The following is a 144,179-nucleotide window of genomic DNA, read 5'->3' on the forward strand; positions in this document are numbered from 1 at the left end:
TATACATGTTGAAACGGCATATAGTCTCTCCTTGCAGTGATAAGCCAAATAAATTTAAATACAGAGCAGAACATCTCCGGCAGAAACCTCCCAAAAACTTTTAAAAGGAAATGGGAATAGGTCATCGCTGTTCATTCTATAACACATCTTTGTGTACAGTGTATATTTGTTCGCCGCTGCACAGCAAAGATTTATTTTAATATTATGGATGCTGTTGAAGTAGAGCAGGCTACTGGTCTTTTGCTACTAGCTAAGGCAAGAAGACTGCAAGCGCAGACCCGGAGGGAAAGAATTGGTCATATTGGACCAAAGAGTGGTTTGAGAGGAGAGACTCATTCTCTCGTATACCCCTGCTGCAGGAGATATGGGACAACAACCCTAATGACTTCAGGAATTTCTTGCAGATGAATGAACCCACATTCCATGAACTGCTCAAACTAGTCACCCCCCTCATCCAGAAGGAGGACACCTGTTTAAGAAGACCTATATCTGAAGAACAGAGAATGGTTGCTCCCTGACATTTTTAGCCACAGGAAGGACACTGGCTGATCTCAAATACAACACAGCAATTTCACCTCAAGCTCTGTGTTTGATCATACCTGAGACCTGTGACGCTATAGTTCAAGTTCTGTGTGAACAGTATATGAAGGTTGGTAAAACAAATATTTTGCTTTTTAAAACATAAATATAATTTTATTACAATAGAAACTACATTCTATACAAAATGTGCAATACATCAAAATCTGGGCAGGGGTTTACAGCTGTTCATAATGCAACAATTTGCTAATATCCATTGGTGATTGATTTCCTATGTATTGTTAAATCCTTGTGTTGGGCATTGGTGTGGAAGTCATGTAGGTTTTCCGGGTAACACATTGTCCTCCAATAATGGAATGTTGCATATGGCTAGGCTGAATGTATATGATGGTGCCTGCCTGAAATATCCTTGCTCCTATGTGTGATTGGATTGTGTCAAAACTGTGGCTATAAGTCCTCCATGTTCGACCTACAAATGAAGTTGCACGCAAAATGTTCCATTTGTATTAGTCTGCTTGCACTTCTCAATTTTGCTTGCTAGCGTTGTTGCAAACAGAGCAAATGAGTCTTGTTAACCTTTTATAGACATCAAATGGTTTGCGTATTCTACCATCTTTTCTGTTAGCGCATCACTTTGATCAAGATCACAGAGCCTTTTGTTTTTCTTTTGCACACTTTGTTGCTGTGTTGGTACATCTCTGATGTCCTGGCTGTCTGCTGTTAGCTGGGTTCCATGTGTAGTTGTAGTTGTCTCTTGTTGGTCAGCCACATCAGAGATTATTGGTTCAGACTAGATAGCAGGCTGTGTAATGAAAGCAAAAAGTAAAGTAGTGAGTATAACATTACATGTACCAATTTAACAATTACAAACATCTTTGACTTTCAGTTTCCTGCAACGGTAGAGCAATGGCAACTTATTGCTGAAGATTTTGAAAGTCAATGGAATTTTCTAAATTGTGGAGTTGCCATTGATGGGAAACATGTATGAATTATGCCCCCCTCCAAAAGTGGATCTTATTTTTACAATTCTAAAGATTTTTTTCAGTATAATTCTAATGGCAATAGTGGATGCCAATTATGAATTACTATTTGTGGACATTGGGAAAAGTGGCCTCGGATGGAGGCGCAGTGGAGCAGACTCCCTTCCATGACAAACTATAAAAAATGAACTTAATCTACCAACTGGAAGTGACACAAAATATGGACTAAATTTTGTATTTGTGGCAGATGAAGTGTTTGCATTACACAATAATGTATTGAAACCTTACCTGCAATACAATCTGTCAACAGAAAGGCGGATATTTAATTATAGATTGTCACAAGCTACGTGTGTTGTGGAAAACTTGTTTGGAATTCTGAGTAACAGATTTGGAATCTTTCATTCAGCCATAAATCTAGGTTTAGACAAGGTTGACAAAGTGGTGATGGCTTGTTGTGTCCTTTACAACTTTCTTAGGTGCAGAAGCCCCTGTGTGCACAGTACACATACCAATATGGACAACAATGTAGAAGTTACGGAAGTTGTTGGGCCGACATCACTGGAGATGAAAAATGGCCAAATTTAAACAGGGGGCCTAACTACATTGTCTTAATGGTGTGGGTGCTGTGCCATATCAGAATGACATTGTGTAATGTATGTATGTACAGAAGCATGTTATTTCATCACTCTGCGTCACTTCAGATGGGGAACCACTGTCCGTGTCCAGGTTGCAGGTGGACTGTAGTAATTTCATCTTCACGGGTGAAGTTAAAGAGGTCAAAGTGCCACAAATTTGGCACATACACATCCCTTGCCGCTGTCCTAAGGTTCTGTGTTTTCTCCGTGGCCCAATCGATATTTGCTCCAGGGTAATGTGGAAGGCATGCTTTCACTAGTTCTTGCATAGCCACACTTCTCTTGTGCCTGTTAAAGTAGTCTTTAGATTGTATTTTCCACAAGCAGGGATGTGATCTGTAGGTCTCAATGAAATCTTTCATGAGCTCTACATTGCGGTCATATGCCATGTCAATATGTCATTGAAAAAAATAATAAATAAAAAAAAGATTATATTTGCGCATTTGTTTTTTTTTAAAATATTTTTTTTTATTAATAAACCAACAGATAAAATATAATATAAGTAAAAAACACTGCACCACGTGGGAGAGGTAAAGACATCAGAAATTTACTTACACACGCCCTGAAAGGAATCACAGTTTGAGGAACTATCGGCAGTTGGTTATGGAATCAGTCGTGAATTCATACACACTACATGATCGGCAGGTGATTGGAATGATATTATTGAACAGTATGAGCAACCAAATGAAATGACAATCGGCACTGTCAGTCATCGTGTAAGCATACACACTGACGCGATATCTGACCGAACGGCACGATGATTGGCTGAAAAACCTCGAGTGTATACCTAACCTTACTTTATGGAAAAACAGATCTACTCATGTAGAGTTGGTCAACAGTGCAAGCCAAGGCATTGAAGGAGTTCTGTAATGTTGTGGTCCCAAGCACACTCTCCTGTTATATAAACCTGAAGAGCAGCATTCCAACTTGGTCATCCAAGCTTGTGTTCACATGCTCTGAATATCAGCTACAGATGGTATTCCTGTTGCTGTGAGCGAACAGTGTTACCCTAGCAGGGTTTCTTACAGAAGTCCAGCACAATGGTGAAAGAGGGGACAGGTGGCTGGTTGAGTCATAACCGAGGGAGTGGGAAGAAATATTAAGGGGATTGTACCTTGCAAATACTCCCATTCTTTACCTGAACCACAAGGAATTAAATAGCACTTGTTTTCTCCTCGTTCATTGTTGGCAGTTCAAAGCTCTACAATTGGAGCTCTATGAGCCCCATAGTTTGTTATGGACAGCTGCAGTCTTAGCCGGCTCTTGGCTACAGGTAATGGGAGGTTGTTGGGTTGACGCACACCCCTATTTAGAATATGTAGGGAAGATCTTAATTGAGACGTGGTTTTTCTAATTTACGGTTTATTGGTCCTTTGATGGGTTGTAAGGTATTGTGACACAAAATTGATGCAGCACAGTGGCTTAGTGGTTAGCATTTCTGCCTCACAGCACTGGGATCATGAGTTTGATTCCCAACCATGGCCTTATCTGTGTGGAGTTTGGATGTTCTCTCCATGTTTCCATGGGTTTCATTCGGGTCCTCCGGTTTCCTCCCACACTTCAAACAAAAACAAAAAACATACTAGTAGGTTAATTGGCGGCTATTAAATTGGCAATAGTCTCTCTTGGTCTGTGTGTGTATGTTAGGGAATTTAGACAGTAAGCTCCAATGGGGCAGTAACTGATGTGAGTTCTCTGTACATTGTTGTGGCATTAGTGGCACTGTATAAATAGCTGATGATGATGATTGACGGCAAAAAGCAACTAATACAAATATTACAAAAATGTCCACATTCAAGTTCTTTAGCCTTTCCAAACTGTTCTGAGTTGCAGGTGCAGTCAGGGTTAACAAGTTATTTCACAAATGCAAGAGTTTCGTTCCCTGTGAACTGATTCATGTTCCTTAACATATTGCTGCAACCAGAGGCTACTTCTGACAGTAATTGTTGCATGCACAGAAGTCTACCTACAATTTTTTTTTCTTTTTACAGTGACATTTGGGGATGAAAGCAAATATTTAAATAGAATATTTCACCAGGCTCTTCATTGACATTTGATTTGTTTATTACATAATGTAATAACTAAAAAAAGGCATTCATCCTGATTTGCCTGGTAGAAAGCATGTAATAACATGTAATAAAGCGAGCTCTCAAGCTCTAGAGTCAAGTTGAGCGTCTACATACAACATGCTCTCTCCCAGGCCGACTCCTCTCTGCCAGCACCTGTGTGATCTATGAGTTGTTCTTTACTAAGAAAAAGAGGTCATAAAGGAAATGTATATATTATGCCTTTTTCATAGTGCACAAGTCAATGTGAAAATACTGTATTTAGGTTCTATCTGTGTTGAGATGGGGAGTTTGCGAACCCACAGCTGATTGGTTCTTGGTGTCCTTTGTGCTCCCAACCCTTCTCTTTGCTCTTGTATCCTCTTTCCACCTAATCGAATGTTTGATAAGAAAGGAAAGTACTTCTAGCTATAGTTATGGAAGGGAAGTGATGCAAATAGTAGTGTGTCTGTTTATGTGTCAGGAAATTTTAGCAGAAAGAGCAATGGTGGTGCTTCAAATGGTCTGTTGTAACTGGTTTGTAGCCAGGGTCGGACTGGGCCACCGGGGGGGACGGGCTATCCACCGGTAGGCCCCTGATCACTCCCTTCTTCGATGGTGAGGGGGAGCGGGTAACTTTAAAAAAGTAAATAAATTGAAAATAAAAAAATACTCACGTGACCACGGCTCTCCCCGACTCCTCTCTGCTCCATTCGCACTGAATGTCGGGCGTGACGTCATCAAGCCCGACGTTCAGTGACGAGCGGCTCAGAGAGGAGTCGGCAAAAAGAGAGAAGACCGAAGAAGAGAAGAAAGAAGCTGATAGAAAAAGTAAGTGCAAGAACGGAAGCAAGGGGGGGAGTAAAGGCAGCATGGCAGCGAGTGAAGGTGGAGCACAGACAGCATGGCAGCGAGTGAAGGGGGAGCACAGACAGCATGGCAGCGAGTGAAGGGGGAGCACAGACAGCATGGCAGCGAGTGAAGGGGGAGCACAGACAGCATGGCAGCGAGTGAAGGGGGAGCACAGACAACATGGCAGCGAGTGAAGGGGGAGCACAGACAGCATGGCAGCGAGTGAAGGGGGAGCACAGACAGCATGGCAGCGAGTGAAGGGAGAGCACAGATAACATCGCAGCGAGTGAAGGAGGGGCAAAGGCAGCATGGCAGAGAATGAAAAGGGGCCAAAGCAGCATGGCAGAGAGTGTGAAGGGGGGCCAAAGCAGCATGGCACAGGGTGATGAAGGGGTGCCCGGAGAAGGGGGGAAGCAATAGCAGCATGGAGGGCGCAGTGTGATCTTAAGGAGGCACAGCATGGTGATGAAAGGGCACAATAATGTGTGTGTGATGGCACAGCGGGCTTGTGACAATGTAATGTGTGTGTGGTAGGTGGTGGCTAACTAATGGGTGCTATTTTGTTTGTGGGGTGATGGTGAGGCAATTTAATTTTATAGTGGGGACTATTAATTTAAGATGGGGTGGTTTGGCCGCTATTGAATGCGGGGCTGAGTTTGATGAGCATGAGGTATATTTATTAAATGTGAATATGAATTATTTAATGGCAGTGACGGTTGCGGGAAATAGGTATATTTATTATACGTAAATGCTATTAATTTATTGCTGGGGCTGTCTGGAGGGAGGGAAATAGGTTTATTTATTAAATGGGAATACTATAACTTTAATGTTGGGGCTGGAGGAAGGCCTAAGTATTAATTGTGGGTCCTATTGATTTAACGCCAGGGCTGGTTGGAATTTTCTAAATGTACCCATTTTTTTTCCAAATAGGGCCCCCAACATTTTTTCCAAATAGGGCCCCCAACATTTTTTCCAAATAGGGCCCCCAACATTCCAGGATCCAGACAAGCCGCAACTAAAGAAACCAGCAGCCGTAGGTGGTGAAAGTGACAAGAACAGGTAGAAGAGAGCAGGACAGTCTGTAAACTGTTCTGAGTCTAGTGGGACAATCCCGATTTTTGGTGACTGTTCTACCCAATCTAAGAGGCAGGTCAAGACACTGTATTCTTTATATACACACTGCATTCTTTATATACTACACTATGGTGCTACCTGTCCTTTGTGGGATGACCACTCCCCCTCTAGTGTCTGGTCTCGCCTCTTTGATGGCTGCCATCACCCCCTCTGGTGGGCCCCTAGTGTTGCAGTCCACCAGTGGGCCCTTCATGCCCCAGTCCAACACTGTTTGTAGCAGGTATTATCACAGAATGTAAATAAATTCTTTTTGCACAATTTTATACCTATTTTGTTTATTTGAAATCCCAGTCGATAAATTATACAGGAAACCTTTAAAAAATTTGGCTTCTGTGCTTTTAATTTAAATGAGACATCAATGCAATATGTATCCCTGTATTTGTCCACATAAAGTCATTATGAAGTGGCTGCATTCTCATTCTATTTACCTATAATCCCAACGTTCCTTTTTGGAAAATGGAGACACTTTAATTTTCGGAAATCAGGACTGTTGGCAGGCACATTTTATTCCTTGTGTTCAGACAGGAAGAAGGAAGGAACGTGTATCTCTATCGTTCCCCTTATGTAGGACCTGCGTCCCCAATAACAAATACACAGTGCAAACGGAAATTACACTGAGGGCCAAAATAAATATTAATTTTTATATGTTTTTGAAAGGTCAGAACAATACAAGCATACAGTTGGTACAAGTATAACACTCCACAAAATCGTCTTAGATAGTAGACAGGAGAGATAAGAATGACAGTAATAATGTGGCACTGAAAAACCAGTACTGAACGACCACATTTTTGAGGATATAGGGGGAAAGAGGATGAAAAGAGAGGGGGAAGGAGCCTAAATAAATATATATTCAATGAGTGCTTCAAAAATTGTGGGTGGGAGTACATTGGAAAATGGGCTTAGTAAGCACTTTAATGCATTTTCCATTCAGTGTTTTGTACTATGGCAATGTAATGTGTAGTATGTTTTAGTAGCTGCAATTATTATCAATACTGCTAACCCAGGAAGTGTGTATATGATGGCCATAATACAGATGGTCTTAAACAATTTAAACTGTTGGGTGCCACTTTTAATGAACAGTCATCAAGGTGACCCCAAATTCTAGTTTGATATGGAGGGTATTTACTATAAGGTATGGAGAAAACTAGGACTCTCCCTGCTCTGCACAGACTCTATTTGATTACACCTACATGGGTTTGTCAAGGTTGGCACATACATGTTTAAGGACAGGTGTTGGTTAAAATGATGAAAAAGCAGTAGTATTTGTCACAAGTATTGCAACAGTGTAATAACTAATTGTATACCTCTTAAACAAACAACTGTGAATACTTAATTGTCCTGCTGTGTATTGCATTAAAAAATATGCGTTTCCTCTAATAGAATAATTTTTTTCATGTTTTTTGGTGAGGCTGAACTGTTTTTACGGTTTTATCTTGTTTTACCGAGATGGTGGTGATTAATCTTCCTGATAAAACTCTGCTGCAGCATCCCACAACACCCCATATGCTGTGATAACACATATATCACTTCAGCTCCTGTCATGTTTCATTTGTCATAAGAGAAATTGGGTTCCTCTCTTCTTCCCTCCCCCCCTCTGCTCTTGGAAGAAAAAATGTTTCCAAATTAAAGCTCCCATATGATTCTCTGAAAACTTACAGCTTTCTTAGTTTGTATTAAACGGTAATTCTGAAAATACATCAGTGTATACAATATCTCCCTAGATTTCATCATGCCCCGCTTTACTGCTTATACCTGTTTTGGTGTATGTGGGGATCATTCATGTCCCACAAATCCCATAATACCTATATAATGATAACACTGCTTTCAAATATTGGCTTTTTTACCAAGCATCAATAATTCACTATGGAATCACTGAACATTTTTTTCCAAAAGAATAATACTGATGTAGAAAGGGTTTCTGGACAGGCAGTTAACTCATACGTCAAGTGCTAACTTTGTATTAAATCTTATTTGTTCAAAGTTTAATCAGCAATCCCACTTAGATTTTTTTGTCTTCTGTAACTAGCACATTTGAAGAGAATTCCTTGATTTCTTTTGCCCAATTACAGAAAAAAATATAATATCCCTTATTAAGATTTCTAGAAATATTTGCAAATTTACCACTGAATTAATTCCTAAAATAATCCACTTCCCATTCTAAAACCTCCCCTACCTTCAATAGTTTAAGAATATTAAAGACTAGTCATGAGGGAGACATATCATCATGTCATGTGTCCCTCATAACCCCATTAGATGAACAGAAATTGGCAGCTCATATGTATGTATATGTATATATATGTGTGTCTGTGTGTATATATATATATATATATATGTGTGTGTCTGTGTGTGTGTGTGTGTATATATATATATATGTGTGTGTGTGTATATATATATGTGTGTGTGTGTGTGTGTGTGTCTATATCTATATATATATATATATATATATATATATATATATATATATATATATATATATATATATGTATGTGTGTGTGTGTGTGTATATGTACGTGTGTGTGTGTGTTTATATATTTGTATGTGTGTATATTTTATTATATATTTTGAATCATTAACTACACTTTCAGAATTTTTTTATCAACACGTTACCATTTTTTGGCTTGCCTTTACTAAAGTAATATGTTAGTTTCTGCACGATCTTAAATATACACAGTAAATGTTCATATATTTTACTTCCGCATCAAAATGGAAAACACTTGCAGAAATAGATATTTTTCTCAATTACGATTTAATTTACTTCAGGTAAGTGTAGATATATATATATATATAATATAACATGGTTATAATACTGACATATAATCTATGAAAAGGCGATCCATTATCATGGATAAATGCACGGACTCATTTTGAAGAAATGAGTGTACCAGGATCTCTTTCTTGCAGTTTGTGCAAAATGAAACTCTTCCTTTCCACTATTGAACAGTTGCTTGTTTCTACACACTAGAGGGATACATTATACTTTATCCTTTTTTTTTTTTTTTAAATGTATTTATTATATTCCTGTTCACCTTTGTATTTACCTCATAAAGAGAGCCTATCATTACCACTACATTGGTATATTTAAAATTTTAAATTATATATATAATTGATACAAATTGTATGCAATTAAATTTTCATTCCTTAGCCCATAGCCACAATAGCTGTGGCCAGTTTTCATTTAGAACTTCTAGACTTTACCTGCTGAACCTGTCATGTCACGTTTGCCAAGATTGTTAGTGGGATTAGTAATGCAGAAGGTGGAGACTTTATTACTAGGATTAAAAAAACAAAAAAACAAATGCATTTGGGTTACCAAGGGATCACTGGTAAGACTAGTTGTGTTAGTACTGGCAATGTTGTCTGATGACCCGTTTTGCAATACATACCCAATTCAGTCAAGTATAAAATGTAGACCCGTTCTCTGAAAGTTCACAAAGCAGATCCCATTTTATGGGGGATACCTTACATTATGTAGTTCATTGGTTCTTGGCTAGTATCTGATACAGAGCCAAGACACTGGAAAAGGGTTCATCAGCCTGACATTCATTTTATTTTTTTATTATTTTTTTTGTATTAAAGAAATTAGGCGCATCCTGCATCCACAAACAACGTTATTGAATTTCAGGCTAGGAAAGTGAGCTATTATCAGCCAATAATCACAGAGACAGCTTAGAGAGCTGGTGGGAGCGCTCTAGCACGCTGCTTCCGGTCTTAAGTTAGTGTCTGTAGCAGGAGTGGTGAACTGTGATGTTGCTGTATACATATATCTCTGTGCAGTCTTGCATGCTTACCAATTTAAATTGTCCCCTCTATAATGTTTAGTAACCAAACCGTTCCAAAATTGTTGTTGTATTCCATTTTGTATTTTTAGATTATCTTATAGGTTCTTTAAAACCTAGGCTGAATCTGCAAAAGTAAGAATTTGTGGAGCAAAGGTCACCTGGGAGACAGGTGTGGGTCAATGGCCATCTGGGAGACAGGTATGGTCTTTGGTGCATGGTTGTATTAGTGGAAGCTTCATAGGAATTTTTAATGTCCCTTCTTTTAAATTGTGTCCTCTAGTAACTATTGTCAGGTTATCACCAGGCAATAACAACCCTAGACTACTGAAACATTAAGAAGCCCAGAAATGTGTGTGGGGGGATGGGTTATAATGGCAATATCTTCCCCATCCTGGCTTCAATAAACTTAGTCAACAAATTTGATGTGATAGGTTGTAGAGTTTTCAATATTATTTGTGTTGATGGGCTATAGGGTATTTTCTGAAAATGCAAAGACTCCTGAAAAACAAAACAAGGTATATATTTTTTCAGGGGTACTGATATTGATGTTTGAATGTGACCAGACCAAAAAGTGCCAAAATTAAATAGTTACCAAGCCTGTGACTCAGCTGGGGGCCTGTTGTTATAGTGATCTCCTTTCAAAGGAATTATCTCCTTCCTTTATAATCTATTGGTAAATTTGAAACGATTTGGGAAGACTCCTAGATGAGGACCCGTGGTTAACAATTAGGGAAATGGTGTCAAAATTCTTGATCTCCACCCTTATGAACGAGAATACATATAACATTTATTACAGGTGGTACTCTGCTCCAGAAGGCTTGGCTTAGCTTCCCCTCACTTTTGGAGAGGTTGCTGTGAATTGGGCTCTTTGCTCCACATTTAGTAGGCATGTCCTAACATTGCCAAGTTCTGGGATGATTATAGCCATCCTTGTAAAGCCATCCAATGTTACCTTCACACCCACCTCTAAAAAGCCATGGATGCTACCTCTGACAAATTGCTACAGAAATTCTTAATGCTGCTGGGTGCTTGGTAGCCTGCCACTGGAAAGAGTCTGACTGCCCTCTTCATGCAACGAAATTTGTTGTCTTGCAATTATGGATTAAATATCTACTTACCTGGTACTATCAGAACGCCGTGTCTCATAGCAATTCTTCCGAAGGCGCACTCTTAGGCCTTACTTGGTAGTTACAGTTGAATAATCTGCACAAGCTGCTCTGGAAATTTTCCTTTAGGGATATTCAACCTCTTCTGAACTTGTAAGGGCTCCCAGTGATTAGCCTTACCCTCCTGCCCCCGCCCCCTCCCTGTGCCCCCTTCTTACCATTACATTTAGGGTATGCAGCTTCACAGCATGCACGCCCTCCTTTCCATTGATATTTATGTTCCATAAGGATTTTGCTCTTCTTTAGATTTCTTTATGTAATTGTCATATATACACATGTACCTGTGTCTGTGATGATTGTCTTGTTATATTTGAAAACATATATACAGTCGTTAGAAAAAATAAAAAGTGCCTAAATTTGGCTCAGTACAGTAGTGAGAAAAGCTTCAGCTGCAAAGGCGATGAATAAGGAAGGGTCTTGCCCTAACACATTTCTAGTATGAAATATATTTTAAAGCTATTGTAGCTGCATATAATACCTGATATAACCAAATGGTTTATACTTGACTAAATAAGCTCATGATGGTTATGCTCACTCCTCTGCGGCAGGTTGTCATGTTAGGAGGGAGGAGCTTCTCCAAACAGGCAGACAATGACTGACAGGATTTCAGACTTTCTCTTTGTGAATCCATACACAGGGGCGGGGCTAATATTGTGAACGTAAACAGCTCATATGGCTGCAGTTTAATTTATTTTGACCTATATAGAATCCCGTTAATACACTGTCCTAAAGATGTGGTAGGGGCTTCAGTTATCTGTAGTGCAAGTGAATGTTAACACTAGAGATGCTCAGGCTCGGTTCCTCGAGAACCGAACACACCCGAACTTAGGGTATCCGTGTACTGAGCCAAGATGGCTCGGTACTGTCACGCCCTCGGAATTGAAAACGAGGCAAAACGTCATTGTGACGTCGTCGGATCTCGGGAGTTTTGAATTTCTTTTTACACAATAGCGAGGGGTGGGAGGGTGGACCCCCTATTTTTTCTTTTCTGCCACTGCTGTGTGCCAATGTGTCCTAGATGTGCTAGGAACTGCCGTGTCTATGTGTCATTGCTCTGTCGCTTAGCATCCAGCCAGGTCGCTGCAGTATTTGTCCGAAAGTGTATGAAAATAATATTGTGACCTGTAAGGTGGTCAATATTGACTGAAAATTAGTGTTGTTGAGGTTAATAATAATGTAGGAATTAAAAAAGAGCAAAATTATGTGATTTTAGCATATTTTAGGATTTTTTTATAAAAAATCCAAAACCAAAACACACGAGGGCGGTTTTGCCAAAACCAAAACAAAAAGCTAATCCAGATCCAAAACCAAAAGCACTTCACGGGGGTCAGTGAACATCTTTAGTTAACACTGAACAACGTACTTTACGTCATAGTTCTTGTCTGATGATGTAAATTATAATGGTTTCCTTTTAAGTTTACAACTGTGATTATTCCAGAGTCTGTAATCTGTGTCTGTACTTTTTGTTTAAAAGCTACTGTATTAATAACTTTTTTGAACCAGGGATCAGATATCAGCTAGCTCACAACAGTAATCTCCATCCTGAGCATGCCCTTATGCTTTTCATGCCTATCAGCACTTTGTGAAGGATATATTCACGCACTGTGCAATTCTGTTAGTGTGCCAAGTACATAGTGATATAAATAGGAATAACCTTTCCCAAACATAGTGCCTGTATTGTGTGACTTCATGTGAACACCAAGTTCCCTTAATTTGTACTGTGTTTTCTGTATCATGCTTATTTGCATAGTGTTCCTGAAGCGGCGAGAAAACCTGTAGACATTACAAAAATGTAAAACTGTTCGGTTTTAAATGTGTTCCCAAAATTTTTGGGAGAAACTATTGTTATGTTTTTATAAACCTTTTTGAATTCTGTTCATATTAATCTGCTGATTCCGCTGGACTTTGAGTTTGGCCAGAAATGCTAGTACAGCTAACAAAGCACGGGGCAGAACTTATTGCAGGTCACTCCGTACCTATTTAAGATAGGTACCCTAGGGATTCTCAGCCAGTATGTCAAGGCACAGTGTGCCACTATACCTGACAGGAAACACTGCAGAAATGTATGGATCACAGAGGATAACTGAAAATAACATGACTGTATGAAATGTGGATTGTGACAGGATGGGGTTACTTTGTAATACTGTCGGGGATTACAGATTTGTAAGGACAATCTCAGAGTCCGTAAACTGCCTTTACTGACCTCTCCTACTGGGGCCACCCGACCGAACCAGTCACAGACTGTAAATTAGCTTGACCCCAAAGAGAACAGTCTCTGCCACCACCAGGCCTCTTTGTTTGCCCCTGGAACCACTTGCTGCTGTGTGCTGAATCTGCTGCTGCTCCTGTGGCTCTATCTTCCTGACTGCTTACTTTGTACCAGGAGTGCTGAGTAGCGAGTATTACACCATATCTGTAGGTCACATAGCAGGTATAGGCACCTCACAGGGACAGAGTAGGGTAACCGCTTTAGTATTAGTGAGGTTTATTACTTGTCTATTGAAAGAGCTGTTACACGCACACCAATACTAGTAGTGAAGATGTTATACAAGACCACAACACTATGTGCTCTTTTTATACAACCAAAGGCAGCTTCCCCCCCTTGCAGTGAATCCAATTAGGAAATTAAACTATTCAGCCAGCCATAGAGGGATTGTACAATCTGGGAGAGGGGCAATGCAGTTAGCCCCCAATCGGATCTATATTTAACTGGGGCAATAGACAAGGACTTTCTTCTCTAGTGCAGTTTATTTCTCCTGTCATCCATGAGGACAAAGCCTTCATATTGAAGACGTTCAGTACAGCAATATAACACACTAATAAGTGGCATTGTAGCTTGGAGTCACAGGGGACACTGGGTGTTTGCAGGTTTGTTATTTAAACTAACTACAGTATTTTATGATTCTCTAGTATAGGTAAATTTTTTCATAGGGGGACTCCCTTCATTATTTATCAATAAATGGGAATAGCCCCCGCTGTGTTTGGCTGAGAAATCTCAACAAAAGAATGTTGTGGTTCGGTAGTCCCCTTCCTCTCTGTGGGCTCAGAAGAGATACCTAATTAGTGCGCAATATTGTGTATCAAAGAACACTCAAATTATGCTGTGAGTATCCTATATCGTAAATACATGGGCGCATTCTCATAACCTTACCTGTGTGGAGTTAGTATGTTCTCCCTGTGTTTGCGTGGGTTACCTCCGGGTACTCCAGTTTCCTCCCACACTCCAGAAACATACTGGTAGGTTATTTGGCTGCTATCAAAATTGACCCTAGTCTCTCCCTGTCTGTCTGTCTGTCTGTCTGTCTGTCTGTCTGTCTGTCTGTGTGTGTGTGTTAGTCTATATTAGGAAATTTAGACTGTAAGCTCCAATGGGGCAGGGACTGATGTGAATGAGTTCTCTGTACAGCGCTGCGGAATTAGTGGCGCTATATAAATAAATGATGATGATGATCTTTCAGCGGTTCTGATTCAGACAGAACTATCCCCATTGTGGGAGGGGAGCAGCAGTACATACCTCCCAATGTTCCCACCATAGGACAAATATATGTCCACGGACAGGAAAGAGCCCTACAATCGGGACTGTCCTGTCTAAATCGGGACAGTTGGGAGGTATGTATTTTTGTGATCCAGCTGAATAAATCTTTGCAATTAAAATAGTTTATGCTATGGGCCTTTCTTTATCCAGTATGGGGAGGAAGGGGATAGTAAAATTGCTGTGCAGATGAGGCCAAGGAACACATCCAGGCCATGGGTTGTCTGGTTAACTACAAACACAATTGAGCAAACATAAGTATTGTCATTTTCAGGTAATGGGAGCACCTTCTCTTTTTCTCACCTTTATTTATTATAGTGATGCATAGGGAGTCTCCCAGGCTTCTGAAGTGCCAGACTGCAGGGCACAATGTGAAAAATGAATGTGGTCCTGTCATCCACACATTAGCTGGTGTATTTAAATATCAAATCAAGATAGAGATTTCTTTAACAGCGACTGATCATTCACGGTATACATTTATGGACCCACATACAATTTAGACAATTGTAGATACATTGTGTGGACTACACCTTTTACTTGACAATGCAATAGAGAAGAATAAAGAGTTTTTCCAAATTTAAAATCCGTATGAATTCAGTAAATTCGGACAAACGGTATCAAGTTGTGGATCAGGCCTAAGAGACAATCCAGCAAATAGAAAATGTGGAATCGACCAATCGCAATAATGTTAACAGGTGACACTAGCAAAACAACAGCCAACAGCACATGACTGCAACTGAAAAATAAATAAATAAATCGCCTTTTCAATCGTATCTGCAACTACTTCCCAGTCTGAATCTGTACCCAATTGCTTGGAAACGCCCTTGCTGTGCATTACCGACATTAGAGCACCCTTCCCTTCCCCGCACACTTCTCCAGACGTAAGGAGTTGTAATTGCCAAAAAATTGCAGGTGTGAATAGCCATAGTTGTACAAGCTCATTTTCTGAGAATATGCAATGCAAATAAACACAAACATACACCACGCAAAGAGGTGTATGTCTCACTCTGAATCGGGCCTTATGTGTGGATGAAATTATTTTAATATACTTTTATTCTGTAGTCTTACAAATCTTTAACATATTGTCATTGGTATGCATTAAGTTTCTTTTTAATACACAGTACTTTATAGCAACTGCGACCATAAAGTAAGTGTTATAAACACCCTTTTTTCATTCAAATATTACAGTCGGTGTGCTTAAAATAATTTTTAATGTAATACTTATCTTGTTATCAAAATTGTCTTGTAAACGAAGTTTAGAAAATAATCTGTGTAGTGTAAAAATGACAAAGTACACATTTAAGCAGTATAAACTAAAACAAGAATGCTGGCAAACACCTCCTTTCATTCCTTTAAATAGGGCCAGTTTTTCACCATAATTCATAGTCTCCCGAAGTTTACAGGGGCAATCTAGTTCTATGCTCAATCGTAAGCAAACATGGGTAGTTCTTATATACTGTATAATTATAGTAATGAGCTCTTATACCTGTGTTGCACTGTCTTGTGATTGACACTGGGAACTGCAGCATGCTGTGGGGCAGGGGTGTATTTTCTAACCATCAAGAGATCCAACAACCAGCCCACTGCTGCTTCGGTATCTGGGTGAAGGGGTTTTACGTTAAAAATATGTGGATAGACATAAAGTTCAAATAATTCAAAACAATCAAGTATCACCAAGTCAAGAAGCTCACTCATTTAAAATACTGTTCATGAGGGTAAGGCCGAGTGAAGAAGCTGGCTAGGGAACACGTGTCCCCATTATCTGTAGGGGTGCTTTGCAGTTCCCACATTCCCCACCATGTCCATCTTTTAAGATGATCCAGCTGGAGAACTCAGAAAATACAATAGTGCTCTGGTTGAGACTTGGAGATGCCAACAGACATTGTAGATAGCATTTCAGTTTTTTTTTTCTCATCCACTAAACTCGATGGGGTTAATTTAATTCAGTACGAGTTACCTTACACATGCTGAACCCTGTCCACCGCCGAAAGTGCGTACTGTGGGCACATGCTGTGGGACAGGGGTGTTAGGAAATACACCCTTGCCCCACAGCATGCTGCAGTTCCTCTGTCAATCACAAGACCGTGCAACACAGGTATAAGAGCTCATTACTATAACTATACAGTATATAAGAAACTACCCATGGTTGCTTACGATTGAGCGTAGAACTAAACTGCCCCTGTAAACTTAGGGAGACTATGAATTATGGCGAACTGGCCCTATTTAAAGTGGTGCATCAAACATCTAATTATATATGCTTCTGTGTATGTTAGATAAGTGCAAATGGTAAAGGGAGCTGGATAGTGTAGTGACAGCTGCAATTGGCAAAATCATTTGTAGAAATTAGTTGATGTAGTTTTGTGATAGCTGGAATTTTGAAGGTTGCTTAGTTCTTTACTATATAACTGATAAATACATCTAAAGATGAACAATTCCCTTGTTTACTGTGTCTGCTGAAAATCTCCCGGACCGCCGCATACTGCTGAGCGCATTACATATGTAATACATCATGTACAACCTCACTGATCAGTAATTCACGAGGCACATTAACGTTATGCAAGACGGCTATCATATATTTAACATCTAGTGGAAGTGAAGATTTATAACTCTTACCTCCATGGGCTGGCATATGCTGTTGATAATACAAATGAAGCCACAAAACAGTCTATTTTAAGAAGGAGGCAGACTTAATCAGTAGAGGAAGACATGTGCCTTGTTAGAGGCGGCCAGGAAAGTACATGGATCCAAGCCAAATGTGTTTTTAACAGAGGTAATGGTTATCTGGGACACAAGTAGGTGCCTGACCCCATTAGTGTTAAGGGCGGTCTCACTTCCGACTGTAACATAACTGACAGGATCACTTTTGTGTCTACAAGGATAAGTTATGAGAATTCCTTACTGGTACAGGAAATCTTAAATATGTAGATTTAAAGCTCATCTGACCCTTGAGGATTTCAAGCCGTGTTCACACTGTTAGATGGTCTGTTAATACCTGCCTGGAGACAGGTACCTGAATTTTAAAGTAAAAACTATCAATTGTGTATGTGTGTGTGTTCGCTGCCTTATCTTGTGAAGGGGGCAGGCTCGCCAAGAAGGGATTTGCTGCAAATCATATGCTCATGTCACTGCCCCCTCAGTTGCCGATTGGACCTAAAAAGTAGATGGTATGATATTTAGTACCTGTGTATGTATGTATGTATGTATGTATGTGTATATATATATATATATATATATATATATATATATATATATATATATATATATATATATATATATATATATATATATATATATATATATATATATATATACTGGGATTGTCTATACTGTCATTCAATCCTGATCTGTCCAGTCCCAAAATCAGAATTTCTAAATGATTTATAATGATTAGCTTATGAAAAATAAAAACAGACCTTGCTTTACCTGCCTCTGCGTTTATTAGGGTAACTTGTAATTGCTCTTTTTAAACGACATCTCAAACCACTACGAAAAGACGTCTTGTAACATTTTACAGATTTATAGATGGATAGTTAAGTTTTAATTCAGCGTTCTTTATAAAGCCACACACTCAGGTCCTATAACTTGGCAATAAAAGAACTGTGTGAAACTGGCTTTATGAAGCACTAATGCTCAGGTGAATGTTATGTTTTGGAAAATGTCAGAGGACTCCATACAGTTAATTTATAAATGACAAAACAGCTGGGTTTGTTTCTTGTTCCCATCCCACATACACATAATCAGAATGACATTCTAAGCTCTATAGCATGATATGCTATATTGTGCTATTTACTATGTTGGCTACGCATATTGTTGTATTTGTCTTATTCTAATTTGCGCATAGGTCTTATCTGGGTAATGTATTATTACTGTGTGGGGCAGATTTAATTAGTCGGGAGGTCGACACCTCCTTAATGTCCGGGTGCGCACCTTGCAGGCTAGTAAGGTACAGAAATCTCCGCTCACTCCTCTCATGTGTCTGGGATGCGAGGGGAAAATGAGTGGAGGTTTTAGTAAAAACTCTGATGCATTGAGCTTATTGAGTTACTGTGCTTACTGTTTACTGTACTGTGCTGTCTCCCATTGTATTGTAACTCGTTTGTCCCTGTACGGCGCTACGGACACCTTGTGGGGCCTTATAAATAAAAATTAATAATAATAATAATAATGTGTTTCCGTGGAATGTTCCGGAGACTCATTGCGCTACCTCACATCCAATTGAATCTCCCCCTAAGGGTTTTCATTTATATTGCTGTAAAAATATGTGGTGTGTCTGCAGGCCATCCAGCGCACAGGGTAGCCGTGGCTGCAGGCCATCCAGCGCACAGGGTAGCTGTGGCTGCAGGCCATCCAGCGCACAGGGTAGCTGTGGCTGCAGGCCATCCAGCGCACAGGGTAGCTGTGGCTGCAGGCCATCCAGCGCACAGGGTAGCTGTGGCTGCAGGCCATCCAGCGCACAGGGTAGCTGTGGCTGCAGGCCATCCAGCGCACAGGGTAGTTGTGGCTGCACACTTCTTTCTAGCCAGTGAAATGTAGCGGCACTTCAACTGCTGAACAGGCATTAATAATTCCAGCAGGTAGAGCTTTCATTAAAAGTGCTACTTCATGCTCTGCACAACCCAGTGGATCCCAAACTTTCTCAGTTCAAGGCACCCTTAGGGTCTCCATAATTTTTTCAAGGCACCCCTAAGCCAAAATAATTACCAAGTAGTCCTCCGCCTTGCTTACCACCGCCCATGGCCGCGGTACCCCTGTGAGATTGCCGCGGCTCCCTGGCACACAGTTTGGGAACCAGTGGCACAACCTCGCATGTCTTTTGTATATTGGTCTATGCGTCACCAAGAACCTTGGCTAGTGAACACTTCAAATATTTTATTTTATTATTATTTCCATATTTTAGTTTATACATTTTTATTTTAAACAAAAAAATAATAGAGCACCACAATTGCTGGACCCATTGCAGCACCAGTCAGGATACAAAATACAATTGCACATAAACAGAACAAGTACAAGAGAAGTTGACAAAAGAGGTGCAGCCGTGAATTAAAGGGTAGTGGTGGCCTTAACTTCACATTCTGACCTGTGTACAACTCCTAGGACTTCTCCACGTGGGTGAACTCAAAGTCAAAACTCCATATCTAGACTGTTAGCCATATATAGCTAACAGTCTAGATATGGCACTCTCATTATCCAGTGTCCACATGGGCTTTAAACTGTCTCCTGTGCCATTGGGGCTGGGGGAGATGCCAGGTAGACTGCTTCCCACTGCCATAGTTGCACAAGCACTCTATAGCACTAGAGGGGGCGTTTTAGTTTCACCTTTCCATTTACCATGCAGGAAAGGGGGAATGTCCTAGTAAAATCATGTCTGACACTAACCAGCGTGTGACGGCAAAGACAGGAGATGAGACATCCACATTGTTGAACCATTGGTGTAATTTTGTCACTTCAGCATCAGTCCTAGCAATAAAGGTGCTATTAAAAAGGATGCATATTCGGTTTTTACATTTTGTTTCTATCTATGATAAAGTAATCTGATGAAAATGTATACAAGCATCTGCTAACAGTTTGTTAGGGGAACGAGGTAAGACCCAACACCTCTCCAGAGACCCCCCCCCTCCTTTCCAACTCTTTCTATTAAACTGATTTAGATTAATTGCAGATCCATCCATATTTGTCCATACCCCTTCTCCTTTTGATTACACTATGACAGAGATTAATTGAAGTTGCTGTAGTGAGAAGGGTGGGGGTTACGTTACATTGGAGAATGTGGGAGTAAAGAAGTAAATACACAAATTAGCTATTCTTTTTTTTTTTTTTTTTTACCCCCTTCATTTTCTTATAGCAACCGGCCTGGGAATTGCAGCACGTTACAGCTTTTTTCCTTGTTCCTTTTTAGAATGGAGGGTGATTGTGCTTTGTCCTTTTGTCCTCTATTCAATCACCCAAATTAACAGTGCTCACTGTTTCTGGAGCACAAAGGGCTGATAATACTGGGAAGTGTTTGAAATAAGCGGCATAATGCATGTTATTGCAACACATTTATCAATATGTGTGTGTGTGTGTATATATATATATATATATATATATATATATTCTCATTTAGAACAAGTGTCTTAAATGTTTGTAAATGGCAGTGATTATGTTGGAAAATAACGCTCTGAGGATTGCATGTAACAAATGACGGACATATATTTTCAATACTCAAGGCTCCATTAGACAAATAAATGAGTCATATAATTACCCATAATAAAAACTTTTTCATTTATAAATGAAGCAATTTTTATTTTTATGGAAATTTAGAAATGAACCATAGCTTTACCCTTACAACTTTCAGAAACAGATGATTATTTTGACACCTGTAGTGGGAGTATAGACCTTACTCTACAATGGTAGAGATTGTCTTGCTGAATAAAACATGAGTACTGCCATGGCTGAGAGATGCTTTGATCATAGGCTTTTGCATGGTCAGGTGAAGCCAGTATTCTGCTATGAAATACTGGCTGAGGCGACAGAGTTCCCCCCATAGTCTCTGCATGATATTTTAACTAAGGGCACCAAGCATGAAACAGATTGGTAAAAAGAAAATCTACTTATGTTTTTCCTTTTAATATTGCAGAGCTTAATTACCTGTTATTTAAAAGGTGGTTCCCCTCTTTAAAATAAATAAATAAGTAAGTATTGGATCTCAGTGGTCTAGGCAGATATAATTATTTGCTTATTAAAACCATTTTTGTGGAGATTATGATAGGCTACAATGCTCTATAAAAAAACAGGACACTGAATTAAAAAAAGAAATTAAGTGATTGCAAAAATCATTTCCACATGGAAACATGGTGACCTATTAGGCCACACCCCTCATCCACCCAGTCCATGCCCTGATCGTCTAAGCCTCATCTCTACACAAGCATAACTCCACCCACAAATTCATAGGCTCCATCCCTTTCCACAGAAGTCAGGACTGCCCCACAGAGAACACAGGATAGTTGTTTGTTATGCACTTGGCCAGTGTGACCACAAGGTAAATCCCCCCCCCCCCCCACTGAGCGCTAGCCATTAACATGGAGGGGCAGCCTCTTATCGGGGCTGGGAGAGTGGCGCTGGGCTATGCTGTCACAGTACCTCACCCTAGGTCCGTAGAAAAGATGCTTCCCCGTCCACACTCCACACAGAGTAAGAAGTGGGGAGGAGTGGCTTCTGTCTGAGGAGCGTCACCAGAGAAGGGAAGGGAGGTCCCCTAGGTCGCTGGGCTATGGTGTCACGGCACCTCACCCTAGGTCCGTAGAGAAGATGCCTCCCCGTCCACACACCACACAGAGTAAGAAGTGGGGAGGAGGGGCTTCTGTCTGAGGAGGGTCACCAGAGAAGGGAAGGGAGGTCCCCTAGGGCACTGGGCTATGGTGTCGCAGCACCTCACCCTAGGTCCGTAGAAAAGATGCTTCCCTGTCCACACTCCAAGCAGAGTAAGAAGTGGGGAGGAGGGGCTTCTGCCTGAGGAGCGTCACCAGAGAAGGGAAGGGAGGTCCCCTAGGTCGCTGGGCTATGGTGTCACGGCACCTCACCCTAGGTCCGTAGAGAAGATGCCTCCCCGTCCACACACCACACAGAGTAAGAAGTGGAGAGGAGGGGCTTCTGTCTGAGGAGGGTCACCAGAGAAGGGAAGGGAGGTCCCCTAGGGCACTGGGCTATGGTGTCGCAGCACCTCACCCTAGGTCCATAGAGAAGATGCTTCCCCACCCACACTCCACACAGAGTAAGAAGTGAGGAGGAGGGGCTTCTGTCTGAGGAGGGTCACTAGTGAGGAGGGTCGGGGGTCACCCAATGTATGCGCAAAACAATGAATGGCAAGAAAGCATGAACTTGCTTTAAAGTAAACCTGTTGGCTCCACTCTGGAGTCAGCAATCTTGCCGACTGAGTCATTATGTCAGGGTGTCCTATCACTAAGCATCAGTAATTGTTTAGGTCCCAAACTGGATGCCTTTACAGTATGTATGTGACCAATACACCTGAAAAGTGCACATGTAAAATAAATTTCAATCTGGCTAATTAGCTTAGTCACTTTCTTCAGGCAAGCAGTAGTCACTAGTTAAGAATAAATATATGTACTTCATACATTAGATGACTGTTACTGAATTTAATACAACAAGCAATGTAGAGAGAACTGTGTCCATCGTTATCAGCATGTTACTGGATAGTCTGGAGCCTGGCCTTATAGGTCATAAAAAAACAAATAAGAACAATATAGCATTTTAGGAAAAAAGTATTACACACTGTCCATGACTTTCTACACGAGAAACTGCAATGTATTTAATTACATGTCATTTAAATCCTAGAAATTGCTTTTGGTTACTAATTTAAATATGTAGCATAAGCCTGTGTTTAATAGATGAATGAGTAGCCATATCTATGCAGTTATTTTAATATATATCTATATTTTTAATTGAGTAAATCAGCTTGGAGAAGCTCATTGAACTCTATATGACCTCCTAAATTGCAGGTCAAGGATTTAGCGGCGCAGGCTTTTCTCTTCCTTATCTAGTAAAATGGTCCATCTGAATAACCCTCTTGAAGAAGATCTGGCCCTCCTGCAACGTGCAGATGTCTGAATGATTTTCTATTACTTGGAGCTGGTAAAATATGATGGTTATCCCTGGGCCATCACAGAAACTGAGACAATTTATGGGGTTTGTTGTCCGGACTGTATTTCCACAGCGACTTTCTTTCATCGAGGCTGAGCTCTCCGTTTATTACATATTCACTTCTATCAGTCTCCGGAGACAATTACATTAATGTTCCTTCTGCTAACCCCCAAGACTAGAGGTTTAAGGGGCTTTTTCAAAGAGCAATAAAGAAAGCATAAAAACAGAAGATAAATGCACACAAAAGACTGGGTCTGAGTGAAACTTGACATTTAGGAAAGGATTTAGAGAATATTTCATGTATCGGCATAAATATTTTGTGTTATTTATAAATCTAGCTATTTTGTATAAAATATGCAGCAAGTAAACAATACTTTGTAACATTTTCACTATGGATTATTTGTTAATTTTTTTTCTCCCCAATTTTTGCAAAACAGTACATTTTATTTCAGAATTGTTTTACTTTGTGTTTTAGTTATTTATCTTTTGAGTCAGTCTCCACTATCTCACTTGCCATTGGCATTGTATGTAGGTGAGGCAGACTTTGAAAGCTGGACATCTTTTAGAATGCTGACCACTCACTGCATGATACTCTGCCGCATAGAGGCTGCACCCCCTGCAGTAGTGAAGGTCTTTTGCCACTGTTCAGGTATGTTCATAAACATTAAAGTTTCCAAAGGGCTTCCTGTCATCTATATAGATTAATAGGGACATAACTTATGTTAAAAATATAAATGGAAAAATCTGGTGTTGAATGTGCATTTATCTTATGCGCCTGTTAGTTTATGTAGTTGTGGATATATTAATGTTCTTGGCTGTGTAGTGAGAAAGTCTGTGGGTGCAATACAAAACCTGCTGTTCTCCGTCTAGTAAGGCTACGGTTGCTGGGGGTATGAGGACCTGGATGCTAGGCTAAATAAGAATACGAGGTTATGAAGGTGGGTAGACAGTGGAATTGTAGGTGGTATTCCTGGTAAAGTGAAGAGGCAGCTGCACGTGGCAAGAAGAGTTGAGACGTCTGGTGGTGTAAGGTATAGGAATGAGTCAAGTAGGTTTAGGATATGGGAGAAATAGATAGGAATAAGAATGATGAAATAGGCTGAAGATGTATATTTTTTACCCTCTTATTTTTAAACAGTATACAATAAATAGGGAGAAAAGAGATTAGTGGCAGAACCGCATAGAAAGTTATGGAGTCACAGTTGTGATGATATGAACGAAGGGTAGTGATAAATTAGGATGGAAGATACACTTGGAAATATGATGTGATTATAGGAGTATGGGACAGAGGATTAGGGTGGAGAGTGTGTGCTAGAATAATGGTGGTGGGGTGTAGGTTATAATGGGTACTACGGGATACTGGGTGGGAGGTACTGTGACAGATGTGATCTAAGAGCAATGTATATGTGACAGAGCGATATGGGAGGACATTTTGGTAGTAAGATGTGATTACAGGAAAATATATTATAGGATTAGGATGCAAGTAATAGTTTCCATGATATAGATGAGTGATGGGATGGGAAAAAGATCCCAATAGCTTGTATAAATGTCTACAAAGTATAAATAATTGAGAATAACATATAAATAGAGGTGATGAACTTATAAATAACATATAAGAATGAAAATCCTACTGTGGTTGTCAAAACAAGTTTCTGCTTATACTTGGGCACCTTCGTAGGGCAAACATGCTATATTCATCTAATGGATACGGGGCTGGCCTGATCGAATTAGGGCAGATTTGTGTGATAAAATATTGACAAAATATGTACTGTATCTGCTGTACAACAAAGCTCCATTGTTTGGACTATTTAAAGTCTTCCATGCACAAGGACTTTGATTATGTTACCCTCTCCTGCCCGTTTTTTTGCATATAGCAGAGCTTTAAGCCATAGGCTTCTTCATCTTTTCTTTTGTTTAATTTTGACTGGCCACCTCTGGACAGTGTGTTTGATCTCTTTACCCTTGGATACGTCATCTGAGGTCGGTGCACTGGATACAATTGTGTATGCACAACTGTTCTGCTGTCATATCTAAGGGTAATACAAATAAATAATTGTGGTAAGTACATAAAGTTCTCTGACTTTGTTTTAAGCACAGAAATAGTTATTGTCCAACAGTTAGTGCTTTATAGAGGCTTAATACTCACTTTCACAAATATCGCAAGCATAGAGCATAAGAGCAGTTACCCTGTTACCAGGACACCATTCCTTTTCTGAAGATATACTGTAACAGCAGAAAGCTGCAGTCATTTCATTGGTTTGCTTTTGAGGTCTTCCACATTTATAGGGTAACTTAATGAATGAATTCAGATGTATCCGTTTATATTTAGAATTCCCCCTCCCCTTGGCTAGTAGCACTGCATTGCTGAAACCTCTGCAGTCAGATACTCCCGCCGCCAATATTTTACAGGTACTGTGTAAGAGCCTGGTAGGTTATTTTTTTGATTGAAAAAGTAGCTTTATTTTGTATAAAGTACAAAAAACACAATTCATACGTTTCATTCAAGTGTACACAGTACACCGTAGGGCATGATCATGCATACGTTTTAGTACAATACAGGGCATAAAGTACAAGACATAACATCCTACACTATATACATCAAGTACTGCACTAACCATTCAAACTTTAAACCGTATCACAGTGCAATAAAATAACATTGGATGTGAGGGGGAGGTAGGTGAGAGGGGTAGGGTGATGGAGTCACGAGCAAAAAGTTTTTATTGAGAACAGACACAAAGGGAAGGGTGCATAAATAGACATGACATTCAATAATACTTCATGCTGTGAAGGGGAATGGGTTGGAGGGGGGAAGGGAGGGGAGCACAACCAAAGTTTTTTTATTGGAAATAGACACAATGGGGAGAAGGAGAAGAGGAGACAACAATCAATAACAATCAATCGCCGTCTTCATCTTCCTCAGGACTGTAAATGGTGTTATAGTCTCTTAGCAGGCTATGGATAAGCCTGCGACAGTCCTGGATGGTCATCTTCTCCCGCTTCAAGATGAGGCGGTTCCTGGCAAGCCACATAGCGTCCTTAAAACAGTTCATAAGGCGCCAGGCCTCCTGGATTGCCCCAACGGTGTGAGTCCCAGGAAATAATCCATAAAATACTGAATGGTATGAAAGGCAAGTCCTGGGCACATTGTCCTTAAGTTCATGTTCCAGGGCATCCAACAATGCCTGTGCAGTGGGGCAGTCCCAAAAGATATGCTGAGCAGTCTCCCTTCGGGTAATACAAAAGGGGCAGTAAACATATCTGCACAGGTTCCGGGAGTGCATGAATGTCCTGAGAGGCAAGCCCCCCTGAATGGCCATCCATGCAATGTCTTTATGTCCATTAGTCAACCTCTTAGAGGCCACATTCTCCCAAACATGTTTGGCCGTAGCCACAGGGAGCCCTTGAACAGACTCCATAACGTCCTTGGCTCTGATGAGCTTGTGGATAGTTTTTGGTTTCCACAAGTCTGGTTTAAGTCCCTCCAGATGGTGCTCCCTCACAAATTGTCCAACATCCAGGTAAAACCAAGGTGTAGTCCAGTTGTAAGGGAAGGAGCTGTCCCACTTGTCCCAACCAAGTTTCCTCCAAAGAGGCAGAAGGAAAAAGCAGGACATGGACTTCCCAGCAGAGCAAACGTTCTTTTCAAGGAGTGTCCTGCGGATATAGTTGCAAACAAAGAAGGCCCGCAGCATGGTGGGGATATCAGGGATCCCTTTCCCACCTTTGTGGGGCTCCTTGTACATAACTGACCGCTTCACTCTGTCCATTTTGGAGCCCCAGATGAAGTGAAAGACTGTCCTAGTGATGGTCTTACAGACGGCAGCAAGAGGTGGCCAAGCTTGGGCCGTGTACTGCAGAACGGGAAGAATCTCGTTGCGCAACACCAGTGCTTTCCCTTCGATGGTAAGGAGTCTGAGGCTCCACAGTCCAAACTTTTGCCTGACTGTCGCCTGGTAGGTTATTACTGCAGCTGATTGGATGATTGCTGCAACTTGTCTGATTGGCTGCGTTCACAACCTGGCCGGATGAAGGAGACTTGCACTAAGGTGTAGGAGATTCATAAAATAAAAAAATATCTTCAGTTCTCCTTAGTTATTCATGCACTGTAAGTAAATTATATGCATTTATGGTCAACATCAAACCTAGCTTGACACCCTCCAACATGACACATTTCAGTTGTTACACCGTGTTCTGCTCCTAATCTTTCCTCCTTGTTTCCAAATGCAGTAAGCTGTGTTGAACTTAACCTGTGAATGTATTTCTGTGTAAATGCATATTGTTCATATAAGGTTTATAAACTAATTCAGCAAAGACATCTGCAATAGCACTATAAGTGAGAATTTAGGAAGCAGAACACAGTGTTCCAGTTGGAAGGCCTGGACTTTACTTGTAGAAATGATTCAACTAATGTAAGATTTTTTTTTTTAACATCAATAACATTCACCTAAAATAAGTTTTAGTTGTGTATTTGCATACCCTAATTTTGGCCCTTTTGTATTAAACATCAGTCTGAATTTTTCTACCTTATAGTTTTTTACAATCCATCCTCTTGCCATAAAATTCCCGGTTTTAGAAGTAAAAGGGTTGTTGTTAATTAAAGCAAATATTTCAGGACTTTATTTGCGTGCATAGTAATCAATGTGTGCTTTATGTGATGCAATAGTCAATAGTATTGATTCCTTTTTCAATTGTCTTGATTATTTGCGCAGAATCTACCATAAATATACTGCCTGGCAAATGGCAATTAACTAGAGTGTGGTTTAACCTACTGAAGGGGTATTTTAGCTTTCTGGGTGAACAGAGCAGTCCAGGTGGCCCCCTCCTTCTTGTTTTAGATGGATAAGATTGGTCGTTCTTGTAGTATTCCCTGAAGTGGAGAAGCCGTGTGTCACTTTGTTTACTATGTTACCTTCTTGTGTCTATCTTCCCTATACCAACATTTCCTTTATCTCCTCTTAAACTTTTTGATTTGAAGACTACTATCTTCATTTATTCTCCAAGGCCTTCATGGTATATATTAGTTCATTTTTCCTTATATAACTTCAAAACATTACAGTAAGGTAGCTGTACAATCCATTAATTTCTGAAACATTACAAAGAAATGTTCTTAACCTAGCAGACAATGGTTTGACATTTTGTACTTCAGTTTCTTTGGAAACACTTTTCTGTGTGAGCTGCTGTAACATCACAAAGGTGAGGCTGAATTATTGTTGGCAATAACAGACAATTGGACTGATAACGTGTAGCCACAAAATGAGTGTTCTGGTCAATCATTACCCAGGTTATTTTTGGACACCTGGAAGATGTACATTATAAGCCCCAGTATCAGCTGATTGATTTGGGCGATTTGGTGTTTTGTTCTGATTCTGACCAATTTGGCTGCACATGAGTGTGACAAAATTGAGCAGTGATCCTCCAATCAGATCAGTTAGTTAATGCTCTGTATGTAATGTGGCTAGCAATGTGTTTAGTAGATAATGTCATATATTTAATACATAGACAAGGTAATACAGATATTACATATCTGGCTGTATAAATGGTTACAACAGGTCAGAAAAATAAAACACACATAATCAACAAGTTCTTAACATATATGATGGTATGGGGGGGGGGGGGGGGTTCTTACGCAGTCCACTCCCATCCGAGTGGGAGGAATCCCTGATCTAGTTCCAAGCACTGGTTTAAAAACAAATTGGGATGGAGAAAGCCAATAGGATTGGGTTTGAATAAGTATAAATATCTCAAATACTTGCGCTTGTATTCCTCCAGTGAGTGTTGATGGTCGGCGGTGAAGGGGATGAGACCGCGTCCCAAGCAGTACAGGACAGCTTGTTCCTGGTGCTGCTGATGTGTGCGAGCTGGCGTGCATTCCAACCTGGAGCGCACGTGGCTGTTTCTGGAAATGGTTGTGATTGGTCAATCACTGGAGGAATACAAGCGCAAGTATTTGAGACATTTATACTTATTCAAACCCGATCCTATTGACTTTCTCTATTCCGATTTGTTTTTAAACCAGTGCTTGGAACTGGATCAGGGATTCCTCCCACTCAGGTGGGATTGGACTGCGTAAGAACCCCCCTCCCATACCTACATATCTGTTAAGGACTTGTTTATTATGTGTTTTTTATTTTTCTGACCAGTTGTAACCATTTACACAGCCAGATATCCTGTATTACCTTGTCTATGCATTAAATACATGAGTTTATCTACTAAACACATTGCTAGCCACATTACATACAGAGCATTAACTAACTGATCTGATTTGAGTGCTGAATTTCTATTCATCCAATTAATGGGAACTGGACTCTCCCTTATTCTGGCTGCTGAATCTTAGAGAGACCCTAGAAAATACACATCCATCCTGCTGTGCGCATCTCAGAACCTTATGAGCAGTGATCCTGTTGCTCTGCCAAGCCCCAGAAATACTAAATGTATTACATTCACCAGCATGTCGATTCATAGCCAGCTACTTGTCAGAGCATTGTTTATGTTTTTTATATGAGACTTTAATAGCTTAATACTTTATTAATAATAATATTATTATTATTATTATTATTAGTAATAATAATAATAATAATAATAACATTTTAAGTCTGATCCATCTCTATTCCTTTTTGCCACTTTCCTCATCCTAGAAATATAAACTAACATATCTGAACTAGCCGTATATATCCTCTTGCAATCCTTCAGCAGCCTTGTTCCAGGAAACCGTTTTTTCTTTTTCAGATTCCTATCTTCCAGCTGATGAGGTGCTTATTAGTGTAATGTCATTTTGTTTCTACTGCCTTCTGGTGAAAAAATAAGCACATGCTAAGTTTGTCTCTCTAACTGATGTACTTGTGTGCTGAAGATTTCAGCCAAATATGTAAAATGACTTACACCCCCCTCCCTTCGGTAAGCAGCCAAGGTCTTTACTTTGTTGAAAGCTTATTGCTGCACACTGCAAAACAGTTAACCAATAGCGCTGCAGAGTAGCTGATAAATACAGCGGTAAGTTGAATAATCACTCTCACATATCACCCTACGATCTATTGTGAGATGTGAACATCTCCTTACAGCTATGTAAACAGTAGCATGCTATGTAAAAAGATAAATAATGATTTGTGGTGACCAAAACAGTGAAGTGGTGCCCTTTAATATATGGATTGATGTCTGCAGTTCTCTAGAAGCCCCTATACAATGTACTTCATAGTGATTGATGTTGGAGAGTTACTTCATGAATGTATTAGTTAGAATATGGTCCCTTCAGCCCTTTAAATAGAATGGTTCAGCTTGCACACGGATAGTACTTTGTCTGAAGTCTTAAAACAAATAGTGGCTGACTTGGAGATAACACATGTTTGCCGACCTATTGATATCAAATTAAAAGCAGACTTTGTATAAGACCAGTAAGGGGAATACCTCTCCACTCTTGTTCATTCATTCTTGTAAAGTCGTGCGCAGATGAACCAACATCTACACCTTATTTCAAACAGGGAAACTAAATATCAATTAGTGAGTCAGGAGCTGTGGTCTAAATGCTGCATTCCACAGTATAAATATCAAGCATTGTATTGCTCAGGAATGCAGCATCTTGAAGTCTAAAATTAAAGAGTAGAGGAGCCTCTCGGGTTACCAGAAACAAGACGCCATTGTGACTCCCATTGGGCTTTGGAGTAATGGAGTGAAGTGTCACTTTTTGGGATGGTTAAACTTTGTGGGCAGGTTTACTCAAGAGATAAGAATTAGTTTCAGTACTATTGGGTACCACCACATACCTACCTGGTGCGCAGACTTTATTTTCTCCTATAGATGTTCACTAAAACATATGAGCTTACTCTTTCAGCTCTGACTTTGTCTGTTTGCATTTCTTAGCATGATTGGGAGCTGCTGTCTCACATGTGGCAAATGAAATGTCAGCCAGGTATTTTAGACTCTGAGCTTTGTGTGTGTATTACTATGTGTAAACTCTCCACCTATACTGCACTATGGTATATGTCTGGTCTTTTTTTTTTGGTTTTTTTTTATTAAAAATAACAAAAGAAACTTGCCCACATTTACCTAATTAACGTATCATGAAATGTGATCTATTAGTTCTTATTAACTTTTGCATCTTATGTTTTAGCTATTCAGGAAATAAACCCTACTATACATTTAAATAAGTGTTTTAGTATAATATCCCTTACACTTATATATACCGTTGAGGGGGGAAAAAAGCAACTTGTAAAGACACAGACCTGGCATTAACCAGCAATTATTCTGTAGAAATCGTGGATAATCTGTGGCCTTGAGTAAATTCTACAGGTTGCCTAGAATATCCATTCATCCACACGTAATGTTGTGGAGTGATATACTATGAATAGCTATAGATGTCTCACAAAAAATAAATAGTAATAAATTCCAATTTCATATTTTCCTTTGTGTTTGAAGCATATGTTTCTCAGGTACTTTATTGATATTTTCAATTCAACATATTGTTGTCGCTTTAAGACGTATAGTTATTTTCGTTCCTCTAATGATAAGGGCTTCCATTGTTATCTGTCTGCTTACATCAGCAATACGCACTGAATAAACAATGCTTTAATAAATAGAAAGTAATCTATAATGCCTCAGAAACATTATACTTTTCAGGAGTTCCTCTGTAGTTAATTAGTGCGTAATAAACTTCAGGAAAACGACAGGATGCAGCTAAAATATCCTGTTGTGACACTCAATCATGCATCTTTATTATTATTTTTGCATGTGTGGAGTGTGCAGGCCTGATATTAAGTGATGATGTATTTGTGCGGAGGAACTGTGCATTGTTAAAGTGTTCCATGTATTTCCATGCCGTTAGCCTCCTTTCCTTTTCCTGTCTGCTGTAGTGCGCTGTTTTAAATCTTTCTTTGTCATATTTCCAGCACTTGTCATATGATCCAGAGGCTGAATGTTGAGCTAATAGTACTATGTAACATTCTTCCACTAGGTTACATAGTTACACATGCTACAAGATTGTTGAAAGACTTAAAAGCATTTAAATAGAACATTGAGTGGCCAGCACTTTTCTCTTGTCATAGAATAGTATTAGTAGGGGGTAAATATGTTTGGGCTGGGGGTAGCTTGGAATTTATGTTGCTTACATTTATGCAGGTCTGGGTCAGCCAGGAAAGACCAGAAGCTTGTGACTGTATCTAATATGACCTGGCGTCATTTTAAGCACATTGTATCTACAAAGGGTTTTATTGTGCGGTAGAGTTTAATGTTTAGGTAGGTTTAATTTTTTTTCTTAAAATGCTGGGTTTACATAAGTGTCTGTTCTAAATATAAAAGTTCTCTGTAACTGTTTAACATTGTGGAGACATTCGATTAATGATTACAATGTGAGATGGAGATTGGGGCGATGAATGCAGCCAGCAATCATTGAACCTATAATGAGGGAAAGTGATGCACCTGTCTCGGATGCCTGGCACAATATTTGGAATGATAAAATAAATGTCTTGCTTCCAAAGTTAAATAGGTAGTTTTTTTACGATTTTATTTTTTGCTGCCTCTAACAGTGATCAAAGTGAAAATCTTTGGTCTTTAAAGTTTATATGCCTCTAATATGAACTTTAATTCTAATTATATTAATTGATGCGAAGAACACACCACAGGCAGCAGAATTATTAGGTACAACACCTGCGGTGTTCACATTGGGTACTGTATGTGCAGAGCAGTGTAAAAAAAATGTGGTAGCACTTCAAAATGTACATTTTATTATTTTTATTCTTATTTGTATAACCACTATATTACACACTTTCCAGAGAATACAGAACCATTTATATCAGTCCCTGCCCCACTTGAACTTACACTCAAAATCTCCTACCACACATACACTGGAGTCCATTTTTGCCAGAAGCCGATTAACCCACCAGTACGTTTTTGCACCGCAGGAGGAAATTGGAACGCCTGGCAAACCCATGGCCCCTGTGAGCCAGCAATGCTAACCATTGCCGTTAGGAGAGAAATCGGCACAATAGTCCTGTAGGAGTCTGGCTCGATATGCAGCTATACACCGTGTCGGGAATTATGGTCTCTGCAGCATGTACCTAAATCATCAGCAAAGCTTTAGGTATATGATGTGGAGATGCAATGAGCAATGCTCTTACGGGACCTCATGTTGAATTGAATTCCCCCCTTGGAATATGAAGATGTTCTATTAATGTTTACTTTCTAAGTGTTGGAGTGTTAGAGCTTCAAATGTCCATAAGTGTTTCACATGTACACAACAACATGTGCATGCAGGAGAAAATGGAATATTAGTACATGAACATTTACACGTCTTTAAAAATGGTGCAAAGTGTGTATCTAAGACCTCTTTCAGATTCTGGGGTGAGGAAGTTTTAAACACTCCAGCACTTAGCAGTGGCCACAATATGAAGGCATTTTAGTATTAATATTGTAAAACACACCTAAACCCAGAATGAAGGCACATAAAGGGAAATTACACTGATTTTACTATGATGCTTCGTTTAAGAAAATAAAATGGGATCATGTATTTACTTCCTGCTCAACGTTTTCGAAGACTGTTAAATATATACTGATATGTAAGACATTAACCTCACAAGTATCCTTACTGTCTGTTTATTGTATACTACTGTAAATGTCATGGACGGTGCTGCACACCTTTTGTGGTGCACTATAAATAAAAGATAATAATGGCTTAGCTTGTCCACTAAAGTTTATTGTGGTGGCACTGGCAATGTGTCTGTATTAGAATCCACCAATTATTTCAAACCATTTTTGTGATGTAAGAGACTGCATGTGCCCTCTGCGATGCTAGGTATAGATGTGCCCTCTGCGATGCCAGGTATAGATGTGCCCTCTGCGATGCCAGGTATAGATGTGCCCTCTGCGATGCCAGGTATAGATGTGCCCTCTGCGATGCCAGGTATAGATGTGCCTCTGCGATGCCAGGTATAGATGTGCCACTGCGATGCCAGGTATAGATGTGCCACTGCGATGCCAGGTATAGATGTGCCACTGCGATGCCAGGTATAGATGTGCCCTCTGCGATGCCAGGTATAGATGTGCCACTGTGATGCCAGGTATAGATGTGCCACTCTGCTAAACAGATATTTAGTAGATGTTTTTTTCAGAAAACAAGTTAAGCCAATAGCAATGACACTTGCTTCAATTCATGTTCCATAATTTCATCAAACACACTGCAAATCATTGTTACTAAGTATTTTATTGCCATAGTGGTGTATAACAAGTGTGGACACAGTGATAATACTGTGAACATCAAGAGATTTCTGATCCTTCATAAATTGTCCTAATTTTATGCTTTCAATCTAATTTGACACTTATTGCACCAACTACATACCTAATTATTTTTTTTTTCCTTTTAAAAGTTTTTATTAAATTTTGTAAAAGTTTTTTAAGGGGTACATAAATAAAAAGAGGGGGAGTGGAGAGGAGGGAAGGACAATAAACAAATGGGTAAGAAGGGAGTGGGGGGTACATAGTGGGTAAGGAACACAACAATATATCAGCAACTTTTAATCAAAGATACATCAAAAACCCTTTCAATGCGTTATACTAGGCACATGAATGTACTGGGTGACCCAACCTAATATCGTCCAAACTACATACCTAATTTAACCTACATCAGAACCATCACAAGCAATACTAGATTAAATCACATGAATCCTACTTAAAATTATTTTTTGACCTACATAGGGGTGTAGAGTCAGAGAAAAGCGGTGCAGCATGAAAATGAGGAGACCACAACAAAGAAAACACTTTTTTAGCTAAAATGAAATACATAGAAGTTACATAAAATAATTTAAAATATCAAAATAAGCAATCCTTTGAATGGGGGGGACATTCTTTTACCATTTTATCTTAATATGTAGCAAAAAAATAATAATAAAATGTATATATAATTTTTACCTTGAAAGCTTTTCCACTGATTTCAGGCATATCTCTTTCACCAATGGTAGCATTTTCCACAAGTAACATTCCTCTTGGAAAGATTGGTTAGCAGAATTATAGGATGAAATGAGCAAGCTATAACTCAGTAGTTTTCTGGGAGGAAAAACAAAACCCGCTATAAGCATGGTCAATGTCTGCAAAGGTCTCAATGCCTTCTATATTAAGTTGTGTCTACCAGTTAGTGCCTACCCTGTATGTGCTGGGAGAACCAGAGCCTAATGTTCCTTTAGTGTATTCCCTGGTAAAAATAAATAAAAACAAGTATTTTCATTCGTGGCCCTGCAGTTGTGTTAAATGTGACATTTCCTATATTTGGGATCACTATTACTTGGAAGAACTAAATGTTTGTTTTATTTTAGTACAGAATGACTGCTCTAGCAGTCCTGGAAAAAAGAAATGTCTTGAGCATTGTAAAAACAAAAAAAAAAAACATTGAAACCAACACATCGCAAAACATGAAAAACTGGCCCAGCTGTTAAGGCCATGAAATTAGTATTATACCTGTGGTCATTAAGGAGTTATCTGAACATTGGTACTGTGCATGTTGTATATACATGTAGAATAATAACAGTTAAGTTTTCACAATGATTGTGGCATCATTAATTATTTTGGCAGTAATTGGTGGTCTGTTATTTAGTTACCTGGCTTTGTATACTACTATTAACTGTATGTGTTCTTTTTCCTGCAATAAATGGTGTCCACCCTGCGTACAGAACTAATTTTTTTGCAGTCAATAATGACGACCTAATATATTTTCTAGACAGAAAACTTATAAACCAATATTGCTTTAAGAAAATGTAAATGTTTTGGACACTTGGCCCCGGGCCTCAAAACAGATGTTTTACTAGAATGGTCTCCTCCTACCTGACTGTAATCACTTGTTACAACTACATGTCCAACACGACCATGCAGAGTCACTGTACATTAACACGGTGCCAGTGGTTAACCATCCTAGAGTACATATGTCAAATGTATAGATCAATATCATATCTCCAAAATTTCACACATCCAAGTAATCTTTGTGAAATTGGGGGTGCACCTTTCTTAACGTTCATATAATAAGATGCCTATTATAGCTTGCCTACTATCCTGGAATATCTGGGAGGCTTCCACATTTCGTGAAACCCGGAGCAGGCATCCTCCTGGATTGGGGTTTAATGACCCTTCTGATGGCCCCGCCCCCTTGGGAAATTTTCTAATCGCAGCATTGCATAGCAGGAGAAAGGGCCATAGTCACACAAGAGCGTCCCCATGCCCCCTCCCCACTTGTCACCTCTGGGATCTCCTGGAGGGGAATAACTAAACATTGGCAAATGCGAATGGCTTATGTATGCTCTTTTCAAGCCACAAAGATCTCCGCTATTGCTATTTTTTAAATATAGGTTTTAAATAAGATATTTTTTGCCATCTAGCAGCTGAGTGCAGAAAAATTGTATTTTGGTGATTTGAAATGGTCTGCCCTGCACAGTTTGTGCTGGTTAAAACCAGTTACAATTTATTTATTTTTTTTACAAATTATTATGAATGTGATTCAATGCACAAATATAAAACATAACATTCACAATAATTTTGGCTTGGTGTAATTTTATTGAATTTGTATCCATACAAAATAAATTAATATAATTGTTTTCTTTGGAAGTAGAGAAGGAAGGAAGAGGGCATTGCTGCATCTGCAGTAATTGTTTTGGTGTTGTGGCTGCCTTGCTCCAGGGATATGTTCAGTACAGCCATAGACCAGCCCAGGAGTGTGCTGGTCTTGGAGAGCTCAGGACTCGCAGGTAGAACAGCAAGGACAGTTCTCTTAAGTATTATTAGAATGGTCAGTTCTTGGAGTAGGATGCAGTAACAACAAGAGTTATAAATCTAGCTTTCCGCTATTTATATTGATTGAGCAGCACAAGGTGGATTGTGGGCTACAGGCGGAAGGAGCTACTTAATCTAGTACCTGTGGATTTCTCTCATTACCTGCATTGTAAAAACAAATTGGCTCTTATGCGGTGTTAGGTTAGAGTGGAAGCTACAGTATAAGCCTATGGCACCGCTCACAAGCTCTCAAGGGGAGCGTATAGGCCTGTTAAGTACCTGCTACTCAGTAATCACAGTTTATTTAGCAGGTAGATGTAATGTCTTCAGAAAATAAGAGGAGCAGAGTCTGTGTCTTTTGTTTATCTCTCTCGCAGTTTGACCACCGTTCTAGTGATACCAGCGAGAGGAAGTACTAAAATCCTGCTTGCCTACTCTCCCGTAATGTCCTGAAGACGCATGTGTTTAGGGCAAGTAAGCCATCCGCCCGGATCCCGAATCACTTCCTTTGGAATAGACGTGATTCAATGTGCATCCATTATCATTGCCCCCCGTTGTGAATTGCATCTTTGCACAGCAGGGCCTTGTGATGCCCCCAGCACTTGTCCCTAGGACCTCTCCTCTTGGAGAACCACAAACTAGGACTAGAAGACAGGGAAGTAGTACCCCAACTAACTGATCATAATGGACTGCCCTCATTCACAGTAGTGTGAGTAGCACAAGGAGCAAATGCCTCCCTCTGCCTACTTAAGCTCCAGAACTTGTTTGTAGTGCAAAATTAGTTTAGAAAAATGTTATTATTATTATTATTATTATTCTAGTATTAACACCGACTCTAACTTGTGTTATAAAAAACAAATATAGTATCTGCATTTGTTTTCAATGCACATATACACAATATGGTCTTCTTGCTATGTACAGCTCTTCTTACTTGGTACTCCCTGTCTCAGGACTACAGCAGTTTGTCTTTTTAGCTATAAAGAATTACAAATACAGCTTTAGGTAAAAGAAAAGCTGCTTAAACATTTGTATGTTATCAGTTATTATTTAATCTTTTCAGTTTTGTGTGCACCATGTTATTAGTAAAGGCATCCATTCTGATCTCGTGATGTTCAGAAGCAGTTCATTTTGGGGCCCTATCTATATTTCTTTCTGTACTATGACACATAATGTTGAGCCCAGTCATAGAGAATATTTATAGCTCCTGAGATTTCTGCTGGGAAAAATAACTTTTTCCCCCTTGCCCATGATGACAGTAGAGGTTGTGTGATTTAGGGAACGGGCTAAATGACAAGGTGACCTCATCCTTGTAGCTCTCATCTTAATCAAGGTTCCACATTTTATACATTGGTATTCTTCACACAGAGCTTCATTCACCTTCTGAAAACGTTCCTACCTCCGCTAGCTCACACAGCACATTTCTCTCTAGCTGGAGAATGTTCCTCCGCAGCGCTTATTACTGCACAATAAGAATACAGTCTTGTCTGTGTGCCTTTTATTTACATTGTGCTTGAAACCATTTTTAACAACAATAAGTCTTGTTTTATTAACAATAATAATAATATTGTTTATTTAAAAGACACCACAAAAGGTCCACAGCAGCGTACATAGAAAATATGTAGAACAAAATATGTAGAACAGCAAAAGGCAAAAACAGGATATTATATTGCAGTGTTTTGCATGATCAGCCCAGGTTTTGTATTGTAAACACCCTTGATGTGTGCACATTTTTTTTAAACATGCCAAATGTAAACCATCGACCATTGTGTTTTTAATTTGAACCTACGCGTCCCCTCTTTAGAACTTTTAGATGTTGCCTCCCATCCCATAAGGTTTTCAAATTATAATGTTAAATTAAAGGTAGTGTTTAATTAAAGGTGGTGTTTAATTAAAAGTAGTTGTTGAAAATCATCTCCGCCATTGTATACCTCCCTGTGCTTTGAATACTCAGTAGTGGGTGATGTGCAGAGCTCCAATGGGATTATGTGAACTGATTAGAACACGGAAGCATACCTCCCAACTTTCCCAATCCCGGAGGGACAGTCCTGTATTGCAGACATTGAAAGGGCGGAGGTTACAAAACTGGGTAGAGCCTAATGGAAAAGTTGCCATTTTGGAGGCAAATCGGGGGTGGGTTTATTTTTCCCAGTTCTGCATGTATCAGTGTTAGGAGGTATGTAAAAGTTAATGATCTTACTTTCTTTATTATATGTTGTTGTTGTTTTTTTTACCATAACTAGAGTGCATATTTATCGTAAGACAAAAAGCCCTATACAGCAAGGATGACTGCTGTATTCTCAGAAGGGTTACTCCAGCTGAGCAGATGACACTAGCAAGTTATTACACGTGTTACATTGTTAATAAAGTGATAACTCCACCTAAAACTAAAACAATTATTTTATATGAATGTTCAATAAGTTAATTCTAAAATCAAAATTGTGTCAATGTACAAATGTTTGTTATGCAGATGGGAAGTTCACAGGTGAAGACCGTGGACACTCGGCCGGCATGCTTAAAACAAGTGTTAGGAGGAGAGAGGAACAGGTCATGGGATCATTATAGCCATAAGGTCCCCCTTAGCAGGTCTGTAAACAGCGCATCTAGGATCTAGGGTAAGTACAAATTTGTTTTTTAGATTAGCTCATGGAACTCCACAGTAGTTGTGAGAGAATGGGGCAAAGTGTCAGAGAATACATGGGTGACAGAAGAACTGCAGCATACATAGTGGAAGAGGAAGCTGTATATTGTATTGTATGTTGTACATCGGTCACAGTAACTGCCTTGGTGTGTTGTGCATTGGCGTTCTACATAGAAAGTAAGCAGTGCTTACCAAGAGTATTCAGCTGCTGCTGACATTGATACTACTGGGTTTTTGTGCACCTTACTTTCAAATACAGATACAGAAATTTAAATAGTGTTGTAATGTGGCCGTAGGTGTGACTACTTGCAGCACTGCAGATACGTATCTGGATTTGAACCTATTTGTGATTGTGGGATTTTTGTGGTAGTGAACCCGGTGACTGCTCTTCTAATTTTACTGCTGGTTTATATGTTTTTTTTCTGGCCAGTACATACCCTGCCGAGTCGAAGATCCTAATAAATTTTAATTGCGACCCCCAGACTGGCAGTGCTAACTTTCCCTTCAGTATAGTCGCTACAATTGTGTCCCATTTTCCCAGGATAGTCCAATTATATTTTCCTATTGAAAATCTTTAGAATATTTTTTTTATATTTGTTTAGTTAGCACCTATAGTCCTAATTCTTCAAAAGAGGAGACACACGGATGAGCAGCAGATAAAGTGGAAGAACTAGAACATCAACAGCAGCACAGAATATTTAAGCTCACAAGTCAATGCTTAGGCAAGTCTGCAGTTGATGGTGGCTACTTGCTGATTTTTCCAATCAGAACATATAAACATTAACAACAGCGCAGAGTAGGGATGTGAGGTTCCTGTCAAACTGTTGCAGCAGAGTTGTGGTGTCTGTAGGAAACAAAGTTCATACATCCTGCTGTTCTAGTAATTCTAGAATGAACCATCGCTATGTCATTGTGTGTGGCATGTCAGTCACAGTATTACAGGAGCCCTACCCACATCAAGAGTTGTTAGAATATTTATAAATAGCTACACTGGGTTATTTTACTTCAGTAATTGGCTACTTTTATAAAACCTGGTGTAAAGGAAGGTGATGGTTACCATCATTTTCTAAATGACAGGAGAAAAGTTCAGAATGTGATTGGTTACTAAGGTTAGGCAGACTGCACCCTTTGTGCTTTACACCAGTTTTCATACATTTGTCTTGTTCTTTCATTATATTGTTGCTGCTATATTTAAAGCTTTGCTATAGCCTCCTCTGTCCCCTAGCTGGCAGCCTTTTTCCCTGGAGAAATTGGGAACCAACAAATCAAATCCATTTGCCACTTGAGAATGGCAATGATGAATCACAAGCCCCATTTTCTTGATTGGTGGTAATTTAGTTTTAAACACACAAAATCAAATTAACAAGACTCTTATGAATAATTTGCAGCCTTGATCGTAATTTTTTTTTTTTTTTTTTTTACAATCAGGTTGTCTTACAGTGGGTGTGGCTGCATATCCCCCAAATTGTAATTGTGTTTTTGAAAGATATTTAAATGATTTTTTTGTGTGTGTTTTGAGAAGAAATTAGTCCAAAAAAGTTTTTTACACAGGTGAATGTCAAAACTCTTACAACAAAATCACCGTACACACAACATAATAATTAAACATCCGTTATCTTTCAAAATCAAAGTCATCAAAGATGTTCTCATTGTTTGTAAATTTGACTGCACATATTTTTTAATAAAATGTCACTATTTGCAGGAAGTCTACTGTGTCCCTCGTTTATGAAACCCAAATCTGCAGAGGTGCAGCCCTAGATCCTCATTAGCAGTGCAGAGCACCTCTGTGCCCAGCTTTACAGAGCAGGATGGCGCTTACAGAGGAGCAATGTGTCTAGATTTGGGGACCATTTAAAAATAAGATTTAATTATGTGGAACGGGAGACTGAAATGAGATAAAGTAGTGGGGAGGACATTTTTAGTGACACTATTTGCAATGTGGATGGGCTCACGGACTATTGCATTCCGCCACAGGAGTTCTTTCAGCAGCTGTAAGTTGGTGTACAGCGGCTCTCGTCCTGTACTTTTAACGGGCTACGTCTTGCTCCTTCCAGTTGCACTTTAGCGGAGAAGTCCATTTCAGGTTACACTTTGCCCAAAGTAAACAAAGCCTTGAAGACAAAATGCCACATGTAATAAAGACACCTTCGATGTCCCCTCACTCCTGCCATGAATTCGAGTCCCGAATAAGTCTAAAAGAAGAAGTTAAAGATTAATGTAATGAAAGTGGTGGTACTAAAGGCATGGGAGGCTGGACTTTGATATGGCATTTACACATTTCTATAGTACGTATCTTCAGATTTTTCCGCCTATCCTGAGAGCAGAGTAAGCGCGCCTTGCTGTGCGCATTGAGGACGCGTCAAGGTATTTTGCACTGCGTATTGAGTGCATGTCATAATGAGTTCACATTCTATACTTAACTGCAAAATGTTGGTAGTTAAATAGAATGAGAAAACCCATCAATTAGGATGTTTCCACTAGGCAGCTCTAGGAGTCCATCCTGTGAAAATAGTTAATGGTTAGCTGCCAACACTTATCCCCCATCAAGCGATAAGTAAATAAATAGCAGTTCACAGTGCTCCTTCCAACTGTACTTGTTAACTTGTAAAGAAAGCGAGAATAGTGTGTGAGCTAGAGAAATGGCATAACAGGAATCACAACTATCAATATGCGATTTGTTCTGGGACCCCAAATGTCAGTGTTACCTTATTCTCAGACCCCAAAAGAGTTCGTTCTACATAATGTATTGCATATCTGACAATTCATGGACCCCAAAAAAAGAATCTGGAAGCCCACCTTAGGTCCTGACATACAGATTACATTGGGTATGCTCTGGCCATTTGGAGATCGCTTTCACTTTTACACTTCTCACTTATTTCACAAATCATAAAATATTTGACTCTAATCTATACTATAAAACACACATCATTCATTAAGACTTTTGCAGAAAGACAACCCCCACAACCTTTTTTAATACTCTTAACATTTTGTTGCCACTCTTAAACCTGATCATCATCATCATCATCATTTATTTATATAGCGCCACTGATTCCGCAGCGCTGTACAGAGAACTCATTCACATCTGTCCCTGCCCCATTGGAGCTTAGCCTGAAAAGCCTGATTATAGGCACACGCCTAGTTTACATGTTATCAGGAAGCACCCATAATAAAAAAAAATGCTGTAATCTGCTAGTTTTACATACATTTTACTGTGGAAATCCAGAATGAGAATGAGAATTGATCACACAGCCCACTCAATACTTTTACCTTTGCAGTCTGGCTGGTCCATTGTGCAATATGATGTAGCACATGCCCTTGTGTTTCTAACTCCCATTGTCCCATAGATTGTAAGCTTGCGAGCAGGGCCCTCTTACCTCTCTGTCTGTATGTATTACCCAGTATTATTTTTTTAATGTTTGTTCCCAATTGTAAAGCGCTACGGAATTTGCTGGCGCTATATAAATAAATATTGATGATGACGATGAGAATCAGAATGTTTTCAGTATCCTATGTATTGTATCCATCAACTCTACATAGCTCAATATTCATTTGAAATGTAATATTTAAGGAAATGATGTAATAATTGTGTGTAAATTATACACATGGCTGCATAGTTAGCCCTTGCACTTTTTCTACATTACTTGACTGAAAGCCCCGTCTTCCTGTCACCTCTGAAGTAAACACAATAATTCCATATTAAGCTTAATAAATGACAGATGTGTAAATAAAAGCCATTCACACTATGCAAAATAATACCCAATCCAGATGGGACACATGTAATTTTTTGTATTTGCCAGAATTTACATCTGGCAAAATTATTTGACACAGGGTAGACAATATTCCTTTTTACTGACAGTGGAGGGAGGTTTAGCTGAAGAAATGTTGTGTTTGTTTTGCATTTTAGTAATCCACAGAAAGCATTTGTGTTAATTATCCGCTGTTTGGTACATCGTTCTTTTAACTACTGCTCCAAATGGTAACTGGCCATCCTACAATGCTCTTTCCTAAAGCAGTGCAATTTGGTCTATTGTCCCACAATTCTCAGAGGCATCATTGTGTAGCACGGGTCCAGTTGGTAGCCAAATTAGAAAGCCAGGGAGCTCAGTTTTGCCTACAGCATAAGGCAGCCCCTGGATAGTGGTTTAAGGTTACTCTCATTTTTTACAGCTTTGCCTCTTACTGCCACCCCTCCTCCAATGCTATTCCTCTGGTGTGCCCAGCTCCCAGCACAGCCCCTCCTAACAAAACATGTCCAGTTTTGGAAAGTAGCTGCAGGGGAGGACTGTCCACTGGATTCCTGAATAGGCAGAATACATTAGGACTCTGCTAAAACTGGAGAGCTGAACAATGTGCTTTATGTGTCTCCATCCATGAAGGCAATAACATTACATCCCCACATAGTGGTAACAGTCATCGTAACTATTAATTGAGCAGGAAACATTAGCAGTTTGCCTTGCTGATATCAGCATTCCAGTACCATTTGTTTTATAGTTGTAGTATTATACCTCCAGTGCTTGTGCATAGTAGCCACTGCCAACTATTCCTCTTTTCAAGAGACGGTTCCCAGTTTGGAATCATTATCCTGGTTTTTAATAGTGATCAGTTGTCTACTTCTACTTACTTCCTTATCTTGGGTGCTGAAAGCAGTTCACAAGAACAATATCTGTCTGCTGTACACTAGAACACTAGAATCTACGGTTTATTAACGAGGACTATTTATAACACTAACATTTTACTGTGATAAATCCGCGGCTCATATCATGGAGTGGGGTTGTAGAACTATGTCTGCTTAGGGTGGGTCACAATGTACCTGGGGAATTTGTTTTCCATTTGTAGCATTCATTTCTGAAATTGTATGCCTTTCTATTAACATTTTGCGTCTGTGGGCTAATTATGTTATTTTGTCTTTTGTGAACTGCAATCACTTATTTTGCTTAATATCCAAAGTTGATACATTATTTTATAAAGTGCGCTAGACAACATCTTATTTTGGCATTTGCATAAACTCATTTTTCTCTTTAAATTTAAAAAAAGGTCAAATGTAATGTTCCTCTTCTGTGTAGTATACAGTTCTATAATAAATCCTGTTTACAATCAGCCAAAGCTGTAAATATAAAACTTATCTCATTACTTATTGTTTTTCGTTTTGGTCAGTTTGTTCATTTCCAAATAACTCTGCTGTAAGGCATGAAGGAACGAAATATGTTTTTCGGGGTGGGGTCCAAATGCCTGATTAGGGTGCAGGGCAAACAAAAACTCTAACAATAAACAAGCAGTTGATACTCTTTTTAGTTAAATTGTGTTACTGTAAATTACAAGTTTGGTTGAGTCACAAAGTGTTGCTTATTTACGCAGTGTTTTATCAAATAACAAAATTAAGAGTAGCAGTGTATTGTAAAAAACTTCTAGTTATAACTATTTAAAATATATTACTAAATGTTTATGTGTCAGTGTCTTCCATATATCACAGAGAGAATACCCAGAACAGACTGCTCTGACATAACACAGACCTGGATCAATAACATACCTCCCCATTGACACAGTACTGTGTTAGTCTGTTGTTTAAGGTATACATACAGTAAGTACTGGAATTTACTAGAATATAATGGTATATATTAATCCCTGCTACATCAAGAGACCTCTGTTTTACCCCTCTTGCATCCACTTTTCAGAGTGACCGGAAACTCCCCAATAGCAGCAGGGCTCTTAGCTGAATCCTGCATTGCAGAGTATGAAGCTAATAATGTGATTGGCTAATAGCATTTGTTGATCTTACAAAAGTGTGTTTGTATGTGACCACTTCATTGTTCTCATTACAAGAGGATAAGCTGCTCTAACATGTTATCTAACAAATTATACCCATGGCGCCATGTTTCTGGAGACTGACTTTATATGATTCTTCGGCACAGGACTGTACATCATTCTCGGTATCTATACCAGTGAATTACATGATGGTTGCGTGAGTGTGTTCAGTTTGCCTCCCTGATAGTACAATGCTGTTGAGTATGTTGGACATATATTTAACCTTTTTAACGAGACCGAACATCTGAGTGTATTTTGCCTCTGATAGGTTGACTGCAACATCCGTCCAAATTGCCTTCTGCTCTCGTGATGTGCCTGTCTTTTGGAAAAGTATACAGGCTATAAGGTCAGGAGAATATACTGTATTCTTGGTGTCTGTGAGGACCATAGGACAGGATTCTGTACTGCTGGTCAGGGGAAGGGGCTGATTTAAAAAATTTATAACCAAAAGCCAAAAAAGTTTTGGTGATTATTATCATTTACACAGGCATGATAATAAAGTTTTTTTACATAGTTACTTTGAGGAGCTCTGCTGAACAATGTAATGAGGAGGAGGGAGTATGTAAGGAGTAGTGTGAGGAAAGACGTGAGCAATTACTGTATGTATTTTATATGCTCCAGATTACAGAAGAAAGCCATTATCCAGAATACCCACAGTCCCCAAGCAGTCCCCTAGATCCCACATCTGTGTATGTATAGGTGAATGAATATATATATATATATATATATATATATATATATATATATATATATATATATATATATATATATATAAATGTGTGTGGAGAACTCTTTAATATGTATTTGTATAAATAATTAAATAGAGAGTATATTTTCTATTAACACACTCACAACTTGGATGGTTTGACCAAAGTGCCCTACGACCAGTCACATAGTGTAGCCTGTCCCATAGAGACAATCAGCTATGCAGGAGATAAATAGGGATCACTCTCCCTCCATTGATCACAGGGCTCTTTCACTAGTTTCGTGCTCTTACTGTTACTTAAGGAAAATGTGTCAAAATCACACATGCAATACTCTATGTTAGTGACTTGTATCGGACCTTGTTTGTCAGAATAATTGAAATCGGTATCATGTTTGTTTTAAATCTGTTCATTTTACTGTAAGTTTATACCTAGATGTTGTTTATCAGATTTACAGATTCACTTATTACTGTCCTCAGGGGAAAAAGCTGAATGTTTTTTTCTTATGCTACCTAAATTCAAACACTCCATCCATGAAGACTAGCTTTTTGTTTAAGAAAAAGTACATGATAGCAGCATTGATTTGTTGTAACTTACTTTTACCACATGCTAGTAGTCTTTGTAAACTCTCATTGATTTCTAGTGACGCACAGCTTAAAAAAAAATCAAAACTGACCACTGCATCTGGCAGAATTAGCCACCCTCCCATTCTTTCTGAACACTCTCTCAGTTACTAAAACCTGCTGCTCCTTTCCCACAAGCCAGTGTTCAGTAGGACTTTCCAGATACATTCTTTATGGTATGTGTTGCCTTTAAGAAGGACACATGACCATACTGTAGCAAGACAGGAGCAATGAATGCATGATTGGTCACTTTTTCTTCCTTGCTGGCTAATATAGTTTTGGAAGGAGTCAAAAGCTGAAGGGCTGTGGTAGGGGGAGGGGAGGCAGGGGGATGCCCCTAGTGCTTGCAGTCCAGGCAGCCTGCTGTCACACTCTCCCTCTCTCTCACACACACAATGTCACAGTAAGAATGGTGAGTCCCACACACGGCTTCGCTTTGGTCCCCTTGCTTTGCCCAGTCTGGATTACTAAACAGCACATTTGAAGGAGCATGTTCTCAGAACCAGTAGGTAAGGAAAATCTTTTGTAAGGGATGTATTTGGGAAGTATAAATGGTCTTATTCAGTGTAAGGGCTGCATGTTCCCCGTTGCTTTAATGTGGAAGCAGCAGCTGTCCTACATCAGCATGATCTGCCTTCAAACCTTTTGTTGCCAAAAGGGCTAGCAGTGGTTTACCGCACGATCCTACCTTCGAGGTCAATAGGCATGATGAATTGTGGCTACACCAGCATTTTAGGAATTAACAAATCTTGGATTTTTATCCTCTAGTTTCTGGTGTGCTTTGCGCATGTACAAGTATCTTCTATATGTCACTTACTTTTCCGTTGCCCACTACTTGTATTTTCAAAATTATTTATTTGTCAGTATTAGAGGCTTCCCTCGGCATTATATTAATTTTTGGTATGTAGGTTTTCATGTTTATCTCTACAACGTGAACATGTAAACCTCCTCTTTGCCTAGTGTGTCCAATAGAAATGTAGGACTTTGTTGTAATTATGTAGTAGGCTGGACTGTGAACATGTATGTTTGGTTTTTATGAATGGGGGGGTTGGCAATACTTAAGAGGGGTGGCACCATCTATACTGTACATTGAAATCTAGTTGTAATCAATACATTTCAAGTAGTTTTAATAGGGATCATTTACTTTAAACATATGGGTTGTGGCAATTTTTGGACTGTTACACTGTTATACAACTGATCTGCATTAGGCACCAACAAATCATTATATAATTCTTGGTCATGTAGTGTTTGAATTCGGCTAAGCTGACTGCGCATTCTGCTCTTTCACTGATAATGCCTTCTGTGTCTGCATGAGTGGAAGCTGTCCAAGGCTTGGCATGCTAGTGGCTGCTTTGGTTTTGGACGGAGCTGCTTTTTACTAGATTTTTAACAGTCATTAGGAAAGCAAGGCAACGTGGAGGTGAAAACACCCCAATCTCAATAAAATTCCAAAGGGCTCGTACACACGTGCATTGAAAAACAACGTCTGTTAAAAGCATTGACAAATCATTGTACTTTGTCCTCTCTTTTAACCGAGCGTTTAAAGCACGTTCTCAAAACTTGCCTGGTGCTTACTGTACCGAATGTTACCACTCATGAACTCTATAAGCAACATTGAAATTGTCAGAAAGTGTGTATAGTTCCATTTGTTTGGATCATTTTCATGGACTATAAGGCTTTTAAGAATCTTCTCTGAATGCCTGCTGTTATTGCCTATGTGTATGAGGCCAACTGGAGAGAAAACGTAACCCATTGCAGTGCCCAGAGGGCGAGTATCTCTTCTCTCTCCTCTCTGTGTGCATTTGTATTAGACACCCCGCTTTATTGTGGTTTTCCTGTCTTCATTGTGACCCAACCAATGAGTGTTTGGTGCTAAAACTATGAAATATTTGGCCACTATGCACAAATAAGTGATTGCAGTGATACATGGCTGTTGGTTACATGGAAGCTATCTAAGTGTTTAGAGGAGAAAACAGATTTCAATCTTCAATGTAGTTTCCTATGTATGGTCATATTCAATTATGGTAATCAGCCGGGATACTGATTAAATATCTAGTCTATCTGTATGTTAGGATACTGCAAAGCTGCATTGCATGTGTAGGCATAGGGATCCTGCAAGCTGCACTCTGACATACTCCAGCAGACTGCTTTTTCAGAATGACTCATGTGGACTGAGATTTCCACATCTATATATGCAGCAAAGGGTCATATATACTGAGTTAGGCAACCGATTGCCCGTATTTTAAATCCTGAAAACAATTGGACATGTCAAAGTAGTTTCTGCTAAGAAAGAGACTCCTATATGTCATACAAGCGAAGGGACCGTAATTATATGAATGCAGGTTACAGTGAGAAACCTTATGCTTTTTATTTGCAGTCTACAAATGTCGCTGCTGGTTACAGTACACAAATACACCATAAGTAGTCCTGAACTGGTATTCCTGGGAAAAGTGTTGTTACTAGGTAGAATTGCAGTATGTTCAAAATTATGTTTGTTTGTGTGTGTGTATGTAGCTATATATTTGTGTGTGTATATTCTGTGTGTGTATAAATATACATATATATATTGTACACACACATATAGTGTATGTGACATATAATCTGAGTACATGCTAGTGTTTATGTCTTTATATGTTTATACACGGGTATATATTATCATTTTAATAGGACATAGCTTTTGAATCCAGTGTTAGATATTTCCCCTAATCTACTATCCAATATAAATTTCTAGTGTATGATAAGTCGTATTATTATGTAGCAAGTGAAATGGTTAATTTGTCATAGAGAGCTGGTGATCTGTACTATGCAGCCCAATGCACTGTGATAATAATGGGGTAATGTCAGTGAACTTAATTCTTTAGATCAGGCCCTGCAAACTGTAAATGAACCAGTTTCATAAAGAAAAGTAAAAGATTCAAATCAAAATGTGTTTTATAGAATCTGTTCCCTATTGGAGGGAAAGTAAATATAATGTCACCACACTGGAAGAAATCCCTTTCATTCCCCTGGGAGTACTTGGGTTTCATATTAAGTCTCTAATTATTGCACACATGGTAAAATCTATTTATATCAACTTGTGTTAGACAAGTCCTGTTGGAATTCTGAGGCACCGTGTCACAGATTACGCAGATTCCACACCTCCTGCTGGATTATTTGATATGGGAAAAGCTCAGGGTGATCATTTCTATTACCAGCCTGGGACTGCACAGCGTGCTATCCCTTCATCCATATTATGTATGAGTTTACACCACAAATGTTACTTTGATAGTTTCGGTATTACTATGCAGCTTGCTACTAAATCTATATTGCAGTTAGATAAGTAAGTCCAGGAGATAGACCATGTCAGCTGGAAGCATGTTATACAGAATAAATACATTAATTATCTGTGCATACCTTGTTCTATAACTCATTTACAGTACAGCACAAGCTCTCATGTATTGGCTGTAGAGACCAGGGATCTCATAATAGGAGTTGTTTAATTTGTTAGTGTGCAGCCTTCTATCAGCACACTTGATAAGAGTCTTCTGGATGGATTATTTTTAACATAAGGATGTGTAAATTAGCTCTATACAGCATTTAATGCACAGTTTTCTGATTTTCCCCTGTTGCATTGCTTAAAACGCAGCCTTTGTACTGACCTATTTCAGATAACCGTTAGTCTATGGATGCCACATATTGTGCAGATACAAGCACAATACTTGGTGATTTATTTTTGGCTCGAGCAATTGGGTGTTGATGATTAACATATTTGTGCAGAAAATAGCCTGTCTTGAAACTACTCTTTTCTGGATCTTCTTTTCTTAATATTGAAGTTTGAATATTACATAGGTTTTCCATGTAATGAATATTACAAGATAACTTCCTGATAATAGTTCTTTGTAGTTAGAGCTGCCGTGTCTGTCCTGCTATGGAGAGAACAGAACAATGCTGAATGTGATCAGCAGGGTCCTAAGTATATGTAAGTAATGCGAATGGTGCGGGTACCCCAGCAAAATGCTATTATTAGGAAGGTGATGAATCTATTAAAACTGATTTCTGATGTAGAAACCCCTTCAAGCATCACTAACATGGTCTTACTCTGCAGCTATCCTGGCCATTGGTTTGTAGAACATTTGGGGGTATATTTACTAAACTTTGGGTTTTAAAAACTGGAGATGTTGCCTTTGGCAACCAATCAGATTCTAGCTGTCATTTTATAGAATGTACTAAATAAATGATAGCTAGAATCTGATTGGTTGCTATAGGCAACATCTCAACTTTTTCAAACCCGCAGTTTAGTAAATATACCCCCTGGAGTGTTTTGGAAGTCATGCCAATTACCTTTCCCCCTTTACAGTGTTTGCCATATGTTTCATAGGTGACAATTGGGGGTACTGAAAAGTGTAGTAGACTTAATATTCTGCGAGTTAAAGTGGAATTAAACTGTAGAGGGGTCATGTGATCTGTTTAGTTGTTCTACGTTCACTTTTATCCTCTGCCTCCCTTTTACTTCTGTTATGGTTTATTCATACACTGCTGTCATCAGGCTGTTGACTGAAAAGAAAGCTAAATACATACATCTGTACAGCGTGTTAAGTAACAACTGCAGTATAACATGATGTACTAAATGTGACACAGTGACGTTTAGCCATGAGGCTGATTGACGTTATGTGTACCTATATTTGGAGATCACTACTGACAATTCAGTTCAGTGCAAGACCAGCTCCTCTGAGGCTAAAAGTCCAGTTCTGATTATAATATTCTGTTAGACTACTTTAGTACATATGTATAAAAAAATAAAATAATACTTAATGGTTGTGAACTATTATTGTTTTGGAGATTGTTGAAGTGTGAAACTCTCTGTTTATCGTTCATATAATTTAGTTTACGGATTGGTCTGAAAACATTTTGGTCACATTGATAGTTTGCACAATTGGTAGACTGTTTGTTTTCTAGGAAAGACTATAGCATTAGCATTTCCTTATACTTACTGCTTTACAGTTTTAACATAAATATTTCCTATTTTGGTGTTTTTTTTTAACTTTATATACATATATAGTAAACCAAGGACATGGTACAGGAATTATTAATATATGCTGTAAAAATATAATATATGTCAATGTTACTGTGGGCAGACTACTATTAAAAAACATAGTGTATGTGTTGTCAAACAATAACCTTGGATTAAAGCCACTCTTTCGAACATAGGAGCACCTCTATTTTAAATGAAGAGGTGTAATTTTTTGTAAAGCAGTTTACAGTGAAGAAATCCAGTTCTGCATAATGATCAGTAACAGAAACTCTAACCAACAATTTGTGTCAAGCTTTTGACATCTCTATGTAGATAGGGTTGCCAGCTACAGTGTGTGATGTGAGAGAACTGGTGCTATATAAATAAAGGTTAATAACATGTTTTAGTACACTCCATAGAGTATAATATTTATCACCCCTTGTGCAGTCATGTAACACACTAGTTTGCTTGTCTAATGTAGTCCTGCTGTGATGTATTTACCTTATTCAACCCAGCTTTGCAGGATCATTTTAATTCACCCTGGAAATCAGCTACTAGTGAAGGCAGGCAGAAGACTCATTTGTGCTTTTCTCAAAGGAGATATATGTTATAACAGAAAATTACAGCCAGGGGGAAGCACAGAAAAACAAAATCATTGGGAAGTGTGAGTGTGTTCTTTACATATCAGGAGCAATGAAAAAATATAGTGGAATAGACTTCCAATTCTATTGCAGGTGTGAAATATTTTTGGATCTGGAATGATAATATTGATTTTAATTAAATTCTTTTTTTTATAGATGTAACTGTGTGACTGTACTGTGGTTTGAGCTGTTGGGCATCACAAAATATGTTTCATCATGTTGTATATGGAGGATATCAGATATCTGTATAAGCTATGGATACAGTTATATCAATCAGTCGTGAGCGTATGTGGTGATTCGTCGCTCAGATATTCAAGTCTGGTTTTTGATTTGCACAGAAGGACTTCTGAGTAGAACGATCACTGATGGGCATTTGGGGCTCACAATCTTAGTGATTTATTGGTAAAAAAAAAAAATGTAAAAAATTGACCAATTGCAGGATAGCATCCGTGATGAGCACAAGAGTCTATGTGCACCTTGTAAACATGTAGTTGGCAATCTGACAACTGTGATGTTCATGCCTCTTAGGTTGATGGGAATTGTACTTTAGGATTCCATATATTTTATGTAATGTAGGGAATTAAATTGTTTTGACACACATCTACATATCATATATTGATGAAAGGGAGCGTAGGGCTTGTACAATGTATCCGCCATCTAATTAAGATTTGAACAAAGTGTAAAATGTAAGTCTCATGTTTTATGAATCCAGGTGCTTAATGTTAAAAGTACTATATTGTAATAGTATACTTGTAATAGTATTTTCGTCAGTTAAATACCACAGTAAATACTGATTCTATAAGTTGTCAGTTATCCTGGTGCCAGATTCTCTTTATGTCTTATTTCTTCTATTTTATTATTTGTTAGATATTGCAATTAGTAGACAACATCCCTACACTTCATGGCATGTGTCAGTCTTGTCTTCCTGTTCCACGTGGCCTATTATCTCTAAATCTCTTCCAGTCCTCCCTGTTCAGGATCGGGAATGTGGGAGATTAGAGCAATGCCCCTGTGTGTTCTACTTTGAGTGCTGCCTATGAAAAATAAAGCTTTTCAGGGCATACTAGCATATTTGCCCAGTGGCAGATTACATGATTATTTTCTACTTAGTTTACACCCTCTAAGGCATTTCCTTGTAGCAGAGTTTGGAAAGAAAACAAAATAGGTATTTCTCTATATATAAAGTTGTTTGTTTAAGTAAATAGTATAGTGTGTGATCTTTGGTTTGAAACTTACATGACCAAATCCAATTTAAACAGTAAATATTCATGAAACCAAATGCAGTGAGAACGGTGGATTGTTTTACTAGTGAAAGTTGTCTTTAGTATGTAAGGAGCTGTAATGTGGACGTTTCCACATCTGAGCTATTTCAGTAATGACCGTTAATGAGGCTCTTTTGTTTTGTGGGCTGTTATTCTGAATACACGTAATCACCCCAGCGTTAAAAATAACCTGAGACAGCATCTCAAAGCCACAGTCTGGACTCATTTTCTTTTCATTTTTCCACATCAGCGGGTAAAACCCAGCATCTTACCTCCCCCCTGATACGGGGAAAAGAATATACACTTAATGCAATGTTTCTCAGCTTTGTGTGGTAGGGTCTCGGGGGGTCTAGTACCTTACAGTGTCAGCGTGTGACACAGGGTTCAGCTTCCAGTGACATGCTTCTGCTTGACATAGGCATCAGAGGGATTTTTGTAACCACTGTGCTGAAAATCCCATACACAGTGTGAAGCTTTCCATCAATTGTTCTGCAAGGCATTGCTCAGCTCCATCTAATCATTTTCGGCATCTAAAATCCAACATTTGCAGTTATGCAAGTTTTATTATATTTTAACACGTTTTTTGGGTACATAGAAGGGCAAGCAGTACTCTTGCACTTAATTGTGAACATTGCGCAATTACTCGTGAATCCTGATTAAATAGCAGACTTATTTTACTTATCTGTCTGTAGGTAAATGTTACTTTATGTCTAGAAATACAAGCTGGCGGAACCCGTGCTAGCAGCGAACACAGTCTTTATTATCGGCCATCCATTACTTAGTATAACCTTCTCCTTGACGCACCTATTACCTGTCTCGGAGGTTTCCCAAGTATACAGGAAGGAATGGTATTCTATTCAGTACACCTTATTATAGCAGATGTATATCTCAATAGATTTTATATAAAACATTATCAATTTGTTTTGTTCTGGGCTGAGAATATCTATGTAGTCTTGTGAATGCATTTGTCATCTTGTTTATTGTTTTATGATCATCACTCGTGATAGAGGAGGCTGGCGCACTAGCCAGGGAACCGTTGTGCTCTAAGTCAGTTCAAAATAAAGGAAGCCTGCCAAAGCCAAGTCAGAAAGGTTGTGAGAGACCTCCACATCCTAGGGTAGTATTGAGCAATGGTTAGTGCATCCTTTGGACTGTAAATTGATTTGTAATGCCTTTTAAAATATTTATATGTTCCACTCATTCAGAAGTTTATGCTGAATTAGACTTGTGGAAAACATATAGACCGCTAAAAGGCACCCTGCCCAAAAAAAAGACACTACATAGTACAGCCTGATAGTTTTTAATTAGTTTTCTTTTATTGTGATTATTTGTCTCAATAAAGTGGCAACCTTTTCCAGTTGATGACCTCTATTACGTGACATGGAAAGGATTGGTATCTAATCACCCTCATCTTGAAAGGGTACAGCGATTTAATATGTTATAAATATAATTATAGCGGTGAAAGATTTTTAGTGGAAAAATAAACAGGAGGAAAAGGCTTCACTCTAAAAACTGGTGTAGTTAGCATCTGGCCTGTTAGCTGTCACCAAACTCAAACCCCCAAACCCCCCCCCCCCCTCCCCTATTGGACTGCAGCTCACAGGAAGGGTTAAATGTGGTCTTGTCAGGCTGGATGGAGAGCTGCTAGTTCTGGTTCTACTCAGAAGCAGCCTGTGAGCATTGACAGGGAAGGGGGAAGTGCTTCCTTATCAAAACTTACTGAGATGCTGATTCCCATCTTCTGCACAAAGAGTATTGTAAGATTTCATTTGATTTTTTGGGAAATCTTTGACATGACAATAAAACTGTAACTGCTTTTGTGGATTCCGCACTGTTCTAGAAATTTTCTATAGTTGCAAGCATTTATTTTGAGCATTTATTTAGAGAATTAATTTTTTTTCGAAATACCTTTTATCATCAACATTTATTAATATTGCTTCAGTGTATTCCGTAGCACTTTGCAACTGTCAGTTGATTCCGTCATAAAGAGAAAATACTAGGGTTAGATATAGAAAATGTTTAATCACTGACCATGCTTAGTAATTGTGGAATGTAAAAGCTACTCTACATTGCTTTGAAATTTGTAAAAATTCATAAACTGATTTTGTAGAGGATCTGACTGTGGTGTTTCCTTTAACTTCAGTGTTTCTTTTAATGAAGATACATGGGTTTTGTATGTGGTCAATTAGAATATTTGTAACACTGTAATTAAGAATTGGGAACTGGTATTCCGGCTCATGCACATGGTCACAGCATTCCTCAGTGATTTCTAATATCCATATTTACATCAGCGAGTGATTTTTTTTCCCTATATATTATCTACATCTGTATATAATGATTTGTTTTCTTTTACACTATAATGTGAGACCATACATTGTATACAAATCTAGATCTTATATATATTTTAGAATCACATTCTGATAAATCAAATATCCAATCGCAATGTAGTAAATGAAAAAAAACGTTCTGTTGATCTGCTGTGCAGATATTACGTGATCTCTGTCTCGCAGAGCTGGTTTCAGTATTATTGGGGGCAGTTTGCCTGGGTCAGCAGCTGCAATTATCAGAGAACTCTAATAATCCAGATGAGTTATTGTTCATTAAGTAGATGAATTGGAATACGAAATGTATTCAGTTATATGGAAGAGAAGTGGGGCTTACATGATTGTGTTTCATGTTTGTGGCTGACGGGTGTATATATCCTGTGTTTTTTGTATATTTTCTAACCTTCCTTTAGTACAGATTAGTTTGGGATTCTATATGTAGAGATAATTGCGACTTAATTATAGAAATATTTGTGTGCTACATGCAAAAAGTCAGCAGTATTTTCTCTGCATGCAACAAAAAATATTACATTGCATCGCAACTTGGTTTGTACAAGCTCGAACTTGTGCCCTTTAGTGTTATGTATAAAGCAGAATTTAAAAAGTGCTAAACATGTTTACAAAGTAAACACCAAAATTGACTATATAATTCCGACATGGACTTGCTGACGTCAGACTTTGTAATATTGGATAATAGCAGCTGCCTCGTAACATTTTAAAACCGATATGCAGAAATATATGGTTAGCACAAAACTGTCTACTGTATTTCTGTGATCAGCAAAAATGAACAAATTAATAAGTGTAATAAATCTGTTATTAGTTACACAATTTTGTGAGCAATTTGACAATTATTTTAATGACATTTGGCGGACAAACATATTTATTATGTGCGGCCCCACGTAGAGAATTGCATAGGAGCTGTACAGAATTCACTGCCTATTGCTACAGATTTAAAACGGTTTGTTATAAGACACAGGAATGTTGGAGTCACTTTAGTAACTGGAGAATCCTATCTAGCTCTCACTTCTGCCCTGGATTTGTTTTGTTTCTTCTTTTTTTTTTTTCCGAAGCTCATAAAAAATTGATGGCAGCAATTTGTTATGGAGTGATAGAGCAGAAATGAGCAGACCTCTCTAATGAGAGCACACATGAGAAGGTGATTGTTTCATTTCCATCTCCTCCTGTTGGCTGATTATGAGAAGTCATTTATCAGTTGCTCATATCATCAATGGGTTTATTGGCCCTGGTGAGAAGTCAGGTTATGGCTGACCCCCCCTATACAGCACTTGTATGGTACGTCTATGCACATTCATTTTTTTAAAGTGAAAGACACTTTTTATCCTGTAGGTTTTGGGCTTGATTAATCATATGTGTGTATTATCCATTGTTTTAGTTATTTGTTTGTTTTTCTCATCAATATTAATCTTCTCTATGCAGAAATTACTAAGGGTTTTGCTCAGCAATTTGGTTACCTTTCTGCTATTTCCATCTTATAAGCAGGTATTTATAGTGTTCTATTATTTCCTAGTGAATTGTCCAATCTCTGCAGATGTGTGTAGCATTGTACCCAGTGGATGTGTGACGCTGCTGGTTCACACTGCTCTCATTATTTATGTTTCATTGCATTGATGGTTAAAAGTTTTGTCACGGAGGTACTTAGGATTTGTCCAGGGAATTGCTGTTCTCAATAAGAAAAATGTGACTGGAAGGTCTATCTTTTAAACACATGTTCTGTTGCCCCTGTTTTATTGCTGTTTATTTTCTTCCAGTGACAGTAAAACGGACATAGAGCAGGCACCCAGGCTGTGAGAAAGCAGAGGAGAATACCTTTAGACAGGGGGCAGCCATGTGGAAAGCAACTTTTGCTGTGTTTTTTTTTTCTCCCTACCTTCCGCCCCCACCCCCAGCTTTTCCTCCATTTGACTGTTTAGTGCCCCCTCCCTTCTCTTTTCCCCATTTTTTTTTTCTTTTTATGCAGCTTCGGGGCATGCCTCAGCCACAAAGCTTTGTCCTTCCCTCCTGCACAGAACACTCCCGGCTTTGTTTTATTTTTACTCTGTATCAATCGAGCTAAATGGCAATGCAAGTGGTACACCATATGGATCAACTTAACATTTGCTTATCTTATAGTATTTTTCTTTTTATGTGAAACATCTGAACTCGTAAACAGGCAGCAGAGAGGAGGGGGGGATGGGGTATTAGCCGTGGACATTAATTGTGTACACAAAATTTGTTTCTGTTTACTGTTAAAAGTGCATGCAGGAGCATAATGTTTAGGGAGCTTAGCATTTGTTTATGTAATAATAGTTCATAATATGTTTATAATTTATGATGAATTAAATGTGTAATACAATGCAGCTATCCAGGAAAGGCCATTTGTAAAGCAATGCAAACTTAGGTTATAACTAGACTGCAATGAGTAGAACATGAAATCATCTCTTCCTCTGGGTTTAACACCAAATATTTATTAGTTCAACAATAGATTACTTAAGTTATATTTTAAAAGCCTTAAAATATTATAAATGCTTTAACTATGATATTGGAAAGACCTAGGGATAAATGTATCAAGCTGAGAGTTTTCCGGCGGGTTTGAAAAACCAATCATCATCATCATCATTTATTTATATAGCGCAGCAAATTCCGTAGCGCTTTGCAATTGGGAACAAACATTAATAAAACAATACTGGGTAATACACACAGACAGAGAGGTAAGAGAACCCTGCTCGCAAGCTTACAATCTATGGGATTCTATCTATCATTCATTTAGTACATTCTACAAAATGCAAACTAGAATCTGATTGGTTGCTATAGGCAACATCTCCGCTTTTCAAACCCGCTGGAAAACTCTCAGCTTGATACATTTACCCCCTAGTGTTGATACGTAGTGCCCGGCATGGCCGATGCTAGGGTCTAGGCACCCTGGATGTAGATTCAGCGGTAAGGGGCTTGGTTGTGACATGAATGGTGCTCCCTCCCCATCCGCTAAGGCAGAAATTCTGCTCCTAGGATTAGGACGGTTCCCTCTTCATGCTGCTCTGCTTCGCAGGACATAAGAAAGCTACGTCATTTTCTCACCCCCTTCCTTGACACAGCGGTGTATTTGATCACATGGCCTTCCCAGACGGACAACCTCCTCCTCTGCCCGCTTGCTCTACAAAGCAAGAAGTGGCAGGGGAGAGGAGGGCTGTGCCTGTCAAAATAGTTTTTACATAATTAAGCACACACCGCTCTTTTTCACTGGCAGCCAATGAAGAAAGGGAGTGTGTTAAATCTCCAGGCATCCGGCGCTCATTATGATTATACAATTATTGCTGTATGTTATAAACGTAGAACCTCATTTATAAAGCATTCTTTGTGGCATCACAAAACGCTTTGATTTTGTGCTGGTGCAACTCACTGGTAGAAGCGGAAAAGTCCTTAGGAGGTGTACTGTTACTGTAAGGATCCCTCCTACCTCTGTTAGTGCCACCCTTTTCAATTAAATGGAGTTTTTTTCTTTTTCTGTAGGGGACATCTATCTCTATACTTAGGGCTTTTGCTGAAAGCCAGGTGGAGCTGTAGTAAGTATTAGTGCTTGCTTAAGATAAAATATTCTTGTTAAAAGTGTCCAGAGTCCCATCTCCAAAATATGAAGAGAAATACTTGCACCACCATTTCTAGCTCCGAAGAGCAGTTGTCTCCTTTTTGTGCAACAAAATAACTTCTAGGCTTTTTCAAAACTGGATGCATATACAATATTTGCTACATGCACTGATTGTAGTATTTGTAGAGTATGATATGAATATTTGGTGACCTCCCACCCCTCCCTTCCCTGTCAAAATCCTGCATTTTCCATTGGGATAAAATGAAAAATAAGACCCTGTCTGACAAGTGACAGCGGCGAGCCAATAGAGAGCATCAATCTACACTATTCACATAACTTACAAAGGGCCAGAGCTGGATTGACTGGAGGTGCCACTGGAAAGGGTCCCATAGCATTAATGGTTCTTTATGAAATGTCATTTGTTTGATATTTCTAACAGCGTCTGATAAGCTGGCACACGTTCTCTCATTCACACACATTTAATTGGATTTCTGTAGTATGTTACTCCGATAATGGGCATCTCCCTACTTGCCATAATCTGCCTGTGAAGAGACATGTAAATTGTGTGAAGTAATTCACTAGCTATTGCCATTAACTGTGTGGGCACCATGCATTCACAAGGAAGACCTGAGCAATCGTTCTCTGATGCTTTCTTCCTTTTTATTGGTAATCATTTTGACTTGTTTCTAAATGATCTCTTTCACACCGGACGTGGGCTGCGGGTCACCTTGGCTAATACAGTTATGAGTGAATGTGATTCCTGTCTATGGATATTGTAAAGTCCATGGTTAGCAGCTGGCTACAGATGCCCAGTATTCACATACTACTAGTGATGATACTTTTATAGTACTAGGCCAAAGAATGATCACTCGCATCAGTCCCTGCTCCAGTGGAGCTTACAATCTATATTCTCTACTACACACAAACACACTAGGGTTAGTTTCAGAAGAAGCCAATGAACCTACCAGTAGATTTTTGGACTAACATTGTTGAAAGATACAGCAACCTATACAAACCAGTCAACAATACTGTAGCTTTGGTCAGTTCTGGACAAGTTGTACTATTGATATTGATTTGTTGCTGTGGTTTTTCAGCACTTCTTTTTACTTTTGCATATTAATAAATCATCACTAATGTGTCTTATGCACTAAAATGAGAAACTTTCATACTGGTATTTATGTTGTATTCCACCCTGGTGGTGCAGCTTTGCCACAACTGTCAGCTACTAAACCCTCAACTTTTTACATGATGTAATTATATTTAATGTGATTTGTCACTGACTGGCAAAACACTGATACTTCCCATGAATGTTAGAATTGCTGGACCTGTCAGCCTTACAAAACACATACAATATCAATGTCAAAATAATAAGTAAAGCTAGTGTAGTGAACGGTGTGTTGGGAGCAGAGGGGTATTCAGTTCCCATACAGTGCCATGGATGTCTTTCTTTTTCAACCATCGGAATTTTGCTGAATATGTTGCTTCATTTTGCTTTGCATAGAATACACTGGAATCCAGAAGGCTGACACACAGAAATGTCTATCTAAATGGCTTCCTCTGCCCCCAATAACTCTACCCTTTCATTCACCACTCTAATAATCATGTTTTTATTCTCTATACTTGCCTTATTTCCAGGGCCAACCATAATGCCATTATGCACTGAAAACATCTTGGATCACTACTACATAGAGGCCACCTCATTTTCACTGTTTCATTGTAATATACTATATATAATTGCACTTTATATTGGACTCAAGTACTGTAATCTGCTATCACACATACTACTTTCTTGTAGAGCTCAATGAAGCATCTTAGAAGCACGATTCTTTGAAACCACAAACTGGGTTGCACGTGGCAGGGAGCCAGCTGTGTTCAGTGCCGGCTGATGTTGAGGTTAGCACAGGAAGCAGACATTAGGCCAATATCAGGAATGAAAACATGATTGTAATATTTATGAATTGAAAGGGTGGAGGGATGAACTTATGTTGAAGGTGGAGAAAGTATTTCAGGGCTCATCTGGGCTAGCTCTTTGGAAAGCAACAGAGAATAATTAGAAGGGAAATAGTACAGGGTTAGGATAAATTGATTTCTACAACAGCAATGATACAATGGAGGCGTCCACTAGAAATTGAGGCAGTCAGTTGAGCTCTGTTCTGTACTATATTTTTGTTGTTGTTGAATTATGGTTGAAATGCAACAAGATACCGCAAGACTGGTCGAGTCCTACTCCAGGCCACATATATGCTGATCCTACAGCTAGAACCAGATCATTTCACCATCACTAAGGCCTGTTGGTACCACACACACGCACAGGCTGGTAGCTAGCATCGGCCTTGTTTTAGAGGCCCACGCTGCGATGTTATGCCAAAGACCAAATGTTGCTTTTGATATTGCAACTTGAGATGAAAATCATGCAGTATAAATAATGATAGAAATCTCTAATGTCTGAGGGAGATAGCTAGCAATTGTATTCAAGAGCTCAGTATACCAACAGCTCTGGTATCAGTACAGTGAAAGCCTAGAAGTACTTTTCCTACATGTGATAAGTTACTCAATCTGTCCTCTGCATTATTTTGGTGCACTGATCTAATCATGTTGTTGAGAAGTTTCCTGTTGTCCATCTGTTGACACTTGTGTCAGATGTCAAACAAATACATTCACATAAGAGGTAAGGGAAGTCTTGGTCCTCAAAGAAAAAATGAATATATGCCCGAATCCATATCATTTTGTTTATGAATTATTGTTCTATTAAATAGAGCTGAGTAATGGGCAAATGTAAAGTAATGTAAATTGCAGCACAGACCTAAGCTCTGTCATGTGACCACATTTATTTGGTGATTATGACAGCAGTCTGTGTTGTTAGCCACACATTACCCATTCAGGACAGGCAATCTTTTGGGGGGTTAATAATCAAATTTCCCTGACATCACTTTTTTCTGTGTTTTTCAACACAACTGGAGAAAAAGATCAGAGTTCAGTCTGAGTCAAGCAGACTTTTATCATCAGCTTTTCTATAAACAGGACATAAAGGTGTGAATGACCACCAAGCCGCCTGCTGCAAGCAAGTTTCCCTTTTCTAATTTTATTCTTACACCAAATCCATAAACAACTGCCTGCACCTAGTACTGAAACATTTGTTGTCATTTTGATCACAACTATATGTACTCCTTGCACACTTAGGCCAGGTTCCACTGGTGTTGTGTTACCAGGTTTAATGCTAGTGCAAATACACATGAAAGGCTTTTGACATGCGTTTGTTACAAGCATTTATCAAAAAACGCATGGGTATAGAACAGTGTATGTTCCGAAACCTGAACACTGCCGCAACCACTAGTATCAGTACTAGTGGGTAGGGTGACAATCGTTTTAGTGTTTCAGGTTTTTCACAAATAACTGTCCTTATTTCACAAGGGCTGTGTGTTTATGTGTAGGAAGCGGGCTAGTAATGCAAACAAGACACCGTGTCATGTTTTTAGATGATTGGATAAAACAGGTTACAGAGATTAGTGCTGATCACATAGCTGGATCTCCAGCTTCATAGGTCAGTGCCTTAGCTGCAGCTTCTTGTTATCATGATAAGCTCAACACAGCAGTAATAGGGTTTTTAAGTGCTTCATTACATCTATAAATCATGTGTTACGTTCTGGGGTTTTTAAAACCTTACTCAAGCTCTTGGAAACTCTGAATCTGGAACAGCTTCCTATTAAAACAATGATCTGGAGAAAACAGAACAACAGTGAATAGGACTTCATTCTAATTAGTATTTTAAAAAGTTATTAGGCGGAATGGTCGCACAACCTTTGTTTGCTATTCTATGCTTGTATACTTGCGATTAGAAAGATTGTTAAATCTCACAAAGTTTGAAATATAGTGGACAATGCAAGTTAAAAAATGTGATCACGGTTTAAGTCTGTTCAACGTTCGTCATGATGTCAGTTCATGCACATATAACAGGTTCTTCCAACATTTATGCATAAGATGTTCTGGCTCGAGCAGGTTTAAACATTTTATGTGTGCGGTAATTACTTCCAACTAACTTATTCATTTATTACAATGGTCAAAAATGTTTAATGTTTGGTTGTCATTTTAAATTCAGTTCTAGGAGAACTTAAAAATTTAGGGTGAACCGCTAGCGCAGAGCCCCAAATCACGAGGGACCACAAACAAGTTTGAGGCCATCATACTGATCCAGATTGATTGAATTTTGAACTTTTAGAGATGTCCGAGCATTTCCAGTGTGCATCAAGAATTGATGCACACTTAGGTTAAATGTCAGAAACATGCATTTAGGCAGTGTAAATCCAAGGATGCAGGGGTAATCTCTGTTAGGGGTATGTGAAACTCTTCTATGGGATTTTTTAGGATAGGAATGTTCCTAAGCCATTTGTTCAGTGCTTCCCAAAATGAGCAATAGAGAAAGTGTCTATTGATAGGAAACTAGAAGAAGATAACTTACTGGTTTTATAGGTTACATCATACTTGCCTACTTTTTACACCTGACTTCTGAGTGCGTGAAGATGCAACCAGCAGCGAATCTCGTCATTCCTGCCACGGCCCACTTTGCAAGAAGATCGGACACAAACAGGGAGAAATCTGGGAGTTTCCCTGACATTCCAGGAGTCTAGGCAAGTATGGGTTACATCCTGGACAACGGCGTGGTGTCATTATGTGAACAATCCTCAAATCAATGAGCTCTGTGCAAATTATCTGTTGCACAGAGCTCATTGTAGTCAGGATGTGTGTTTTACAATTATAATATACCCTATGTATAAGTGTGATTTATTTTCACTTCTTTTTCAATTTTCATTAAATCAAGTAAAATGATTTGATTAAATCAAATGAAAAATCATATAAGTGAAAGCAGTCCCACTGATTATTCTGTGTTGAGATGAAAGTAACTGCATGTGAACTAATCCATAGACTCCAGTGGAATAGTGTCTCCATTAGTTAAATGGCTAAATGCCTGTTTAAATGTTTGAACAACATGTATGGCTGATAAGAGAGTATCCTTTTTATTCTGCTATAGGTATCAAACAGAACATGGGTGGGTTCCAAAATAGGCTAGTTTTACTATATTGTGCTTTTGCACTACTGTGTATTTTTGTTCTGTGTTTTAGTATTCTATAATGTACTATACTTTATGGTTCCGTGTACCCTTCAAAAACATATATAGTTCTATCTTTTCTTTTTTTTGCAATTTTATTATCCTGGAATGTCTTCCTCTAGAGATGCACTTTGATTCCGCCTCATGCTAATGAAAGCTCATTGTTTCGGAGAACAGACAAAGGCATTCTTTACACTGTTCACTAGTGACAGACAACACAGCTACTCATTGTTGATCAGTGCTGAAAGTGAAATGTATAGAGACTAATTGAAAAGGTCTGAAGAGAAATAATAAGCAAATGAGAATGAGAGCAAAATAGTAAAAAAACAAAAAACAAATACAATTTTATTTAAATACCCATTTGTGTGAAACTGCTATTTCATCAGATTTTCCTTTTAATGCAGCGCTATGATCTGTTCATTCAGTGCAGTGATAAGAATGACTGTAAGATGAACAGTGGTTCGTGTTGGCTGGCATAATTATCATGCAAAAGGTTCTACTGCCCGACCCAATCAAGATTCTGTCCCACCTGATCAGACTTTGGTCAGCCCTAGCAATCGCTTAAGGCACCCAGGCACAGAGATTGCAGGTCAGTTTAGCCATCTAAAACACTGCATGTCTACCATAAATAAAAATTCCAGGACTTCATTCAAGGTAATTACATTATAACAATGCTGTGCTTTGTTCATCCAAAAGGAACCAGCAGAGCCAGTTAAATAGAAATAGGTAGTTTACAGAGCTGTTTGCAAAATGAACCAGCGGTTTTACACCTCACCTGATTGCACACAAAGAACCTTTTATCATCTTTTACTTTTAGCTCACGTCTTTATTTTACAGATCGCACATTTAAATATAAAACAGCACTTTCCTTATCTCAATTCTGCACTTGTCAGCATTACAAGTTTTACAATTAGAGGTTTACATTGAGAGCAGTGGAGATGGCTGAAGCTTAAGCATTATTGCTGACTTGATTTCTGGAAAATTGGCTTATTTGAGCATTTTCTGCTCCACCGCTACCAATTTTGCTCACCGCTCCTTCCAGGTCTCTGGAGCAGTGACAGGGTTGTACTGGTCAGATTTGCAGGCTGATTGAAATCTTTCCCTAGGCTGCCGTTCCGTCTTCCACTCACCTGCGCCGCCCCCTTCTTATTTCTCAATAATAACCCGTTGTTGGATTATTTGTGGCTGGAAAGTTGTGTCCTGTAGGCATCTTGTAATGTTACAAAAGCAGCAGCTGTGCAGACTTCTTTCAAATATGAAAAGAAGAAGAAGCTGGAATCTATCTTTCAAGTTTGTTTTTCTTTTACTTTTGGCTGATAATTACTTTATACCCTGATACATGAATGCTTGTTATTCACTTTATCAGCATACTTCACTTCCATTTACATTCAAGTTATTATTTATTTCACTCTTTCTATCAATAAAGCTGCGACACCCTATGTAGTATTAATATTGAAGAAACTGTTAACTGTCATGACACACACTCACACACTTGACAGCAGTAGTATGATGTTTATGGCTTTCATTCAATTGAAATACAAGTCACTCACTGACACATATGTATGTTAACGCTCCAGACTGAAGCCTTTAATCAAATGGTTGTCTAGAATAGATATTTGTCTAGAATAGATATATCTGCTATTTGCTAGAATAAATGCAAATATATTGTTGTACTTTAAGCATAGAATGTGGTGGAGAGAAGCGCAGGGAACTGCAAAATACAGTTTACAGTGGATAAGCAAAGAAAATGTGTTATTAGGATGTTGCCATGTTTTACACTTAGGGGCATATTCAATTGTCGGCGGAAACTACGAAAATCTCGCGCTCTGCGCACTATTACAGTTATTACGGTAATAGTGCACGTAAAAACCGTTATGAATAATCGTCACCTCAGAGCCCACGCTGCCGACTCCCGCTCCTCTTCCTGCACTGCTTGTCGGGTTCATCTCCGTCTCGACCTGCCGTCTGTGCCTCCATCTGGACCCATCGTCTGTGCCTCCATGACCGCTGCTCCCGCCCAGTGGATCTTGGCTGCTGTGTCGTCTCCGTCTTGCCGCTGCTGTTCCTCCGGTTCCTGTGACTGCTTCGCTCCTGCTCCTCCAGACCGACTGTTGTTGCTGCTGTTCTCTTCCGGCTGATCTCCTCCGTGACTCCTGCTGCACTGTTGCTGTGATCTCCTGCTGAAGGTCTCCCGCCGTCTCCCGCTGAGGGTCCCCCGCTGAGGATCTCCCGCCGCTCCGACTGAGGTTCGCCCTCCGCTGAGTGTCCCTGGATCTGCCCTGTCTTTGCGGCCCTCCGGTCTCCTGTCTCACCTGTTCACGTACTCTGCTCCGGCGTCTATCTGACCTACCCTGGACTCGCCTGCCTGGAACTCTTGGGCCCTGGACCCGGTACCGGCTCTCTGCAGCCTAACATCATTTTCACCACCTTGTGTTTTCTTTTCTAATTTACCTTAGCCTATTTTATCCTTAGTTTAACCTTATTTTACTGCAATTTATTTTTGTGTTTTTCATTTCTGCTTAATTCCTTGTGTTTTCATTTCTAACTTACCTTAGCTCATTGTAACCTTAGTTTAACCTTATTATTTTCTGCAATTCAATTTTATTGTATTGTACTGTATTTTATATTAATTATTTTATCTTAATTATTGTACTTTATCTTAATTATTGTATTTTATTTGCATTTTTAACTTTCTCCATTTTATTTTATTCTTTTCGGAACTTTATATCGCTTCTGCGACCGCCTTTTGTTCTTGCTCCATTCCTTTGTCCCTTACAGTCCTATCTCTGCCTTTGTCTTACTTTGTTCTGTAAATTCCTAACCCAATTAACCTTAATCTAACTAAACTTAATCTAACTAAACTCACTCTTACTAACCTTACTCTTACTAAGACTTTGTCTCACATTGTTCCTTAATCTAATCAAGCCTCTTATCTGCTCTGGTCCATCTCAGTCTCCACTTGGTGCCCTCACCTCTGAGTTAATTACCCTTGCACCTTCTCTTTTTCCCTTCCATCCCTGTCCCTCACCATGCCGCCCCGCTCTTTTCCTATACCCATCCTCTCCCCCAGCCCCCTTCTCTTGCCCCATCAACCCTGACAATCTCATCAGCATCTCCACTCGCCCCTCCCACCCCTTCTCATGTGCCCTCTGGAACTCCAGGTCCATCCGTAACAAACTGGCATCCATTCACGACCTATTCATCTCCAACTCTCTAAATCTTCTTGCCATCACTGAAACCTGGCTCACTTCTTCCGATACTGCCTCACCTGCCGCCCTTTCCTACGGGGGCCTCTCCTTCACCCACTCCACCAGACAGTATGAGCGTCCAGGAGGTGGTGTGGGCCTCCTCCTTTCCCCTAACTGCACTTTTCGGGTCATTCCTACTTTACCTTCCCTCTCCTTCTCTTCCTTTGAAGTACACTCCATCCGGCTCTTCTCCCCCATTCACCTCCATGTCTCTGTCATCTACCGGCCCCCTGGCCCCACCTCCCTTTTCCTTGACAACTTCGCTGCATGGCTCCCCCACTACCTTTCCTCCAACCTTCCCTCCATCATACTTGGTGACTTTAATATTCCTATTGACAAATGTTCTGACCCCGCCACCATCAAATTTCTCGCCCTCTCCTCCTCCCTAGGCCTCACTCAGTGGACCTCTTCCCCCACCCACTGTCTTGGTCACTCCCTCGACCTTGTTTTCTCTCATCTCTGTGATCTCTCTGACTTCTCCAACTCTCCCTTCCCACTCTCTGACCACCATCTCCTCTCCTTCACTCTGTCCTCCTCACCTGCTCCTGCCTCGCCCAACGCGACCCTCACCAGGCGCAACCTTGACGCTATTGACCCTACCTCTTTCTCCTCCTCTCCTATCACCCCTTACCTCCCTGGTCTGTCCTGACCAGGCATCCTCTCTCTACAATCTCTCCCTCACTACTGCCCTGGACGCTGTCGCCCCGGCATCTACTGTCAGCAGACGCCACATCCTTCCCCAGCCCTGGCACTCAAAACTCACCCGCTTCCTTCAAAAGTACTCTCGCACTGCTGAACGCCTCTGGAGGAAATCTCGTTCCCTGGCTGACTTCCTTCACTTTAAATTCATCCTCTTCTTTCTGTTCTGCCCTCTCCCTTGCCAAACAATCCTTCTTTAAGTCCCTCATTTCTTCTCAGTCCTCCAATCCCTGCCGCCTCTTTGCCACCTTCAGCTCCCTACTCTTCCCCCCACCCCCTTCTGTCCCGTCTTCCCTCTCCGCTTCTGACTTTGCCACCTTTTTCTCTTCCAAAATTGAGGCCATCAGACTGAATATCTGCTCTTCCCCTTCTCCCGCCTCCCTCTTTGCTTCACCTCCCATTAACACCCAACTCTGGTGCTCCTTCTGCCCTACAACAGGTGAAGAAGTTCACTCTCTCATTCAGTCCTCTCCACCCTCTACCTGCCCTCTCGATCCCATCCCCTCTCACCTCCTTCGCTCTCTTTCTCCCACTGCCTGCTCCTACCTCACACACCTTTTCAACCTATCACTCTCCTCTGGGGTAGTACCCTTCTCATTTAAACACGCTCTCATCTCTCCTATCCCCAAGAAACCCAATCTCGACCCCACATCTATTGCCAATTATCGCCCTATCTCTCTTCTCCCCTATGCCTCTAAATTACTTGAGCGGATTGTCTGTAGCCGCCTAACCAGGCACCTCTCGGACAATTCCCTCCTTGACCCTCTCCAATCCGGCTACCGCCCCCTCCACTCTACCGAAACGGCCCTGGCCAAGGTTACTAATGATCTCCTATCGGCCAAATCCAAGGGTCACTTTTCCCTTCTCATCCTCCTTGACCTCTCCGCAGCCTTCGACACCGTGGACCACCCCCTCCTGCTGCAAACTCTTCTCTCTCTCGGCCTCTCTGGTTCTGTCCACGCCTGGTTCACCTCTTACCTCGCTAACCGCTCCTTCTCTGTATCCACGTCTGGTTCTTCCTCCTCCCCCTACCCTCTCGCAGTAGGAGTCCCGCAGGGCTCCGTTCTTGGCCCTCTACTCTTTTCCCTCTATACTTCCTCCCTTGGTGCTCTCATCTCCTCCTTTGGCCTTCAGTATCACCTTTATGCTGACGACATTCAACTCTACATCTCTTCACCTGATCTTTCCCCCACCCTCCTCGCTCAGGTATCTGACTGCCTCTCCGCCATCTCCTCCTGGATGTCGGAGCGCTTTCTCAAAATCAACATTTCCAAAACTGAACTCATTGTCTTTCCTCCTCCCAACCACCCATCCCACCATGACCTCTCCATTGTCGTTAACAACACTACCATCTCCTCTGTCACCCAACTCCGCTGCTTGGGTGTCACCCTTGACTCCTCTCTCTCTTTTGCCCCCCACATTCATTCCCTTGCCCAAGCCTGTCGCTTCCAACTACGCAACATCGCCCGCATCCGTCCCTTTCTCAGGAGGCCACCAAAACTATCATACACGCACTCATCATTTCCCGCCTGGATTACTGCAACCTCCTCCTCACCGGCCTCCCCCACTCTTGTCTCTCCCCCCTCCGCTCTATACTCAACGCGGCTGCAAGACTCATCTACCTCTCACGCCGCTCCTCCTCTGCCTCCCCTCTCTGCCTTGCCCTTCACTGGCTGCCCTTCCCCTACAGAATTCTTTTCAAACTCCTCACCACCACTTACAAGGCTCTCTCCCAGTCTACTGCCCCTTATATCTCCAACCTCCTCTCCATTCACACTCCCGCCCGCTCCCTGCGCTCGGCCAATGACCGTCGCCTCTCCTCCACTCTGATCACCTCTTCCCATTCCAGAATCCAGGACTTTTCCCGTGCAGCCCCCCTTCACTGGAATGACCTCCCTCGTTCCATCCGCCTCTCTCCCACTCTGTGCTCCTTCAAACGTGCACTCAAAACTCACCTCTTTCTCAAAGCCTACCACCCGTCCACTTAACCCCTATCTCCTCCGCTCATTCTCCCCTCTCTCCCATTGCCTCAACTGGCTCCTCTTGTGCCTTGTCTGTCAACCCTCCCTTAGGATGTAAGCTCGAATGAGCAGGGCCCTCTTCCCTCCTGTCTCCATACCTGTTCTTCTGCTCCGTGTCTATTGCATCTGCCTGCCTGGAGTTTCTGAAGTATTGGTACTTTTTGTTTATTGTTCTGTACTGTTATACCCTGTATAGTCTACTGTTTGTACTTTGTGCGGCGCTGCAGAAACCTTGTGGCGCCTAACAAAAAATTGATGATAATAATAATAATATTACGGTAATTTTCTCGCTGGATTTCAGCTCGCAGCTCCCTGAGCCGCGAGCTGAAATCCAGCTTACTTTTACCGTAATAACGGTAATAGTTTTAACGCTGCGGGGAATCGGAATAATTGAATATGCCCCTTAATGTGACTTGTCCCATGTCACTATACTTTTTGTCCGACATTAAATACTGGATATTGTATTGATGTGATGTTGAATAGAGGGTTGGGGTTCAGTGTTGTTTTTGAGCAGGAAGCCATGACATCTTGTTACATTACTTTGTGCTGTGCATGTAATATCGCACACATGTAGTGATTTCCAGATTGGCCTCAAACAACCAGCTTTGTTGGGCCCAAAATTATTGCCTGTTCCAGTCAGGATATTGGACAGAATCCTGATAAATGGAGGCAGTACATCCTGTCAGCTGATGATAACACTTGCCTGCACCACACCCATCTAGCTTGGCCTTAAATATGGCTGGCCAAATTAGTTACCCATCTGGTCATTTGGCATCATCAGATGTATCCAGACTGCTTTAGGCAGAGGAAGAGAAGTAAATTTGGAACAGAAAGGTTTTAATTGGATTACCTAATGAGAAGAGGGCATATGAAGATACTAGCCCCAGGACAGATCTGTGGGAACACCTTCAGAAACTGATTGCTGAGGAGGAGCAGTTAGAGAAAGTGACATTGAATGTTTAACTAGATCACAATACCTATGGTTGTATTACAGCAGATAAGAGAATAAATATGGTTGTTTATATTTCTTGCCTTCCAAATATAAGCAATTGTGTTATAAACAGTATACTCTATATTGACCTTGGTAAGCGCAAATTTATAGTGAGTTAAATTTCTTACTAATTAGGTTAAATAACCATGCTTGTCACAAAAGTAAAATATGTCACTTTATCTTTGCCACAGATCTCTGGGACCAGTATTAACCCTTTGACTGTTCGGAGAAGAAAGACTAGCAGTGACAGGATTAACCTTTTTTTGCTGGAGCAAGACAGGCACAGCAGCAGTTAATCCCTTTTATAGTGAAGCCTGGAGTGAGGTGTTTAACCTCTTCCTACTAACATTGTGCCTTCATGAGCAATAGTACGACTGCCCTTTATGTATGAAGAGCAAGAACTTTTGTCTCATTACTACGATTAAAATGTTCTTCACCACTGCTAATCTAGCATATGCTTGTTTGAATATCGTTAAGTGAAGCAGAAATGGTGCTTTTGTGAAGCATGGACCGATATATTCATTAGAACGCCAGAAAAAACATACACAATTTAATGCCAAAATTAGGTACATCGACACATGAGAAAACTAAGAGACACGGTTACCTAAAGTCAGGCCCACCTTCTGCCAGCCATTGTTATTTTTGGAGTCCCAATTTCACCACTAGTCTTCACTGGCAGAGAAGAAAACTCCCAGTATTCCGGTAAGGAGGGTGTGCAATTATTTTTAAAAATTAGTATTTAAAAGCTTGTATTTTCCTGCTCATAATCACATATTTGCTTGCTGGTCCACAGAAATTAATAATTGTTTATGCAGTATTCTAACTATATTTCTGTGTTCTGCGCAATAAAAGTAACAATGATAGCAAAATGAGCAAAGTAGGGCTTAAAATAATCTCCCACTATCCTTAATTTCGCTGCTATAATTTGATTAGCACATACCTGTTATACATTACATGATTCGGCACATAACAACTCTTGGTGTATATTGCAATCTCTTTCCAAAGAAAACAATTGCTTTTGTATATTAATGTTATCATACATATTATCATTTGTTTTCTCCAGTCTAGGCTACTTGGGCGCTATTCGAGCGACAATTGCTCACATGTGACTCCAAGCAGACCTGTTATTTGCAGAAATGCTCTTGTACTACTGGACAATGCTGGAGGATATCTCACTCTAACACTTTCCTTTTTTTTTTCATTTTGTCATCTTATAGCTCTGCCATCCGTCTTGTTAAACAACTCCATCCTCTGCCGACCCCCGTCCTATTTTATCCTTCCTCCCTCTTCCCTCTCTTTTCTCCACCCCTCTCGACTTTGTCAATCACTTCACCACCAAAATTAAAACAACCTATTAAGAAATTCCTCCTCCTGGGTTCCACCCACTTTACTCACATTTTTCCCATGTATTCAACCCATCCGCCGCTGTTCTTTCTCCCATCTCTGGGTATGAGGTATATTTTCTTAAGTTATCTTCTCCCCCATCTATGTTCCCCTTTGGCCCCATTTTCCTTCAGCATCTCCACTGTTCTCCTCATGCCTGCCTACACCTAGCTTACTTTCTCAACTTCAGCATTTATCTTCTTTTAAACTGATTCATCTCACCTCTCCACAAAAAACTTTCTTGTGACTCTCCTCTCTCTCCAACTACCGCTCAGTTTCTCTGCTTCCAATTGCCTCTAAACTACTCGGGTGAGTTTACAAGTTTTCTTTCCTCACTCCCTGCTTGACACCCTCCAATTGGGTTTCTTTCAACCTTTATTCAACTGAAAGTGCACCCACTAGAGTCACCATTGACCGTCTGTATGGGTCATTGGTACGGCCTCATCTAGAATACTGTGTTCAATTCTGGAGGCCATATCTCCAGAAGGAAATAAATAAATTAGAGACTGTACAAAGAAGGGCAAATGAAGTGGTGCATGGTCTACAGCACAAAACTTACCCGGAAAGACTCAAAAGATCTTAATAAGTATAGTTTGGAGCAGAGAAGGTAAAGGGGGGATGATAGAAACTTTCAAGTATATCAAGAGTTTGAACATGGTGCAGGAGGGAAACATTCTTCAAAGGAAGAGAAGTACTAGAACACGAGGACATGTACTGACACTGGAGGGAAGTAGGTTCAGAGGAAATCTGAGGAAAAACTACTGCACAGAAAGGGTAGTGGATAAGTGGAATAGCCTCCCATCAGAGGTGGCAGAGCCTAATACAGTAGAGCAGTTTAAACATGCTTGGGATAGACATAAGAATATCCTTATAAAGAATAAATGGTCAAATAGGGTTTAAAGTACCATAGGTTAATAAACAATTGGGCAGACTAGATGGTCCAAGTGGTTCTAATCTTCCATCGAATTCTATGTTTCTTTGTCTCTATGCTAAGTCTAAGGGTCACTTCTACATGCTTGTCCTCCTAGACCGCTCAGCTACCTTCAACACCATATACATCATTGGCCTTCATGACACTGTTCTCTCCTGGTTCACTTCCTACCTCTTCCACGGCTTCTTTTCTGCTTCTACCTCCATCTTCTACTTCTCTCCTTCTAACCATTGAGGTACCACAATGCTCCATCCTTAGACATCTGCTCTCCTCAATGTAGAACTTCTACCTTGGTGACTTAATCAACTCATTCAGTCTAGTATCACCTTTTTGCTGATGACACTCTAATCTACCACTTCTCATCCCCTTTCCTTCTTTTTCATATGTACAGTTGTCTCTCTGCTATCTCCTCATAGATGTCCCAGAGCTCAACATGTCTAGAAGGAAAGAAGAAGATGATGAGCTCAGTTTTAGAGTCTCTAAGCTCCCCTTCCCAGAACTACATGGACATCTCTATACACGCCTCTGTTTCTTATGCCCACTGCCTGGGTGTCAGCCTCTACTGCACTCCCCACATCCAGTATCTCTCTAAAACCTGCAACTTCCATCTTTGAATCATCACCAGGATAACACCCTTTCTCACCCTTGATGCTTACAAAGCTCTCAGCTACTAATCCCCCTACATCTTTGACCTCCTCTCACTCCACGATCCCTCCTGCTCTCATGGCTCTGCCAATGACTAGTGCCTAAGCTCCCCACCACTAATAAATCCCTTCCTCTCCTGCCTCCATGACGTATCCCTTGCCATTCCCCAACTATGTAGTACTTTACCATGTCTAGTCAGACTCTCTACCAGCCTCCCTAATAACCCATCTGTTCTACAAATCCTATCAGTCTCCCAGATAATTCAAGTTTTGCTTGCCCAATCTTCCTCTGCCCATATTTTCCCCCTTGTTTCAGTGTCGCCTCTCCCCATTTTCTTGTACGCTATCATGAGCAGTCTATCTTCTTGTCGGCTCCCACAACTGTTTCCGTGCTATATCTCTGTGCATTCCGTGCATATCTCCTCCGTTGGGCATTACATGCCCAACGGAGGAGATATAGCAGTAATCTCCTCTGTTTAGGCAAATACCGTGCAGCATCGCTGTCCCCATAGATTAAACCAGGGACTGCAGTGTTCTGCAATGCATGAAGCTTTGATAAGCTTTGCATTGCGTAGACAGATAACGCCATTTCAGGATGCCATTACCTGTCTATTCCTATGGGAATCTGGTGAACCCTCTCTGGCGTTGCAGAATCTGTTACAGTGACACAGCACTTCCTCCTTTCACTGGCATCGCTAGGCTGTTGGTAAATAGGAAAAAATAATCGCACCACAGGGGTCACTTTGCCAGGACTCCCAAAGTAGCCCTGGTGCATTGCAGCGGTACTTTAATATGCATCCTTGTGATTTGCAGCGATGCATATTTGCTGGTACCGCATATTATTAATGCACAGACCCTAAAGTGAAGTATCACCTGCTGGATATGTTTGGTTTTAAACAGAAGTATGATGCAAGACATTCTTATCACTTCTTATATAGAACTTAATTGACACATTAGTGACTCTGCAAAAATAAAATATTGACTGCAATCATTTCTTAAAATCAAACCTGCAATATTATGTAAATGTATTATTTTTATGATTAAATGTATTTATGTGCCTATTTCTATGTACATCTTTGTAGTTGTAAATAGAATTACTATACAATGTAATAAGGTCACAATGTAATGTGTATATATTTATATGTATAATATACATGACATAATGTATTCCGCCTGTAAATTGTAAGGATATTGCAAAGCACAAGCATTCTTTGAACCCATAAAGGCAGAAGGCTGCAGACTGGATAGTTTTATACGGGAAAATCTAATATCCATAGTCATTTATGGTAGGGTGTGTTTTATTTCTTTTAATCTGTGATATCTCGAGGGGAAGGAGCCAGTTGTTTTTATTAATAGTTTACAAAGTCCAACTTTCAAGGGTTTTTTAAGCATTTTTGTGAACTGGTGCCGGGTTGTCAACTCCTACAAGTCCTCACTGAAAATCACCATCGCTTTCAATACACAAATTCTCTTAATGAATAATTCAAAGCTCACCTTATGTAGATATTAATTACAGGAGTTAATATAATGTAAATATGGGGCAGCTGGAAAGCAGTTGGGTAAGTATGGCATCATCCAATCATTTTAATAGCAAAATAGTCAAAGAAGTAAGGTTATGTGTGCAGTATACCGAAACCTCTTGTGTGCTTTTTAAGAGGATCTCTGAGGTATAGGTGATTTTTTTATTTATTTATTTATTTATTTTTAATGCCCCCTTTAACTTATAGCTTCTAAAACTTAGTGTTGTGTTGTTTTTTTGTTTTGTTTTGTTTTTATAAATCTCTACCCAGCTATCAGATGTCCTTATTGCTCTGGATGGTGACCAATAACTTTTTAGTATTTTATAGAAAAAATGAAAATAAAGCCTACAAAACAATGTGAGCTAGCTTTGAATGTAAAATGTATCTTCTGATTGGATTTTCTCGTTGAGATGAGTACTGTGCTTCTGACTATTCCCATGTGTTTGTAAGTTACATCATAGTTCCTGCGTAATACAGTGGTTTCAATTAGTTCACACAGCATTTTTTAATCTGGGAGTTTTACAAGGTACGTGTCTGCACTTTCTTCCAGAACAGACATAGCTGACAGGATTCTAAATGACATATTGTTTTCAAGATGCATAAAAACGTAATGCAGGGTGGCTTGTTTTGTCAGTGCCAGAGGCATAAACACGCAGGGGGACAGGTACATTTTAAATAACTGGGATATTTGAAATTCCACATGGAGTCTGAGCATGTGCCCTTCTCATTGTGCATGTTGACCATTTACATTTTCTGAGCTTTACTAATATACACACCTGTTAAGTGTGGTCTGTGTTACTATGTTGATGTGAAATAGCTGATCGGGGCGCTCTAATGTGTTTAGCTGTGTAACCATTTATTCAGCTGAATACAGCTGTTTAGAATTACTCTGGGAAACTGATTTAAAATCTGTCATCAAATCATCCTGGGTACGATCACCAGTCTGGTTGTTTGATCATTGAAGATGTGTAAAGATGCCAGTGTTGCATTTGACACTTGAATATATTTAATGGTTTATTCACATATAGGATTTTCATGTTTTCAAGAGAATACATGAAAAAACTTAATATGTTTTCTGTTAAATGGTCAAGAGGATGTTAATGTACTACTGTTCGTCCTGTTTTCATGGGTCCAAAATGCAGAATTAAAAGCATATAAATGTGATCGAGTCCGAATACTCACCAACTGCATTCTGTTCTTTTTCAGTATGCTGTATAAATTTAGATTCATTAAAGGTACCGGTAAGTAGAATTATATTATGATCATGTCAAACGACAAGGCAATGGCCTTGAGCGAGGTTTCTTTGTAAGCAGGAATACGCAGCGCATTTTGGGGGGAATCAATAGACCGCAGGTTTTTTGTTTGGCACCGGGTTAAAAAAAAAAAATTACCCGCGCGGGTTTTGACCCGCTCGAGTGACCGTTTTTAGCTAACACCGTATTAAAACCTGTGTGATTCAATTTAAAAACAGGTAAGGCAGCCACCGTGCATTAATCATTGGTGCTTGCGAATTTTTAGCGGAATAAAGGGGAGGGTTTAACTCGTTCATATATAATAAAAAAATAATGCATTGGCACACATTTATATTGCATTACACAACCTTGTATTTTATCTACATAACAGTGCTTTTTTTTTTTTTTACTATACAATCATCTATACCATGACAAAACACATTAGTACATGCATACATACATATATTAATTAGTGATTATTGTGTTTAATTTTATTACATTTGTTTTACATGCTTTATGTAAAAAAAAAAATCACCTTTTCCATGTTATGTATTACTGAGGAACATAATTTGTCTTTTTTTTTTTACATTATTACATGATTTCAATAGTTTTCTTATGTTTTTAATTTTTTGCACAGTCATTAGAGGTGCAAGATAAAACTGGAGATTTTACAGTTTACCGCGCCGTGTTAAAAAAGAATTGAATAGTTTTTAACGCTTCTCCCTCCCTCCGTATATACTTTCAATGGATCATCTACTTGTCCGCGATAGGACCTTTTGAGCAAAAAAATGAAGGTGCGTTAAAAATGTAATTAAATATCGTGTAAAGTTAACCCGCTTCAAAATGAGTGAAAACCGCATTAAAATCGCTTAACGTGGTGTTAAAAAAAAAAAAAAAAAAAACAACAACCTGCGGTCAATTGAATTCCTCCCTTTGTAGAAATTTAACTGTGATAGCAGAGTCTCTAGAAATGATTTGCAAATGTAGTCTGTGTAAGGAGATCAAACAAGTGTGACGATTGACGTAACATCTGATGTGTTGTAATTTTGTATAGCATGCGGATGTTTGCCACTATGTAAAATGTACTGCATTGGCGTATTTAATGTATGAATAGCTATAGTGCTTTATAATGTCACATGATCGTTTAACACAGTTCTTTGTAAAAAAATCGTTCTCGGCTCTCTGATAGGTTTCAGATTTATTAATCAGCCTTCACTTAATAGACTTATACACACTGTAATGGCAGCTGCTGTCAGAGAGCATTATACATATGATTCTAGTGGCAGCAGAGCTGACTGGGATCTATTTAGATTACTAATAACCAAGGTATAGGTTGGATTGTCTGTCCTACAGCTGCACAGATTCAGCAGTAAGTACCCTCATACCTCTAGTTGGGTTACTATCCGCCATCACCACTGCCAGTGGCGCACGCAGGGGGGGTTTCTGGTTCTCCGGAAACCCCTCCCCTCCGCGAACCAACGGTACTGTACAGCAGCCGCGGCGCTGTCAAAGAAGCGTCCGCGGCAGTGCTGTATTGTAGTATAATACAGCACTGCCGCGGATGCTGCTTGACAGTGCCGCGGCTGCTGTAGAATTCAAACGTGCCGAAATGGAGCTGCTGCGCATGCGAGCAGCTCCCTTTCGCCATATTTTTTTTTTTTTCTGGGGGGGCAGAACCCCCCCCCCCCCCTTCTAAATCCTGCGTTCGCCCCTGACTGCCTGTATAACAAACCAGCTGTATTTCATTGCAGTCTTCTATGGACTGCTGCTTTCTTTTACATTCACAAAAGTTTGGCACATCATAAAATTCTGACTTTTGTGCTCATTTTACATGAATCCCCAAGGCTTACTTACATGCTTTCAAGTACCTACAACTACTACATTGCTTTAATGTGTGCGCTTATAAATTGTATTTGATAGGCTCTTTTTTACAGTATTTCAATGGCAGGCTTAGTAGCATATTAAATAAGCATTAACCCCTGGTCCCACAGTTAGAACATAGTTACTTTATTTAAGCATATTTATTATGTAAAATGTACTATTAAAAAATCGGCTTCTAAATAGTGTTGATATTAATAGACCAAATACAGCCCTGATTAATAAGACCCAGCTCTGATTTATATATTTTATATCATTAGATATTAATAGCATAAGGCATTGTTTTGTTCTTTTAATTCATGTCTTGTAGTTTGTGGCAGTTTATAGCTAACATGGTATTTAGATTATATGGGGTGTATTCAGTTGTTGCTCCGGCCGCCGGAAGAATGAGCGCGTTAAAACTATTACTGTTTATACGGTAATTACTCGCTGAACTTCATCTCGCAGCTCCCTGAGCTGCGAGATGAAATTCAGCGAGTAACGGTTTTTACGCGCAAGTTTACCGTATAAACGGTAATAGTTTTAACGCGCTCGTTTTTTTGCAGTCCGGAGCAACAATTGAATGCCCCCCTTAGAGTTTAAACTTTTAAGTTGTTGTTGATGGTGATGTTAAATACATTGTGCGTCATCTTCTGTGTGTTACACTTTTCAAGGTCGTTTTCGTTCCAACATGTTACCAAGACCTAGCTCAGTTGATGCATGGATCTAATAGCAGAACTCTTTATTACATGCCCTTAATTCCTTCAGGGCCAGTTTTCGGGGGAGAACATTATGTTCCATGTAAGATAGATGATACAATATTGGCAACACATGTGTTCTTTATTTTATAGCAAGAGATAGAACTTTCCCTATTCTATCTGTAATAAAATGAATCCATTCCCTGCTATCGCTTCCCAGTGGATGAGGGTGTCGTGCATGTTATTGAGTAGATTTTAGGACCAGCCAACAGTTTCTGTTATCTTCTTTTAGAATGTGTACTATTAATATTGAACATATTGTTGCCTATATCTACCAAGGTGTTTCCAGTGGGAAGAGCCATAAAATAATAATGGGAATTGAGGCTTTAAATCTTTTGTAAAGGAGTGAAAAGATTATATTTATTAATTGATACACAGTAATGTCTGTAAGGGGAATACAATGCCGACATTTCTTTTCCTAATCATGTGGACTCCACAAAAAAATAATTCATGTATTAATAGTGTTCATATCTAATTATAATTTATTATCATTATACAGCACCAGCATATTACTTGGAGAGAATGTTTATACATTCACATCAGTCCCTGCCCCCCTAACTACCACTATGTTATTATACCACTGGTATATGCATGTTGTATGTTTTGTTTTTTAAAAAAAACAAATATGCAGAAGGGCCTCTTTATAACATAAGCAATGTGTACTCCAGTGGTGGAACTTTCACTACTGCAGGGTTCCGGAGGTCAGGGTGCCTCGGAATGCCAGTCCACAAATGCCCCCGGTTTCAGAAGACCAGAGCTGGGGCATCGGGAGGGCAGGTTGATGCGGTGGGCCTTCCCCCAAATTTTGCTATGGGACAAGGCAATGCCATGTTCCGCCCCTGGCGCACTCCTTTAACTAGAGTCATTTAAAGAAGGCCTTATTAATGTTTGCAATACTGACATTATTCTGGATATAATAATCAATCTAAAGTTATGTCTATACAACTATGTTAACTGCAACACCACTGCATAGCCAGCTTGTGGATAGGTGTTTGTTTTACATTTATGTGAACCATTCATTCATTTTATAGTTGCGTTTGTGTGAAGAGAAAATTCCCTATATAAGTAAATGTGCTGAAATGCAGCTTGACGACGGACAATGTGCATTTGCCAGTTTGAGAGTTTTTGTAGACCCTGCACAGCTGAGATTTCTTACCATAGAATAGTTTGGACACTGCTGTAGGGCGGAGTGAAGACAGCATACTTTAAACAAAGAACCTGTTACTACACAAGTAGGTTAGCTACATTTTCCTCCCTACATATTGACCTCTAAATGATTTCATTGCTCTGGGCTCTTTTATTTTATTTATTTTTTTCATTTCCCACTTTACGGGCTGCACCCCTGAAGTCCTCACCTTCCTGCACAGTCTCATTGGACAGTAATACCTACAGATACAAAGTTTTGTTTTGTGTTTCTCAGATGTGACACTTGCAAGAAGTTTCATTACCTAGGTCAGTTGAACTTTATTCCTGGCCAGACAGGGGATAGAGACACTGGGCAGTGTTCCCTTTTTGGCTGTGTGGATAACAGCTGCAAAAGTAATTCTGTTTTCGTAAAACCACTGATTTGTCAGCATAGGCAATGGCCCACTAAATGCCTTGATTTCAATAGTTATTGGTTACACTTTTCCTTAAAAGAGGACATTGGGCCTGATTCATTAAGGATCTTAACTTAAGAAACTTCTTATTTAAGTCTCCTGGACAAAACCATGTTACAATGCAAGGGATGCAAATTAGTATTCTGTTTTGCACATAAGTTAAATACTGACTGTTTTTTCATGTAGCACACAAATATCAACTTTAAATTTCAGTGTACAAATAAGCTATCAAGTATTTGTGTGCTACATGAAAAAACAGTCAGTATTTAACTTATGTTCAAAACAGAATACTAGATATGTTCTAAAGACGTCATCTAAGTTTGTTCCTAGCGAATTAATTTGCTGCATTCTCATTGATATTGGCTGCACTCACTCTGTGTAGCACAGTCTTATTTCACACACATAGAAAGCATAGTTCTGAATATACCTCTAGAGCACAGCCATGCTAAGAGAATGAAAAATGTAGACATTTCATATATATATATGAAATAAGTTGCATATAAATTCAACCAAATTTGCAAATGAACTAAATATAATAGCAATGGCTTTCCTATTCATACATAATAGATCTTTATTTGAAAGATGCACAAACCATGAGGCAAGCTAAGCTGTCTGAGATGTGTAAGGTCATTGATAGTTGCAGACTGACTGTGCTTTCCAGCTCATAAACTAGCAGAGAACATAGCTCTAACTCTGGGCAGATCTTTCCATTTGTTGTTATAATAGGGGCCTGTAGGGGTCACCAAGCAGAGAATGTAGAAGCCTCTATGTGGAAGTTTTAAAGGAATTTACTAGGGATGAGCGCGCTCGGATTTCTGAAATCCGAGCCCACCCGAACGTTGCGGATCCGAGTCGGATCCGAGACAGATCCGGGTATTGGCGCCAAATTCAAAAGTGAAACTGAGGCTCTGACTCATAATCCCGTTGTCGGATCTCGCGATACTCGGATCCTATAAATTCCCCGCTAGTCGCCGCCATCTTCACTCGGGCATTGATCAGGGTAGAGGGAGGGTGTGTTAGGTGGTCCTCTGTGCTGTTTAGTTCTGTGCTGTTTAGTTCTGTGCTGTTTAGTGCTGTGCTGTTTAGTGCTGTGCTGTGCTGTGCTGTGCTGTGTTCTGCAGTATCAGTCCAGTGGTGCTGTGTGCTGTGCTCTGTCCTTCTGAGGTCAGTGGTGCTGCTGGGTCCTGTGCTGTGTCCTGTTCAGTCCAGTGGTGCTGTGTCCTGTGCTCTGTGCTTCTAAGGGCATAGTTATTTCCCCAATATTCCCCTGTGTTTAAAAAAATAAAAAAAAGTTTTTTTTATAAAATACCAAAAACTACTTTAATATTTTTTAATTACCACAAAATTTTCACAACCAATCCTGCAGTATAAGCCCATTGGTACTGCAATATTACCAAGTTCACACATTCAGCAGTAAAAGTCCAGTGGTACTGCAATATTACAAAGTTTACACATTCTGCAGTATCAGTCCAGTGGTGCTGTGTCCTGTGCTCTGTCCTGCTGAGTTCCGTAGTGCTGCTGGGTCCTGTGCCGTGTCCTGTTCAGTCCAGTGGTGCTGTGTCCTGTGCTCTGTGCTTCTAAGGGCATAGTTATTTCCCCATTATTCCCAAGTTTGTAAAAAATAAAAAAAAAGTAAAAAAAAATAAAAAAATTAAAAAAAAAAAAAAATATATAATAATTATAACCAAATTTGCAAAACCAATCCAGCATTATAAGTCCATTGGTACTGCAATATTACCAAGTTCACACATTCAGCAGTAAAAGTCCAGTGGTACTGCAATATTACAAAGTTTACACATTCTGCAGTATCAGTCCAGTGGTGCTGTGTCCTGTGCTCTGTCCTGCTGAGTTCCGTAGTGCTGCTGGGTCCTGTGCCGTGTCCTGTTCAGTCCAGTGGTGCTGTGTCCTGTGCTCTGTGCTTCTAAGGGCATAGTTATTTCCCCATTATTCCCAAGTTTGTAAAAAATAAAAAAAAAGTAAAAAAAAATAAAAAATTAAAAAAAAAAAAAATATATATAATAATTATAACCAAATTTGCAAAACCAATCCAGCATTATAAGTCCATTGGTACTGCAATATTACCAAGTTCACACATTCAGCAGTAAAAGTCCAGTGGTACTGCAATATTACAAAGTTTACACATTCTGCAGTATCAGTCCAGTGGTGCTGTGTCCTGTGCTCTGTCCTGCTGAGTTCCGTAGTGCTGCTGGGTCCTGTGCCGTGTCCTGTTCAGTCCAGTGGTGCTGTGTCCTGTGCTCTGTGCTTCTAAGGGCATAGTTATTTCCCCATTATTCCCAAGTTTGTAAAAAATAAAAAAAAAGTAAAAAAAAATAAAAAATTTAAAAAAAAAAAAATATATATAATAATTATAACCAAATTTGCAAAACCAATCCAGCATTATAAGTCCATTGGTACTGCAATATTACCAAGTTCACACATTCTGCAGTATCTTGTGCTACATATAATGGAGACCAAAAATTTGGAGGATAAAGTAGGGAAAGATCAAGACCCACTTCCTCCTAATGCTGAAGCTGCTGCCACTAGTCATGACATAGACGATGAAATGCCATCAACGTCGTCTTCCAAGCCCGATGCCCAATCTCGTAGTACCGGGCATGTAAAATCCAAAAAGCCCAAGTTAAGAAAAAGTAGCAAAAAGAGAAACTTAAAATCATCTGAGGAGAAACGTAAAGTTGCCAATATGCCATTTACGACACGGAGTGGCAAGGAACGGCTTAGGCCCTGGCCCGTGTTCATGACTAGTGGTTCAGCTTCACCCACGGATCTTAGCCCTCCTCCTCCTCCCCCCCCCTACAAAAAATTGAAGAGAGTTATGCTGTCAGCAACAAAACAGCAAACAACTCTGCCTTCTAAAGAGAAATTATCACAAATCCCCAAGGCGAGTCCAAGCGTGTTGGTGGTTGTCAAGCCTGACCTTCCCATCACTGTACGGGAAGAGGTGGCTCGGGAGGAGGCTATTGATGATGTAGCTGGCGCTGTGGAGGAACTTGATGATGAGGATGGTGATGTGGTTATTGTAAATGAGGCACCAGGGGGGGAAACAGCTGATGTCCATGGGATGAAAAAGCCCATCGTCATGCCTGGTCAGAAGACCAAAAAATGCACCTCTTCGGTCTGGAGTTATTTTTATCCAAATCCAGACAACCAATGTATGGCAATATGTAGCTTATGTAAAGCTCAAATAAGCAGGGGTAAGGATCTTGCCCACCTAGGAACATCCTCCCTTATACGTCACCTGAATAACCTTCATAGTTCAGTGGTTAGTTCAGGAACTGGGGCTAGGACCCTCATCGGTACAGGGACACCTAAATCCCGTGGTCCAGTTGGATACACACCAGCAACACCCTCCTCGTCAACTTCCTCCACAATCTCCATCAGATTCAGTCCTGCAGCCCAAGTCACCAGCCAGACTGAGTCCTCCTCAATACGGGATTCATCCGAGGAATCCTGCAGCGGTACGCCTACTACTGCCACTGCTGCTGTTGCTGCTGTTAGTCGGTCATCTTCCCAGAGGGGAAGTCGTAAGACCGCTAAGTCTTTCACCAAACAATTGACCGTCCAACAGTCGTTTGCCATGACCACCAAATACGATAGTAGTCACCCTATTGCAAAGCGTATAACTGCGGCTGTAACTGCAATGTTGGTGTTAGACGTGCGCCCGGTGTCCGCCATCAGTGGAGTGGGATTTAGAGGGTTGATGGAGGTATTGTGTCCCCGGTACCAAATCCCCTCGAGATTCCACTTCACTAGGCAGGCGATACCAAAAATGTACAGAGAAGTACGATCAAGTGTCCTCAGTGCTCTTAAAAATGCGGTTGTACCCACTGTCCACTTAACCACGGACATGTGGACAAGTGGTTCTGGGCAAACGAAGGACTATATGACTGTGACAGCCCACTGGGTAGATGCATCCCCTTCCGCAGCAACAGCAACAGCTGCATCAGTAGCAGCATCTACAAAATGGCTGCTCATGCAAAGGCAGGCAACATTGTGCATTACAGGCTTTAATAAGAGGCACAACGCTGCCAACATATTAGAGAAAATGAGGGAAATTATCTCCCAGTGGCTTACCCCACTTAGACTCTCATGGGGATTTGTGGTGTCAGACAATGCCAGTAACATTGTGCGGGCATTAAATATGGGCAATTTCCAGCACGTCCCATGTTTTGCCCACACCATTAATTTGGTGGTGCAGCATTACCTCAAGAGTGACAGGGGTGTGCAGGAGATGCTTGCGGTGGCCCGCAAAATTGCTGGACACTTTCGGCATTCAGCCAGTGCCTACCGCAGACTAGAGGCACATCAGAAAAGCTTGAACCTGCCCTGCCATCACCTCAAACAAGAGGTTGTGACGCGCTGGAACTCCACCCTCTATATGCTGCAGAGGATGGAGGAGCAGCAAAAGGCCATTCAGGCCTACACAGCCACCTACGACATAGGCAAAGGAGTGGGGATGCGCCTGAGTCAAGCGCAGTGGAGACTGATTTCCGTGTTGTGCAAGGTTCTGCAGCCATTTGAACTTGCCACACGAGAAGTCAGTTCCGACACTGCCAGCTTGAGTCAGGTCATTCCCCTGATCAGGCTGTTGCAGAAGCAGCTGGAGAAAGTGAGGGAGGAGCTGGTAAGCCATTGCGATTACAGCAAGCATGTAGCTCTTGTGGATGTAGCCCTTCGTACGCTTTGCCAGGATCCGAGGGTGGTCACTCTTTTAAAGTCAGAGGAATACATTCTGGCCACCGTGCTCGATCCTCGGTTTAAAGCGTATGTTGTGTCTCTGTTTCCGGCGGACACAAATCTACAGCGGTGCAAAGACCTGCTGGTCAGGAGATTGTCCTCTGAAGAGGACCGTGACATGCCAACAGCTCCACCCTCATTTTCTTCCACATCTATGGCTGCGAGGAAAAAGCTCAGTTTTCCCAAAAGAGGCACTGGCGGGGATGCTGATAACATCTGGTCCGGACTGAAGGACCTGCCAACCATTGCAGACATGTCTACTCTCGCTGCATTGGATGCTGTCACAATAGAAAAAATTGTGGATGATTACTTTGCTGACACCATCCAAGTAGACATGTCAGACAGTCCATATTGTTACTGGCAGGAAAAAAAGGCAGTTTGGAAGCCCCTGTACAAACTGGCTCTATTTTACCTGAGTTGTCCCCCCTCCAGTGTGTACTCGGAAAGAGTTTTTAGTGCAGCGGGGAACCTGGTCAGTGAGCGGCGAAGGAGGTTGCTTCCTCACAACGTTGAAAAAATGATGTTTATAAAAATGAATAATCAATTCCTCAATGAAGTACAGCACTGCCCTCCAGATACTACAGAGGGACCTGTGGTTGTGGAGTCCAGCGGGGACGAATTGATAATGTGTGATGAGGAGGAAGTAGACACTGTAGGGGGAGAGGAATCAGAGGTTGAGGATGAGGACGACATCTTGCCTCAGTAGAGCCTGTTTAGTCTGTACAGGGAGAGATGAATAGCTTTTTTGGTGTGGGGGCCCAAACAAACCAATCATTTCAGTCAAAGTTGTTTGGTAGGCCCTGTCGCTGAAATGATTGGTTTGTTAAAGTGTGCATGTCCTATTTCAACAGCAGACCTCTCAACTGCAGCTCATCCCTCCTCTGCGGGGATAATGTCTCCTGTGCTCTGACACGTCACTCTGTGTACTCTCAGCCTCAGGATCTGACACTACAGCTACCATGCCTCTTGTAGCAGCCCTCACTCCAGGGCCTCTTCCATGTGCAGTGTCCCCCTCTCTCTTGGGTTCACTATAGTGGCATGGAGTTCTCCCCCTCATCCAGGGCACACATTCCTTGCCCTGGCTCAGTCACCACGCTCAGACTTCCAGGCAATGCTGGGGGAGCCTGGGAGCTTCCACCCCAGGTCCCCAGCTACAACTCTCCTCTCCTGTGTCTTCTCTCTCTTTCTGACACTTGAAAGATCGTGCCTTTAAATGAAAAAGTCAGTCTTGATTGCACGACTATGTGCAAGTGCAACAGGGACATTTTTTTGGGTTTACAAAGTCAAACAGTAACACTACGACCCTGTCTGTCTGGGGTCTGTCAATGACGAATTGTCTGGAGCATGTTTTGAGGAGGTATTGTGGCCCCGGTATCAAATTGGGTACCGGGGCCACCCCACTACGCAGTCCAGATACTTGTTTGGTGGAATTCTGACACGTGGAGGGTGTATTTATTTTATTGTGGCCCCGGTATCAAGTTGGGTACCGGGGCCACCCCACTACGCAGTCCAGATACTTGTTTGGTGGAATTCTGACACGTGGAGGGTGTATTTATTTTATTGTGGCCCCGGTATCAAGTTGGGTACCGGGGCCACCCCACTACGCAGTCCAGATACTTGTTTGGTGGAATTCTGACACGTGGAGGGTGTATTTATTTTATTGTGGCCCCGGTATCAAGTTGGGTACCGGGGCCACCCCACTACGCAGTCCAGATACTTGTTTGGTGGAATTCTGACACGTGGAGGGTGTATTTATTTTATTGTGGCCCCGGTATCAAGTTGGGTACCGGGGCCACCCCACTACGCAGTCCAGATACTTGTTTGGTGGAATTCTGACACGTGGAGGGTGTATTTATTTTATTGTGGCCCCGGTACCAAATTGTGTACCGGGGCCACCACACTACGCAGTCAAGATAGATAGATGCGTATCATAGATAAAGTACATTCAGTGGTGTGGGGCAAATTGAAAAATATTCAAAATGCACTGACATTATCAAAAACAAGAGGTTGTCACATGCTAAAACTCCAACATGTATATGATGGAGAGGATGGAGGAGCAGCCGTATGTGTAGTGTAATGCAGACCTGTTGAAGGTTTTTTATATATTTTATTGTGGTGCCCAGTGCCCACTCCTCTACGCAGTCCAGGTACATTTATTGGTGCGAATCAAACAAGTTGATGGTTTTCTTATTATATATATTGTGGTGACCCACTCCTCTACGCAGTCCAGGTACATTTATTGGTGCGAATCAAACAAGTTGATGGTTTTCTTATTATATATATTGTGGTGACCCACTCCTCTACGCAGTCCAGGTACATTTATTGGTGCGATTCATAAAAGTTCAGGGTTTTTAAGATATTGTGGTGACCCACTCCTCTACGCAGTCCAGGTACATTTATTGGTGCGATTCATAAAAGTTCAGGGTTTTTAATATATTGTGGTGACCCACTCCTCTACGCAGTCCAGGTACATTTATTGGTGCGAATCAAACAAGTTGATGGTTTTCTTATTATATATATTGTGGTGACCCACTCCTCTACGCAGTCCAGGTACATTTATTGGTGCGATTCATAAAAGTTCAGGGTTTTTAAGATATTGTGGTGACCCACTCCTCTACGCAGTCCAGGTACATTTATTGGTGCGAATCAAACAAGTTGATGGTTTTCTTATTATATATATTGTGGTGACCCACTCCTCTACGCAGTCCAGGTACATTTATTGGTGCGATTCATAAAAGTTCAGGGTTTTTAATATATTGTGGTGACCCACTCCTCTACGCAGTCCAGGTACATTTATTGGTGCGAATCAAACCAGTTGATGGTTTTCTTATTATATATATTGTGGTGACCCACTCCTCTACGCAGTCCAGGTACATTTATTGGTGCGATTCATAAAAGTTCAGGGTTTTTAATATATTGTGGTGACCCACTCCTCTACGCAGTCCAGGTACATTTATTGGTGCGAATCAAACAAGTTGATGGTTTTCTTATTATATATATTGTGGTGACCCACTCCTCTACGCAGTCCAGGTACATTTATTGGTGCGATTCATAAAAGTTCAGGGTTTTTAAGATATTGTGGTGACCCACTCCTCTACGCAGTCCAGGTACATTTATTGGTGCGAATCAAACAAGTTGATGGTTTTCTTATTATATATATTGTGGTGACCCACTCCTCTACGCAGTCCAGGTACATTTATTGGTGCGATTCATAAAAGTTCAGGGTTTTTAATATATTGTGGTGACCCACTCCTCTACGCAGTCCAGGTACATTTATTGGTGCGAATCAAACCAGTTGATGGTTTTCTTATTATATATATTGTGGTGACCCACTCCTCTACGCAGTCCAGGTACATTTATTGGTGCGATTCATAAAAGTTCAGGGTTTTTAATATATTGTGGTGACCCACTCCTCTACGCAGTCCAGGTACAATTATTGGTGCGAATCATAAAAGTTCAGGGTTTTTAATATATATTGTGGTGACCCACTCCTCTACGCAGTCCAGAAAGATACCTTGTTGCAACGTTTTGGACTAATAACTATATTGTGAGGTGTTCAGAATACACTGTAAATTAGTGGAAATGCTTGTTATTGAATGTTATTGAGGTTAATAATAGCCTAGGAGTGAAAATAAGCCCAAAAACTTCATTTTTAAACTTTTTATGTTTTTTTCAAAAAAAATCCGAATCCAATACCTTAAATCCGAACCGAGACCTTTCGTCAAGTGTTTTGCGAGACAAATCCGAACCTCAAAAATAACGAAAATCCGGATCCAAAACACAAAACACGAGACCTCAAAAGTCGCCGGTGCACATCCCTAGAATTTACCATATGTTGTATACATATTCGGAATTCCAGTTATACTTGTTTCTTAAATGTAAAACAGTCCTCATCCCCTTCACACTGACTTTTACAACCATGTCACAGTGTAGTAGTGAAGTTACGACCAGCTAATCCCTTGATGGGGTCCATAAGGCCCCCATTGACACATAGTTTCTCTCCTAGGGAGAATCATTGAAATACCACATGAAGTCAGAATGGGAAACATTGGAATTTCCATCCAGCAATTTCAGAGCATGACTAAAATAGCAAAGGATCAATGACTGCTTCGCTTAACATTGCATCAAACACTATACAAATACGCACACACACATTATTATTAGTCTGTTTAAAACTAAAATAATGCAAGTGTACTTCAGGCATTGACCCTAAACATTTGATAGAGAATAGCGAGGACATTTAATAAACTCATTAAGTTATTTCAGCACATTGTGTCAAATTATCAAATGACTGTGGAGGGATCTTCTTCACATCTTGCTATGAAGACTTTTAAAGGGATTGTAGCAGCTATAGTATGACCAACATGAGCAAATGTCCAATCCATATGCTGAAGCCCTATGAGGATGACTGACCTATAATTGTAGTAACTCATGTAGTATCACTTTAAGAATTTAGCTTAGGAAGTGTATTTTGTATTTCATTGTTTTAGTGATTTGCAAACGGTACATCACATTCTCCTTTGTGTCCTATCTTTTTTTATCTCTCCGCTAAGAATACACTTGATTGACAAGCACTTGTGAATGAAACTTCTTTATAAATTTAAAACCTAATCGCAAAGCAATTGATAAAACCTTTAAATACTTTCCTAAAAATCATAAGCTTTCTTTATCCGTTTTTCGGAACTGCACACTTTGTATTTTCCAATATTACTTTGCATTGTTGTTTAGTGGGGTTAAATCAGTTGATACCTGTAAACTAGTTGTGACCAGTTGTTTTACAAAGTCTATATTTATTTACTTCTTGACTATGAAAAATCTGTTTTAATTCTCTAATGAAAGATACATTTAACCAATGATATGTTTTTTTTATGTTTGACTACAGTTTTAATTTATGTTAAATATACAATGCTTCGTATTTTAGTTTTGTTTGATTATTTTCATATTGTCTTTTATGCTTATAAGACAAGAGCTTCGTATATTGTTCCACCAACACTTTTTCCATGTAGGATGCCCCACAATAGTACATGCGACTAAATATGTAAAATAAAAAGAAACTTTTATTATTTTAGCTTGATTTAATAGCAAATCATTCTAATTGATTCTGTGAAATAGATGGAAATGAAACAGGCTTTTGAGTAGACTAGTGTGACGCAAGGTTACATTTATGGATATTCTGTAAGAGTCAGCACTACGATTCTCTTTTATGAGTGATGTTAGTCTCCCTGTATCTTCCTTGTCAGAGTGAACAGATGGGGGATGCTCAGCTGTCTTCAATCAGCGCTGATACATATTAATTTTCCCTTCCCTGGACTATGGCTCCTAAAACAGCACAGATGGAGAGTGGCCTGTTGGCTAGTCTCTATTTCCTAGTGATGTCCAGCTGCTCCGTGTTTGATATATGAGTGGACAGAGTGGACGTAGACAGCACTGATTTCTGCTTATGGTCCTGCTCTGGGAATAGGTTGAGGGACTTACATCTTGGCTTTGGGAATACTATCTATTCTTGTGTTTTGGGGGGATGTTTTGGTTGTATTTTGAGTGTTTGTACATTGACTTTAAAATGCATCAACAATTTATCAAGATTCATTTTGATTTTAAAATAGGGTGCTCCCAAATATTTGCTTGACTTAGTATTTGTGTGCGGTATCTCTGGTGCTTGGCGATCTAAGGTATCAAAAGACCACCTAAGTAGAAATATAAAATAAATAAATTACAGAATTTTAATGGAAATACATGTAAATATAGTTCAGCAGGTGTATATTTAAAATGTGTTCATTTAAAACTTTAATGCATTGCTCCATAATGCACACATAGGCACGGTGACCACCTTTTTTTGTGCCTTTGTGGACAGAAGTTTTTGGGTTATTGATAGGTCTGTTCTTGAGTAATGAGCACAGGGATATTGAATGAACCAGTCATCCATATATAAAACTACACTGGTGTCTTTAAAATATTTTACAAAATATCTGTCTCGCTTTCTATGTCTCAAAACATGTTTCTAAAAAAAAAATGTACTATACTCTCTCCAAAGTGGAGAAAAATGTTTAATTGCTGCTCTGTCACCTTTCATTTGCATACTGGCGTCTTTATGTCAAAAATGCTGGCTACAGATTGAAAACAGAACAAGGTAGTCTTTTCCTGAACAAGGAGCAAGGATGACATGTCAGCTCTCTTATACTATGGAGTTTGAAAATGTTAATTGTGGCATCTACTAAACAAGCTTCCCAACTTTTATGTCAGGGGACAGGCAGCCAAAGAATGAGCTGAGATTGAAATATATCCTGCTCGAAGGTACAACTTGTGTTTATCATATTTATTGTATTGTATTAAAGTACTGCTTCATGTACGAAACAAACATTACGAATTGGAGCAGATCTGTAATCTCAGCCTTTGCTATCTATGAGCTGCCATGAGATATTTCTCAAAGTTTTATTATTAATCCATATTATGCAGCTTTTTCCAGAGAATATTGACCCCATTGGAGCTTACAATGTAAATTATGCAAAGGACACTTTCTATACAAAGAACAAAAAGTGTCCTAAAATTATACATAGCAAAATAAGGATCATAGAATCCATGAGAAGTAAAGTTGCCATATAAAAGTTTAGCGCTGCAGTCCTTTTCATTTTACAGTACTGGGGACATTACTCCCATTATGTGTGATGTTGGGCAGTCATTGCATTGTTCATCAGTTTCTTTTTCTTTTTGTTTCATATTTTCTTATTATTTTTAAACACATCTATATTCAGAAAGGAACCTTTTTTGTGTGCTGTGTATAGAAATGCTTTTGTTGCATACATTATTCCTCATAATAATCATGCTGTTCGTGTTATTTTTGTTTATCCTACAACAGTTTACTGTATGTTATACAAAATTGCACTCTATATATTTTGTAGTTTATGTAGGTTTTTTTTATTGTATTTCTTGTTTTTGCTTTTTCTAGTTATTTATTTTTTAATTGTTATCAGTCAGCATACCGCTATTTTTGGTTCTGCTGATTTGTAACAATGATACATAGCTGATTTTTCCATTCCGAATTGTTTCAAAATTCCAGATCTCTGGTTTCTTAAATGCAGAAGAGCTGCGTGCTGGGCTCTTCAAACAGCATGCTTACTTTGTTATACGACAGTATATGACACCCAAGGGGAAACATGAATTCAATCCTGACACAAGATTGAAATGTTGTTCTGCCTCAGTGAATGAAGCCACACACTTTCTTCCTAATCAAATTTTGTTATATTTGCTCAGTGTTTCTAACTCCGTTCTTATGGTTCGTAGGGCAGTACAGTGTGAGTAGATATATGTCCATTAGTTCGCTGGAATTACAGTGTATTTAGAAGTGGTGTGTATCTTAATTAAAATATTACACAGTAATCATCTAGCTGGGCTATCCCTATATATTCAAAGGCTTTCAACTCTTGTCAAGGAAAAATGCATTAGTTTCAAGTTGAGTGGAAGCTCAGCATTGGTCAAAAAAAGAAAGTGGTATTAAAATATCACCTATTGTTAAATTCTGAAATTGAAATGAATAATCTGTAGGTTTTAAGACCCTCTTATCTCTTTGTCTGTGTGTTAATACACACTCTTGTTCTATTAGATTTGTTGTTGCCAGTTGTAAAGCTCTGTAGAGTATGTTGGCACTGAAGAAATTAAAGTTATTAATAAAGATAAATAATCCAAGGTAATTTGCATACTTGAGCCCCTGACAATGGGCAGGGAAGGCAGTACATAGATTGCACAGTGATCTGCTGCTGAAAGGTTCTGGAGCCACTGACAGTAGGTAGAAAATAGCAGCAAGTAAGGGAGGTGACAGATTAAATAACAGTAAATAATGTAAAAAGTGAGCATTTGTTGTTTGACTACTAGTGACTTGCAAGTTACATCTACATCATTCTGACAGCTAAATAAGACTTGGGGGTAAATGTATCAATATGCGGGTTCTTCAACACCCGCGTGTTCAGCCTCTTCCGCGATTAAATTTCAAGCGGCGCTGCATTGTAAAGGGTTAACTTCCCTTTACAATGCAGCGCCACTTGAAATTTAATCGCGGAAGAGGCTGAACACGCGGGTGTTGAAGAACCCGCATATTGATACATTTACCCCCTGGAATTTCCTTTGTAAGATAATATATGAGTACAAAAAGAAGTGGGTTTTATTTATATCTATAGGCAACACTGCTGGCTTGCTGTGGTTTACAGCATAGTGTAATGCCTGGAGAAAGCCAACCTTTGTATTTTGTATACATCTATGTCATCCCCATTGGCTCAATTTCCATAGCTGCAATTTGATTGTTATATTTTAAAATTATATTAAAAATCACGTGTGTTATTTATTTAATAAGACAGTATTTGGTTTTTAACCAAACACTTTAATTGTCTGCTCTGAGTTGAAATGATCCATACAGTATGTACTGACTAATAATGAAAAATGATAAAAGTGAGCGCTCCACTACGTATGGCAGCCTTCAATGTGAAAAGGAAAGATCACCTTCCCCAACAAATATGCAAGTATGTACTCACTGCTCGCTGGTGATTTGGATTTACTATTCCTTTAAAACTGGATGTTGTGCTCACTACTTTAGTACACAATGAAGAGTAGTAAAGTAGTGCATTAACATAGAACCCAACCAACACAAAGATTCCATTGCGGTCCTATTGCATTATGACTTGGGGTGTGTGCTTTAATTTATTTATGTTACGACTATGTCATGTTTTTTTATTTAGATATAAAAACTGAAGTTTAATAACTTGTTGCTATTCCTTTTGGACTGTAATACATGTAATATATCTCTTGTGCCCATACTGCAGTTGTTGAAGGGTTATCCTTTTCCCAGCTGTGGCTTGGCGCTCCCTCTCCCCTGGTGGCTCCCCCTCACTCAGCCTCTACAAGTACACCCAGCAGGGGTGATCTCATATCCCAGGCGTCCGTGACTCTCGCCTTGCTGCGGAGACAAATTGTCAAGGAATCAGATGGTTGTGCATGACTCCACGGATGCATGCTATCAAGAAGATTAAGTATGTGGGTTAAAGATGCGATTTCCCTCTTACCGTTCCTCTTGGGAAATGGGATTTAATCAGTCTAGATTCTGAGGCTGTATAAACAAGCTCTTAGCTTTTCTACCTTTTAATCATTGGACTGTGTTGTCTGGATGTTCTCCAAACAGGAGTGTTATAACAAGGGTGCGTTTCTATATGGTACAGTGGACCCTTGATAAAAATGTCAGTCCTTAGTCAACTAAATGACAGCCCTTTTATTTCCCCTGGTCATTAGAAAGGAGAGCAATGGGCTTGCTACTCCTGTCAGAAGCTTGACGTCCAAGCACTGTCACCTGTTTGTAAATGCGTGTTCTTGGCAAGCTGCATCCTACCAGCCCATATATTTTTGACCATGTATACGTCAACCAGCTGCCATATGGATAATGATTTTGTCCTCTGTGTATTAACCCATACATCTCTACAATGAGGATAAAATCTGTGTAGTCACACCATCAATACATTAAACCGTGATCCGTGCAGAGATCTTAATGTTTTAAAACGAACTTTCAAAGGAGAAAAATAATAATTGCTGTTGTGAGAAAATAACAATGGCTAAATCTGCAAAGTTTTAGATTCTGCTTCCAATTGTTTTGTAGTTTCAGTAATCATATCTATAATGCTCTAGAGTCTAGATCATCTTCTTAATAATGTAAACCAACAGTGGTCTTTTCATACAAGACCATGTGATGTAGTTCACATTAGTGCCAATGAAAATGTAAAGTCATTTATTGATGGAGACTGTTGTGTGTCTACTGTAACTGGCACACCTAAGACGCAACAGGCTGTGTCTGCTTTATAACCAACAATTACACTCCACTATTGCAGGTAGTGACTACGGCTGTGAGCATTTAGCATTCATTGTTAGTTAACCACTTTCAGCATTGAAAATGGACTAAAACTCAGTAACTTTGCTGTAAATCCCTAATGTCTGTCATTATTTTCATCACTAAAGCAAGCAGGATTCTAAACTATAGAACATGTGGTGTCCTTTAGCAAAGAATAAAATATAATGTACAGAATGTTTTTATATGTGTCTATAGCCACAATTATTTTCTTTGCTATAATACTATAATAAAGAAAGTAGAATGAACGTTAGTGGTATATATCTACGTGCAAGTGATTATTGAATATGCAAAAAATGAGCATTACAATAAAAGCTTTGTTTAGAGCCTTTAATTTCAGAAAACCAATTTGGTAAGAGGGACAATTGGATGTCCATGGTTTATGTCATGTCTGGTTAACCTTGTTACCCTTAAATACCGCCATCCAGTAATCCCATTTCACAAATTGTATTGTCATCTGAACATGGCTGTCCAGCAGCAGACTTACTGCTAACACAGGTCTGACTACTTCCCGCAGAGCATTGGGGTCCAGTGGGAAGTCGGTTGCTTAATGCAACTAAATAAATATTTGTACCCTGAATTTAGCTTGGGATGGAGGTAAAATTTGATTGGTTTAGGGACATGTCCCCCTTTTCCCCACTGATTTGTTTAGATCCCCCTTATATAGCAGTAGCACCAAGTTGAGAGAGCCTGGAACAAAAGATCAGTTTAGGACGCTGCTGAATAGATTAACAAGATTTCCATAATTAGGAGCCAGGAGGAACAATAGAGTCCACCCCTCCCCACCTTCTATCAATCCTTTGTCTTCAGCAATGGATAATGGACGAGCAGCCAGGGTGGGAATCGGAGATGCCATTTGGTCACTGGACAGGCATTTTCTCACACTGCCAAGAACGAGCATTGAAACATCTGTCCTATTCTAAACTCATTCCCCCCTTTTTTTAGGCCTTGCAACTCTTCGTCCACCTGTCAGGCTGCTGCTCTGTTTTATTTCTTTTTTTTTTTTTCATTGTGTTTGTGTGTCAAAATACTGCTAATGACTGTAAACACAGGCCTTAAACATTCACCATGGCTCTAAACTGAGCATTGAGATGCTTGTGATTGCTTAGTTCTAAAATGGGTGTATTTTGTTTTGTTTTCTGCATACAGTCTGGTAATTTAAGGTGAATCCTCTAGTTTAGCTCCTTGCCCTTCCCTGCTGCTAATGGATACTAGCTAACACATGTAAGCTATTTCCAAGGACCCTTGGAAGGGTGGGTGAATTAGTAAGAGCTATATACACAAAACACCACAACAAATATGGCCTACGGATAATTATTATAATTCCAGACTATTGCAGTTTAAATACCCATATTTATGAACAGACCCATATATATGGGGGGTTCTGTTCTTGTGTTGGCGTTGTCAGGAATTACTCTTAAAATGATGTAACCTATTAAGGTTTGTGGGATGTTAGGTGTGTCTTTCGATAACATATTGACATAGCTTTAATTTTTTCCATTAGCTAAGGGCAAACCATGAAATATAATTTTATATAGCATATTATATTATTATTATTATTTTATTCCATAATTAGAGCAATCCTAGAAAAGTATTGCTCATTTTTACTGTTTTTTTTTGTTTCTAAGCAGGGAAGACCTTTAGGAGTCAGACACTTGAATAGCACATAATACAATAGCACTTACAATTAGATCTGTGTCCGCATGGATCTAATAGTAATGTCTTGCATGAGAAGGCTTATTAAGACTGGGTACACACTACAGATTCAATATCGTTAACGATTTTACCAGCAACTGAAAGTCCGGATCTGCACGCCGATTCATGTGTGCACTGTGCTCCTCATCTGTCATAACCATCGGCTGAAAACATTGTGATGTCACACTCTATGGAGATCTGCTTACACTGCGGGTATGGAGTGCACACACACACTTTGCCAGACATTGTTCCATCATTTATAGAGGTTTTTATTCTGGTTATCAAATCAAATCAAATAATATGATGTGATTTGATGTGAAATAACATGATCGTGGGAGCTTACATATTAATGCAATATTGGACTTAAAAGTCATTTATCGTGTGATTGACACGATAATTGGGTGAAAAACCTGTAGTGTGTATCCAGCTTTAATTGTCCCATGGAAGATACCAGGTCTGCCTACCAGGAGGAAATCCCAACTCCAGTGCTTTTGGCATTGTACAAAAAACCCATTACATTTTTAATAATATTTAAAAATAGTTTTAGCGCCACTAGATCTATTTTTTTCTTCTTTCTTTTTGTAGCAATCTGTGAACTATATATTCCTTGGTCAGACAAAATATAACCTAAGACTATTGCAAAGACAATTAAAAAATAAGCACACACAATGAACACAAAAAAGGTGATTGACCACTATGGGCTGTATTGCCAATCTGTTCTTTGTTTCTACCCTCTTGGTTTCAGGTAATGTTCACACACTGTGTAATTAGATATAACTCATGTACCTGGTGGTGCAGCAGGAGAGACTGTTTGTGGAGCATATTGGTTGGTGTTGGTTCATAATGAATCCAAGATCTTACCAGTTATTTAAGACAGTTCTCCAAGTAAGTCCAAACAGATCGTGTGTTTTTTTTTTTTTTTAATTTGTGCTTTCTTTTTTAGAGCCACATTTCCCTGTCATGTGTTATTGTGTTAAAATCTTCCTGCTACTTTGACATTAGAACTTCTATTTCTGTACTACGGTTAATGTGAAACATTGTACAGTCAATGGAGAGGGGAATCACTTTTTGTTCAAAGACTAAGTAAGCATTGCTTGATGAAAATCCAATGATGAGCTCCTTCCCCAGGCAGATGTGTCATAGGCAAGCAAGCTGTTTACAGACAAATTCATGTTAATTCTAAGAACCGAAGATAAGTCATAATTTAGATTGGACTGATAAGAGGATTATAATATTCCATGCTTGCCTTCTCTGATGATGCATTTCGCGTCATCAGGGTGCGGATGACGTGATTTGCGTTGTCATGACTCCGCTCCGCTGCACAATGACTTATTCCACTGTGAGAACAGGGAAATCACGGCACATAACATACATTTTCTTGAATAATGCTTATAAAAAAATATATATATCTCTGAAATGATGCGGAAAATAACTTGAGGTATGAGAAAATATACTGAGGTGTCCCCCAATATAACATATCGCACCACTAACAACTGAAGTGCTTGTATTTTACTATATTTATATAGCACATACCTCCTGATATGCTACAATGGAGGGTTGCTTGGTTGGGGCCCATAGATTGTAAGCTTGTGAGCAGGGCATTCTCACCTCTTTGTCTGTTTTACACAGTTTGTTTACTATGTTTGTCCCCAATTGTAAAGCGCTACTGAATATGTTGGCGCTATATAAATAAATGATGATGATGGGGCATCTTCAGAAGCACAAGCAGGCCCGGGGAGCATCACCATGTCCCCTTTTGGGCAGTTTGCTGCAGCGTACACATACTCTTCCAATTTGCCCAGTGACAATGTAGTTAAGTATGAGTGTGTACTACTTTGTGGGGATGTTTAATGCTGAGTAGGGGGTTCAGAGCTTTTCTATGTTGCTACAGGAAAAATAGATGTTTTATATACAGAGCCCCAATTATACAAATCACACCTCTCATTGCACAAATCCCATTGTTTGTATCTTTTCCTGATCTTGGCCCCCTCAAGCACAAACAGGAAATGATCGGAGCCTGCCTCCCAGAGCCTGCCTTACTGTAGGTCCAGTAAGCAGCTAGCACAGCAGGCTCTGGGAGGCACTTACTGTATGAGGGTGACAGCAGATATGTTTCCTCTATGCTCGGATGAATAATGGTAGAGGCAAAAGGAGCTAGTGACCTCTTTTTTATTTTTTTTTATTTAATTTTTTGCAAATTACATTTTGTAATTAAAAAGCTGAAAAAGCTTGGTCCTTGGATAATTTGCCCTTCCCCCCAATCCTAGGCTTGAGTTGTAATTGAGTTAATGTAATTTAATCTTGTCTCTTCGCAATTGTGTTTATTATTATTATTTTATCGTTGACCATTACCCCGTGTTGCAGCATGCTGATTTATTTTTATCTGCCTCTCACTCTGGTATTTCTTCCCAGGAACTTGTACTTTGGTTTCATCTACTTTAACATTTTGTGCTTTTTAAACACTTGGATTTCATTACCTGTTGTGCGTGGGGAAACCAAATCCCATTATTTATCCTCCCATCTTTCACTTCTGTTTCATGTCTTCAGCTGCCTTTAATAGCTGCGGAATTAGTGGCGCTACATAAATAAATGGTAATAATAAATAATAATATATCACTTCATTGATGTCCTACTGAAATTTTTATAAATAATATGGAGCTATCATTTATCAAGCTAATGGCTGAAGTTAAGGAACCCGCTGAAGAGATTCCTAATTGTGGTACATGAATCATGAGTAGGGGAATGAATGAATAATCCTGGTCGTTATTGGTCTGCAGTTTATACTGTGCAGTCATGCAGCATGTATATGACCTAATTACAATGGGGCCATGCAGTATATGCAAATTACATGTGTTTTTAAATGGATGACCTGGCAACCCTTTAAAAAGGTATATAGTCATATTACATGTTAAGATAGTGAGCGAATGTGTTAGAGTGGGAGAAGATGAGAAGTGCTTTAAAAGGAACAGTGGTATTTTTAGTTGTGATAGGTAAAATCAGAGGTTGCTCACATGATCTCAATTTCTGATATGATGAAAAGTCTTGGACATGGATGTCCATTGTAAGTAGAGGCTTTTGTACAGCTAAATGACTTTACTTTTTTTCCTTCACATCTATGTGGTGGAAGAATGTTCTGCCAATTTTCTGGAGTACAGTCAGTGGACACTCTTGCTTTTGCTTTCTACTTTTTCTGAAAGCTCCTTTCATCTTGAACTCTTATGATACCTTATGTTTTAAAAATGATCTTCTATTCTCATAACTAAAGCCCAACCAGAAGATTAAAGGGTGCTGACTGGGGCAAGAAATAGCTGTTATCAGTAGCGACCTACTATATTGAGAGCTTTTTAGAAATTTCACACTGCTTTTTCAAGTCCCTTACAGAAAGCACAGAAGGCCACCCACCAGCATCATAGAATTCTAAAAGTTGTATGTGTTTGTGATGCCCACTGTTTGTATGTTCGGTTCTGTTACAATTGTGAATATAATTTTGGATTATATAGGACAGATGCCCACTTTTTAAGTGCTTTATATGTTGCCTGTATCACATATTTAGTCTATATGGTTGAGGAATTGGTTGCAGCATTGCAAAGAAATCAATTGAATGCTGTAGGATTTTTCTAGGTTATCCCAATAGAATGTGGTGTAATGATTTCCCCCTTGCAGGTCCCCTGTATTTTGCAGCGAGGCCCCTGATATCCTCTCTTCTCTTGTCTCTGCAGCCCTGGCTCTGGCACCATTGAGGGCACTTTCTAAAAGATTTAACTCTGCCTTAAATCATCACACTGTAGGAAGTTTCAATAGAAAAATCTGGCCTCATTTTCATGAAAAAAGATCTATTGGGATAAGACTGCCATCAGCAATGACCGTTTACCTATCCGTGGCACTTTTAATAATGGCAAGTAAACGGCGGCTGTGCTGGATAAAGCCTCGCAGGGCTGCTGTTTAAATCCTCTTGTGTAGGTTTGATATCCAAAATGGAAGCTGTGATGCTGTATAAGTCAATTAAAGCATTAGGTAATCTAATTGTGCTGTAACCACAAAGTAGCTTAAAAGCTGCACTGCGAGTGAATAGTACACGCGTGCTTCCCCAACCCCCTTTAGTTTGACTAGCCCCCATGGTCTTTATGAAAAAGGCGAATGGAGAAAATACACAGAAGGACAACAATAGTTCCAGAGGGACTTGCTCATGCAGATGTTGGGAAAGCCAGTATTCTTAGCCAGAGGGCAAGAAATACTTTGTGCATAGGGAAAGATCTGTGTGCCTGTAATATAATCAACAGAAGTGCAGGGGGGGAAGGTTCTTGCCAGCACTCAAATTTTGGAATTTGTTTTGCCCTCAGCAAGTCTCTCAATCTTGTCTCTGTTCATTAGTTGTGGGGGTAAACTGATCAGCAGAAAAATTGTGCAATTAAAGTTACTTATCCTGCAGACATTGATGTGTGATTAACATTCTTACATGTTGCTTTGATTACTCCCTTTGTTCAGTGTGTATGAATTGATGGCACACGGGCTATTCTGCAAGGTTTTTCTGTAAAAACTCTTTCTTACTCCATGATGAACACCCAGGGTGAAAATCCAACACTAAATGTGTTGTAAGTGTAAGGGGAATTTAGTTTTCACACTCTTCTGAAATATTTGGGGAATAGTGCAATTACATTCTTATCTTAGATAGAAAATAGGCAATACAAAGCCATATAAATGTGGTCCAGATTATATAGTGGAAGCAACACAATGTGTATATACAATGTTTATTGAAATCTATGGTGAAATGTACAATACTATGCACTGTTTACTTATTTATTAGTTATGTCACACAGCTCTGTCCAGACATGTTTACTGCAAAAAGGTTTCAAAGTTAAACTTCTTCAGAATTCACCATTGTGTGTAGATAAATGTTTATTTGTTTATTAATATAATGTGCTGTTTACTGCTAGCCGTTGCAGTTACAAATAATCTGCTAAACGTATATCAGGATATAAAGTTGTAAAATATAAGTTATGTGTTTCCTGCTATTGTTTTGTTGTTGCTTCCCTTCAGACAAGTTGCTGAGCCCTTAGTATAAGCCTGGTTATAAACGCCCGCTCTCGTTTTGAGAGGGTAAAGCTAAATTTTCTATAATTTTTCATGCTTACTTATATACTTTTGGTCTTATAGAAGAGCACAATTGCTTCAGAAAGAATCAAATGATTATTTTTGGATATAGATTGAAGGCAAATGTGCAATATACTGCAAAGTGGTAAAGTGTGTATAGATGGGTTTTAATACTTCAATATCTCTCTTCTCTCCATCAGATCTGTGGTTTTCAGCTGACTGCAAAGTACATTTGATTTAGAAGCTGATTGTTTACCTCAGGAAATGCACTTCAACCAGATAAATAAATATTGATTTAATGGGTAAGCGTATTTTGTTTCTATACCATTAAGACATGTTAATTATGCATTTTGCAGGACTTTCCTATGACAGTGATGCAGAAAGTTCTGAAAATGTTTTAAAGTTGAAAACTTTTTTTTTTCTGCTTGAATAACCTTATAAATACACATTATTTTATCTTTTAGCATAGTAGGATTGCACACAATTTGTATGTTTTTCTTTGTCATTGCGTGTGTTCAGCTGTTACTGCATAAAGGATTATTAAAGTGAGTATGTGTAGCTAGTGTTATTAATACTGAGGTTGTAGAAATATTGTGGGAGGGGAAGATATTGTAATTTGAATCCAGTTCATTATAGTCCAGCTGATACATTACTTTCTCTGCATGTTTTGCTGACATAAGGAATGCAATATTTTAATGAATATTTGTTTTGCATTTCAGCTCTCTTGAAGATGCACTGGACACCAGAGCATGCCCAGCCCCTAAACCAGTGGCCAGAGCAGCACCTTGATGTCTCTTCAACTACATCTCCAGCACACAAGTCTGACGTGTTTCAAAGTAGTCGGCAAAATTTAAACTATGCCTGGGCAAATGATGACATATCTGCACTGACTGCTTCTAACCTTTTAAAGAGATATGCTGAGAAATACTCTGGGGTATTAGACTCGACATACGAGAGAGCTTCACTAAGTACCTACACAGATGGAGCTTTTGGGCCTGTTAACGGACAGAAGGGTGACATTGAACCTTGGCAGATGTCACATGGGTCTGATAGCTCATATACAGTAAACTCTTTACATGATAGTTTGGCTGGTTCCAAATCGGGGAATGGACATATCGGGTTGGGTAGCCCACCTATAGCATCTGGCAACCTTCCTGATCCGCTGTACCCTGGTAGTACTTGTGGAGCACCCAATCCAGCAAGTGGTCTTGTGACACATCAAGATTATACCTCAACTTATAGTGGCACATATCTTCCATCTGGATATTGTAGTCAACCCACTGCAGCACTTCCACCAAACCACCCATCATCTCTCCACAGCTCAGGACTTCAGCCAGCACATGCTTCTCCCGCATTGGTTCATGGATACAGCTCTTCAGGCACAATATACAACTATAGTTCCAGCAGCTACCCAACCCAACCTGGATATGGGGGAATGCACCCAACACATCCTTCTGGTTATCTGCCTTCGGGTATTGCTGCACCCACGCCACTTCCACCACATACAGCATCATCAAGACCTACTGTGGTCCCTGCTTACACTTACCAAAGTTCTAGCTTAGCACCAATTTCAGTCACTCCTCTGAGCACAGAGTCAAGTTCCTTGAAAAGGAAAGCATTCGACATGGCAGCGACAGAGGAGAGTGAAGGCAGATATAGAAAATACAGCTATGAACAACCAAAGACTACCTCAGATTCATCTTTTCAGATGTCTGACAGTGTTCCAAATGAATGCAGAGGCAATAGCTTCAGTCGCAATGGTGAAAGCCCTCAGGTCCCCTTTAAACCTGGAAAACGAACAGCGGAAGAAGAACAAGTAGGAAAGTATAACAGCCAGTCGATGAAAGCAATGATCTCGCCAACTTACAATGAAGACGGCCCTCTGAGATCTGGTGAAGCATTTGGTAAGTTCACTCCACCTGTAATTAATGGTGAAAGGAGGAATGAACAAGGTCATGCCTTCGCACAGAGAATGCAGATTTCAGGGTTGAAACCATCAGTATTCTGTAGCCCATCTGAGGATCAGTTAAAAAACGTGGATCCCCTTATTCTGGAACTTGTCAATAATGAAATTGTGGACTGTGGCCCTCCAGTGCAATGGACCGACATAGCTGGCCAGGTATCAGTAAAGGCTGTAATTGAAGAAGAATTAGTATGGCCAATTTTAAGACCTGGTGCATACACTGGTGCTAACAGACCCCCAAAAAGTATTTTACTGTTTGGCCCCCCAGGTGCAGGAAAAACTCTGTTGAGCAGATGCATTGCAACCCAGCTGGGGTCCACATTTCTTAAACTTAGCAGTGCAGTACTGGTCTCTAAATGGAAGAACAAGAGTGAAAAGATTTTGCAGACTGTGTTTTTCATGGCAAGCTGTCATCAGCCTGCTGTGATTTTCATTAGTGAAATTGATCTGCTACTTTCTGCTCATATCAGTGAGGAAAATGCTCACCTGAGTAATTTGAAGTCCCAACTGCTTTCTTTCTTGGATAACATAGCTACCTCATCTGATGACAACATTATCTTTATTGGGACCTCGCAGAGGCCGGATGACCTTGATGAAGCCGCACACCATAGGTTTGCCAAACGATTTTACATAGCTCCCCCTGATAGTCTTGCAAGAAGGCAAATCCTGCATCACACTTTGGCACAACAAAACTACTGCCTTAGTGAAAGGGAAATGGCCCTACTGGTCCAGCACACAGAGGGCTACTCTGGAAACGAGCTGATTCAACTTTGCCAGCAAGCTGGAGCCAATCATCTCCATGGTATTTCAGGTCAATTGCAACCAACGTCCTACAAAGACTTTGAGGGGGTGTTCTGCAAACTGCGAGCTGGTACCTCTCAAAAGCAATTGGACTTATATGTGGAATGGAATAAAATGTACGGCTCTAGACACTAACTGTGGATAAAACTGATTGAACACTTTGACACTACACTGGCAATGTTGCATTGAGGGTTTTAATTTGGTTTTTGTTTGTGGGTGCGTGTGTTGAGTCCTCAACATGAGTGGAGACTTTTAAGAAGAAGAGATTTTCCTTTCCTTTAAACCTAAATGTGACAATTTGATGTCAAGCAACAGGCATCTTTTTTTTCTTTTTTTTTTTACAGTCCGTGTGTGTATATATATACATATTTGTATAGATATATCCACTCCATTGAATGTTTTTCAGGAAAAAAAAAAAAGGTTCAAGTTTTTGTTTTTAATTTTTTCACATTTGGAAACCTGTAAGAAAAAAGTAGCTCTTCACTGTACTCAGGATATCTTCTATTTATTTCCAGATGATGGCGGTGCCACTGTAGTTTGGTAACAGGAATTGAGATGTTCTGTGAGGGTAACGTAATCTCAAGGACTTGTTACCACCGGCTGACCTCAGCCTCTTTGCTCATATGTCATTTTTTTTCTATCAGCATAATATAATAGCCCCTTCATGGCACTTTGGGGAGCCCTATTCTCACTTGGTATAAATTAGGTGACCAGGAGCAGCAATGGATTGCATCATACAAGGCTCAAGAACCAACAACTAAGAAGGGATGGAAAGAAAAGTACACTGCTAGTTAAGTTGAGGAACCATTTGTGGTTTTTTTGTTTTTGTTTTTTTACTTGTTTTTATGTTTTTCATGTTTATTTCTAAATACTCAGGAAAAGTTTACTTTCAAAAGAATGTTTATAGGACTCAGTGTTTTCAACAAGATCAATTGAATTAGAGACCATACAAGTACTTGAAGTTGTTACCAGGATTGAATGTATTGCCAATTCTTTCACTCCAGTTATCACAAACAAAATGTCCCACAAAGGTTCTTATCCAGTTCTTTTTTTATTTCTTTTATTTTTTATTATTATTATTATTATATTGTTACTGTAGTGTTGATGGAGTAATGTGATTTCAAAATGTGTCAATAGCACGGTAGGTTGGAACACATGGTCAGTACCACTTTTTGGATGATATTTACTGCATTTCACTGTTTTGTCACGAATTCACATGAGTCTTTCCTGTGTTAAGAATGTTTACAGCTGTTACATACATTTATTTGCTTGAGTAATACCACAGTATTACCCACAGCTTCATTATGCCTTTCATTACAGTATATGTCCATCTACCCAAAAGTATTATACCTCTTATACTTCATAAAGGGGGCAGTTACACTGTTCAAATGTACTGCTATTAAAATGTACCAGTCACCTTCATATATTGGAGATGACTATTTTGTGGGTTAAAGCTATATTCAGCCTAATGATTCATTAGAAAATAAAGATGAGAGACAGTAGTACCTAGTGAATTCATAGTCTACCTTCTCATGAATATTGGTTTAGTACACAGAATAGATGCCTCCTCTTTGTGTAGGCAACTAGTACACTAATGATATAGCTTGTTCATAAAATGCACAAAAATATAGGTGACTCTTTTTAATTTATTTATCACTTGTTGCAATTCATTAGTTTACTAGAAACATGTTAAAAAGCAACAATGTTAAATGACCAAAGAACTCATAGTGTATAAGTAATGACGAATGTAAAATACCAAAGTGTTTTGTCCTTTAGGGATAGATTACTGTTCACTCTTACATAGAATGCCAAATCACAGTACTGTACATCCATATTTACTATATGTGGTGTCCATTCTTGCCTACAAATTGTTTACTGATCACTGGTGGTCTTGTTTGTCTATTTGTGTATGCCTCATTTCCATGTGAAAATGTGTTCTCTTTAAACCAAAGTTTGTTAGTGAATAATATTTTGAAATATTGTAATAGAAGTTCTATTAGTTTTATAGTACATCATTGTTTGCCTCCTAGCTTTCTCTGCAATACAATCTGGAGACAAAATTATTAAAATTATACTTTGTTTTAATTTTGATTTACACCAAAGATGCTCATAATTTCATTTTGTACAGTACAACTTTTGAATAGGTTTCAATGTAGTATACGTATATTCAGCCTGGTGTGGTAAATATGCTGCACTCTACTGTTGCAAAAATCTACAACTTCCTTGGCATAGCGAAGGGCTGTAGCATTCTCTTGAAGATCAAATTTGGCAAGTTGGTAACCGCATGGATCCGCCCCAACATATGCCACATTCTTGAAAAGGCTAATTGGATGAAGGATCATGTTTTGTGGAAGTACAGCAGTACAAACAATGCCATAATAATCTCCAACTTTGTTGGCAATATTGCCAAACACAAACAGTACCTTCCGATTGTAGTCAAATGACTTTCATGTTCATTATGACTGGATGTTAACTGGTAGTGGTGTCATTTTTAATGCAAATGTTTTGTCAACATAAAAGTTGCCACTTGCATGAAAAAGCAGCTACCAAGCCAGAATGCAAAGCAATGTAAAGCATATTTATTAAAATGGTACAAATAGTAGAATCAATATTGGCCTGAAGTCATTGCATGTGTAGGACCAAATCCACCTTCAATCCCCATCAATATCTCATCAGAACTGGCAGAAAATACAGACGGAATATGACAAAGCGCTTGTTGCTCCCTTAGATCCAGCCTTGGTGCTGAACATCTGAATCTCCCCAACTTGACTGCATATTTATGTGGCCAAGTGTGCATACATGTAGACACTGGAGCCAAGTGGCCAGGTTTGCCCCTTTATTGGTATCTATAGAATATTGAAAGTAGCGATCTGTTTATTTTAGCCTATAGCAGAGTTTTGCCATTTACAATATGTTGTTAAATAAGCCTTGGAAGTGTTTAACACAGAAAGCAGTTTTGATGCATAACACAAAACCACATTTAGCTGATTGACTTTGCAGTAAAAAGGATTATTTAGCTAGTTAACAACTATACAAAGGTAATCCCAAAATAATAATGTTTATGTATGCAAAGTTATCATTCTATCCATTTTAGGGCACAAAAAAAACCTTTTGTGACACCGGGCTAAACTTGTATATTAGTGAATTTAATAAGATTCTCTGTCTTTCAAATTATCTGGTCAACCTGTATCTTAAATCTACTTCTCTTTTTTTAAACTGTTTTTTTGCAGTCAGCAATTACATTACAGTAATAAAAGCCACACAATCCTAATTCAGTGGTTAACCACAAATAAACCAAAACAGCTATAAATCCATTACAGACCTCTCTTTGTGTTAATTTATGTCTCCTTGCACTTTCACATGGTTTAATTACAGCGTGGTAAAAATGTTTCAGGAATCGGGCTTATGATTGCTTTGTGCCTAATTAATTGCACCCTTCATCATCAGTGGCAATCTCACACTGTCAAGAGCTCATGCTTTTCACTATGGCCTCAACATAACTAAGCCCCTCTTCCACATTAAACCCGTCCCTTGTATGTTGGTGCCATAGTCCCTTCATCCCTTCCTAACTACCTCAACTAAAGGAATGTTCCTGAGGACTCCCCAACTGTTATTAATGTCTCATTGATCTCTGGTAAAGACACTGGTCGTTCTCACATCCAAGGGACAGCTGTTGTAGTTAATCATTAAGAAGTTGAGGACATTAGCGGTACATTTTGGAGAGCCTGTGATTCAGAAGACAGATGAAATATACCCAATCCATTTATTACGGCTTTTAAAAGCCTTTCACAAATGTATGTGCAGCTCAAAGAATGATATGGCAATATGAGATTATAGTGGACACATTCTTTGTTAACGAAACCTGATGGAAGTATAACCAATAATCCAGACATCAAATATTTTCAATAATAGCACAATTGGGAATCCAGTTTGTATTTTTAATCTCACTAAGGATTTTATAAAAACTGACATTCTCATTTTGTATTATTTGGCTACTCTCTGTTTTATAGTCAACACATTCGGGACACAGCAGGCCATTAACCATTTTGGGCCATAAGAGCTATTTAAAGTGGATTAGCAAATGCTTTGTATTGATTTTACAGCAGTGGAAAGAAGAGTAACATTATATTTGACTATAGTTAATTACATTAAAATAGGAGACCTATTGCATAGTGTTCTTTTTAGTAAAACATTTGCCTATATTTAGTACACTTTCTGTATTAGCTCTTGAAATAAGATCCCATACACCATGGGCCTGATTCCTTAAGGATCTTAAATTAAGAAGTTTCTTATTTAAGTCTCCTGGACAAAACCATGTTACAATGTAAGGGGTGCAAATTAGTTTTCTGTTTTGCACATAAGTTAAATACTGACTGTTTTTTCATGTAGTACACAAATATCAACTTTAAATTTCAGTGTACAAATAAGCTATCAAGTATTTGTGTGCTACATGAAAAAACAGTCAGTATTTAACTTATGTGCAAAACAGAAAACTAATTTGCACCCCTTGTATTGTAACATGGTTTTGTCCAGAAGACTTAAATAAGAAACTTCTTAATTTAAGATCCTTAATGAATCAGGCCCCATGTCCCAAAAGTCAGTAAGATTCTGTGCCAGAGAACAGTTAAAGTGTATTGTTAATGAATTGTTATAGTCGGGGGTCTTCCAAACTACAGAAAAGGAAATGAACACTGGGTTACTTTTAGAAATAAAAACCTGAAAGACCTCTAGTATGGACAGAAAAATTGAGGACCCGTAACCCCCAATAGTCTTGTGTAAAAATGTTTTTATATATATTTCTATATGTAAATATCAGTGTATAGAGCTCATATTTGTAGGGATAGTACATAAAGATGACTATATCAAGAGATTGTGGTTACTAGCTGTCCTGAGACCGCTAGAATGAACTAGAATAACATTGCAGACTTTTGTTAGAACTCCGTCTCTTACACAACACACACAAATGCATCTATCTCTAGTAATTTCCTCATCACTTTATACGCAACAATAAATACATAGTACACAGCCAGTAAATTCTACTTAGCCCTATAATAGAGTGTCCCCAGCCTTGGATTTGGCTCAGGAAATGAATGCATCAAATTAAAGAATTCTCCACCGGCATAAAAAGACTTATCTGGCACTGAAATACAAGCTTTCTGTGTTACTCGGGGGGTTAGTGCATGAAGCACACCACTTACAAACAATACTCTCTTTGTGGATAAATTATTTCCAACTGTTTAGGGCTAAAGCTGCTGTTATATGGTCCCCCATGCCCCCACCTTCTGACAATATTACCTTGTTCTGTCTTAGCTTGGCTAGCACCTTTATGACATGAATGTTGTTGTTTTTTTTGTTTTGTTTCTTGAGTTTTAATCCTGGAAACTCGAGATGCTATATCAGAAGATAGACATTCACTCTCCACTTTGTCTTCAACTGTTTATAGTGCAATTACAGCACTGTTGTGTTACAACAGCTATGGTACTCTAGCTGTACTTCGTTGTCAGGGGCCTTGTGTGGTCCTACAATAATTCACTGCAAAAATCTAACAGAGCGCTTATAAAGGGTTAAAATGTTTTTATTTCTTTTACATAATTGACAATTTTGAAATGCGTTAGTATTTTTCCAGATTTACAAAGTCCTGGCTAATTACATTAACAAAGTGCTTATTCTAATAACACATATCCTAGACAAAAAACATTGCTTGCAGTTCATTACCATCATTACTTGAAATTACTTGATGGCAATCTAACCTCTGGGGGTAAATTTATCAAGCTACGGGTTTGAAAAAAATGGAGATGTTGCTTATAGCAACCTATCAGATTCTAGTCATTTAGTGCATTCTGCAAAATGACAGCTAGAATCTGATTGGTTGCTATAGGCAACAGCTCCACTTTTTCAAACCCGCAGCTTGATAAATGTCCCCTTGGAATTCTTGGGTCATGCTAATAACATTTCAGCACAAACTTACTGTCACAGCAGATGTGTAAAATTAGCTCCTATTTTTTTTTTTTTTCTTGTGATGCTGAAATAGCTTAAAATTGTCTAAAGAACTAGTATAATGTGTATAATTGAGCAATGTGTAAGTTAAGACTCAGAAGTTGTATATTATTTCTCTGTTGTAGTGGATATCTGACCTATAGCAGGGTTGCCATAACACACAACTTCAAAATGATGCCATCCTTCACTAAGAGATGGTTTGGACTTGATAACACTCGCTATATACTGTACTTTACAAAACAGACATTCAACAGTCTCATTCAGCCAGTGTACTGTTGCCCAATGGAGTGTGTTGATTGGACAGTAGCTCTGCTGTTTCTTTTAAACTACAACTCCCAGTAAGCTTTGGAAGTGACTTGTTCTACTTCAAAAGCTAGGGAGAAACAAGCTGCCTAAGCCTGGTTTCATACAAATATGGAGCTGTCCTCCAAAGAGCACCCAGCCGTTTCTATGAATTGTTCGGTTCTAAAATGAAATAATTAAAATGTACATAGGAGTTAGATTTGAATCTGTCATGGTACAGTAGAAAATGATTACCTGTAGAAGGTATCTAATAATATTTTATGCCTCTTTGGCCTAAACTTGTCCTGCAGTACTGATGCTTAACAAGTTGTACAAAAATTACATTACATGGGAAATTTCATAGAAATGGCAAATAATGTTGTCCTACAGACTATCGGTAAAGAAGGTTTCTTTATTGACCAAATGCATCATCATCAATAATATCTGGGGCCATCTATATTTCTTTTCTTGCCAGACTAGTTTACATACATTTTCTTCCTTTTTTTGTGTAATTGAAGCATTTCACATACGTTCCAAAGGATATCATCATTAACTTTTATGTGAATCTAAAGAAAAAATGCTCCCATTTGTATCCTTTAAGAAGATGCTGTGTCCTAGCATGGACAATGATGCATGCCTTGTCTCTGTGGTCATGGGTACAGCTACTAATAAAAACGCTAGTAAGCATGTTACAGAAATCCTATGTAGACGTAGCCTAACAGGCCACAGGAGGTCATACCCATTTCCCCAGTTCATACCTAAATCAGAGCAACCTAACAATTTCTCTTTCATCTACTGTGCACACACTCTCAGTCTTACTCCGCTTCGATATCTTGCATTTCATTGCTCCTATATGAATTGCAGGCCTCTCCAGCAATTGAAGTGTGTTTTCCAAAAAGTGGTACTGTGTTTAATGTAGAGGTTCTCATCTGACCGTGTCATATCTTCTGTAACCATTTCTACCTCATTTTGCAAAGTATTGTACATGAAGTATTTATTTCATGTCTTTTTAATGTTGGGATGCTCTTGAGCTGTGATGGTCTACCTCAAAAATACTGTATTTTGAAAGGAAAAAGTATTACACAGTATTAAAGAGATTATGTGAACTTTAATCATGGCTGGCGATTTATTTGTTTTGGTTTTTTCTTATACACATTTTTATATCAATACAGAAACTTTTATGTTTCTAATGATTAAAACCTCTAATGCTACAATTGCCAAATTGTACCACTAAAGTATGTAAAGTGTGCATGTGCTGATCAATTAGCTAGGAACTGGTGACCACTGAGGCATGAGGTACAAGGTAACTTATTAGCCTCGGTGAGGTTGCAAACTCCTAGTAATTTGAAAAGCTGCATTCTGATGCATTATTGGTTCAGACAACAAAATGACTGTATTCAGTGTTGGTAGACGTTGGGTATATTTAATATCGGGGTGCAAATAAATGTATTGTAAGCCATAGCAACCAATCAGACGTGCTTTCCTTAGTTTAATATACAAGACTAATCATATTAGTATAATATGTACAAAACCATACATGAAAACTTTTTATTCTACCCTCGGGGAGATCCTAGAGGGGAGGTGAAGTGTGAGGGCTCCAGATCTCACTTATTCTCTGCCTTGTCATGGACTGTTTTCCTTCTTGAAATTAAGGGCAATGTGCAGCCCTCTTGATGGCTGGAGGCCCTGAACTATATCTGGTTGCCCATCACTGATCTGCAAGAGATGACACTGCATATAAAGACCTGGTTCAGTTATGTATGTATTCATTTTGTTAAATCCACATTCATTACATTGTGCCATGTTGAATTGTCAACATACAATACATAATGCTTTTTTCACTTGTAAATAAAAGGCATATTGATCTCGCTTATCCAGATAAATGTAGTACTTTATATTATAATCAGTGTAATACCAGTTTTGCATAACACTATTGATTGAATTAATTATTTAAGTAAAACTAAAATATATTTCCTGGGGTGCAGATATGTTCATGTAGATTTATGAATGTACTAGAGAAAAAAAAAAGTTGTAACACTTCTCAGAGAACTGTATAATCTGCAAAATTCTGAGTTAGTGAATGTTGGTTAAGTTGGTCTTATGGTCTTAACCATCTCAATGATTCTTTATTTTAAGAATGCCCGTAAAGTCCTGTGATCCCTAAGGTTCATTAGAACCTATGTAGTTAACTCCATGAGCAGTGTGGATGTCATATGCGTATTAATTATTGAAAAGTCAAATCAGTATATGTTTTGTATGTGTATAACACCTATTTGACATTCACTTAGTATGGATAGGTCAGATGGCCAAGTTCCCTCTTATAGGTCCAGATAATCCAGAACAAAGTTGTAAGTCAGGCCCTCTTGTAGGAATATCTTCAAACTGTGTGACTGTCTATTGAAGAAGAGCCATGTATTTTGGACCCTATGAGAACTTACATGGAGGCCTATGTCGACCTACTAAGGGGCGGGACTACGGCTAAAAAATAACCCCTCCCCACATATGAATTTTTTTCTCCTTTTAAAGAAAGACCATACAATTGGGTTTGAACTTACAGCAGGAAACTTCCACACACATATATTTCTAAATACACATTCGTAGTAAAAAGGTGTATGGCTAAAATGTGGCCACTAAGATGAGATGACCTGTGATGAAAATGCTTCTTGTATTATTCTTAAATATACATGTACAACTTCCCACACAATAACTAACATATTTAGGGATAGAATGATTACAGGCGCTGAAAAAGCATGACATACAATACAATAGTTTAGAAGACGAAGTAGATAGACCTAAAGGAGAACTGCACCTAATACATTTTTATTTCATTAGTCCCCGCCCATCAACTAATAGAATCCCCCAATTTCCCAAAGCCACACAGTGGGGAAACGCTAAACATGGATGGTTTTATCCACATGTTTCTAACGGAAGGAAGGAGGAGACAGTAACAATGTTGATTCAGAGAACATTCTTCTTAGGGGTGTAAAACTTTACATTCAATTTTAAATCTGGAATTATTTACATCAGGTTTTTAAATGGTCGCAGGATCACGCAGTTTAAATCATGTCAACTCTGAAAATCAATGTGACAAAGTTCAACACAATGCGTTTGTGTTACATTGGATCTTAAGATTCCCTATGACGTGATTGGGCATATACAGTGGCCATATTGCTCAATTACCTTAATATCGCCAAGAATTGGTCATGCATAATAAATATGAGCAGCCACTTCGATCGCATAACATATACAGCACCTTATATATAAGAAAACACATGCAAACAATGTGTTACTAGTCATATAAATCCCACCAGAGGGTTTCTATACATGTGTTAATTTAGGACATGAACATTGTGCTGATATTGTTTCCCCGCTCATTCTGAATAGACTGAGGCTGTAACAAACAACAAAAATGTGATCGAGGATCCCGGTGGAACATAATCCACTCTCTTCCATGTATTAATACTGAGCCCCAGGGATATCTCTTATCTGACAATGGCGGTGTCTTGTGAACAGGCCAGATGCAGAAACCAAAAAGCAGAATGTTTTTGGCTCTCTTCGCTGTGAGCAAATCACTGCTATTAGGAGATAAGAGCCAGCCCCAGGGCTTGTGAACGCACATTATAATAAGGTCTAGGTTTTCAACCTGTATGTGTACCCCAAGGGTTAACTCAGATAGACTCAAGGGGTACTTCAGTCTGTTAATATAACTCAAAATACCATTATATGTATCAGTAAAGAAAAAACCTATACAAAAGGGGAACTTTTAAAACATTTAAATTAATTTGGCTTGGTACACATTTACTTAATTAGGGAGCACTGTAAATAAATTAGGGGTATTATAATTAAACACACTTAACTTTACATAAAATTTACGTTGCACATTTGCCATCACATAGGGTTACATATTAAAAAAATAAAAATTAAAAAAACTGTTGAAAAATCCTGATATGAAGCAAACTACACAGGGAGAGCCTGATTATTTAAGGCACACAAAACAAATGTAAATTGCTTCTTTTTTTTTTTTTTTTTTTTTTTTAGTGCATGTAATTCAGACATACACACATCTGTATTCTACTAGGAACTGATCTGAAGAAGCATCTCTGTTGAATACAGGTCTAGGAAAGCTCTTCTCTGACAGATAAGACACTGCAGGATACATGCAATACATATGTGGAATATACAGTCATGAGCCAAAGTTTTGAGAATGACAAGTATTGTTTTTGTCAGATGTTGCTATGGTATACTGAAGTAAAATTACAAGCATTTCATAAGTGTCAGAGGCTTTTATTGAGAATTACATTAAGTTTATGCAGAAAGTCAATATTTGCAGTGTTAACCCTTCTTTTTGAAGACCTCTGCAATTCACCCTGGCAATTTCCCCTGGCATGCTGTCAGTCAAATTCTGGGCCACATACTGACTGATGGCCACCCAGTCTTGCCTTATCAATTCTTGGAGTTTGTCAGAATCTGTGGGTTTTTGTTTGTCCACCCACCTCTTGAGGATTGACAACAAGTTCTCAATGGGATTAAGGTCTGGGGAGTTTTCTATCCATGAAAACAAAATTTTGATGTTTTGATCCCCGAGCCACTTAGTTATTACTTTTGCCTGCAAGGTGCTCCATCATCCTGGAGAAGACCTTGTTCGTCACCAAACTGTTCTTGGATGGTTGGGAGAAGTTGCTCTTGGAGGATGCTTTGGTACCATTCTTTATTCATGGCTGTATTCTTAGGCAAAATTGCGAGTGAGCCAACATCTCTTATTCTTTGTGAATGCTTAAACTGTTCTATCATAAATATTGGTTCAACAAAAGGACTGCCTCCAGCTTTTTCTATCTTGGATTTTCCATGAATTAGCAGGTAACAACACTGTAACCTATGTATCTAAAGCATGGCATAATTACCTTAAGAACTGTTATGCCCAGCTGCATTTTTGTGCACAGGCGACAGCCAAATCATTAAGGGGCATGGTCAGGTCAGATTGGGTCATCATGAGGGGGAACTAAGTCTTTAGGACTCTGGTTTTCTTGCATGAGTAGGGGGAGCAGCACAATTTTGCCTTGGGACCTGAGGCAGGAGAGGAGGAGGTGTTCCTGGGCTCCTGTGACATTCATGAGAGGGTGGATGAGAGTTATAATAAAGTTCAATGACGGTTTAAACCTTGAGATGGTCTGACGCCTAACCTAATTGAAAAACTTAAAATTCCATTTGCATATTGTAAAAAAAATGTCCTCCTGTCTCCTGCGACTGCCCTTCATAATAAGTAATTAACAAGTATATTTCAAATTAATAAACTACCTTTCTGTAATAATGGGTCATACAGTTAGCCTGGGTATACACTACAGAATTTTATGACCAATGTGTTATCTACAGTGATTTGTTCCAACGACTGAAAAAAAAAAAAAGGTCCCAAGCAGCATGCAGATTCAGGCGTACACACTATACATGTTTTAAAACGTTTGCTCTCAGATCTGTGCTCTTCATCTGTCTATCATAACCGTTGACTGAAAAGATCATGACTCTGTAATTCTATGGAGATCCTGATTGTGAGTGCATAGACATTGCAGAATTGGAAGGACGTCATTCCATAGCTGAACAAGATTTATAGTTCTGCTGAACAATCAAATCAAACGATGATCTGTCAAGTGACATAATAAATACCACATGTGTATCTTTTACAATGTCTGTAAGTATTGAAGACACTTGTGGTACTGCAAGGAGAAATGGAAAACTTACTCTGTTAGGCATCCCTGAGGACTGTATTTTGGAAACATTGCCTTAGATGTGTGTATATTGTCCTGTGTATTTAACCTGACTTACTATATACAATCAGTATATGTTATGACAGTTTGCCTCACTCTCATGTACTATTTACTAACCTGTACAGCCTGCCTACTTTTTGAGAGCTAATTACTTTGACATTGATCTGCCAGACCCAACAGCAGCCTGTTTGTAGCTAGTTTCTGACCATTCCTTGCTAGTTTATAGCAAGATCTGCCTAGGAGCCAAGAGGGTTCTTCATGACAAAGTCCTTCATTCCCTTGTGTGGGTCTCTGGTGAATACTGGGGTTCCCATTACACCCCGCACCCCAGGCTAGCAAATCGCCAGCAGCATTGGGAGCACATATCTCAAACAGGTATTAATTGTTTACATTAAGGAAAGTACAAGTGTTATATCTGATACAAATGCATAAGTATAATTGAATATTTGATATGAACATAGGTAATATCTAAATAGCAAATTAAATAAAAAAATAGTTTACCCTAACCTAACTGTATGTATTTAATTGTAACAAACACGGGGTATATACGCTAGGTATAGTTTTATGCTAATTCTCTCTGCAGGTTATGAGCAGATGAATTATTTAAAGCAGGGGTGTCCAACCTTTTAGCTTCCCTGGGCCACATTGGAAGGCGACAAGTTGTTTTGGGCCGCACATAAAATACACTAGCACTAATGATAGCTGATCATCCAAAAAAAACATAGAAAACATTGCTAATGCTCCTTGTTGTTGCTCTGTGCTTCAATGACATGCTAATGGCTGCTGTCAAACATCAAGTGATATTGTTACAACATTTTATGAAGGGCTTCAATACAGCAGTCAGTAAGACAAGAAGATAAGGTTTGTGATGCTCCAGGACCAGGTGATTTTATGCACTGGTCAGCGTCCCTTGAAATAATAAAAAAAAAAACCCTTAACTTACCTTTTAATCGGTTTGTTCTCTGATTCTCTTCTCTTGTTTTTTTCGTTTCACTGCTGCTGATAGTTTGCGCGGGTGACTCCTATGTGCTGTGCTCCGCAATGGATGTCGGACGTGATGACGTCACGCCCGACATTCACTGCGAGTGCCGCACGGAGGAGGAGACCAGGGAGGGACCGCGTGACCACAAGGTAAGTATTCTTATCTTTTTCTTTTTTTGCAGGATTATTTTTTTTTATTAACAGCGCTGCCCCCTTGCCACAACCAAAACTCCTGCTGGGCCACATTTACAGGCATGCTGGGCCGCATGCGGCCCGCGGGTTGGACAACCCTGATTTAAAGGGTTGTGTCTACTGCGTCTTCTTGCTCTCGGTCATATTTTCGGTCTTGGCTTTGCCAAATGATGGCATAACCCATCCTAAATTATGTCACAAAAATATCTTGCTTCTAGGCCACACCCTCAAGATATTGCATAGCGACCGGATCTTCACACATTCATCATCATCACCAGTTATTTATATAGCGCCACTATTTCCGCAGCGCTGTACACTTCAGAGAAGAATAGTGAATTAAGGAGAATAGAATGAATGGCGTGTCTTGTGAATGGTGAACTTTGCAAGAAGACTATCTAGCATTATTATAGAAACTAGGTTAAGTTGTATACAAAAATAATTACAAACAATCAGCAGACTGTAATTAAACAAGGGCGCCGTCATTTGTTAAAGGCTAAGAGACTTTATCTTTCCATATTAAACTGCCAATTATTTTTGTGGCAGGGATAGTGAGACAGACTCTGAAAGTGGCTCCTCCAATCCCTGAAATATTCAGTGCTCTTAGGGGGCCCACATGACCTAGTGATGTTACAGCAGATTTCCTGCTGCAGCGCTACAAGAAAACTAAATTGGTCATAGTTGGAAGTCATTTGTGTGATTTATATAACACCCCACTCTTAGCCCTTAGAAGTCGAGGGCTTTTCTATTTACATTTAAAGGAAGCAAAAGTAAAAAATCTAAGTTTAGTCCATTATACAGGAGGGTGACAATCGGAAGGTGAACATTACAAATGGAGCAACACATTATTGATATTACAATATGTTTTTGTAACAATACCAGACATTTCTTATCCACACAACACAATAACAATAATGACTGTTGTAGAAATACATTTCTCCACAAATAGAAGATGGTTGTGTGTAAAATTGTCTCATAGTAACATGTGCAGAAAGCAATTGCAAGTCTCTATCAGACATCATCTTCTGAGACAAATAAGGAAGAGTCTGTACAGCTACTGCACTCAGGACTCCTAATTTAGGCTGGGAGGGATGTATTGGATGCAATTTGTATTATAGTGCCAGGAGAGTTATTTAGGAAATGATGAAGAAAGCAGATGGGAACCAAGTTTTTCATCTCAAAGAGGTGCAATTATTCAGTTCCTCAAGTCTTTTATTGACATTCATCACAGATGATGGCTTCATTGGTTTCTGGCCTACAATTTCACTATGGCAGCATTTGTCACTATTTAAGTTAATGTTGATGAACACATGTTTACTACAAGGTCCATATAAACCAATATGTTAAAATGTACAACACAGAAACAAGCTACTGCCCTATATTCTCACCAGGCCCAAAAGCGAAAAAAAAACTGTTAACATTAAGAAAACTCTTGGATCTGGTCTTTATTCCTCCCTAGATATATAATATGTTAACTGGTCAACTATTGCAACTAGAATGAAGATAATATGTAACCCTTAAGCATCCTGTAGGCTAGGCATATTCAGAGAGGAAATCATCTTTCTTTTTACCACTGCAGGGATGTGACTCACTTGCTTAATGTCTAGTTATCCCTGTAATCAGAGTCACCTCTTGTATGAATACAAAGTTACACCTAATGTAAAGGTGCATACTGTATGAGCATATTCTGGAGCAGTTGCAAGAAAGTAGTGCTATCTGTCATGCAAAAAAATAAATAATTAAAAATGTTCATGCAGTAGCTCAAATAACATTAACTTATAAACAGGAATCAGAAACTCAGGTTGTCACATATCCCAGCATACAGAAGACAAGTAGCTGTACTATGCAATTGTAAACACACAAAGAAGAACCAGGGCTAGCTGCACAACCTGTGAGTTTCTTTTTGTGTTACTTTAGTGATTTACCTTAGTCTGATTCCACCATTGTTGAACATCCCTTCCTTGCTACATAGCATGGCTGCCCATACATCAACACTTACTATGGCTATGTGTGCAGCTCTTAGAGGCCTGTGGAAAACCAATCCCTTTGTCACAAAACACGTCCCCCTACCGTCACCAAGTAGGGTGGTGCAGAATTCGCAATAAGCACAAATTCCCAAGACAATGACTCTGAATTTTTCTGCAAATTCTCTGCAGACTGCTTAGTTTGCTCCTCTTCTACAGTTCTTTCTCAAAACTGAATATTCACTTTGTTATATAGTGATATTAAATCTAATTTAGACAGTTGTTCACTGGAGGTTAGTTTGTCTTTGATTTTGTCAGACAGGCTTTGCCAAAAAGTTGCCACTAGTGCTAAATTGGAAAAAATATTGGCCCACACTCTGTGACCCTTGGCGAAACATCAGAATAGAACTAGCATCAGATGATACCCTGCCTAGCTCATCAAAATTTTTGCATAAGGTCTCAATGAAAACTGCAGTATTGTGCAACATAGGATCATTAAGTTCCAACCAGAGAGTAGTGAAATGATGAAGGCTACCTTAGCCTTTTCAGAAGCAAAATTCATAGGCTGTAATTCAACATGGAGGGCACACTGGTTAAAGTATCCTATGCAGGCTTTGGGATCAATATCATACATTGGAGGGATTGGAATTGTGAGAATAAAAGGATGGCTAATGGTTAATGTAACAGGAGGTGCGAATGAAGCTGGGGGCACGCCTGTGGAAATCCAGGTGATGGGAGAACCCATAAAGACAAGAATTTGGGCTTAATTAACCTCCTGTTTCTCAATTCGTGCAATATGGTGTTGCAGCAAGTTGCTTCGGTCTGGTCCATACCCAGGGCATACTATCAGGTCTGTGGTTGTGGGCCTAACATCAGTTAAGATTGACACAGCCAGAGAGCTGTGGTATGGAGTCTTAAGTTACTACCGTTAATCATCAGGAGCCTGGATGATTTGGCTATGTGTAGTAGCCAGGTTGCACTTCACCGAACTGGCCTTTAGTATAATGGGAGGACTACAGCCAAGTAGCTCTAGGCAGAAGAGACAGATTATTCAAGTTCAGTAGGATGCAGGTTAAATTAATAGAATCAACAAGCAGAGGAATAGTCAGGGAAAGCAAAAAGACAAAGCCAATCTGTCAGTGCAGTGGAAGGTCAGGTTCCAGGTATCACAAATTCAGGAACAAGTTGGGTCAATAATTAGGAATCACGCAGTAAACAGGATAAGATGCTCAGGAGCTCAGAACAGCAAAGCTGATACTCTGCTAGGGAATGACAGGCAGAGCAGGTTTATATACTGTTTTGGAAGTTCAACTTCCTACCTCTATGATGTCAGGAATTCATCAGCTGCGCTTGCCATACTGTGCAGTGAGTGTTGAATACTGATTCCTGCATCTAAATACAGGATTCCTGACAGATGGAGAGAAAGGGGCATAGATGCCATATGAAGTTTGATGTTAGGCAAACAAAGGCAGGAACTACAAACCAGAGTAGGGAGGATAACGAGGAAAGAAAGAGTTAAAAAGAAAAGAGAGGATAGTGGAGTAGAGGGTTGGGACTATGAGCGGAATGGAAAGGGAGAAATCTGTTCTCGTTTTATAAATGAACTGGGACAACCCCATTGTTAAGTCTGAACTGAAATTATGTGAGCAGGGCCTGATTATCTAATAGCCTGACTAGGCTGCAGCTTAGGGCGCACAACTTTTTTTGGGGGTGTAACATTTTTGGGGGTGCAAAATTGTGACAGGGAGAGATATAAACTGAATTTCATTTTGAAATATAAGAGAATAGTTGTTCTCCAAAGTAAAATAAAGCATGAAATAAGGTTTTAATATTGATGTATTGCCATGATAAAGGCTGAATACAATAGGGTTGATTCATCAAGGCACACATACTGAGCGTAATGTGCATTTGTTTCAGAACGCACGTAATTTGGGTGTGCACACTCCTGAATTCAACAAGGAACAGATCTGCTCTACTACACAGTACACTGCAGGGATCATTCAATACCTATGTGGAATATAAATTCACAAAAGAACGCACAGAAAAAAATATATTGAATTAATGTTTCCTGGTAATAATATAGACTTTAATGACAAACCATTAAAATTTATTCATGAAGTAATTTCTTGAATTACAATCATTTTGTGAAGGAGTAGAGGAGGACTTCTAGTGGATAGGGATCATTGCCCCTGTGGCATTATTTAGGTGTCTGAATAAATACCATTTTATTTGCTTACAGTGGTTTTACTCATGGTCAAAAATCAGAAACTAGGATCTACCGGAAACTCGCAATCCAAAATAGCTTTCTTGGTATGAATCCGTTACCAAAAGGGTGTTATCTTTCAGCACTCCCACCAGATGCATTATTACACCACCAACAAACAATAGAGACCCCTGGACACATTCTATGCAGAGAGCTAGGATCTCTGTACCACCATGCCAACACCTTATATTGAATTTCTACAACTGAGCAAAAAAAAAGGCAGGGCAAAGGGATGACAATAGGACATAGGGAAAGAGGGTACATAGTGGAGAAAAAAACAGTTAAAAATATGGTACAATTATCTTCAATAATGACCAAACACAACACAACAAAGGCACAGATTAAGGTCAAATGAAGCTAACTATAGATAAAGTAAGGCAACTTTAGAAGTAAGCCACCAAGATGCAGGCCCTTAAGCGGACTGGTAAGGTCAGTATCTCACCCTGTCCGAAACAAATCCTTGCCAGCTAAACCACTTCATTAGAGGGGAGGATGCAGCAGTGGAGTAAGGTATGCCTATCGTCTCCATTTCAAAGCTAAACTGAACCATGGAGATTTTCTTTTGGAAGAATGAGCATGTAGGAGTCTACCAAAATTGAGCAATGGAGGAACTAGTGGTAATAAAAATATGGCCAATCACGTATTTGTCACAGGAAGAAATTTGAGGAGGAAAATGATGAAGGAGCGTCAAGTCTGGAGATGTAGGGAGTGTGTGTTGGCCATTATCTCTACTGAGAGAAAAAACGGCTGACCATAGGGATTGAGCCACTGGGCATAGAATATGTTTTTGACTATTAACTTATGTAATGTAAAGATAGTATCTGAGAGGTTTTGAAGTTCTACACATAACCTGCCACAAAAACTGACTTCTCTTTTAGTTGAATTGGCACAGTTGAAGGTGGCTAAATAAGGGTACATCTGCAAATATCTTCAAAATTCTGAATGTGGGAGTTCCCAATTAGTTTGCAGTCCTGAAAACTGATGGACCCCTGACGAGGACACCCATTAACCAACCCTAAAGAATCCCGCCTCTGTCCACTTATGGAAGCCTGCTAGGTTAATCCCCAGGGTCAATTTTGAGTTGACAAAAATAATGTTAGCATTGAACTAGGGGATAATATGTAGTATACCAATCTCAAGTCTTGGCATGGAGATATACTTGGTAACTAAGGTGCTATTTCTGATAGGTCTCCAGATAGGGAGGATGTGTGGCTATTTTCCAGTTGTTTTATCTTTTGAAGTAAGACATCTCTGTGTCTCCTTCTGTTTCTTCAGGTAGGATCCCAGCTGGATATACCTCTTATTACACATTTGAGTTCTTCCCAAACTATTACTTTGGCGATGTTGGATTTATCAGCCACTCAAGCAGAGCAGAGGTGAGAGATTCTCTGAGGTGCCCAAACATATATCTTAGTGATAGATAATTTACTTTGGAAAGCTTTGTGTCATTTTGGAAATAAATCTGACTTAAATGTAATTCCTAAGGTGGGTGTGAAGAATCTGTAAGAAGGGTTTAAAATCTTCTGTCTTAGACAGTAACGTGTGCATTTTCATGAGGGGGTCTATCAAGACTGAAATGTCACATATTTCTCAGTTGTGTTCCCTCACACACTGGGTCTTAACTAGCAAGTAGTGACTTTTATTTCCTATTTTATTTCCTAAAACTTATTTGTGCAAACATATTGTATGTCTTGCTGTTAATTTTTGTAACTAAGCCTTGGAAGCATTTTTTAGATTAAATAAATTTAATCTAGTGTGTTCTTCGTGATTCTTTGTGAATTTATGATGTGTATATATATATATATATTCATGTAGCATATTCATGCTACATGAATATATGATTTAAGTGTGAAACATTAATAAGTGGTTCTGGTGAACGTAAGGACACCATAATAAATCCTTTGTGGTGGCACAAAAGGTGTATTCATTGCTAAGTGACTAAGGTGATGCCAGCTGTTCAGATTGCTGTATCTGGGACAGGCTGGGCGTTCGTGACAGACTGGGTCAGTAATTATCCCACCAGTTTCTACAGATAGAAATCCTGAAAACATGACTTGTTGGTAGCTCTTGATGACTGGGTTTGAGCACCTCTAACTTAGAGCATGTTCATACCTACATTTGGAACCCTTTGTATGCCATTGAGTAAAACAGAAGATTTTTTTTGAGAGGAGGAAGTACATTTTATTTTGATGATGTGAATTTAAATTTTTTGGAGTGTGAGAGGTTTTTTTTTACATATTTTAAAGATTTCAGTGCTTCAAACACAATTTTCCTATAACAACTATAATAAAAATGTTTTAAAAACTTAAACAGTCAAACATAGCTGCATATAGCATTAATGCTTGGGAACTATGATATGTGAATTATTTCAGAACATTTCACATGTACAAAAAAATGTGCAAACTGCTCTGGTGTAATTAAGCCCCCTACTAGCCACACTACAGCAAGGGCTCCTTAATGGAACTCGGCCAAGAACTACTTCCCCTGACTGGAGGTAACAATTTTTCCCATCTTGACAAGAGCCTAGAACAGGACTAGTCTGACTAAACAGATTATATATGTGTGTGTGTATGTATATATATAGTAACAAAAGCGCCCTTCTTGTAACAGGTTTGACACTTTCTGACACCTTATTGCAAGAGCACCCTGCAGACATCAGCAACACGGACAACATCTTGTTGTAAATAAAACATACATTTATTGTTTGCATCACAATAAATGGCAACACTTCTTGTCAAGATGAAACCAGTAAGCAACACCCTTTGCTTATACCTCCTGGTGACCCTAATGCTACCTAAACATAGTTCAGCTCTCATAACTGGCCAACTAGTTCAGCATCATTCACCTTATTAAACCAGCTGTGTGTTTGCAAGCTAGAAGTCTGATCATGCAAAGATTTAACCCTGTATGCATCTTTCTCTAAAGATTCCCCGGGACCTCACCTGTCCCTATGCAGAAAAGGTGTGGCACATAGACCTCTTTGCCACATACCCTTCCCCTTAGTGTCGCCAACCATGGTGACGCGGACATCACATCTCTGTGAAAGAGAGATTCTTTTTTTTTTTTTTTTTGAAATATAGTTTATTCAGATTTTTGTCAAAAATAAACGGTACAGCATTTGTTATGGTCAAACAATTCATAACAATATTAACAACAAGAGTTTGCAACACAGGTGAGGCATAGAACTCGGAGCCACCACAAACGTAGTGGTTCACAGGATTAGTAATGTGCAGGTAAACGAGAGTCAAAAGAGATATGGTTATGAAATATCCGGGGTACCATGAGGGGAAACAGGAGAGGGGGAAAGGGAGAGGAAATAGTGGAAGTGGAAAATAGAGGGGAGGCAGTTTGGGGGGGGGGGAGGAGGGAATGTTAGTAAGGGGAAGAGCAAAGAAGAAGCAGGAAGGGGAAGCAGAACCTAGCAAGACTTAGAGCCAACAATTACTAAGGTACATTGTTTTCATTCTTTAAGAAGGGAAATGTGTAGCAGAGAAGTAATCTTGCCACCTGTGCCATGTGGAGAGAAATTTGTAGGGGCGATCATTAACTACACCAGTCATGTGCTCTAGGTTGTGTATTTGCCAAACACTTTGAATTAGTTCCGAAACAGAAGGGCACTCTGATTGTTTCCATTTCTTGGCTATTAAGCATCTGGCTGCGGTTAGGATATGGCCCGGAAGTAACCACATAATTTTATGGGTGTCGGGCTAGTCGAGGGAGGAGAAAGTATGAAAGATGGAATGGAGATCTTAGATTAGACACTTTATAAATAAGGTCGGCTACCTCTTTCCAGAAGGGGATGATTTTCGGGCAGCTCCACCAGATGTGGGACAGGGAACCACGCTGGCCACAGATGCGCCAGGAGAGGTCCGAAGATGCCGGGTAGATTGTTTTCAGTCTGGATGGGACTAAATACCACCGGAACAATAGTTTGTAGGAGTTTTCTTTTATATTTGTACAGATGGAGGATTTGGCGACTGCCTCGCGTATCTCAGTCCATTCCTCAGGATCCAGAGTCTCGGCCATCTCCTCCTCCCAGTGGAGCTCATGAGTCTCCTTGTCAGGCAGATTATGATTCAATAGTAGAGAATAAAAAGTAGATATCAAGCCTTTAGAAGACGTTTTGTTTTTACAGAAGGTTTCTAGGGGGGAGCGATTGTGAGGAGCACGAGGGTCTATTAAGGAGGAGAAAATGTGACGAATTTGAAGATATTGGTAAAACACGGAGGACGAGAGATGGAAACGCTTACGAAGATCAGCAAAAGTCGGAAAAAAACCCATTGGGACAATATCGGAAAGAAACAAAATATTCTGTTTTGTCCTTTGGGAGAAAGATTTTGGGTTGACCCCTGGAGGGAAAGAGGGGTTATGCTATAGAGGGAACATCCGCTTGGGGTTAGACAAGAGTTTAAAAGTGCGTGTGCTATATCTCCATATTTCAATAGAGAAATGAACTGTAGGGGGGAGGGAGAGCAGGGGAGGAAGGTCCTTAGGGTCTAGCCAGAACAAAATACTGGGAGATAGCATCTGGAGGAGGTCAGCCTCTGTGTCGACCCAAAGCCTAGTTTGGGGGGGAGAATGAGAAAGAATGGCTTGGGTGAGGTGTGATGCCAGGTAGTATTTATGGAGGCACGGTAGCCCCAAACCACCATTCCGGGCGTGACGAAAGAGAACTTTGAGACGAACTCTAGGACGACGGCCAGACCATATAAATTGTGAGATGCTTGCCTGGAGATCTTTCAGAAAGAGTGATGGGACGCGTACAGGGAGAGTCTGGAAAAGGTAAAGAATCCTTGGTAGAATATTCATCTTAACGGAAGCCACTCTACCAATCCAAGAAATATACCTTGGGGACCAGGACTTAAGATCGCGCTTCAGGGCGGCTACTAGTGGGGGAAAGTTGGCCAAAAATAGACGATCATATGTTTTGGTGAGATTGACACCTAGGTATTTAATGTGATGGGGTTGCCAGTGAAATTTGAAGGTGTCTTGTAGGTGAGATTAGGTGTTCGGATGGAGATTAAGGGCTAGGGCTTCAGTCTTATCGGAGTTGATTTTAAAGTTTGAAAGGAGACCGTACTCGTTAATTTCAGCAAAAACAGACGGGACAGAGACATGAGGGTTTGTAAGGGTTAGAAGGACATCGTCTGCGTACAGGGCTAGTTTCGCCGATCTTAAACCTGTGGAAATACCAGATATATTAGGGTTGAGGCGAATCCTGGAGGCCAGAGGTTCCATCATTAGAGCAAAGAGGAGGGGAGACAGGGGGCATCCCTGTCTGGTACCATTCCGAATTGAGAAAGCCGCAGAAGCACATCCGTTAGCCAGGACCGTTGCTGAGGGGTTGAAGTAGAGAGAGGCAATTCCATTGAGGAAGGGACCTTGAATGTTTGATGCTTTGAGAACCTCATGCATTAAAGGCCATGAGACCCGGTCAAAGGCTTTTTTAGCGTCAAGCGCGAGCACCAGAGCCGGGGTTTTAAGCTTATTTGAAGCATGGATTAAGTTGATGACTTTCCTTGTGTTATCGGCTGCCTGGCGGTTGGGAATGAAACCCACCTGGTTAGGGTGGACCAAGGAGGGGATCACACCGGCCAAGCGGTTAAGGGAGATTCTTTTATTACTTCAAGAGTCCTGTCAACCATGCCTATAAGCAGCCTAATGGGGACCTTATCTTCTTTTACGCTGAGAACACTGTACCTAAACAGCCTGTCCTCTCTCTGTTTCCACTCACGCCCTCTTGTGTTTTTAAATTAACGTTTGTGAGCCCCTTCCAATTGTGTTTGTACTGTGACATTGGGGTAGATTTTCTTGCACACCGTACAAGTACTACAGAACCTCTTAATGGCTAAGTAGACCCTGGGCCTACTTAGGTAGACCCTGGGTATAACAGGATTGTGGGATCTGATGTGCATTGCAACTGATGCCAGTTAGTGGCTGGGTGGTAGTGAGGGAAACTGCCGAATAGCCAGAAGTAGGTTGTCTCGTGTCATCCTGACGTTTGATGTGATATTGTGATGTGACAATAATCCCCCTCCCTTCAAAATCCTACTTTTTCGCTGATCTACCACTTTATATTGAAACATGTCTGCCTATACAAATACAGGATGAATGTATTCTTTGATTTCTTGATTTTTGTCTGAAAAACAGACAAATAAGTTAGAGCCAAAGGGAGGATAATTTATACAGCACACAGTAGTAAGTTAGAGAGGTTGGACAAACTATCTGTACTGAATTTAAATTGCCAGACCCTGCAAGGGACTTCAAGGAGAGATTGGCTAAATCTACAACAATGTGACTACATTCTCCACTGAAACACAAAATGCACTTATCTGCTACTCTCCATCTGCTGGATCCTCCGGGGACCTACCTGCTATCCACGCTCTTCTTCCTGCTTGGCCACTTTGAATAAAGCTAATCATTTGTTGATGCCCTCTCCCATGACTTAACCTTCACCTGAACAAAGCAGTTAAAAAAGTGTTCAGTTTTTATTTTACTTTTTAACTCAACATTCACACACTACACTCCCAATACCCTTTACTAAACAAACAACAATGCCCCTACACATTATTAGAAAACACAAAAACACTGCACTGGCCACAAACTGTACACATATTTTTACATAGCACTCAGTCCTTCTTGCCCTTTTTCCTACACATTTCTATTGGGGTTCCTTTGTAAAATATCATTATTCTCACCCAGGCAATAGCAATAGCAGCCAATCAGATTCTAGCTATCATGTATCTAGTACATTCTACAAAATGTTAGCCAGAATCTGATTGGTTGCTACTGGCAACACCTTCACTATTCCTTTTTAGAAGTTTAGTAAATCTACTCCCCCGCCCCCCCCCCCAGTGTCATCCTCCCTCCTATGCAACTTCCTCCTTTATGACTCAACCTGGCGAGAAAGAGGGCGAACTGATTGTAGCTAAGGGGTTCACAAAGCTACACATTCTTACAATCATTGCTGTGAAGCTTTTGTATGTAATATTACAATGCAAGGAGAATGTGTGATTATAACCGCTTCAGTTTTTGTTATGACAAGTGAATATTTCACTCCATCTTTATGGTCATCTTGCCCCCTTGAAAACACAATCTTACTCCTCTGAAGAGAAGCAGCTCATTCATAAATAATAAAAGTAAAACAATAGATGATGAGTTTATAAGAACATTTCTCTTGTTCCATTATGATCTTGCTAGTGGTTACAGACACCGTATCATTGGTATAGTCTGCAAAGTATTGTGGAATAGGCAGCGCAAGAGGTAAAAAGTTCACAAGCACACTGTGCTACGGGGAGCCTATTAATTGCAGGATTTATGTGTACAGAAAACAAAGGTAAGCCATTTCTGGGAAATTCTGGAAATTTGGTAACAGGAACTGTTCTCCTGCATTCAGTGTTGGGGGGAAATCAAATCAATATGTGTTTTACAATCTTCTCCAAAGTCCAGGCTTTGTTGGTTAACTTTCTGAGACTATAAGGAGAGATGTTTTAGGTTCATTCATATAAAAAGGAAGCCGCATTAGCTTTTTATGTATTTATGATAATTTATTTATATAACGCCAATTATATAACGCGAAGCTGTACGATATAGCTCACAATTTAAATTCCTTCCTCCTCCATCACACACTTACAAGGGCCCATTTTTGTCAGAAGCCCATTAATCTACTAGTATGTTTTTCCTTACATTGTACGTTTTCTCCCATCTCCTAGAGAGAGCTTGTCTATGTGCAGTGTGATACCATGAGCAGGCCTTTTATCAAGTGACAGAGTATGTGTAGGAGCCATGTGGAAAGGTCAGCCAGAGGAGCTAGGCCATTGGGTGTGCCTGCATTCTAACGTGTGGCATGTTTCAGCATTTGTAGTGGCGTTAACTGCTACCACTCATAAACAGAAAGCATGTACATAATGTAGGAACGTTTAATGCTGGTGTATTACCATGTAGGCAAACTCAATCTTTTAAAAACTGAATTAATAATATTCTCACCCAAAAACAGAAGCTTCCTGCCTGACATTTCTATTTCTGTCGCTAACATGACCATAAATCCCACCCCGTAAGCTTGTTGCCTAGGTGTAATCCTTGACTCACAACTGTCGTTTATTCCCCACATCAACTCTATATCTAAATCATGTTACATACACCTAAAGAACATTTCCAGAATACGCACATATCTCACACAAAACACCGCAAAAACATTAATTCATGCACTCATCATCTCCCGCATCGACTATTGCAATTCCCTCCTTACTGGTCTTCCCAAAGTCAGACTTGAACCCCTACAATCTATTTTGCACGCAGCGGCTAGATTGATTTTCTTTGCAAACCGTTATTCCTCTGTTGAGCCACTCTGTCAGTCTCTACATTGGCTGCCTGTATTCCAACAAATCCAATATAAAATTCTTCTACTAATATACAAGGCCTCACTTGTCTCAATATATCTCCCTACTCGACACCTCCGTTCTGCACAAGATCTACGTCTCTCTTCCACTCTCATCACATCCTCCCATTCTCAGTTACAGGACTTTTTCCGAGCTGCACCCACTTTGTGAAATTCCCTCCCTCACACAGTAAGACTTTCCTCTAGTCTTCAAACCTTCAAGCGTTCTCTGAAAACCAACCTCTTCAGACAAGCTTATGATATTCCTCAACCACCATCTTAATCTCCCTAGATTACCCTATTACCACCCTTTACACAGCTAACACAAGACAACAACCCTCTGACCAACATTGCCACATACACAGCCCACTCAATACTTTTACCTTTGCATTCTAGCTGGTCCATTGTGCAATATGATGTAGCACATGCCCTTATGTTTCAAACTCCCATTGTCTATAGATTGTAAGCTTGCGAGCAGGGTTCTCTTACCTCTCTGTCTGTATGTATAACCCAGTATTGTCTTATTAATGTTTGTACCCAATTGTAAAGCGCTACGGAATTTGCTGGCGCTATATAAATAAATGTTGATGATGATTATGATGATGTAGGCACTTCTGTGTAGTAACATCTTTCAACATCTTTCAGCTCTGACGAACAGAACTGGGCAAATGGCTGAAGACAATAGTGTAGGAGGTATGCATTTATTATTATTATGGGTGGAGAACCCCTTTAATACTATACAAACGTGCCATGTTTAATTTGTGTGGTGTAGGCATTTAGTTACTTATGGGTGGGCCACTTTATCAATTAAATTGTTAGATTAGCCTTAGAAATTGGGACACATTTGAAATAAACATGCTGCTTGCCTACCCTACAATAACTTCTCATGCATACCTGCAGTTTTATTATGCATTTAATTTCATAATAGAGATTTTACCTTTAAAATTTGGATTAATTGTATATGTACTGTTAGGAGGTAGAGGAGCCAATAGCGGACTTAAGTTATCCAACAAAGTGTGCTATTGGATTTTTCATTTAAATACTATTGCACCCCTTGGCCTAAATTAGGATACTGATAATGTTTTATTTCAATAACATGACATTTTACATGCCTCTTATTCAAGTTATTTTTGTATGTATGGATTTTATAATAGATGTGTTGAGATATACAGTATATGGCCACATACACATGGCCAGCAGGGGTTTTAAAGCAACAACAGCACCAGAAACACAGAAACATGTTCTCTGGATTAACAAATCACACATCACCATCTGGTAGTCTGATGAATCTGCTTTTGGCAGAGGCCATGAGGATGCTTCTTACCTGAATGTGTACTGCCAACAATGAAGTTTGGTGAAGGAGGATTAATGAGGTCTGAGGCTGTTTTCATGATTTGTCCTGGGACCCTCACTTCCAATGAAGACTAATCTTAATGCTGCTGCATTAAATTAAGGTCAAGATAGTTGTGTGCTTCAAACTTTGTGACAACAGTCCTGGGAGGGCCCTTTCCTGTTTCAGCATGACAGTGCCCCCGTGCACAAAGTGTGGTCCATCAAAAACTGGTTTCCCAAGTTTGGTGTGGAACTGGAAGAGCTTCACTGGCCTACACAGAGCCCTGACCTCATTTCCATTGAAAACCTTTGGGATGCATTGGAACGCTGACTGCAGGCCAGACCACATCGGCCAAAAAATCAGTGCCTGGCCTCACTAATGTTCTTGTGGCTGAATGGATGCGAATCATTAGAGCCATGTTCCAACATCTAATGGAAAGCCTTCCCAGAGAAGTGGAGACTGTTATAGCAGCAAAGGGGGACCAACTCCATATTAATTCCCATGGTTTTGAATTGAGATGTTTAACAAGCAAATAAGAATGTGATGTGTGGGTGTCCACATTCTTTTTGACCATGTAGTGTATGCTGCATCATCATGTATGATTTGTGGAACTGATGTGATAATCCAGAGGTTACTTACAGTTCAGTTTGTTTATTCATTAAATTGTTAAATCAGCTTTGTAAATCTTTGCACATATGAATTACACATAGTATATGACAATCCTACAATAACATCATATGCATAGCTGTAGTTTATTATGTGAAGCATGCATGTGAACTAATTGCTGTGCAGCCTTGCAGCATGTGTAACTTATATGTGTCCTGATTTACATAGGTGATCTGGTGACAATGGACCTGATTCATCAAGTAATGTAAATACCGATACGTGCCGTATTTTGTGTAAAATCGCTCTGTGCATGCCTAGAAACAAACCATACACCAGAGAACACAGCGACGTCCAATTCATCTTTGAGTGCAAAGGACCCTTACTATATGGAATGAGGAGGGGACTGGACGTATGCACGTAGTCAATGTACAGTAAGGGTGTGTGACGCTCGAGCGCATGCAACAATGTCCGAATCAAGCTTTGGGCATCTCAAAAGTACATGTTTTTCTGTTGTATAAACCCCCCTCCCCCAACACAGTACGTTGGTTTTGCATGCCTTAATGAATTAGGCCCAGTATGTTTAATTGTAAAACATTGTAAAACAAAACAACCCCCACCACATACATGTAAAGAACATACTATAACTGAAAAAAGAAAAGCTCAAAATAAAATTGTGTTAATGTTTTCCTGCTTCTAAAAGACTGACCAAAATAGTGTGCTCTAAAGTAGGACTACATTTGCGAAAGTAACAACCAAAATAGCTTTGCAAATAAAAACAAAAACGTTCTAGTTAAATTGATAATAATGCATTTTTAGAGAATGTAGATCACATTGAGATTTATTAGTTAACAATGTTCAGCATATAAATTATTGTGATAAACTAATGCAGCGCCAGGATACTTACTGTGTCAATACATCTAGCAGCAAGGGGTTAATCTGCTAACACATCAGGCTTGGGGAGAGATTGCTCAGAGCTGATGATAATTAAAACCATTTTAGGGCTGGACATTCAATTCCTCAGAGAGCAAGCCTTTAATAGCCTGCAGTAGACCCAGTCATTTGCATTAATACCATATGTTGAATCCTGATTTAGACAGAAAGGAAGGGGTGAAAGGACTAAAAAACTCATTGCGCTGCTTCTTGATTTGAATCTCAGAGCTGTAAATTATATGCTTGCATAGTCAGGACAAGTTTTGAGGTGTACATCTATGCATAGCGCCAACATTGGAAATATATATCCAGGAACACCTCAATGATTAGGAACAGAGTTTTGATATATGTAGTGATCAAGGAAAATTAAGGGATAAAGATAAAGTATATTTTTAAAGCTGTTCTTTGGAATATTCAACTCATTTCGTGTTTAGCCATGAAATTTTGCACAATTTCCCTAAGTGTTCCAAGTTTTAAATAAATGAACTATCCTCAACCCAAGTAAAATTCTGTGAAATGCAAATGTATACATACAATGCAAAACGGCAAAGGAAAATCATTTTAGCATGCATACTTATGGCATATTAATAGCAGTCATAATTACCACTAATAAATGTGCTCTTCACAACCAATACACTGTGCTATAACTCCAGAAACAGGAACGTATTAAAGATTATACACTTGTGACTTCTTTTTAACAAAGAGCTTTTATTGAATTTTTCAGAGAGGAAAACAAGTATACAAACGCAGTTTAAGTGACAGATAAAAACATCAGGTATCAAAGACAAATAAAAGACATAACAGGGGGGAATCACAACCTACAGGGAAGAGGAATGGAAACAAGGGGGAGGGGAAAATGGGAGACGTCACCAGAGGGGGCTCTAGCAGAGGAGTCGGGGAGACATACGGGAGATCCTACATTTAATGAGTCAAAGTTTACACTTGTGAATTGTTTTCGTTATATTTCATTGCTTGCTTGCTTTCTACACTTTTCCTTTGCCAATTAAATAACATATATCCTTTGCATAATAGTCACGCTAAAGACTCTGTATCAACATTGTACATACTACAAATAAGGCATAATCACAATCCAGATAAATATATGTATAAAATACTTTTTTACTTACAATGTATAATTTTTCAATTCATCTCTTCAATAACACACTTGTACAATAACATACAGTAAACATAATATAAACAGTTCAGCATAGATGATACAAAGAGCCATGTTGAGATGCTAGCTTCCAGTTCACCATTGCTCTAACTTCCATTCCTATATTACATATATGTTTGCTGATCTGTGCCTAGGTGCTTTCACTTTAGTAATCTTTGTTATTATCCTCATTAGGAAGTATATGTGGCAAAAAATTACGCACAAAAACTGTACTTACATCCTTATGTTGAGCTGGATGCAAATCAAGAAGTATCCAGCTCTGCAGCAGTAGTGTATGTGCCAGGTTTGCATCAGGCATACTTCAGACACGCAACTCACTTAACCCAGAATGCACAGGTGCGAGTAGCGCAAAATATGCTCGTTTGTCAATGCCATTAGCAAAATTTTATTTTTATTGGTAACATAATTCTTATTACCTTATTATGTGTGTACTGTTTGTCTCTGTGCAATGCAAATATTCTGTGACTGACCCATTTGTAGACAGTAAATCATTTTTGATTTTGTCTATTAACACCTTATTAGGTACACATTCTGTAGCCACTTTACACCTTTGAAGTATTGAGCAGGACCCCCCTATGCCCCCCCAAACTGTGTAAATTGTTAGTGACTTTGATTCAACAAGGTGCTGGAAACATTCCTTAGAGATTCTGGTCCATGTTGACATGATATCATGATGACATTACTGCAGTTTGTCAGCTGCACATTCATGCTGCAAATCTCCATTTCACTAAATCCAAAAGGTGCTCTACTGGACTGAGATCTGGTGACTGTGGAGGCCATTGGAGTACACTAAACTTATTTTCTTGTTTGTGGAACCAGCTTGAGAGGATGTGTGCTTGGGACATGGTGAGCTATCCTGCTGGAAGTACCCATTAGAAGAGGGATAGACTGTGGCCATATGGGCAGCACGTTGACTAAGTGGTTAGCACTTCTGCCTCACAGCGTTGGGGTCAAGAGTTCAATTCCAGACCATGGTCTTATCTGTGTGGAGTTTGTATGAGAGGCCCTGTATGTTTCCTCCGGGTGCTCCGGTTTCCCCCCACACTCCAAAAACATACTAGTAGGTTAATTGGCTGTGGCATTTAAATCATGCTCAATTGGTATTAAGGGGCCTCTCGTTTGCAAGGTAACATTCCCTATATCATTACTGAACCAGTCTGGCCATTCTCCTTTGACCTCTCTCATTAACAAGCAGGGCCGCCGAGAGGGGGAAGAGCGGGTACTAATTACCCGGGCCCGGGCATGCCAGGGGGCCCAGCCCGGGCCCTCGCGCCGACGTTTTTTTTTTTTTTCAAAACTATTTTTTTTTTTTGGTCGTTGGTGGGGGAAGCAGGGTAGCAAAAAACAAAACAAAAAAACTCACGTGATCGCGGCGCCGGCGTCCCTCCTCTCTGCTGCTCTGTGCTCCATTCAGACTGTCTGAATGCCGGGTGTGATGTCATTATGTCACGCCCAGCATTCAGTCAGTCTGGAGCAATGGAGCACAGAGCAGCAGAGAAGACGAAGAGAGAAGAAAAGGAAAAGGTAAGTAAAGGGAGGAAAACGAACGGGGGCCAGTCATACTCGACTATAAGGGGGGCCCCATTAATTTGTTGTACTGGGGCCCTGAATTCCTCTTAGCAGCCCTGTTAACAAAGCAATCCTTTAGTAAGACAACAGTGGCAATAACAGATTTAAAACTTTAAATTTACATTAATACATCACACGCCATTGAAATGAATGGTATGATGCATTGTTATATCTGTATACTGTGGTCTGATGTCAAAGACCAGGAATGGCAACCATTGAGATTCAAATGCCATCAGCTATGACCCAGTAAGATCTAATATGCTAGTAATAATGTTCATCAACTTACTCAAGCTATAATATTCCACTACAGATAATACTCGGCTATATATGATGTATCAGTGATTTTTTTTTTTTTTAAACAAGTGTTTATTAACGGTCAAAAGAAAAAAGAATTAACAGTGCAAAGGATACATGTTATATCAAACAAAATATATTCAGTACATTCGATAGTTAAGTAGAAGTCTCCGTGATCAGTGATGATTTTTAACATGATCTAATATACTAGTGATCAGGGCCACCAAGAGGAAAAGGTGAAAGCCTTTCCAGCGCGCATGGCCACACTTTTGGGGGAAAATAGGGCATGGCTGTGCCAGTTTAAACATGACATATTATGTTTCTTTCACCTACCTGTTACTACTTTCACAACCTGGCAATGAATTCTTGTATGGATTGTTGGGACCTATTTGGAAAATGTATTGGTATATGAAATATCGAAAACCGAGCAATAATAGAACACAGTGCATAACACTGATCACACAGTATATAATACATACATTAAAATTAAACATTATATTTATCACGCCCTTCCCAGCCACATTAAGCCCTCCCCAACCCCATTATGCCACCCCCAGACACATTATGCCACATCATACACACCCCCCCAAGCCACATCACACCAACCCCCCAACCACATTACAACCCCCCACCCTACCCTAACAAAAAATTATAATTTTTTTTTTGAAAAGAATAATAAATGACTTGGGTGTTTGTGGTGAAATCTGTATCCGTCCCCCCACCCTTATTTGGGGCCCCTGCTAGTGATGTTCAATAAATAAGATGAGTGACAATGATCAGCAACATCTAATGCAATTGTTAATGCCCAGCACATCTAATATTTAGTGACGTCAAGCAAAATCTAGTATAACAACTCTAATGCCTGGTAATATGGTATGCCGTGGTATGTAAATGCCCACCTCTAACCCAAGATCTTATATGTCAGTGACAATACCCAACAAGATCTAAGACAAATATTTATGACCCGAATATCTGACAATCAGGAATAATGTCTAGCAAGATATTATTACTATAAATTGATTGAGCAACTTTCATTTCTTTATTTATCATATATTTGTAAGGCACCACAGTGCTCTTCAGAGCCGTACAGTAGTGTAAACAGGACATATATAAAACAGGGACATACAAGAGAGACAAAATAAATGCAGAATGAAAACAAAGGTATGGAGGGGCCTGCTCATTACAGAGCTTACATTTTAAGTGGAAGAGGGTATGGCTGAAAAAAGGGTGGTGATTGGGGCAGTTGAGTGGATGCATTAGTGTCAGTGTGAGTAGTTTTACCGCCAATGGGGAGCCCAACCCCCGGCGATGTGGAAAGCAGGATCACCGATTAATGTGGTTAGCCTGAGCCGATGGCTCAGTCTAACCAAGTATGAAGCAGAATATTTGAAGGATTTTTGAAGGATTTTCTTTACGGTTTCGGGTACCTATGGTAGGGCCAGTTCATTCGTGTAGGGTGGGAAATTTGAAATCTGCCAGTTTGTTCCCTGAGGTGTTGGTGGCTAAAGTTAGCAAGGAAGGTTCGATCGGGCGCATGAGCGGACCTTTCCAGAACCCTCCTTATTGGGACTTCGTGATCTTCCGGTAGGGGTGGTTCCCAAGAAGGTTGCAGGGAAGTTTCCACTCATTCAGCACCTCTCATTTCCCCATGGATATTTGGTGAATGATGTGATCCCGGAGAAGTTTTGTAGGTTCACTTACCAGTCCTTTGAAGCTGCCCTTGACATGGTGCAGGGTTTTGGTGAAGGCGCATTGCTAGCAAAGGTTGACGTTGAGTCTGCTTTTCGTTTGTTACCGCTTCACCCTGACTCTTTTCCCTTCATGGGTTTCAGGTTGGAGTATGGCTATTACATAGATAGATGCCTCCCCATGGGATGCACGGTTTCCTGTGAATTCTTTGAGTGTTTCAGTTCATTTCTACACTGGTGTGTCTGTGCGGGCACAGGCCATCAGGGAGTAGCCCATTACTTGGATGATTTCTTGGTGTTCGGGCCCGGGGGTGCCCTCACCTGCAAGATGTTATGCTCAGTAATTGCCCTTTTTTATTCATTGGGCGTCCCAGTCGCTAGAGAGACAATGGAAGGTCCGGCAACGCGGTTGTCGTACCATTGTCGGCTACCGCTGGACAAAGTGAGTAAGTTGCGTGGTGCGATAATGGAGGTGCTAGGGCCTGGCAGGTGACGCTGCGGCAGGTTCAAGCGTTGTTGGGACGGTTTAATTTCGCTTGCCGGGTGATACTTATGGGACAGGAATTTTGACGGAAGCACGAGCGAGCAACGGCCGGGCATAGGCACTTGCATGGGCGAATCCCTCTCTGTGAGGAGATTTGGGAAGATCTGGCAGTTTGGGACCTGTCCCAACAGTTTAATGGAGTGCGTTTATGGCCTGCGCCGCCGGTGTCTAGCCAAGAGGTGTTTATGGACGCATCTTGGGCGGTAGGCTTTAGGGCCTATTTTGTGGGGGAGTGGTGCGCTACCCTGTGGCCTATGGAATCTAACACTCCTTGAGATTTTCATGATAGTAGTAGAGCTGAGCTGTGGACAGGCAGGTTTGTTAAGAAACAAATAGTTTTCTGGAGTCATAACCTAGGAGTAGTGCAGGCGATCAATAGCCAGAGGGCCACTTCACCTCCAGTGATTACGCTCCTGCGGCGGTTGGTATGGCACTGTCTGTCCTACGACATATGCTGCCAAGCTCGGCACGTGCCTGGAGTGGAGAATGGGGTGGCAGATGCTTTGTCTAGGGGGCAAGTTGAGAGGTTTAGAACTTTAGCACCTGGGGCATTTCTAATACCCTATCCCGATTAGGTATGGCAGATTGTCAAGCCGACATAGAGGGGCTGGCCGAATCATCCTTTGCTCTTACGACTCGGAAGAGATATCCTGTCGCTTGGAACAAGTGGTGCACTTTCCAGAGCCAGGGCCATGTTGGTGAGGAAGGTGGGGACAAATGCATGCTTGCTTTTGTCTGGGCAGTGTTTCAAGCTGGCAAGTCTAGAGCTGCTATGGCAGGGTCACTGGTAGGGATATAATTTTTCTCTAGGCTGCGGGGGAGACGCATTACACCAGAAGCTTTTTGATTTCCAGGGCGCTCAGGGATTTGGCGAGAGAGCGCCCGGTACCTCCGGATCAGAGGAGGCCCATTAGCGACTCTGCTATGTAGCTTTTTGGATGTGATCCCAAGGGTTGTGCGAGACAGCTATGAGGTGGCTTTATTTTGCGCGGTCTATGTCATGTTATATTTTGGCGCTCTCCGGGTGAGTGAGCTTATTGCATCCTCCAGGTCCTACCTCCTTTTAGGCATGCTTGGTAAACACCTAATTTTATCTGGCAGCTCGGGGTGCTGCAAGGTGAGGAAATCTAAATCAGACCAGCTAGGGCGAGGGCGCTGTGATTACAATGGTCCCGAAAGTGGGTTGCTCTGTTTGCCCGATTGCAATAATCAGTGAATTTGCTTCCTTGTCGCCGAGTGGGGCTCTCCCGTGGCTGATGCATGGCGCTGGTTATCCCCTCACTAGGTACCAATTTTCAGTGGTGTTTAAACATACCTTGGCGGCCGTGGGTTTGGATGGTTGTCAGTTTGGCACACATTCTTTTCGTATTGGCGCCGCCACATCTGCTGTGGTTGCTGGGGCATTAGGCCCCACTATAAAGGAGTTAGGCAGGTGGAAAACTGATGTGTATAAATGTTATATACGACCCTCTCTTATTCCTTGATTTTTCTTTTCAACTGGCTCTCGCCGCACAAGGTTTCAGCTGCTCGTGCATTTGGAGGCAGGGCGCAAAGAGATTTCTCTATTTTTTTCCTCTAAAAAGTGGGCCTGATTGGCACTTGGCACCACAAGGTTTTATGGTTTTACCTTCACTTGTGCTTCTGCCCTACTCTGTTGTTTTTCTTTCACTTTGTGGGAATGTACACTTCTTGTGTGGTGTGCTACTGAGTACGTTGGATAAGGATGTGCATGTTTAAGTCTCTAGGCCATGCTGGCCCCGTTTGTTTCTTTTTCCTTTTATCCATTTCATGTTTCTTTAAAATGTGTTTGCTTGCGATGTATGCTAATGTTTGTATTGTTTTTCGCTGCTTCTTACAGACCACAAGACCCCGCGGCTGATCTGGGTGTTTGGACACTCGTATGTTCATTGGGCTGCCTTGCATAGGGCAGCCGGGGACACATCTTCTATTCCAGGGTCGGTAGTGGTCCAGTGGATAGGTCAGAGGGGTTTACAGTGGCCCAATTTTAGGAAACTCCTGTTAGACGAAGTAGCAAAACAAGGGGTGCCCCATGTTTTGGCAGTTCATTTGGGGGGAATGATTTGGGATTAGGAAAATCTGTTGATCTTATTTTCTCATGTCGGTCTGAGTTGCCGTGGGTCTGTGCTTCCTGGCCCGACCTTATTATATGCTGGTCTGATATAGTGCCTAGGCTGAATTGGCATTAGTTCTGTGATGGCTGGGTGGCCAATGAGGTACGGAAGAAGGTTAACTTGGTGATGGCCCAGTTCACTTGATCGTTAGGTGGTGTGCGGATTAAATACCTGCTTATTCGTTTTAGAAACAGGAGGTTGACGTTTGGTTATCTACAGCTTTGGTTGCAGTCATGGTATGTGTGAGTGTCTGGTGGACTTCACAGAGTAGCAGGGATGGAAATCGCATTGCAGTCGATGGCCAATGTAAAGGCGCATTACAGTAGCAGGCACACTTAACCCACCTTTTTTTGATGGAATTGGCTATAGTCTCGATCCCAAGTACCCCATTGGCGGGTTGGCTTGTGGTTGTGTCTGTTAGCCTAGAAGGGGGCGGGTTATTTAATAACTGTCCCTCCTTCTCCACAAACTCATCCCCATGTTCAATTACCAGCTCACAAACCAAATCAATAGTCCAAATACCTCACTTTAAATAACCCCAGTATTAAATAATCCCAACATCGAGTAAATAGGCTCCCACCAATAAATTAATAGCTCTCACCCACCATTAACTGATTAGCCCCCACCTTTGTCCTACTATTATATTGATAGCTCACGCCTCCACTTGCACTACACTTAAATCTGCTTCCCACCACCCACACTTGCCTTCTTCCATGTAGCTTGCTGCCAGAGTTCAAACTTGCTGCTGGTGCTGAATCTTGCTTTCTTCACACATGCTGGGCGGAGTTGGGCTGGGACACACAATGGTGGAGATAGTGGAGAAAAGGATATGGATGATCTTACTGTAAAGTGGCTGGTCTCAGGGGAATTACCAAGTACCAAGAAGTATACTGTGCCCCAGTCTGGGTTCTCTAGCACCAGGCCAAGAGGGGGAGGAGGACTTTCTGGGCAACGGGAAACCCCCTAAGTGTGAGCCTGGGTAAAGCAAAGAACAGTATAAATAGATTTGGGTAATCCTGATTTTACCAAAAATAAAAAAATATTTTAAATTGTATTTTTCATATTTCCCATCCTAATAAAATGATTATATTTGTATTGAATTTAAGAATGGTTACTTTGGAAGCCAGAGTTTCCCATGAGCCTCTGTGGACATTTTGTCCCTATTATGAAAATACACAGTTACTCTATTACTGATTCTAAATTTTATTTTGTTGCAACACTTTAAAACGACAAAAAATCAGGTAAGTGCAGATGATGTATATGCAACTTATGTACCACACATGTATTAAAAAAGCTGTCCACCCATGAATTATTTTACAGGTGAGTCCCTTCTACTCCTAACTAGCAGAAAAGTAGGACCACTGCATGTCCTGAAAATCTCACTACTGATGTCACTGGTGATGGCCACGCCTACACGAAATCTAACATTTGAAGTGAGAGTGATATTCTGAAATCTTGACAATAGTTCTTATTTGTCAACCAATAGCAGCCAATCCAGATTTATTGCTAATGTGTCAAGTGTAATTTATGAAATGAAAGCAAAAGTCTGATTGTTTCTTTAGAGAGATGGTCTGGTGACAAGTGATTTCTCTGTGTCCCTAATTTTTGCAGAATAATCCTCACGACTTCCTGATCCTCAACCTTTACGCAAATAAAAACATGCAGACTACCTTTTTAAATAATTTTATTAAATAACATACCATAAAATCATAAATTGAAATCATAAAACAAACATGTCACAAAATTTACTGAAAAACAGAATGATGTGCCCTTAACATCTCAATGACCGTAGACATTATAAATCAAAAGCAGCGGTCAGAAACCAAACTTGGGGGTTAACCCACCCCCAGTTGGTTGCAGCCTTAAGCATGAGCATCTCCCCCAATCTAGTGGATCTTCCCATTACTGAGAAAGGGTGAGTGGGTGAGACCTGTACCAGGACTGGAAAAGATGATGGAACAGATGCCACTATATATACAGGTACGACCATTGCTTTAGGGGGTTCTGAGTGTGCCACTGCTGAAGGCAGAAACATGAAGTGGTGCAGTCTCAGGTGTGAGAAAGGTCTGTTGTTAAAGGCCACCGACTATCTAGTTTTAATGTTATGTAAGGATTGGGGGATTTTAAAATGTTATGTGAGGACTGGTAGGGAAAATAATGTAATATGTGAGCTATTAATGTAATGTGGGGGGAGCTATTAATATACTGTTGGGCTATTAATGGAATATTGGGTCTGTATTGAATATGGGGGCTAATACATTAATGGTACTGCTAATTATGGAAAATCACAATACAATTAACTTTATATTTTGGCTGAATTATAGAAAT

General features: G+C 39.7%; 1 protein-coding gene across 1 annotated transcript; it reads left to right on the forward strand.

The window, feature by feature from the left end:
• Nucleotides 1–47,191: 47,191 nt before the first annotated feature.
• On the forward strand, nt 47,192–108,726 carry FIGNL2 (fidgetin like 2). Its single transcript, XM_075199296.1, has 3 exons — nt 47,192–47,310; nt 103,206–103,307; nt 103,725–108,726. The coding sequence occupies exons 2-3, from the start codon at nt 103,304–103,306 to the stop codon at nt 105,902–105,904; spliced, it is 2,184 nt and encodes a 727-aa protein (XP_075055397.1). The 5' UTR covers nt 47,192–47,310; nt 103,206–103,303; the 3' UTR covers nt 105,905–108,726.
• The last annotated feature ends 35,453 nt before the right edge of the window (nt 108,727–144,179 follow it).

Source organism: Mixophyes fleayi, chromosome 2 (genome assembly GCF_038048845.1).
Source record: "Mixophyes fleayi isolate aMixFle1 chromosome 2, aMixFle1.hap1, whole genome shotgun sequence".
Taxonomy (NCBI): Eukaryota; Metazoa; Chordata; class Amphibia; order Anura; family Limnodynastidae; genus Mixophyes; species Mixophyes fleayi.